The sequence below is a fragment of the Mercenaria mercenaria genome, chromosome 1, assembly GCF_021730395.1.
Source record: "Mercenaria mercenaria strain notata chromosome 1, MADL_Memer_1, whole genome shotgun sequence".
NCBI classification, from domain to species: domain Eukaryota; kingdom Metazoa; phylum Mollusca; class Bivalvia; order Venerida; family Veneridae; genus Mercenaria; species Mercenaria mercenaria.
In genome coordinates, this window is record NC_069361.1 from 24,674,393 (window position 1) to 24,818,571 (window position 144,179).

The 144,179-nt window shown below is 35.5% G+C and overlaps 3 protein-coding genes and 2 long non-coding RNA genes across 10 annotated transcripts in view; 4 read left to right on the forward strand and 1 right to left on the reverse strand.

Annotated features, from left to right (window-relative positions):
- The first annotated feature begins 13,171 nt into the window (after positions 1-13,171).
- On the forward strand, positions 13,172-59,642 carry LOC123556853 (uncharacterized). Of its 5 annotated transcripts, none has more exons than XM_053542447.1 (6): positions 13,172-13,264; positions 20,780-20,883; positions 24,555-24,766; positions 27,287-27,426; positions 43,093-43,309; positions 48,296-59,642. In XM_053542447.1, the coding sequence occupies exons 3-6, from the start codon at positions 24,562-24,564 to the stop codon at positions 51,901-51,903; spliced, it is 4,170 nt and encodes a 1,389-aa protein (XP_053398422.1). In that variant the 5' UTR covers positions 13,172-13,264; positions 20,780-20,883; positions 24,555-24,561; the 3' UTR covers positions 51,904-59,642. The 5 variants fall into 5 exon arrangements, with proteins under 5 accessions (XP_053398422.1, XP_053398416.1, XP_053398412.1 ...); XM_053542441.1 differs by having other exon boundaries at positions 20,780-20,874; XM_053542437.1 differs by having other exon boundaries at positions 13,182-13,236; positions 20,780-20,874.
- Positions 38,674-71,592, reverse strand: LOC128556771 (uncharacterized). The gene is made up of 3 exons (XM_053542453.1): positions 71,503-71,592; positions 51,225-51,334; positions 38,674-41,757 (listed from the first exon to the last, which is right to left on the reverse strand). The coding sequence occupies exon 3, from the start codon at positions 39,798-39,800 to the stop codon at positions 38,913-38,915; it is 888 nt and encodes a 295-aa protein (XP_053398428.1). The 5' UTR covers positions 39,801-41,757; positions 51,225-51,334; positions 71,503-71,592; the 3' UTR covers positions 38,674-38,912.
- A 4,280-nt stretch (positions 71,593-75,872) lies between these two features.
- LOC123562697 (uncharacterized) lies at positions 75,873-80,254 on the forward strand. Its single transcript, XR_008370830.1, has 5 exons — positions 75,873-76,007; positions 76,471-76,570; positions 76,999-77,097; positions 77,512-77,596; positions 78,231-80,254. It is a non-coding gene; the product is annotated as an uncharacterized LOC123562697 (long non-coding RNA).
- A 23,147-nt stretch (positions 80,255-103,401) lies between these two features.
- LOC128556778 (chitin deacetylase 7-like) lies at positions 103,402-112,425 on the forward strand. Of its 2 annotated transcripts, none has more exons than XM_053542462.1 (8): positions 103,402-103,547; positions 108,881-109,024; positions 109,382-109,640; positions 109,831-109,920; positions 110,725-110,871; positions 111,245-111,368; positions 111,658-111,784; positions 112,030-112,425. In XM_053542462.1, the coding sequence occupies exons 1-8, from the start codon at positions 103,425-103,427 to the stop codon at positions 112,126-112,128; spliced, it is 1,113 nt and encodes a 370-aa protein (XP_053398437.1). In that variant the 5' UTR covers positions 103,402-103,424; the 3' UTR covers positions 112,129-112,425. The 2 variants fall into 2 exon arrangements, with proteins under 2 accessions (XP_053398437.1, XP_053398442.1); XM_053542467.1 differs by having other exon boundaries at positions 103,475-103,547; positions 108,871-109,024.
- Positions 112,426-143,664: 31,239 nt separating this feature from the next.
- The window catches only part of LOC128556784 (uncharacterized), a 1,160-nt gene continuing 645 nt past the window's right edge, over positions 143,665-144,179 (forward strand). Inside the window, exon 1 of the long non-coding RNA XR_008370835.1 lies at positions 143,665-143,958. This is a non-coding gene — a long non-coding RNA (uncharacterized LOC128556784). The remainder of the gene's footprint in view (positions 143,959-144,179) is intronic.

The window sequence follows — 144,179 nt, forward strand, 5'->3', positions numbered from 1 at the left end:
TACAGCGGTCCCATTGCAGTGTAACACGAACATTAAAGCCGATGATTGGCGAGCGGAGGAAGTTTCGTTTTAGCACAGTATACAAGAGCGTCGGATGTTCGTTGTAGTCGTCGGATTAGTTCGTTGCAGCTAAGTGTAAACATGTGTCGAAAGTATTTTTCAGCTTAGCTGAATGGATACGCAACGTTTGATAGTAACTTTTTCAGAAAAACTGAGAATAAAAAAGAAACAGATCAAATGAGTTAACAGTTTAACAACAGTAATTATATTTTGTGCAGATATTGTTTCTATAAGATACAATTTCAAGCAAAGTAATTGACTGGTTCGTTTCGATAAGGTAAAGACAGCAATTACACTGCACTTAGAACATACCACCCTGAAAATAACGACGTGAAAGTAATATTGGCTAAGATGTTTTATGTTTGGTATTGTGAAAAAGATAATTTTCAGTTTTCTTTCTTGAAAATTTCATCTGTTTTGAAGAAATAACAATGTATTTGTGATGATTTATGAAGATTTAATGTATATATCCACTGACGGGATTAAGTTTAATTTGGGTTTTATGGGAATAATATTACGTGATTAAGTCACAGGCAAAACAAAACTATCCCTACCAATTAACGGCCATGTTTTAACAATCAAGTAAGAATAAATTCTTTGTTACTAGAGAAATACCTGGTCCAATTCTTTTCTGTGATTGATCTTAGGAGTTTCTTTTTACTTCAAGTTACCCAAACTAACTTATATTCTGTAGAAATTATTCAGATATGGTTTAAATACTGACACAATTATGTGCAATAAAATTTATTTTCAATTAATTTTCTTATATCGAAATACTAATGTTAAAGGAGATTGAGTAATTGAAATAATCAGACTGTATATCATATTCTTAGTTTCGTATGAAATAAACGTATTATTTTCAATCCGGTTATGATGCACACTAGGTTATAACATTAGTTTGAGTAGCTGAGGCAACATTAAACAAATTTGTTTTGGTCTGGTAATTTCTTTTCTTAGAGATGCCAAAATAAATTTTAAAAAATACAGATTCTTTCTGAAATTATCAATATTTCTATTGATTTTGGAGACAGTATTTTACAAAAATATTTTCACAATCGATAGCCATACTACTGACGTCATTTCCGGATCCAGTTGCAGATCCCGGAATTGATACATGTATTTATCTCAGATCATGAAATATTATTTTCGCACAATTCACGATACCATTTTAAAATAAAGAAAAACAATCTTTTTACAGATTATTTCTTTAGTCACGTTTCAATACACCAAAGCACAGCAACAATTTTTTTGTGAAACTATGGAATACATTACGAAACGAAAAAGAAGAAATTAAGCAGACACCTATGACTCTGAAACAGAAACTCACTACTTTGAATTAAACTAAAGACAAATAAAACACTGTAAAAATAGCGACAAGATTCTCTTGGTTTTATGATAATTCTATTAACCTTTTGATGCAAACGAAAACTATTTACGTAGTTAATTTAAATTTCCTTGAATTACGTCAGTGCTCGTGCATTTATTACATTACATTTTATCGCATGTCTGATGCTTTTCTTGTTGCACTGTCGTCAAAGAAACGAAAATCGTTTGAACATTTTACTTTGAACAAATCTCATTTCTAATTCCCAAGGACATTCTATCCAGAATTTCTCTTTTATATCAATCGATAAAAAGTAACGAATATTTGAAAAAGGCTTCTAAAGATGACTTCCTGGATATGTCGTTTGGGAAATGTGTCTCCACAAGGATATACAAAAAATTCTGCATTAATACCTTTCAAAGATATCTGTTATATACATTTTTATTAATGTTGTGAAATTTCATAACCAGGATATTTTGTTACCCCACCCACCCGCCCAAACCCCCGGGGGGGGGGGGGGGGGGGGGGGGGCAAAAAAAAACCATGCAGTTATACTGCTTTTACACCAGTAATTTATATTTTCCTTGCATACCAAGCACGGGGATTTCCGGTATTTTTACCGTTGTTGGAAAAATCCATCTTACACCCCGGGTGTAAGAAGACTCTTCTTGCTTTAAATGACGTATTACGAACAACATATAAAGTAGAAGATTAATGTAGTTATTAATATTTATATTTCGAAAAACGGAATAAAAATCCAATACCTTGACAATCCTCTTTTGTTCCTGATAGTATATTTCTCGATTCAAAACACGTTTATTTTATCAAGAATTTACAAAACGTTACGCTGTAACTGAATAAATCAAACCGAACTATACATTGTTATTTGGTCTTGAAACGTCATGACGTCCTTTCCTGCTACGAACCGATGATTTCCCCCGCGCTTTGATTTAAATACACTGCTAAAAGAAATATTCTAAAAAGAGAAACCGTTCGTACTGATATTATAATTATTAATATATCTTGATATCGGTATTAAGAAAAAGATTCTTCAACTGGTTATAGGTCAGATGGGAATATCCCTCTCAGGAAACATGTTTATGGGAGGTCGGTAACTCGGTAGAACTCGTTACCGCCTAAACAGTTACCTCGGGGCCGGAAATTCCATCTGCACCTAAAGACCAGTGAAAGAATCTATATAATCATACAATTATCCTGTTTATGTTTTTTACCGCAAAACATTTTGACGTCGTCATTGACGTCGTTTGACATTGGCGTCATTTCTTTTATCATGTTTATACTCTACCCTGAGGAAGGCTAATGTAGCCGAAATGTTGGCGACAATTCTAACAAGGCCCTTTTTGTTCTACTATTAAACAAAGACGGCTGAAAATTTTGTATTATTGTGCAATAATTAAGTTTTCTGACGTCACAATTATTATGTCATAGTGTCATACGGCACAGCTGCGCGCCGAAAAAAGAAACTAAGAGAAAACAGGAAAGAATGTTGTGGATGACGTAAAGGATGTACAAAATAATCCATGATCGAAATGATATATCTGATATAGTGATTTGCTCTTGCATAAAATCGTTGTCGATCATTTGTATATTATTATATCACGAGGGATGCGCCCTCGTGATATAATTTTTTCCCATCTGAACTCAAAACAATGAATTAAATCAACAACAAATCGTCACTCATGAGATATTATTATATTTTAAATAAAAGTGACTATGTAATCTTTTCAGTTTGACTACTTTTAATATTATAATACACAGCGGATTCTAATTGCAGTTTTCAGTGTAATTTCAGAGATAAAAAAAAATAAAGAAACATATTTTTGTCAAAAACAAAAAAGCGCGGACATGGATGACATATTACATGTACGAGGCAATCAATGTTTTCACCTCATCTTAAAATTATCAGCCCTTAATGCAGAAATATATTTTGAGAATTATGGCGGGTCCTTGGTTATTACTGTAGAACGTTTAAGAAACAAACAACGGTCTGGCGACTTATATTAGTCATATAATAAAATTTACTCTTAAATATCAAACCATTTTTAGAAATTTAAAAATGGACGACTTTGACTTATTAACATTAGGAATGACCACCCTTTTACAAATTAACAAGAACTTTAGATATCATCGCAAAACTATAAACGGATCATTTCCCTTTTAGGATACGTGTATTTTCCCGATGATAATTGCATCTGGTTGGATGCAGTTCTTGACAAATTTTGAAACGCCATACTTTCGGTTTCAAAGTGTATGTGCCATTAAAATAAACATCAACTAAAACGATTTGATATAAACCATATAATGACGCACATCCAGTTGAACGTATATTTAAACTTCGTTTGCGGCCGGATACAAGTGTTTTCATATTAAGACTGTTTATCGAATGTTAAAAGACTCTATAGAATTAACTCTGTATTGATTCCATTTTCTGATTCGGCCAAAGACCTTTTATCAAAATGACAATATCACGAGTAATTCTCTACATCAAGGCGTTCTCTCGATACAATAATTAAGTCGCTTGAATAAAATGCGTTCCATTCGTTAAAATTAATTTATATTATTCTCCCAAAACATGTTGTCTCGACATTTCAAAGTCTTGTATGTCGATAATCTTCAGTCATTGCCAAGCGATATATTAGTACATATATCTTACATTGTGTGTAGACGTCATTGTTCGGAATAGTTATATCATATTGTTACAGTAATACTCCTAATCTGAATTTGATTAAAAGAACAAATACAAAGAATATAACAAAATTCCTGTGAAACAGTTCTTCAAGATTCCAAGTACATCATGAGAAGAATATATAGAGAAAAATAGGTTAGAGCCGAAGATGAGAACGATTATCTGGAGGTTGGAGGAAGGTTATCAGGGTGAGCAGAAGGGCGAACCTGAAAACGTCCGAGCCGAGCCAGATAAACTTTCTCCATCTTAGGCACTAACCAATTATCCTATTTATCTTGTCCTTACTGTCATTTCCGATATTGGCAATTTATATTATACAACAATAAGTGTCGACAACCGCTTTAATGACGTCATATTCTAATGAACGTCACTTATATAATAACTGATTACCGGCAAAAGCGCAATACACTTTTCGATTTTGAAAAAAAACACATTAATAGACGCACTCAATTTTCTTAGTCGTGACATTTCCAACAACAATGATGAAGGTTTCCTTGCAAAATTTCTTAAGACAACAATATCGAACAAAAGGTCACATAGCAACTGACCGATATCACTGGTCACATGAGTCTACTGACGGTATATCAAGAAAGATATACGGCACCCTGATATCGGGTCGAAAATACTGCAAGTGACAGGATAAATATCTATATATGTCGGAAGTACGTATTGATTAAACTTCTGGAATGTTTAACCCGGTGAAATCGGTTTCAAAAAAAACAAACTTTGCTTTAATGAGCTATTTTTGAAAAACCCTGATTCACACGAACCTGTTAGCGGTACTTATGCAAGTACTGGCCCGTTAGTTAGTTGGAAGACATTCAAATGCATCACAGAAATTTCAAGTTTGAACTCCAGACCTCTGTATTGACAATCTAGTTAGTTAGTTGGAAGACATTTCAAGTTTGAACTCCAGACCTCTGTATTGACAATCTAGTTAGTTAGTTGGAAGACATTCAAATGCATCACAGAAATTTCAAGTTTGAACTCCAGACCTCTGTATTGACAATCTACCGAGATATCGCTGCAATTCAGGCACATGAGTTATAATTAAGTAATTAAAAATTTGCTAAAAGTTAGATTATAACTCGATTCTATAAAAACTGTGTAAACGTAAAAGCATGTTTTTCTCTGTTCCTAAATAACTGAGAGGCAGGTGATTCAACCAGTAAGGTGAAAGATGTGCCGCGCGCGACTTAGGTCCGTGCTTCCAAGATAAGGTCATCGGCAAGGTTATATAGGTTAGGATTAGAATTATGACTTATTACATTTTCTAGATTAACGTTGTTTTTATAAGCCATTGTATACTTACACAGGCGAATGAATGAGTAGCTACTTTGTGTACGTTATTTCACACGAGACTATTCGGTGCTTGAAATATCCATAGAAAATGTTCGAGTATTTGTATGTGTCAGAACCTGAAGTTGTGTGTTGAATCTGATTGTGTTTTAGCTTACCTAACCTTATGTTGTACAAGACCGACAGTAGGCGTGGTCATTTTCCTATACATGTATGTCTACAGTGAATCAATGTCGGAAACAGAAGACCAAACTTTGAAATAATTCCACAGAAATATTCACTGATAGACCTTTACCAGAATTTTACTAGTCATCTTGATTTGTCAAAACAAAATAACATTCTTGAAATCTTTGAGGCATTTTGTAATGAACAAAAAATCCAGCACGCTTTCTACGTTTTACGACAGAAACGAAACTTTTCTTGGATTATTATCAAACCGCCGCGATTACCAAAAGGCCAAAAGGAGGTGTGTTTATGTTATAATTATGGTAAAAGTCTTAAATGATATGGCACAAATTACGCTTTAATGAAATTCATACAAGTATTTGCAAACTATTTGATCTTTATAATGCAATTAAGGCTGCTGGTCGGCGGGGCTTGTTTCGACATATGTCATTTACCCGTTTTACCTGTCAGGCGAGCTCATAGATCGTTGTAAACTTTTAAATCGCGTTTCATTATTCCTTGGTTATATGCGTCATATCCTTGGTTTCCTTGATATGGAAGTGTATGATGTGGTCTACTTTGTGTTGGTCAGCGTATATGTAGATATAGACCTTAGACATAAGGAATAAGATTAAAAGCTGCTTTGTTAAATAAAATATTGTTATGACATTCCCAAAATGGCTGTATCTGAAGCCACGAGAACATGCAAAAATGATCGAAAGTTTGACCTTGAAATTCAAAACTGGCATAAGCCGGCCAGGTTAAATAAATTACGAAATTTGTCCATCCATGTCGTCAAAGTAAGAAACTATCCATTTATTTAAATTTCGTACGTCAGTATAATGTTCTAGGTATCGACTGTTCAATGGTTAAAACATCCTTAACTGGGTTGTTGTATCCGTCCGGAAAAGGTACTGACACTTAAGTAGTAATAAGAGGAAAACATATTAACTTTAAATAATTACATTATGCTGAAATGTTCGAAACGTGACTAACTAAGTCTATTAAACACATACTAGTTCATATTGCAAAGAAAGTAAATTTCCGCTAAAGTTTTACCATGTAAATACACGTAGAAAATAGTTTAATATTTGTGTTCGGCAGTAACAGGTAACTCTTCAATATTATTATATAGTTTTACCGTGCAATATCATGTTTTCACTTTACTAGTTCATTATATTTTCATTTGTTCCCTCTCCGATGTTGGTCTGAGTCTCTTCATGTGAGGAAGCCATCCATATAGTTACGGAATGTCGGTCGTTCTACCCGGGTACCCGTTCGTGATAGAATAAACTGGGGTCTTCCTCCATCGTAAAAAGATGGAAAGTCACCACATGACCTATAATTTGTCTTCGATGTGACGTTAGACCTAACAAAAAAATATAAATAAATGTCCATTTCTCACCATCGATTCTGATACTATGTTAAAATTTACTATCAAATCGAATAAGGAGGATCTATAAGTCAAGATTTGCTTTGTTTTCGGCAAAAATATTATGGGGAAATTACCTCCTAAACTTGATATTTTTTATGTTTGGAATGTTTACCTTGCACACTAGGTTTTCGTCGAGGATGCAGATATTAAGCTGATTACTGCACACAGTTTTTAAGAAATTTAAACTTTGCAATTTGTCCTCTCTGTTTTTACCGTGCATTTAAACAGGAAAATTATTATGCGCAGATATAACAGGTTTTTTTTTAAAATTATTTTTGAAATCTTTCGCTTTTTCTGATCCTTAATAGATAGACCAAATTCAATTTTGCCCTGATTGTTTTTGCAATGGTGGTTTCGTTTCTCTGAGAAATTTCAGAAGTAGATTGTCTTCTAAGCAGGACAAAAATTTTTCATTCATGCTGCATCGATTAAGACATGCTGCATCCCCTTACATGGCATGCTGCATCACCTTACATGGCATGCTGCATAACATTACACGACATGCTGCATTACCTTACATGGCATGCTGCATCACCTTTCATGGCATGATGCATCACCTTATATCGCATGCTGCATTACCTTACCTGACATGCTGCATTACCTTACATGACATGCTGCATTACCTTACATGGCATGCTGCATTACCTTACATGACATGCTGCATTACCTTACATGGCATGATGCATTACCTTACATGGCATGCTGCATCACCTTACATGGCATGCTGCATCACCTTATATCGCATGCTGCATAACCTTACATGACATGCTGCACCGCCTTATATGACATGCTGCATTACCTTACATGAAATGCTGCATCACCTTACATGGCATGCTGCATCGCCTTATATGACATGCTGCATCGCCTTACATGGCATGCTGCCTCACCCTACATGTCATGCTGCAACACCTTATATGACATGCTGCATTACCTTACATGACATGCTGCATTACCTTACATGGCATGATGCATTACCTCATAACTAAATGAATGCGACCATCAGAAAATAAAAACAGTGTCAGTTAAGTTATGTTAGCCAGAACTAGATAGTCCCCATTGTCAATGACTGACTGGGACTGGGAGGCGACTGTCTGATCGACACTGATGATTAAGCCTGCATTGAAAACACAAATTAGTGTGCAATATTAAAATCAGCACTATAATATTACAAGTTACAGGTTAAAAGATGATAAAACAGATATTTCGGGTTTGAAAAATCTAGGCCACTCCTGAACTCATTAGAGTAGCACTAGATTTAACATGATGTGGTAGGTTGTTTCAGAGTCTAATGGTTCTAATGGAAAAAATTGAGTTCTTGTGGTAATGGGTGCGAGAGGAGGGAATATAACAGTGAAGGCCCTGAAAGTCTAGCCGGTACTGGTGATCTACAAAAAAAAACAATGGAATGACGGATTTTATATAAAAGAATCAGGGATGTAAGGATGTGAAATTTCTCCTTGTTTATAACGTTTGTCAGTACAGTTAACATTTTTCTGATGCTTCATCTACAGACATACTTGATCCGTTTTCAGACAAGTAATTGGTATTCCCATGGGAACAAATTGTGCACCCCTTGTTGCAGATTTGTTTTTATATTGTTATGAAAGATATTTTATGTTGAGCCTTTCTCAAGATACACAGGCAGACATTATAACTGCATTTAATAATACATCACGCTATCTGGATGATATACTTAATATGGATAATCCGTTTTCTTGATCAGTTAGTGGAAAATATATATCCCAGAGAGCTGCAGTTAAATAAAACTAACAACTCGGATAATACTACTTCATTTCTAGATTTACATCTCTCTATTTACGACAATTTCATACATACCAAAATTTATGACAAGAGGGATGATTTTAATTTCAGTATTGTAAATTTCCCACATTTGGATGGAGATGTACCCCAGGCTACATCTTATGGGGTATATATTTCTCAGTTAATTCGGTTTGCAAGAGCGTGTAGTCATGTTGAAGATTTCAATGAACGTAACTTATTTATTACAAATAAGCTTCTTCAACAGGGCTACCGTTATTATAAATTACGTAAATACTTTTCTAAATTTTACTATAGTAATTCAGATTTGATTTTAAAATACAATAGCAATTTAAAATCACTTCTGCGGGAAGGTATATCAAAACCCGCATTTTATGGGGATGTGGTTTACAAACTTCGTAAAATTTTGGGTCATGGCAATTTTCCAATTGTATTTAGTAAAGTAATTAAACGTTTTATGAAAAGAGGTTATGACCCAACTGTTTTGAGACACTCCGCATGTTTGGTGTTCCTCTTTGATTGTCTGACGGATCAGGTGGAAGACTCTATGATTGGTAGTTCTTAAATCCCACCAGGACTGAGCTATTTTGATTTCTGTCTTCTGGCCTGTTCCGTCGGGCCCTTAAAGGTGTTTCCCTTGTTGCTCTGTCTTCTGCAAAGGCATTGAGTACATGCGTTTTAGGTTCTTAAGGATTGCATTTTTATATTATATCTACAAGAGCATCTTTGTGTTTTACATTACATACCTTCTGTTGCCTTTACGTATGTTAGGGTTTCACCTGGCGGGAATTACTTTTATTTACACTGTCGTGACTTTGGAACATGGTGGGGCTAAGAGTGAGGTTAGGTGCACCAAAAACCGGTTTAAGCTCCCAATTGGTGGTTTTGCCACTGACCGTTCCACGGCGGTGCCCCACTGTGCTCCTGTATTTGTTTGTTTCGTCCTTTTGTGTTCATTTTTGTGTATGGTGTGCGAGGGTTGTTCGTGTGTGTCTTGGGGGGGGGGGGGGGGGGGGGGGGGGGGGGGGGGGGGCTGCGTTTTTTGAACGTGGCTTTCTCTGTTGGATATAATTCCTTGTTGTTTTTTTTTAACATATCTGGCGGCAGCCTTTCGTATTCTTTCAATTTCACATGTTAGAGACTGTTGAATGCCAAACAGTTGAGCAATATTCCAATTATGGTTGAACTATGTTTTATACGGAGTTTCTTAAGTTTGTACATTTATCATTTGTTTGATCATTTCTTTTCATGTATGTTAGGGTCTTGTTTGTCTTTTTTGTTATCTAACACTGCTGGTTCGCCTAAACATTAAGCATTTTTATAGTTTTAAATTCATGGATATGTAGCTTATAGCGAAAAACAATGTTGTTTTTTTATTTTTTTTTAGCTCGACTATACGAAGTATAAGGAGAGCTATCCTACTCGCCCCGGCGTCGGCGTTGGCGTCTTTCCGCGTCCCCACCTTGGTTAAAGTTTTGGTGCACTTTCTCTTTATAGCTCACCTGTCACGTAGTGACAGGGTGAGCTTTTGTGATTGCCCTTCGTCCGTCGTCCGTCCACAATTTCTTGTGAACAAGATAGAGACCACATTTTGCAGGCAATTTTGATCAAACTTGTACAAAACTTGTATTGGCATGATATCTCAGTTCCTTTCGAAAATTGGCCAGATCCCATCATGGGTTCTAGAGTTATTGCCCCTTAAAGGGCCAGAATTTGCTATTTTTGTGTGTCAACAATTATTGTCTGCACGATAGTGGTTTCATTTATGATTTTATTTTAACCAAACTTGCACACAACTTGTATCACCATAAGATCTTGGTTCCTTTCTTGAACTGGCCAGATCCCGTTATGGGTTCCAGAGTTATGGCCCCTGAAGGGCCAAAATTAGCTTTTTTGACCTTGTCTGCACAATAGCAACTTTATTTATGATTTGATTTTTACCAAACTTGCACACAACTTGTATCACCATAAGATCTTGGTTCCTTTGTTGTGCTGGCCAGATTCCATTATGGGTTCCAGAATTATGGCCCCTGAAAGGGCCAGAATTGGCTGTTTTGACCTTGTCTGCACAATAGCAGCTTCATCTATATATGATTTGAATTTAATCAAACTTGCACAAAACTTGTGTCACCATAAGATCTCGGTTCCTTTCTTGAACCAACCAGATCCCTTAATGGGTTCAAGAGTTACGGCCCCTGAAAGGGCCAAAATTAGCTTTTTTGACCTTGTCTGCACAATAGCAGCTTCATTTATGATCTTGGTTCCTTTCTTAAACTGGCCAGATTCCTTTATGGGTTCCAGAGTTATGGTCCCTGATAGGGCCAGAATTAGCTATTTTGACCTTGTCTGCACAATAGCAGCTTCATTTATGATTTGAAATTAATCAAACTTGCACAAAACTTATGTCACCATCAGGTCTTGGTTCCTCTATTGAACCGGCCAGATTCCTTTATGGGTTCCAGAGTTATGGCCCCCGAAAGGGCCAAAATTAGCTATTTTGACCTTGTCTGCACAATATCAGCTTCATTTATGATTTGATTTTAACCAGACTTGCACACAACTTGGCAGATCTTTCTTTTGTTCACTTACAATAATTTGTTTAATTACTTCCCTTTTATGTTACTATCAATAGCTTATTTAGTAACTTTTTTATTATTGGCTGTAGGGAAAAACCGAGACCACTTTTCTATGGTACAACATGGATGGTACCTCCAATTTTTAGGTGTATTTTGACATATCTGTACCTTGTAAGAATTTTTTTTTCTTTTTGGTTAAATTTTTCCCTTTGTTGTTCCTGTCCTTTGGACTTAGACATTTTTTCTGAGGAGTTAGATTTATTTTTAATTTCTTCCCTTTGTTGTTCCTGTCCTTTGGGCTTCATCAGTCAGAATTTTGCTCCTAACCTCCTCTGATGTAATCCTTCGGGCATGAAACTACTGGCCTGATTTATTTGAAGTAACTTTAAGAAAATTTCAACTATATTTTCTCATAATTTTTTGGATTGATCTTGATTATGATTTTTTTACCTTCTTGTCCTTAAGTGCAATGATAACAGGTGAGCGATATAGGGCCATTTTGGCCCTCTTGTTACAACTTATCTCTGTAATTGCTTGATAGATTTGATTCAAACTTGAAATACTTATTCCTCATTATCATCCACATCATCTGACATAAGGACCATACATAACTCGGGCACCAATATTTCATGAATTATCCCCCTTATCACATAGATTTTCAGGTTAAAGTTTTGATGCACTTTTACTCTATCTCTGTTATTACTGAATGGATTTGATTCAAACTTAAAATAGTTGTTCAACATCATCACCCACATCGTATGACACAAGGTGCATAACTCTGGCACCATTTTTTCATGAATTATTTCCCCTTTTTACTTAGAATTTCAGGTTAAAGTTTTGGTGCACTTTCACTCTACCTCTGTTATTACTGAATGGATTTGATTCAAACTTAAAATAGTTGTTCAGCATCATCACCCACATCATATAACACAAGATGCATAACTCTGGCACTATATTTCATGAATTATTCCCTTTTTTACTTAGAATTTCAGGTTAAAGTTTTATGCACTTTCACTCTATCTCTGTTATCACTGATGGATCTGATTCAAGCTTAAACAATTGTTCAACATCATTACCCTTATCATATGACACAAGGTGCATAACTCTGGAACCAATTTTTCATAAATTATTTCCCCTTTTTTCTTAGAATTTTAGGTTAAAGTTTTATGCACTTTCACTCTGTCTCTGTTATTACTGAATGGATAATAAAATATTTGTTCAACATCATCACCCACACCATATGGTGCATAACTCTGGCACCAATATTTAATGAATTTTGCCCCTTTTTGCTTAGGATATATTTATATAGTGTTTTGATACAGTTTATCTTTACCTCTCTTATTACTTTAAGTTGATATTTTTGACAAAGACTCAGGCTATTGTGCAATATCTTCGTCCACAATTGGAGTCATTAATTAAACACTCCAGTGACAGCTCTAGTTTCCTCAGATGTGCCCAGTTTCACTATCCACCATCGAAATAGTCGAGCGCGCTGTCTCCTGTGTTTTTTTTTTTTTTTTTTTTTTTTTTTTTTTGTTTTTTTGTTTATTCCCCTTCTGATGAATCTAAGTGAATTCTTTGCTTTTGATGTGATGTTATCAACATATTCTGACCAAATGAGATACATGTATTTACTTAGTGTGACGCTCAGATTTCAGTGGGGGGAGAGAGAGAGAGAGAGCGAGAAGACTTATTATTGTCAATAATTAGTTCCAGTCTTATCAACTGGATGTGAACTTCTATAGATGACATTTTATTGCATATGTGTGTCATACGATGACAACAATATTGCATGCACACATAAAATTAGCCTTTTTCTATATATTCGAAATCAGTTCCTGTTAAAGAAAAGTAAAGAATTCGCTTGATAGTTTACATTTTCTTTCCAAATGTAAATAACAGAGTAATACAAAATAAATGTACTGTAGAGTTCCATGTTGATTCACTTATTGTAATATAAATCATTGATAAAAGATGAACAAGTGCAACAAACCTGTCAATGAGTTATGTATTTGAAATAACTTGACAAAAAAAAAAAGAATAGGCCTAGCACATTCTCTAATCAGCCCCTGTGTCTATTTTTAGAATGACCTGATAAAACCCATGTTTATGGTTTTAGGATTCAGAGATGTGTGTTATTTATATAGACTCAATGAATGTTATGTGATGGTTGAATATTGTTTTAAACATTATTTTTTCTGTTAAATGGATTCAGACATGTCCTAGAACTCTGTAGACTGAATTACAGAAACATCAACTTTACCTGATCAGGCTGATGCTATTATAACATGCAGTAAACAGTTTTCACAACAAATTAGATTACTAGTATATATCTTATTCGTGGTGAAATTTAACCCTTAGCCTGCTGGCGGCAAGTGATTCTGCCTTTGCGACCAGTGCAGACCAAGATCAGCCTGCACATCCGTGCAGTCTGATCATGGTCTGCACTGTTCGCTATTCAGTCAGTAAATTTTTAGTAAACACCTTCAAATGATAAATGGTACTGCCCAAATGGGTAGTCTAAATAATGAGACCTCGGGCAGACAGATTTTACATTTTGATATTTTACGTTGTCTCGGAGGCGGATATCGACAAGTCAAAATAATATAACGATATTCAACTCTCGAGTACAATTATTTGGACTACCCAAATGGGAAAATGAACCAGTCCATAATAGAAATTTAGCATGGTAAGAGTTAAGTAGATTGACTATACCGAGAGCTATGACATTAGTTATAACAAATAATAATCCAGGAAAACTTGATGAATAAAAAATAACATTAAAAATTGGTTTTAACTAAGATTATCATAAAATCAAATCACATATTGTTCCGTATTATCACTGGTGAATGTAAACAACAGATGACACTGATAGGAAAATAAACCATCTGTTATTGAAGCCTTAGATTGAAATCTATACCAATAAAAAAAAATTACATATTAATATGAAAGTTACATAACGTGATCTGTCAGTATAAAACAATTTTCCCTTTCTCTGAGAACAAGAGTGGGGAGATCATGAACAACTTTCTTAACTTTGTAAGAAAATTATTTTTTTTTTTGTTTAAACTAAAACATATTCAGTATTTTAGCCAACTCATTGTGACCAATCCAGATGTTGCGAGTTTGAACTCGGTGACAATTTGACTAGAGAGAGTAAATCAGAAATAATTTGTTCTTGATCCAAATTTTGTGGGGAAGTTGTATGACAGTTTACATTACTTCAGAGACTCATGATACATAGCCTAAATAGGACTAAAATGATAATAATGCCACACCAAACAATAAACAAAAAAACAAAACAAATAGAATCTGTCAGAACAAATGTTACAAATTTATATATTGTAACAAAAATTAAAAACAATATATTTTTCTGCATTTTTTTACTATCATTCAAGATTATATAAGTAATTATTATGTGTAAAAGTTACTAAATTCAAATTTAATTTTCCGTCTTAAACAAAGGCAGAGATTGTTACAAAATACAATTAACAAATATCATCTAATAACATCGTGGAAAATAATAGTTTAAAAGTTTGTCCAGCACCTTTACTAGGTACATTAAGTAGCTTAAAATGGGCTATAAAATTACAACCCATTAATGTTTTAAGTTAAACTATTGTATATATATAAATCATGCAGATGTTCTTATTTTAACTGCCCATTTCGCCAATTGTTAAGACATTTTATAAGCATTTTTTAGCTCGACTATTCATAGAATAGTGAGCTATTGCACTCGCCCATGCGTCGGCGTTGGCGTCGGCGTCTGCATTCGCGTCCGCGTCCCGATTTTGGTTAAGGTTTTGTATGTAAGCTGGTATCTCAGTAACCACTTGTGGGAATGGATTGAAACTTCACACACTTATTGACTGTGACAAACTGACTTACATTGCACAGGTTCCATAACTCTATTTTGCTTTTTTACAAAATTATGCCCCTTTTTCGACTTAGAAATTTTTGGTAAAGGTTTTGTATGTAAGCTGGTAACTCAGTAACCACTTGTGGGAATGGATTGAAACTTCACACACTTATTCACTGTGATGAACTGATCTACACTGCACAGGTTCCATAACTCTATTTTGCTTTTTTACAAAATTATTGCCCCTTTTTCGACTTAGAAATTTTTGGTTAAGGTTTTGTATGTAAGCTGGTATCTCAGTAGTTACTAATGGGAATGGATTGAAACTTACATACTTGTTCACTATCATGATTTGACATGCACTAAGCAAGTCCCATAACTCTACTCTCTTTTTTTTCAAAATTATGCCCTTTTTCGACTTAGCAGTTTTTGGTTAAATTTTTGTATGTAATCTGATATCTCAGTATCCACTAATTGGAATGGATTGAAACTTCACACACTTGTTCACTGTCATGATCTAACATGCACTGTGAAGGTCCCATAACTCTACTTGGCATTTTTACAAAATTATGCCCCTTTGACTTAGCACTTTTTTGTTAAGTTTTTGTATGTAAGCTGGTATCTCAGTATCCACAAATTGGAAAGGATTGAAACTTCACACACTTGTTCACTGTCATGATATGACATGCAGTACAGAGGTTCAATACCTCTACTTTGCATTTTACAAAATTATGCCCCTTTTTCAACTTGTATTCATTCAATTGACAAGGCTGTTGAATAGTCGAGCGTTGCTGTCCTCCGACAGCTCTTGTTTTACTAAGAATAAGTCTCATAAATATGTATATACATAATCAATTATTACATGTATATTCCATTCATGATTATATTAAAAGATATGAACAAAATGCACCAAATATTCAACCATCTCAGTTAATATGCATTTTAGTGCCTTAAATATAAACAAATTTTGCAACACTGGCCAGGTACATCATTTACTGTGAGATAAGAATGTGCAAATGCAATCCTTACAGTAATTAACTCTATGTGCTATAGAATTCTACTGTCCGAAAATCTCTCTGCCACGAGTGTTTGTTACTAATAATAGGGATGACCGCATTGAGTGTGACGTAGTGATACCTGTAATCTGAAAATGTGCTATTAAAATTTATTTTTAGCTCATCTGATTTTTTGAGAAAAAAATGATGAGTTATTGTCATCACTTGAGCGGTTGTCGGCGTCGGCGTTGCCTGGTTAAGTTTTATGTTTAGGTCAGCTTTTCTCCTAAACTATCAAAGCTATTGCTTTGAAACTTGGAATACTTGTTCACCATCATAAGCTGACCCTGTATAGCAAGAAACATAACTCCATCTTGCTTTTTGCAAGATTTATGGCCCCTTTTGTACTTAGAAAATATCAGATTTCTTGGTTAAGTTTTATGTTTAGGTCAACTTTTCTCCTAAACTATCAAAGCTTTTGCTTTGAAACTTGGAATACTTGTTCACCATCATAAGCAGACCCTGTACATCAAGAAACATAACTCCATCTTGCTTTTTGCAAGAATTATTGCCCCTTTTGGACTTAGAAAATCATTTTCTTGGTTAAGTTTTATGTTTAGGTCAGCTTTTATCCTAAACTATCAAAGCTATTCCTTTAAAACTTGCAACACTTGTTCACCATCATAAGCTGACCCTGTACAGCAAGAAACATAACTCCATCCTGCTTTTTGCAAGATTTATGGCCCCTTTTGGACTTAGAAAATATCAGATTTCTTGGTTAAGTTTTATGTTTAGGTCAACTTTTTCTCTTAAACTATCAAAGCTATTGCTTTAAAACTCTTGTTGACCATCATAAGCTGACCCTGTACAGCAAGCAACATAACTCCATCCTGCTTTTTGCAATAATTATTGCCCCTTTTGGACTTAGAAAAATCATTTTCTTGGTTGAATATTATGTTTAAGTCAACTTTTCTCATAAACTATCAAAGCTATTGCTTTAAAACTTGCAACAGTTTTTCACCATCATAAGTGGACACTGTACATGAAGAAACATAACTCTATCCTGCTTTTTGCAAGAGTGATGGCCCTTTTTAGACTTAGAAAATCATGGGTAGGACAATATTTCTATTATACAAAAAAAATCAGATGAGCGTCAGCACCCGCAAGGCGGTGCTCTTGTTTTAAAAAAGATATAAAAAGGCATAATTATGCAATCCACTTGTACTGTTATTTCGCCTGAGGAACAGTTTGTTTCATACATGTAAAATGATGTAATCAGTTACCAAAACACAAGTAGAAGGAATTGTTTGTGAAATCTTCATTTAATTTTGTTTCTCGTAATGGTCAACAAATGTGTGGAAAACATATACCATGTCATGATCTTCCTGTCCAAAATATTAAAGAAGAGGACTTGTCAAAACATGATAAATTATCAGATTTGTTTACTCTATTTGTGTCAGTTCATTTGGTATTTCTTGGTTTAATATGAACGTTTCCAAAGAAATTGCAAGGAAGTGGCTAGGGGCCCGGTAACGAATATACATGTAATATTACGTACTGTATTTCTAATGTATAAGGTAATTACTGGGGAAAGTTAAAATGAGCCTCGCCATGAGAAAACCAACATAGTGGCTTTGCGACCAGCATGGATCCAGACAAGCCTGCGCATTCTTGTCAGGATCCATACTGTTCGCTTTCAAAGCCTATTGTAATTAGAGAAACCATTAGCGAACAGCATGGATCCTGGTCAGACTGCGCAGATGCACAGGCTAGTCTGGATCCATGCTGGTCGCAAACGCACTATGTTGGTTTTCTCATGGCGCGGCTCAATTATTAGTTATCATAAAGTTGGCGGTTTTTGTAAATATATAATTAATCTTGCACAGGTTTGATGCATATCTATTGAATATGAAATTTTAACAGCGATTTCCAGTAATGTTATTTATTTACCCATGTAGTAAAACGAATTCAACAATTCATGACTTGATTACTAAAGAAAACGTTCAGATAAATATTTGAACTCGTCAGTCCTGAGAAAAACAAAAAATTACGGTGTACAAATTGCTCGGGATTGAAGAATTATAAATCTGTAAGATTCTACTTGTTAAAGACTAAAGTTGTTTCCTGTCACATTCAATGTATTTAAATTGATGAGAAAAATACGAGAGCAAACATTTGAAATAATCTCCTGGTTTTAAAGATAAAATATAGTATCCTCTACAACTAGCACCAGATTCTATTAACCAAATACTGCAGTAACCAAAGTCATAGAGTAAGTAACCTTGGTAACCAAAGGGAAATAATGGGTTGTAAACGGACACTTGAGCACTGACACTAGTAACCAAAGCAATATAGTAAGTAACCCCAGTAACTGAATGCATATAGTAGGTTACAAATGGACACAGTTGTGCAGCGGTGCACATTTTGGGCCATATATGGATTCTATAGGTTAGGTACTGATCCATATCCTAGACACTTTTTTTTTGGTAATTTTCTCCTCTACTGGAATTATTCACTTGTCTCACCCAATCAAAATTTTCTTCCCCAAACTAGGTCTTAACAATATCCCGAGAGTCTGTTAGTAAACTAATGTAGACACACTGCTGATTCTTGCACCATTGTTGCATATATATCCGGTTAATGGTACAGTTACCTGTATTCACTGTTGTCCAACTAATAAATAATTCTGTATTCAGCCATCACTTCTGCACATAGATGAATATGCCGGTTACATGACTGACACATCATGCAGCCAACTCTTAATTAAATCTGATTTTCCTCCGGAATTGAACATCATAAAAATATTTCCGCTTTTTTCAAAATCTAGTTGCTTCCCTTGTTAAATATGACTAAAGTCTATACGAAAGAAAAATAAACACAGAAAGGTCAAAATTTACCGATCAACCGCCGACTCCCAGTCACTCCATTAAGCGCTTTTGGTAACAAAAGGAGCATGTTTCCCCTTCTTACTGGGAGAAAGATATTTACAGCCTCTGTAAGAACAAGGTATTCAGTATCTGACCTGTTCTGTAGCTTTCCTGCGGCGCTTCCCTTATTTTATGGCAGACGAATGACATATTGCGGCAAACAGCGCATGCGCTATATTTTTTAACTTCAATTCGAGACCTAAGTCAAAAGTTAGGACTAGGTCTGTGACTAAAGATAAGATTTTTTGTTGAAACGGTCTTAAGTGCAATCCTTTTCCATCCTAATTTTGGTCCTAGGACTATGGACTAACTTAAGATTCTCCATGAAACGCGGACCAGGTCCCTAGGTCTATGGTCAAGGTCACACTAGAGGTCAAAAGTCAGATACAAAAATGACTTTGTCTGAAGCATTTCTTTTTGATGCATAGAGGGATTTTGATGTAACTTGGCACAATTGTTCGTCATCATGAGACTAGAGTGTCATGCGCAAGATTCTAGAATTACTTCCCTTTGTTGTTACTTTAAATAGCTTATATTTGTAACTTTTTTATTACTGGTCGTAGGGAAAAATCAAGACCACTTTTTTGTAGTACAACATGCATGTTACATCCAATTTTCAGGTGTATATTGACCTATCTCTACTGGTGAGGATTTTTGTGTGGACTTAGATTTTTTTTTAAGATTTACGTCCCTTTGTTGTTACTTTTAATAACATATATTGTAACTTTTTGCAATCTCTTTTTTATTTGGCATAAATGTTTGCCTCAATGAGTCAAGGTGTGTCACGTGCAACTCCCAGTCTTTTTTACAGCTGGCGGGCTCGAGATGTTGCCTGTGGGCATCTGGTTTTATCTAAACTTTGAGGTATGGGAGGGGGCCGCATTTTAGGGGGTCAGAGGGATCTCCCTTGTAAAAGTTTGAAATAGGTATGAAATGTTGGCCTCTGGTGCAATTATTAGTCTAAATTTTGCATAAGTTATTAACATCATCAAGGTGACATACAGAGCATTACAAGCCAGGTAAGAAGGACCAATGTCTGGGTCACGCAGGTCAAAAGTCAAATTTTCTAATCTCATGTCCAGTCAGTATCTTCTTAACTGATTAGAACATTATTAACCTTATTAAGACGATGTGCAGAGGGCTCAATCCAGGACACTAGGTCCAAGGTCAAGGTCTAAGTTAAAAATCTTTTAAACAGCTTAAAATAAAAACTAGCATCATTTGTTTACCTCATCAAGAATACGTTCAGAGTGAGTGCAAAACCAAGGTCACTAGGTCCAAGATCAAGGTCACACTTGGAGGTCAAACATCATATGACATAACCTTGTGTCTGTGTCATATGTTATATAAACCGCTTGGAAGATTTTGATAAAACTTGTATCAAATATGTGAAGTGAGCACAACACTTGAAGGTCAAGTGTCAGATAGTTAATAACTTTGTGTCCCCTCCATTTTGTCTAAACCATTTGGAAGATTCATAAAAATAGAACCATCCCTTCCCCACCACTGCTGTACCATTCCCTTAATTCAGAATGTGCTCTGACTTTTCATCTTTTGTTGCAAGCTTAAATACATTTTCTACTGACAATTGTTGTTATAAATCATTTGAATATGACAGAATCGATAATAATTTACTTTTTTTTTTTATTTCAGTAAACAAAGCTGGCATGATGAATCATTCATTCAGAGCATTTTACAGTGACATCATACAGAAGTGAAGAGTTGGATTTCACCTCTATTTTCAAAAAGTAAAAAAAGTAAAGGCTTTCAATGCTATATTTTACTTAGAAAGATAGATAAATATCTTTTCTCAAGATCTGTGGACTTTATACGGCCATTTTGTAAAAATGGGAGGTAATATGGAATAGCATTGTCCATCTGTCTGTTTGTCCATCAACATTTTTCGTTTCTGGACTCTAATAGGATCCCTATTGGTATAGGGGTCAATAGGTCAAAGGTGAAGGTCACAGTTACCTGGAAACAGAAAATGGTTAATTTCTGTAGGGGTGCGGGGGGGGGGATAATTTGTGAGCTTTGATTCACCAAGTGATTTTGATACGGCTTTCAAAAATTAGAAAATGACTAGATACCAGTTGAGGAACGTCCCTGTTTACTTTCAGGTGAGTGGTTCAAATATCAGAATCACAGGAATACCTACTCCTACTGCGTCCGATCTTAAAAGAAATTAACTCTTGGTGAGCTATTGTGATCACTTACCATCTGTCTGTCAGTTGTACAAAATATGACATGTTATTTCTTGTTCTGAGATAATCAGAATTTTTATACACCCGAAGGGATGTGTTATGTTATACCCCCGGTGTCCGTCGTCCGTCTGTCCTGCCATCGGTTAGCAATTTCGTGTCCTCTCTGTAACTCTTGAACCCCTTGAAGGATTTCAAAGAAACTTGACACAAATGTTCACCACACCAAGATGATGTGCAAAGAGCATGTTTTGGATGTCTCGCTTCAAGGTCAAGGTCACACTTAGAGGTCAAAAGTCATATCAGGTTATTTCGTGTCCGCTCTGTAATTCTTGAACTGCTTTAAGGATTCCAAGGAAACTTGGCACAAATGTTCACCACACCGAGACGACATGCAGAGCACATGTTTCAGATGACTCGCTTTAAGGTCAGGGTCACACTTAGGGGTCAAAGGTCGTATATGACTTGGCTTTGTTTATATTGCTCTGCATTACAGTGCTCTTGTTAGCTCACCTGTCACATAGTGACAAGTGAGCTTTTGTGATCGCGCAGCGTCTGTCGTCCGTCCGTGCGTTCTTTATGAAAGTTGGTCAGAATGTTCATCTTGATGATATCTAGGTTAAGTTTGAAACTGGGTCACGTGCCATCAAAAACTAGGTCAGTAGTCAAAAAATAGAAAAACCTTGTGACCTCTCTAAAGGCCATATTTTTCATGGGATCTGTATGAAAGTTGGTTGAATGTTCATCTTGATGATAATCTAGGTCAAGTTCAAAAAGTGGGTCAGTACCTTCGAAACTAGTTCAATAGGTCAAATAATAGAAAAACCTTGTGACCTCTCTAGAGGCCATATTTTTCAATGGATCTTCATGAAAATTGGTCAGAATTTTTATCTTGATAATATCTAGTCAAGTTCAAAACGGGGTCACATGAGCTCAAAAACTAGGTCACTATGTCAAATATAGAAAAAACGACGTCATACTCAAAACTGGGTCATGTGGGAAGAGGTGAGCGATTTAGGACCATCATGGTCCTCTTGTTTTTGAATTTCTTACCTTTGTTGTTCCTGTCCTTTGGGCTTCAACAGTCGAGTTCCATGCAAAAAGAGAAGGCTTTCTATTGTCTTTGTTGGAAAACTAGACTGATCATATCATTATGTTCATTGGCTAGTAAAACTTTTTGAAAGGTGAATAACATGTAGAAGATCAAATAAATGTAAAATATAGTGTGTTTATTGTACCCCCCGACAACAAAGTTGTAAGGGGCGGTATACTGGTTTCAAGTTGTCTGTCTGTCCGTAGACACAATCTTGTGCACACCATCTCTCCTCATCCCCGTAACACAATTTAATGAAACTTCACACAAGTGATCAGTAACAACAGTTGTTGTGCATGGGGCATGTTAGGTTCTTTCAGAATAAAAATTGCAGAAATACGGGACTTTGTTTTTTGTTACTATACTATACATAGACACAGTTTTGTGCGCACCATCTCTCCTCATCCCCTTGACACAATTTAATGAAACTTCACACAAGTGATCAGAAACAACAGTAGTTGTGCATGGGGCATGTTAGGTTCTTTCAACAACAAAAATTGCAGAGTTATGGGACTTTGTTATCCCCTGCCGATGAAATGGGTGGGGGGGGGGGTATACTGGTTTCAAGTTGTCTGTCTGTCCGTAGACACAATCTTGTGCACACCATCTCTCCTCATCCCCGTAACACAATTTAATGAAACTTCACACAAGTGATCAGTAACAACAGTAGTTGTGCATGGGGCATGTTAGGTTCTTTCAGAATAAAAATTGCAGAAATACGTGACTTTGTTTTTTGTTACTATACTATACATAGACACAGTTTTATGCGCACCATCTCTCATCATCCCCTTGACACAATTTAATGAAACTTCACACAAGTGATCAGTAACAACAGTAGTTGTGCATGGGGCATGTTAGGTTCTTTCAACAACAAAAATTGCAGAGTTATGGGACTTTGTTATCCCCCGCTCGGGGGGGGGGGTATTAAAATGGCGTTGTCAGTCAGTCCGTCCGTCCATCCATCCGTCCGCAGCCATTTCTTAGTAACTACTTGGTAGAATTTCATGAAACTTGAAATAAACATGAACCAACATACTGCGATGATGCCCGTCAAGTTTTTTTTTTTTATTGGTCAATTTCCCTCAGAGTTATTGCCCTTGATTTAATAAAAAATGTTCGCTGCAGCTATTTCTCAGTAACTAAAAAGGTAGAATTTCATCAAATTTTAAATAGACATGAACCAAATACTGTGCTGATGCCTGTCAAGTTTTTTTTTGATAGGTTTAATTTCCCTCAGATTATTGCCCCTTTATTTAATGAAAAATGTCCGTCTGCAGCCATTTCTCAGTAACTAGCAGTAGAATTTCACAAACTTGAAACAGACATGAACCAAGATACTGCGACATGCCCTTCAAGGTTTTTTTCGATTGGTCAATTTTCCATATAGTTATTGCCCTTTAAAATTTTTTAAAAATCCACAGATCTGTACATAACAAACCAACCCCAAATTGGAAGAATTTCATTAAAAATTCTTTTATTCTTTTCCATGAACATTTATTATAAACATGTGATGTTGTGTACCTACAAACCCGGTCACCACCTTGCCTTGGTCCCCCCCCCCCCCCTCGCACCATTTTTTTTTTTTTTTTTTCTTTTCATTTTTCATTTTCTATCAATATTTATAATCAACATGTAAACTGTTTGTATCCTCACCCCCCCCCCACCAGCCCCACCCAAACAAACCATTCATTTTCTTTTAATTTGATTTTGACTAATGAAATTATTTTCTTCTTGGCACATTCTTAACTTTTTGCTGGATATATTTTTTTGCCGTTCCTCAACTCTGACCCTTTCGGCGGGGGATTCCAATTCATCGAATTTGCTTGTTTCTTATTAACATACTATGTACATAACAGTCTGCATATGCATTCTTGTGCGTGCCTAATTTTCCGAACCCTTGCACACAATTGCCCCGCCAGGTCAATTAAAATGCACTGTAAGTAGATGACATTTAAAAATTACAATAATAAAGCATTATCTTGCCAAGATGTATAGAATTCAAAGATTGAAAATAGATGACAACCTTATAACTTTGACGGCTTTGTATCAATTATCGTATATTACATACTTTGCTAGTTTTCAGTTGTATAATTGGAAAATTTTAATCTGAGAACATTTTTCATATGCATTATAGGCTCACCATGGGGGTTGATACAGAAACTTATCGTGGCAGAATTGGTATTTTCAAGTTTGCTTCTGGAGTAGACGTCATTATTCTACAATGTACACTGAACTTCAGTGGGTGCTTGAAAGCAGTCGGAAGTCTGGTTTTTATTGGTATTCTCTTGTTTATGGCAGGAATAGAACAGAATCCTGGGCCTACTGAACAAGGTAACAGCTCTGCTGGTAAGTATATAAGGTTAGCAGGGAGCAATAAATGTAGGAACTGCTTTGTCCGGTCGCCCTTCGTCTGTTGTATGTCCTCCGTCGACAATTTATTGTTTACACATTTTGCAGTCAATTTTAATCAAACTTGCACACAACTTGTTTAGGCATAATATCTCAGTTCCTTTTAAAACTGGCCAAATCCCATCATAGGTTCTAGAGTTATGGTCCCTATTCTGGCTTGTGAATGCAATAGAGACCACATTTTGCAATAGATTTTAATCGAATTTGCACACAACTTGTATTGGCATAATATAACAGTTCTTTTCAAAAACTGGCCATATCCCACAAGTTACAGGCCCTTAAAAGGCCAAAATTGCTATTTTGGCTTTTGCTGCCATATAGAAACTTCATTTATGGTTTGAATTAATACAAACTTGCAAAAAATCTTCAACAACATTAGATCTTGGATTCCATGATGAATCTGTTAGATCCAATCATAGGCTCCAGAGTTATGGCCCCAGATTGACCCCTGAAAGAGCCAAAATTTGTTAATTTTTACCTTGTGAACAATAGATAGAAGTGACATTTTACATTTAATTTTTAACCACACTTAACACACATCTTGAGTCACAATAAGATCAGCCATATAGAGGTTTCATTTATGTTTTGATTTGACTAACTTGCACAGAATGTTTAGCTTAATGATCTCAAGGCCAAGTTCGAAACTTGGTTATGTGGGGTCAAAAAACTAGGTCACTAGGATCCAATCAAAGGAAAAGCTTGTTAACATTCTATAGGCCACATTTATGACTCTATCATCTTGAAACCTGGTCTGAATATTTATCTTGATGATTCTTGTGCCAGGTTGAAAACTGTATCATATGGTGTCAAAAACTAGGTCACCTGGTCAAATGAAAGGAAAAAGCTTATTAACACTCTATAGGCCACATTATGACCTGTCTTCATGAAACTAGGTCAGAATGTTAATATTGATGATTCCTAGGCAAAGTTCAAAACTGTATCATGTTGGATCAAAAACAAGGTCACCCTCTCAAATCAAAGGAGGACTGGTCAGCCCAGTGTCAGTATAATGTGACTGGGTGGGGTATCATGTCACGTGTCTACGGCATGATATTCCAGTGAGGCAGCACTATAAAGTTGGGCATTGTGCTCACTGCTACAAGCAGACACCGTCATTTATATGACTGAAAAATTGTTGAAAAAGACATTAAACCTGAACACACACACCCACAAATCAAAGGAAATGCTTGTTAGCACTATAGAGGCCATATTTATGATCCTATCAAGAAACTTGGTAAAAATGTTTATCTTGATGATTCTTTAATTAGAGTAGAGAGAGATTCCATTATTTTTACATTTATGCATGTGTGTAGAGTTTCCATATTAGATTTTTATATCAAGCACCCACTTTTATTTCTCAGATAGTTTAAATATAATTTTGACCTTGACCTAGCTTCTTGTTTTTTAAAATACACCTTGAAATTTTGATGACTTACACAGTTTTGCACACAAATCGTGAAAATGAATTTCATTGACTATAAATATGGCCTACTGACTATATTTTATCATCAGTTTGACATTTGAAACATGTAGCTCACATTACTCAGGTGAGCAATCCAGGTCATCATGATCCTCTTGTTGCGAGAATTATGGCCCCTTTTGGACTTAGAAAATATCAGATTTCTTGGTTAAGTTTTTTGTTTAGGTCAGCTTTTCTCATAACCTATCAAAGCTATTTCTTTAAAACCTGCAACACTTGTTCACCATCATAAGCTGACCATGTACAGCAAGAAACATAACTCTGTCTTGCTTTTTGCAAGAATTATGACCCTTTTGGAATATCAGATTTATTGGTTAAGTTTTATGTTTAGGTCAGCGTTGCTCTTGAACTTTTCAAGCAATTGCTTTGAAACTTGCAACGGTTGTTCACCATCATAAGCTGACTCTGTACATCAAGAAACATAACTCCATCCTGCTTTTTGCAAGAATTATGGCCCTTTTTGGACTTAGAAAATCATGGGTAGGACAATTTTTATATTATACAAAAAAAATCAGATGAGCATCAGCACACGCAAGGCAGTGCTTTTGTTACAATAAAGCATACGATAAAATATAATTAATCAGACAAGTTGTTTTTAATTCCATTACTACCCATTATTGTTAAAATCTACTATTTTTTGCCAGAGTTATTGCCCCTTTTTTGACATAAAATTCAGCAAAATGTCGATGTTCGTTTGATAACTTTTGACAAAATGAATGGAATTAATTCATTTTAGTACAAAGATATATCATTGTAAAATTCAAGCCAACTTTGATTTCAGTTACAATACACAAAATTTCAGTGGAGTTACGTCCCATTTTCGACAAATTCTTTTGAAAATATACCTTATTTGGTAAAAGAAAAGTATTATTTACTCCGCCAAAAGGCGGACAACTCTAGTTATTAACTTAGTTCCCTTTTCATTTATATTCGAAATACATGTTGCTTCAAATGGATACTTTTTGCATTTCTTTTAGATGAAGAGGTTACAGAATCAGCTGATAATAAATTCAAAACTTACATAGACAAAGCTTGGGGAAAACTTGTAGATTTCATGATTCCAGATCCTATACTTAATAGTTCAGCATTTGAATTTCGAGAAAGAAGAGATATTATGGTAGGATGTACAGTCCTGTATATAATTTTTTCACTTTGATAAATTATTAGTCCCCTACTGGTTGAAAACCAGTTACGGAGACTATAGGAATGCGCTTTTCTGTCCGTTTGTCCATCCGTCATCATTCCGTCCGTCCTTCTGTCCGTCCGCAATTATGTGTCCGGTCCATAACTCTGTCATCCATGAAGGAATTTTAATATTACTTGGCACAAATGTTCTTGCGCAAAAGCCGGGCCCCTAGCTTAAAGGTCAATGTCATAATTGGAGGTCAAAGGTCAACAGGGCCAATTTCCCGTTCGGTCCATAACTCTGCCATCCATGAAGGGATTTTAATATTAGTTGGCACAAATGTACCTTATAATAAGTTGATATGTCATGCACAACTTACAGACCCCTAGCTCAATGGTCAAGGTCACACTTGCAGTCAAATGTTAACGAGGCATGAACAGGGTTTGTTTCATGTCCGGTCCATAACTGCCATCCATGAAGGTATTTTAATATTACTTGGCTCAAATGTTCCCCATGATGAGATGACTTGTCATGCACAAAACCAGGACCCCTACCTTAAAGGGCAAGGTCATAATTGGAAGTCAAAGGCCAATAGGTTTTTTAGCTTGACTATTCGAAGAATAAGTAGAGCTATTCTACTCACCATGGCGTCGGCGTCAGCACCTTGGTCAAGTTTTTCATACCAGTTCATATTTTGACAAAGTCTTTTGAGATGAAGCTTTGAAACTTTCAACACTTGTTTACCATCACCATGTCTAGTTATAGGCAAGAGTACATAACTCCATCAAGGATTTTGGCTGAATTATGGCCCCTTTCGACTTAGAAATCTTGGTTAAGTTTTTCGTACCAGTTCATATTTTGACAAAGTCTTTTGAGATAAAGCTTTGAAACTTTCAACACTTGTTTACCATCACCATGTCCAGTTATAGGCAAGAACACATAACTCCATCAAGGATTTTGGCTGAATTATGGCCCTTTTTGACTTAGAAATCACGGTTAATATTTCGTACCAGTTCATATTTTGACAAAGTCTTTTGAGATAATTAGCTGTTTTGACCTTGTCTGCACAATAGCAGCTTTATTTATGATTTGATTTTTACCAAACTGTCACACAACTTGTATCACCATAAGATCTTGGTTCCTTTCTGGCCAGATTCCATTATGGGTTCCAGAGTTATGGCCCCTGAAAGAACCAGAAGTAGCTGTTTTGCCCTTGTCTGCACAATAGCAGCTTCATTTATGATTTGAATTTAATCAAACTTGCACAAAGCTTGTGTTGCCATAAGATCTCAGTTCCTTTGTTGAACCGGCCAGATCCCCTAATGGGTTCTAGAGTTATGGCCCCTGAAAGGGCCAAAATCGGCTATTTTGACCTTGTCTGCACAATTGCAGCTTTAAATATGATTTGATTTTTACCAAACTGGCACACAACTTGTATCACCATAAGATCTTGGTTCCTTTCTTGAACTGGCCAGATTCCATTATGGGTTCCAGAGTTATGGCCCCTGATAGGGCCAAAATTAGCTATTTTGACCTGGTCTGCACAATAGCAACTTTATTTATGATTTGATTTTTTACTAAACTGGCACACAACTTGTATCACCATAAGATCTCGGTTCCTTTCTTGAACTGGCCAGATCCCAATATGGGTTTCAGAGTTATGGCCCCTGATTGGGCCAAAATTAGCTATTTTGACCTTGTCTACACAATAGCAACTTTATTTATGATTTGATTTTTACTAAACTGGCACACAACTTGTATCACCATTAGATCTCGGTTCCTTTCTTGAGCTGGCCAGATTCCGTTATGGGTTCCAGAGCTATGGCCCCTGAAAGGGCCAGAATTAGCTATTTTGACCTTGTCTTCAAAATAGCAGCTTCATTTATGATTTGAATTTAACCAAACTTGCACACAACTTGTATCACGATAAGATCTTGGTTCCTTTCTTGAACTGGCGAGATCGTAATATGGGTTCCAGAGTTATGGCCCCTAAAAGGGCCAAAATTAGCTATTTTGACCTTGTCTGCACAATAGCAGCTTTATTATGCCCCCCTTTGAAAAAGGAGGGGTATATTGGTCTGCAGATGTCTGTCGGTCGGTCGGTATGTCTGTCGGTCGGTCGGAATGTAGACCTATCCGTTTCCGGATGATAACTCAAGAACACTTAGGCCTAGGATCATGAAAGTTGATAGGGAGGTTGGTCATCACCAGCAGATGACCCCTATTGATTTTGAGGTCTGTATGTCAAAGGTCAAGGTCACAGTGACCCTGAATATATAAAACGGTTTCCGGATGGTAACTCAAGAACACTGTGGCCTAGGATCATGAAAGTTGATAGGGAGGTTGGTAATGACCATCGGATGACCCCTATTGATTTTGAGATCAGTATGTTAAAGGTCAAGGTCACAGTGACCCTGAATAGAAAAACGGTTTCCAGATGATAACTCAAGAATGCTTGGGCCTAGGGTCACGAAAGTTGATAGAGGTTGGTCATCACCAGCAGATAACCCCTATTGATTTTGAGGTCTGTATGTCAAAGGTCAAGCTCACAGTGACCCTGAATAGTAAAACGGTTTTCTGATGATAACTCAAGAACACTTGGGCCTAGGATCATGAAAGTTGATAGGGAGGTTGGTAATGACCAGCGGATGACCCGTATTGATTTTGAGGTCAGTATGTTAAAGGTCAAGGTCACAGTGACCCTGAACAGTAAAACGGTTTCCGGATGATAACTCAAGAACGCTTAGGCCTAGGGTCAAGAAAGTTGATAGGGAGGTTGGTCATGACCAGCAGGTGACCCCTATTGATTTTGAGGTCAGTATGTCGAAGGTCAAGGTCACAGTGACCAGGACAGTAAAATGGTTTCCAGGCAATAACTCAAGAACGCTTGGGCCTAGTGTCAAGAAAATTGATTGTTAGGTTGGCCATGACCAGCAGATGACCCCTATTAATTTTGAGGTCATTAGGACAGAGGTCAAGATCACATTGGCTAGGAACAGTTAAATGGTTTCTGATCTTCTTGTCCAAAACCATAGAGCCTAGGGCTTTGATATTTGGTATGTAACAAAATCTAGTGGTCCTCTACCAAGATTGTTCAGATTATTTCCCTGGGGTCAAATATGGCCCCACCCCTAGGGTCACATGGTTTATATAGACTTATATAGGAAAAAAATTTGAAAGTCTTCTTGTCCAAACCACAAAGTCAGTGGCTTTGGTGGTTCTCTACCAAGTTTGTTCAAGTTATCCCTCTTGGGTCAAATATGGCCCTGCCTCAGAAGTCAAATGGTTCATATAGACTTATATAGGGAAAAACTTAGAATCTTCATGTCCATAACTTACATCATTCAAATTTGGACCACATGTATAGTTTTGAGTGGCAAGATGAACCTTGACATGAGTTGACCTTGATCTTGACCTAATGACCTACTTTCACATTTCTGTACCTACAGCCTTCAGATTTGAACCACATGCATAGGTTTGTGTACTGAAAAAACTTTGACCTTGTTATTGACCTAGTTACCTACTTTCACATTTTTGAAGGTACAGGCTTCAAATTTGGACCACATGCATAGTTTTTTGTTCCAAAATAAAATTTGACCTTGATTTTGACCTAGTGACCTACTTTCACATTTCTCAAGCTACAGCGTTCAAATTTGGACCACAAGCATAGTTTTGTGTACTGAAATGAACTTTGATCTTGAGATTGACCTAGTGACCTACTTTCACATTTCTGAAGGTACAGGCTTCAAATTTGGACCACATGCATAGTTTTGTGTTCTGAAATAAAATTTGACCTTGATTTTGACCTAGTATCCTACTTTCACATTTCTCAAGCTTCTGAAGTTACATGCTTCAAATTTGGACTGCATGCATATTTTGTGTTCTGAATTGAAATTTTACATTGATTTTTACCTATTACCTACTTTCACATTTCTCAAACTACAGCCTCCAGATTTGAAGCACATGCATAGTTCTGTCTACCAAAATGAACTTTACCTTGAAATTGATCTAGTGGCCTGCTTTCACATTTCTCAAGCCACCGCTTTCAAATTTGGACCACATACACATTGTTTTGTACCTAAATGAAATTTGACCTTGATTTTGACCTTGAGCTAGTCTTGAAATTTGGAACATTCAAAAATGGCTCAGTGGATGGTGCCAAGATCAATCTGTAATCTCTTGTTAGGTTAATAGTTAAAGGTCAAGGTCAGATTAAACCAGAATGGTAGAATTTTTGTTTACAGTGAGCCTAGAATTTCTGTTCCTTGTGCAATTACTGAATGCATCAAGGGGGGCATTTCGTGTTCGACGAGCTCTTGTTTATGATTTGATTTTTACCAAACTGGCACACAACTTGTATCACTATAAGATCTTGGTTCCTTTCTTGAACTGGCCAGATTCCATTATGGGTTCCAGAGTTATGGCCCCTGAAAGGGCCAGAAATAGCTATTTTGACCTTGTCTTCACAATAGCAGCTTTATTTATGATTTGAATTTAATCAAACTTGCACACAACTTGTATCACCATAAGATCTCATTTCCTTTCTTGAACCAGCCAGATCCTCTAATGGGTTTCAGAGTTATGGCCCCTGAAAGGGCCAAAATTAGCTATTTTGACCTTGTCTGCACAATAGCAGCTTTATTTATGATTTTATTTTAACCAAACTTGCACACAACTTGTATCACCACAAGGTCTTGGTTCCTTTCTTGAACTGGCCAGATTCCATTATGGGTTCCAGAGTTATGGCCCCCTAAAGGTCCAAAATTGGCTATTTTGGCTTTTGCAGCCATATAGAGACTTCATTGATGATTTTATTTGATACAAACTTCCAAAATATCTTCAACAACAATAACTCTTGGATTTCATGACAAATCAGATCCAAACGTAGGTTCCAGAGTTATTTTATATCTGATTACCTCCTCTGATTGTAATCAAAATGGATTTATATCAGTAAGTACTTATAGGACTTATTTGAAATTTCATTATTGTCATTAGTTGGACTGAGCCAATCAGGGTAGATAACTATGGACTGATTTTATGTCCGATTACCTCCCTTTATTTCAAATTAAAATGGGTATATCTCCGTAACTAATGAAGATGCTGATCTGAAATTTCATTTATGTCAACAGATTTATTTGGCAGATCCTTCTTTTGTTCACTTACAATAATTCTCTCTTTTATTATGTCTCTTTTACGTTACTATAAATAGCTTATTTTTAGTAACTTTTTGTTATTGGCCTTAGGGAAAAACCGAGACCACTTTTCTGTGGTACAACATGGATGTTACCTCCAATTTTTAGGTGTATTTTGACATATCTGTACCTTTTTTAAAAAAAAAAAAAAATCTTTTTGGTTAAATTTCTTCCCTTTGTTGTTCCTGTCTTTTGGACTTTTTTCTGAAGACCTTCTTGTCCTCAAGTGCAGTGGTAACAGGTGAGCGATATAAGGCCATCATGGCCCTCTTGTTCTTTGATGTCATTCATTCCGTAAGGCTTTTATGTGGCTATTTTTCTCTTACGTGGCTAAAAGAACAATAGAGAGAACAAAGTAGCCACATAAGTATCCATATGTAGGAACATCAGTGCATGCGTCCGTCAACAATTTCTTGTCTGCACGAAAGTGGTGTCATTAATGATCTTATTTTAATTAAACTTGCACACAACTTGTATCACCATAAGATCTCGGTTCCTTTCTTGAACTGGCCAGATTCCATTATGGGTTCCAGAGTTATGGCCCCTAAAAGGGCCAAAATTAGCTATTTTGACCTTGTCTGCACAATAGCAGCTTTATTATACCCCCACCAAACATGTTTGAGGGGGGTATATAGGAGTCAGTTTTGTCGCGTCCCGTCCCGTCCCGTCGCGTCCCGAAATCTATTATCTCAGTTATTACCAAATGGATTTGATTCGAACTTAAAATACATGTTCCACCTTATCACCCACATCATGTGACACAAGATGCATAACTCTTGACACCAAGTTTTCATGAATTATGTCCCCTTTTACTTAAAATTTAAGGTTAATTTTGTTGTATTTTCACTATATCTCAGTTATTACTAAATGGATTTGATTCAAACTTAAAATAGATCTTCCACCTCATCACTCACATCATGTGACATAAGGTGCATAACTCTGACACCATTTTTTTATGAATTATGCCCCTTTTTACTTAGAATTTAAGGTTGATTTTGATGTATTTTCACTTTATCTCAGTTAGTACTGAATGGATTTGATTCAAACTTAAAATAGATGTTCCACCTCATCACCCACATCATGTGCCCACATCATGTGACACAAGGTGCATAACTCTGACACCAAGTTTTCATGAATTATGTCCCCGTTTACTTAGAATTTAAGGTTAATTTTGTTGTATTTTCACTATATCTCAGTTATTACTAAATGGATTTGATCCAAACTTAAAATAGATGTTCCACCTCATCACCCAGATGATGTGACATAAGGTGCTTAACTCTGACATAAATTTTTTATGAATTATGTCCCCTTTTACTTTAAATTTAAGGTTGATTTTGATGTATTTTCACTATATCTCAATTATTACAAAATGGATTTGATTCAAACTTAAAATAGATGTTCCACCTCATCACCCACATCATGTGACACAAGGTGCATAACTCTGACACCAATTTTTCATGAATTATGCCCCTTTTTACTTAGAATTTAAGGTTAATTTTGATGTATTTTCACTATATCTCAATTACTACTGAATGGATTTGATTCAGACTTAAAATAGATGTTCCACCTCATCACCCACATCATGTGACACAAGGTGCGTAACTCTGACACTATTTTTCTTGAATTGTGTCCCCTTTTACCTAGAATTTAAGGTTAATTTTGATGTATTTTCACTATATCTCATTCTGATTGGCTTAGAGCCAAAGGGAAGTCACCTTTTTTTAACCTTTGTACTGAGTTTCTTCCCCTTAAATTCCAGGAATTAGTCTATTTTTAGAAATCCTATTTTTAGATTTTCAATATTTTAGGTATTTTTCTAACTTTTTTATTATAAGTCCTATGTAAAAAGTAAAAACATTTTTCCGTGGTAACATGGGTCGGTAAGACACTTTTTTGTATTCACTTTTAGTGTATCTCTAATATTAGAGATTTAATATATTTACTAGTATTACTATACTAGTATTATACTAGTATTACTTATATGTGGAAGCCCAGGATGAAGTACTCCAAAGTATTTTTAAGATTCCTTATGGTTGCCATTCTTCTGTGACAAGACCGTATGGTGGGGGTATGAGTCACTTCTGTGACAGTTCTAGTTTATAATTTGACTTTTACCAAACTTGCACACAACTTGTATCACCATAAGATCTTGGTTTCTTTCTTGACCTGGCCAGATCCCATTATGGGTTCCAGAGTTATGGCCCCTGAAAGGCCCAAAATTAGCTATTTTGACCTTGTCTGCACAATAGCAGCTTTATTTATGATTTGATTTTTACCAAACCTGCACACAACTTGTATTGCCATAAGATCTTGGTTCTTTTCTTGAACTGGCCAGATTCCATTTTGGGTTCCAGAGTTATGGCCCCTGAAAGGGCCAGAATTAGCTATTTTGACTTTGTCTGCGCAATAGCAGCTTTATTAATGATTTAAATTAAATCAAACTTGCACAAAACTTGTGTCACCATAAGATCTCTGTTCCTTTCTTGAACCTACCAGATCCCATAATGGGTTCCAGAGTTATGGCCCCTGATAGGGCCGAAATGAGTTTTTTTGACCTTGTCTACACAATAGCAGCTCCATTTTTGATTTGATTTTAACCAAACGTGCACACAACTTGTATCACCACAAGATCTTGGTTCCTTTCTTGAACTGGCCAGATTCCGTTATGGGTTCCAGAGTTATGGCCCCTGATAGGGCCAGAATTAGCTATTTTGACCTTGTCTGCACAAAAGCAGCTTCATTTATGACTTGAATTTAATCAAACTTGCACAAAACTTGTGTTACCATAATATCTTGGTTCCTTTCTTGAAGCGGCCAGATCCCATAATGGGTTCCAGAGTTGTGGCCCCTGAAAGGGCCAAAATTAGCTATTTTAACCTTGTCTGCACAATAGCAGCTGCGTTTATGATTTGATTTTAACCAAACTTGCACACAACTTGTATCACCATAAGATCTCAATTCCTTTTTATACGCCCGAAGGGACCTATTATGTTATCTCCTCGGTGTCTGTCTGTCTGTTGGTTTGTAATTTCCCTTCCGCTCTGTAACTCTTGAACCCCTTAGAAGGATTTCAAAGAAACCTGACACAAATGTTCACCTCATCGAAACGGCATGCAGAGCACATGTTTCAGATGGCTCACTTCAAGGTCAAGGTCACACTTAGGGGTCAAAGGTAAAATGACTGTCTTACAAGTGTGTATATTGCTCTGCATTTGCGTTGCAATGCAGTGCTCTAGTTTTTATTTCAAGATAGAAGCTGCGATCTAATCCTTTAGCACTATGAACTTGGACAGTGGATAATAAGAACAACTGAAGTAAATTGCATTTTGATAATCTTTTCACATTATAAGGTTTCTCCCACATCACAAACATATCAATTGGCATTTTTATGGTTATGCAACCCTAATAATTGTACAGATAATTGTCCACTGTAAAATTTCAATAATAGATAGTCTCAGCTGTAAACAAAATATGGTCTATACTCTGAGCCAAATATATCTCCGCTGTACTGATAATATATCTCCGCTCTACTGATACTGCTCAGAGTAAAATAAGATCTCCATTTTATTATTACATCTCCTTAAATGCAGCTGAGCCCGCCTAATCCGAGCTGACACAGCAATGTGAAACAAAATATACAACATTAGCATCTGTCCCGCATTGGTCATCAACAATGTACCCATTGTGCCATATGAAGGGAAGTAGCCAACGCAATATAATAATGCTTATTTGTATAAAGTTTAAGTGTACAATAAATTATGAATTATGTGTGCAGATAGAGACAAGTTTAATAATGACACCATCTAATCCCCAGCAGCCTAGAATTTTCCGATGCGTAAAGACAAGAAAAAATCATTACGCACCTAAAAATATAAACAAGGTTAAACATATCATATTCTTAATATTACATGAATACTGTCAATATAATGTATGGCTGCCAGATGGCATTGTTCATTGAACTTAAGTTTAAACACTATTATAAAACACAATTATATCTTCACTCCTCGGAATGTCACACAGTTCAGTCACGTATAACTGTAATACACAACAACAGCTTCCTATCCGAATGTTAGTCACAGTGCACTAGGTCCATGGAAAATTCCTGTTCACAATCTTAAGTTTCTCAAAATGATCTCACTGGTAATTGTCAACTGTCCATTACAAAATTTGGAATCCCAGTGTAGTCTGGACAGATTCGTCTGTTGTTGTGTTAATGCCCATCTGGACTTTAAAGTGGCTCGCCATCTCAGTTCATATACCAATGTCCATATACTGAAAAGATAAAACCTCACGGCAGTTCAACAGCTCACAACATGATTAAACACAATAACAGTAATGAAGTGATACAGATCTATAACAGCTGAATCCTACATAGCAAAGCTTTATGGGTGTGGCGTGTGGGTTTAAAAAATTTTCGACCTTGTTTGTTTTGCAGACAGTTTTGAAAGAGAGATAACTTTTGAGGTACTTCCTGTTTATAAAATTACAAAGGGAGAAAACCATGTCTAAACTAATAATTGATGGTAGCAATGGTTTCCTCCCTTGAAGCACTCAGCTCTACTGAAATAAACTGGCATTATAGCATAAAGCAATAAGGCTTGTTATTTCAAGATAGAATCTGCGATCTAATCCTTTAGCACTATGAACTTGGACAGTGAATAATAAGAACAACTGAAGTAAATTGCATTTTGATAATCTTTTCACATTATAAGGTTTCTCCCACAATACAAACATATCAATTGGCATTTTTATAATTAAAGATTTAAACAATGGCATATTTCGACCGCAATGACAAATAAGTGTGTAAAAACTTCCCCTGATCGTCAAACACATAGTTCCTGTCATAAGGTAAATACCTTTGATCATCAGTTACCAGTGAATGTCATAAGGAAGTTTGGAAAACTTCAAGACCGCCGAGGATCAGACAGTGTCATTGTGCTTAATATTTATTGGTCGTGGTTATGCAACCCTAATAATTGTACAGATAATTTTCCACTGTAAAATTTCAATAATAGATAGTCTCAGCTGTAAACAAAATATGGTCTATACTCTGAGCCAAATATATCTCCGCTCTACTGATAATATATTTCCGCTCTACTGATACTGCTCAGAGTAAAATAAGATCTCCATTTTATTATTACATCTCCTTAAATGCAGCTGAGCCCGCCTGTTCCGAGCTGACCCAGCAATGTGAAACAAAATATACAACATAAGCATCTGTCCCGCATTGGTCATCAACAATGTACCCATTGTGCCATATGAAGGGAAGTAGCCAACGCAATATAATAATGCTTTATTGTATAAAGTTTAAGTGTACAATAAATTATGAATTATGTGTGCAGATAGAGACAAGTTTAATAATGACACCATCTAATCCCCAGCAGCCTAGAATTTTCTGCCACAACAAATTGATGCAGAAAGACAATTTGTCCGCCAAAATTCAGGCCTAATGTTCAAGGAATGTTGTACCAGAAGAACTAAGAAATTGTGTAATTGCCTCACCAATAGCAAGAATGTACATTTCATTTCCAACATTTGATAGATGGACCTTATCGGTATGATAGAAACACTGAGTTTGAGTATCTATAGATTTCATGTTAAGAGCCCTGCCATTAGTATGATTAAGGGTAAAATTTGACATTTGTCTATCAATGGATAAACGTTTCTTATTCATGTTACGATTATATACAGCTGATTGATTATTGTATGACCAGGATAAACGAGGTAGTATGAAAGTCCAGACAATAAGTGATCTGGGGAAATTAGAAAATAAATATTCGAATTCAGTTTTAAGTTTTCTTACAATTTTACATTGATTGGTATTGGTTATATTGTTTCCCCCAACATGTACAAAAATAATTTTAGGGTCCTTGCCTTGGATTAGCCCATACTGCAACTTGGCATGTAGACCGTCTAGCTTCAACCCACTAGTTCCATCCCATGAGATATTGTTACAGAAACTCGGCCTTTGCCTTTGGGAAAACTGATGCCCTGCCCATCTAACAAGGGAATCCACCACTATCCAGATATCTGTAAAACAATTAAGATACATCAAGTGATGTTTGATATCTTAGTTTACAAAACGTTATGGGTTTCAAAGTCTTATATACCTGGAGTAACAGTCAGAGGACCAACGACCCATTTGCTTTATTAGATCCGCAGGGTATCCATTTATTGCCAAATCAGTTGCACGGCCAATGCGAAAACTATGAGTTTTAAACATGTGTGAATGAAAACCTGCCTGTCGACAGGCTCTGGTGAGGACTGCAGAAAACTGATACCTTGTTAGTGGGGATTTGGACAATTCCAAAGGCCATGCTGTGGTGCATAGCATATAGAACATACATGATTATAGCGACAATTAACCCACTTGCAAAACCCTTTGTTAAAGTCAATGCATGGTGGTGGTTTGGAGTGAGCGGGTGCCCTTGTCGCTAGGGGTGGATTACCAGCACCAGAGAAACATCTCAGCCAAAGATCTGAGTTTATTGATGACCATGGCATGAATTGAGAGGCTTGGCGTAAACGAAACTGTTCATCATATACCTGCCAAAAATCACCTTTATATTTGCCAGCAGCTTCACGGATAATAAACATATATTGTAGTAAGTCTTGAGTTTGTTCTGGATGTGCACTCAAGTAAATGCTACTAAATATTAAAAAAGCATCTGACCATATTTCAATTGATGTATTTTTTTCAGAACATGCCTTAGGCTTTGTTACCAAGTGGCCATCTTCATCCACCCCAAGAAAACAATTATCTTGCAAATTAGCCAGTTCAATACCACCTTTTAATAGTAAAGACAGATTCACATATTCATGTTGTTTGATTTTGGTTTGGATTGGTTCAGGGACATGGCAACCCAAATTATCCCCGCCACACCTCATCCTTTCTGGAACACCCAGATCTAAATTTTGAATTGTATTTCTAGATTCAATAGGATAGATATTATCAGGGGTGGCATTATCAATATTTGAACATGGGGGTGTCAATTCTAAAGATTCCTGGATAAGTTTCTCAAAATCAATTATTTTATTTTTACCCCTCTGAGTTGAGCTGCCCAAAATGTTCAATCTTTCAGGCTCCTGCTCCATTGAAGACAAACTTTCAGCTTCTATCACACTGACAGTGTTCTGTCTCTTTCTAGACTTGGGTTTCCCTGTACCTGGCATCTTCTTTACACAGGATTACGTTGATTTTTAATTTTTTTTAAAAAATTCGACCTTGTTTGTTTTGAAAGGGAGATAACTTTTGAGGTACTTCCTGTTTATAAAATTACAAAGGGAGAAAACCATGCCTAAACTAATAATTAATGGTAGCAATGGTTTCCTCCCTTGAAGCACTCAGCTCTACTGAAATAAACTGGCATTATAGCATAAAGCAATAAGCCTTGTTATTTGGCAGATCCTTCTTTTGTTCACTTCCAATAATTTTTTTTAATTACTTCCCTTTTATGTTACTATAAATAGCTTATTTAGTAATTTTTTTATTATTGGCCGTAGGGAAAAACCAAGACCACTTTTCTGTGATACAACATGGATGGTACCTCCAATTTTTAGGTGTATTTTGACATATCTGTACCTTGTATGATTTTTTTTTTCTTTTTGGTTAAAGCAATGGTACTCAGGTGAGTGATATATGGCCATCATGGCCCTCGTTAGAATCATGTCTCTTTGGTTTACTATAAATAGCTTATATTGTAACTTATTTATTTCAGGTTGTAGGGAAAAATTGAGAGCAGTTTTCTGTGGTACAACATGCATATTACATCCAATTTTTAGGTGTATTTTGACCTATCTCTACCTCGTAGAGTTTTATGTGGACTTGCATGGATTTTTTTTTTAATATAAATACTTTATATGATACTATTTAGCTCACCTGTCACATAGTGACAAGGTGAGCTTTTGTGATCACCCTTCGTCCATCCGTGCGTCCGTCCGTCCGTGCGTCAACAATTTCTTGTCTGCACGATAGTGGTTTCATTTATGATTTTATTTTAACCAAACTTGCACACAACTTGTATCACCATAAGATCTCAGTTCCTTTCTTGAACTGGCCAGATCCCATAATGGGTTCCAGAGTTATGGCCCCTGAAAGGTCCAAAATTAGCTATTTTGACCTTGTCTGCACAATAGCAGCTTTATTTAGGATTTGATTTTTACCAAACTGGCACACAACTTGTATCACCATAAGATCTTGGTTCCTTTCTTGAACTGGCCAGATTCCTTTATGGGTTCCAGAGTTATGGCCCCTGAAAGGGCCAAAATTATCTATTTTGACCTTGTCTGCACAATAGCAGCTTCATTTATGATTTTATTTTAACCAAACTTGCACACAACTTGTATCACCATAAGATCTCGGTTCCTTTCTTTAACTGCCAAGATTCCATGATGGGTTCCAGAGTTATGGCCCCTTAAAGGTCCAAAATTGGCTATTTGGCTTTTGCAGCCATATAGAGACTTCTTTTATGGTTTTATTTGATACAAACTTGCAAAATATCTTCAACAGCAATAAATCTTGGATTCCATGACAAATCAGATCCAATCGTAGGTTCCAGAGTTTTTTTTTTTATCTGATTACCTCCCCTGATTGTAATCAAAATGGATTTATATCAGTAAGTCCTTATAGGACTTGTTTGAAATTTCATTATTGTCATTAGTTTGACTGAGCCAATCAGGGTAGATAACTATGAACTGATTTTATATCAAATTACCTCCCTTTATTTTAAATTATAATGGGTATATCTCCATAACTAATAAAAATACCTATCGGAAATTTCATTTATGTCAACAGTTTTATTTGGCATATCCTTCTTTTGTTCACTTACTATAATTTTTTTTAATTACTTCCCTTTGACATTACTATAAATAGCTTATTTTTAGTAACTTTTTTATTACTGGCCGTAGGGAAAAATCAAGACCACTTTTCTGTGGTACAACATGGATGGTACCACCAATTTTTAGGTGTATTTTGATATATCTGTACCTTGTAAGAATTTTTTTTTTCTTTTTGGTTAAATTTCTTCCCTTTGTTGTTCCTGTCCTTTGGACTTAGATATTGATTTTGTCCTCAAGTGCAGTGGTAACAGGTGCGCGATATAGGGCCATCATGGCCATCTTGTTTGATAAGCTGCCAAAAAAAATGCTATATGAAAACAACTATAGGTTTTTATATATACAAATTTTAATCCAAGTGTTTTGTTATAACATATTGTATAGTACAATATTGTTTACTTATACATTATGGACAGATATCAGTTCATTATGTTATACTGCAGTAGGAAAAATAAGGTGCCTTCCAGTAGGGGACTTTGTATTGCATGGCAATACTTCATTCACTTGTTGTACCCCTCGACAACAAAGTTGTAAGGGGGGGTGTATACTGGTTTCACGTTGTCCGTCCATCTGTCCGTCCGTAGACACAATATTGTGCGCACCATCTGTCCTCATCCCCTTGACACAATTTAATGAAACTTCACACAAGTGATCAGTAACAACAGTAGTTGTGCATAGGGCATGTTAGGTTCTTTCAGAAAAAAAAATTGCAGAGTTACGGGACTTTGTTTTTTGTTACTATATAGTATACTATATATATAGACACAATCTTATGCGCACCATCTCTCCTCATCCCCTTGACACAATTTAATGAAACTTCACACAAGTGATCAGTAACAACAGTAGTTGTGCATGGGGCATGTTACGTTCTTTCAACAACAAAAATTGCAGAGTTATGGGACTTTGTTTCTTATTAACATACTATGTACATAACAGTCTGCATATGCATTCTTGTGCGCGCCTAATTTTCCGAACCCTTGCACACAGTTGCCCCGCCAGGTCAATTAAAATGCACAGTAAGTAGATGACATTTAAAAATTACAATAATAAAGTATCCGCATTCTAAGTTGAGCATTTCTCGTCCGATCTTCACCAAACTTGAACAAAATGTGTTTGGTTATGAGACCTTGGCCAAGTGGGATAACTAGCCAAATCGGTCCAGGCATTTTGGAGTTACGGCCCTTGAATTACCGAAAAATTGGCCTTTTCACTCTTGTCTGCACTCTAAGTAGAACATTTCTCTCTGATCTTCACCAAACTTGAACAAAATGTGTTTGGCCATAAGACCTTAGCCAAGTTCGATAACTAGCCAAATCCGCCCAGGCACTTTTGATTTATGGCCCTTGAATTACTGATTGGATCCACTCGTCCAGACCATATAATTAGATCCTCTCATCTAAACTATCTAGAGAAACTAGACATTTTTCATAGGGCAGTAACTGTTGTGGAACATGCGCTTTTCTCAAAAGCATGTCTAGTATTATGTAACTGATGATGTGCTTGTTTCATGGTAACGCATATAGTTTTTCTTTTCCAAGACAAAAGCATAGCATATATTGTATTAAATAGTTACAATAATGGCATGCAGAAAATTGCTCTTTTTACTTATACAGTTACATATTTTAAACAGGAAGAAAAAAACACATCAGAAAAGAACAGGGGTATTTTGAAAAAATTCAGATCTAAGGGTGCATTTGGTTATAAGAGCTTAAAGACATGCCTTGTGGACACAAAACAGATGCTGTTGGTCAAGTTACTGGAATGTATTGAAAAAGGTGAAGACGCAAGCCTTTTGGAAAAACAACTTGATGATGAGGTGATGAAAACAACACGTAAAGTGATCATAGGTTTGTTTTAATACATGATATTGTAAATGTTTTAACGGAGTTTGCACAGGATTTGAAAAGCCCTTGAATTCGATGGTAGTCCTTGAAAACTCCTTGAAAATGACATAAATCCGAAAGAAACCTGGAAAAGTACTTGAATTTTGAAAAAAAAAAACTGCTTGAATTTCACCTCAGTCTCCTTGAAAACATTCTGTCTACCACATTGATTTGCAGAAAGAATAAGGTTTAAAATAAATCAGGGAAACAGGTAATAAATTTTTGAAAATGCTGGATTGGTTCACAAATTGATTTATAGTGATCTACGGCTGCATTTTATCGAGATTTACTCAGTGTGCTATCTTTACTATATCACTGTTTGTATATTTCGTTTCATTTTTAACTCACCTGAGCCAAAGGCTCATGGTGAGCTTTTGTGATTGGTCAGTGTCCGCCGTGCGTTGTGCGGTGTCAGTTGTCCTTCGTGTGTCCATAAACATTTTCTAAAAAAATCTTCTTCTTGAAAACCACTAGGCAGAATTACACCAAACTTGACAGAAATGATCCTTGGGTGGTCCCCTTTCAAAATTGTTCAAAGAATTTCATTCCATGCAGAACTCTGGTTGCCATGGCAACCGAAAGGAAAAGCTTTTAAACTCTTCTTGTCCAAAACTGCATGGCATTGAGCCTTGATATTTGGCATGTGACATCATCTAATGGTCCTCTATGAAGATTGTTCATATTGTGCCCCAGGAATGAAAAGAGGCCCCGCCCCGGGGGTCCCAAGTGTTACATAGTCTTATATAGGAAAAAACTTTAAAAATCATCTTGTCTGAAACTACAAACCTAGGCCTTTGATATTTTGTATGTAGCATTGCCTTGTCATACTCTATAAAGATTGTTCAAATTGTGCCCCTTGGGTGAAAAGAGGCCCTGCCCCGGGGATGCAAAATTTTTAATAGACTTATATTGGAGAAAATTTTAAAAATCTTTTGTCTGAAACTGAAAGGTCTAGGCTTTTGATATTTGGTATGTAGTATTGCCTAGTGGACCTCTAACAGAATTGTTCAAATTATGCTCCTGGGATAAAAAGAGGCCTCACCCTGAGGGTCACTTGTTATATGAGTTATATAGGAAAAAATACTTAAAAAATTATCAGATCATATTTCCTAGACTGTTTAATTATATTTACCTGACGTACCCAAGTGATATTTGTAATGTAGCATCAACTAGTGGTTCTCTACCAAGTTTGTTCAAATTATCCCTCTAGGGTCAAATATGGCCCCGTCCAGGGGATCCTATGGTTCATAAAGACTTGTATAGGCAAAAAACTTAGAATCTTCATGTCAATAACTTACATCATTCAAATTTGGACCACATGTATAGTTTTGAGTGGCAAGATGAAGCTTGACATGAGTTGACCTTGATCTTGACCTAGTGACATACTTTCACATTTCTGTAGTTACAGCCTTCAAATTTGGACCACATGCATAGGTTTGTGTACCGAAACAAACTTTGACGTTGTTATTGACCTAGTGACCTACTTTCACATTTTGGAAGCTACAGACCTCAAATTTTGACCACTTGCTTAGTTTTGTGTTCCGAAATAAAATATGACCTTGATTTTGACCTAGTAACCTACTTTCACATTTCTCAAGCTACAACCTTCAAATTTGAACCACAATCATAGTTTTGTGTACCAAAATGAACTTTGATCTCGAGATTGACCTAGTGACCTACTTTCACATTTCTGAAAGTACAGGCTTCAAATTTGGACCACATGAACAGTTTTGTTTTTTTGAAGTAAAATTAGACCTTGATTTTGACCAAGTGACCTACTTTCACATTTCTCAAGCTACAGCCTTCAAATTTTAACCACATGCATAGTTTTGTGTACTGAAATGAACTTTGATCTTGAGATTGACCTAGTGACCTTCTTTCACATTTTTAGGTACAGGCTTCAAATTTTGACCACATGCATAGTTTTGTGTACCGAAATATAATTTGACCTTAATTTTGACCTAGTGACCTACTTTCACATTTCTCAAGCTACAGCCTTCAAATTTGAACCGCATGCAAAGTTTTGTGTACTGAAGTGAACTTTGATCTTAAGATTGACCTAGTGACCTACTTCCACATTTCTAAAGCTACAGTCTTCAAATTTTGACTGAATGCATTTTTTTGTGCTGAATTGAAATTTGACATTGAATTTTACCAATTACCTTCTTTCACATTTCTCAAGCTATAGCCTCCAAATTGCATAGTTCAGTCTACCGAAATGAACTTTGACCTTGAAATTGATCTAGTGATCTACTTTCACTTTTCTCAAGCCACAGCTTTCTAATTTAGACCACATACACAGTGTTTTGTACCGATATGAAATTTGACCTTGACCTAGTCTTGAAATTTGGAACATTCAAAAATGGCTTGGTGGTGGGCGCCAATATCACTCTGTAATCTCTTGTTAGGTTAATAGGTTAAAGGTCAAGATCAGATTGAACCAGAACAGTAGAACTTTTGTTTACAGTGAGCATATAATTTCTGTTCCTTGTGCATTTACTGAATGCATCAAGGGGGCATTTCATGTTTGATGAGCTCTTGTTTCTCTTAAAACATTTATTCTGATATACATAAAGTGCTAATGATCATGTCATGTCTTTTTAGCTCGACTATACGAAGTATAAGGAGAGCTATCCTACTCGACCCGGCGTCGGCGTCTTTCCGCGTCCCCACCTTAGTTAAAGTTTTTTTACACTTTCTCTTTTTTCAACTTACCTCTGTAATTACTTGATGGATTTGATTCAAACTTGAAATACCTATTCCTCATCATCTGACGGGGCCTCTGTGGTCGAGCGGTTAAGGTCGCTGACTTCAAATCACTTGCCCCTCATCGATGTGGGTTCGAGCCTCACTCGGGGCGTTGAATTCTTCATGTGAGGAAGCCATCCAGCTGGCTTACGGAAGGTTGGTGGTTCTACCCAGGTGCCCGCTCGTGATGAAATAATGCACGGATGGGCACCTGGGGTCTTCCTCCACCATTAAAAGCTGGAAAGTCGCCATATGACCTATCATGTGTCGGTGTGACATTAAATCCAAAAAAAAAAAAAAAAAAAAAAAAAAAATCATCTGACATAAGGGCTATAACTCTGGTACCAATATTTCATGAATTATCCCCCCTTTTCACATAGATTTTCAGGTTAAAGTTTTGATGCACTTTCACTTTATCTCTGTTATTACTGAATGGATTTGATTCTAACTTAAAGTAGTTGTTCAACATCATCACCCACATCATATGACACAAGGTGCATAACTCTGGCACCATTTTTTCATGAATTATTCCCCCTTTTTACTTAGAATTTCAGGTTAAAGTTTTGGTGCACTTTCACTCTACCTTTGTTATTACTGAATGGATTTGATTTAAACTTAAAGTAGTTGTTCAGCATCATCACCCACATCATATGACACAAGACGCGTAACTCTGGCATAATTATTCCCCTTTTTACTTAGAATTTCAGGTTAACGTTTTATGCACTTTCATTCTATCTCTGTTATTACTGAATGAATCTGATTCAAACATAAACAGTTGTTCAACATCATTACCCTTATCATATGACACAAGGTGCATAACTCTGGGACCAATTTTTATGCCCCCAAAGGGAGGCATATAGTTTTTGAACCGTCTGTCCGCAATTTTCGTGTCCGATCCATATCTTTGTCATCCATGGATGGATTTTCAAATAACTTGGCAAGAATGTGTACCACAGTAAGACAACGTGTCGCGCACAAGACCCAGGTCCGTAGCTCAAAGGTCAAGGTCACACTTAGACATTAAAGGTCATTTTTCATGATAGTGCATTGATGGGCGTGTCCAGTCCATATCTTTGTCATCCAATGATGGATTTTCAAATAACTTGGCATGAATATGTACCACAGTAAGATGACGTGTCGCGCACAAGACCAAGGTCCGTAGCTCTAAGGTCAAGGTCACACTTAGACGTTAAAGGTCATATTTCATGATAGTGCATTGATGGGTGTGTCCGGTCCATATCTTTGTCATTCATGCATGGATTTTAAAATTATTGGGCATGCATGTGTACCACAGTAAGACAACGTGTCGCGCGCATAACCCAGGTACGTAGCTCAAAAGTCAAGGTCACACTTAGACTTTAAAGGTCATATTTCATGAAAGTGCAGTGATGGGCATGTCCAGTCCATATCTTTGTCATTCATGCATGGATTTTAAAATAACTACGCATGAATGTGTGGCACAGTAAGACGACCTGTCGCGTGCAAGACCCAGGTCCGTAGGTCAAAGGTCAAGGAGGCACTTGGACTTTAAAGGGTCATATTTCATGAAAGTGCATTGATGGGCGTGACCTGTCCATATGTTTGTCATTCATTCACAATCACTCTAACATCGGCCATAACTATTCATTCAAAGTGCCATCGGGAGCATGTGTCATCATATGGAGACAGAATTTTAGGTTAAAGTTTTGATGCACTTTCACTCTGTCTCTGTTATTGAATTGATTTGATTCAAACTTAAAATAGTTGTTCATCATCATCACCCGCTCCATATGACGCAATGTGCATACTGGTACCAATTTTATATTAGTTATTCCCCCTTTTTCTTAGAATTTTAGGTTAAAGTTATGATGCACTTTCACTCTGTCTTTGTTATTACTGAATGAATTTGATTCAAACTTAAAATAGTTGTTCAGCATCATCACCCACACAATGTGCATTACTCTGGCACCAATATTTAATGAATTATGCCCCTTTTTGCTTAGGATATACTTATATAGTGTTTTGATACATTTTATCTTTACTTCTCTTATTACTTTAAGTTGATATTTTTGACATAGACTCGGGCTTCATCCACAATTGGAGTCATCAAACACTCCAGTGACAGCTCTAGTTTCCTCAGATGTGCCCAGTTTCACTATCCAGTATCGAAGTAGTCGAGCGCGGTGTCTCCTGTGACAGCTCTTGTTTTTCTTATTATTGCAGCATGTAGGAATGACCTGGTAGAGAAGTATCGAAAATACTATATCAAAACAGAATTTATTCCTTGGAAGCCAGAGGAAGAGCAGGTGGATATTGATGATGTTTACTCTCCTGTTCATGTGCAAAGGAGGGTAAAAAGCTCAGGAAAAAAGAACATTCAGCAGACAAACAATTATGTTGAGAAATTAGAACAAACTGAGAGCAAAAGTGCAGGTAAACAAAAGATTAACAAAAATACAAATAAACTGAAATTGAAAATACCTATTATAGATAATGTCAAACAAAAGGGCAAGCCTATCTCATCTATCCATGAACTGTTCTATTACAATAACAAACGTTATAAAAAGATTCTGATAAGTGCAGAATCAGGAGCAGGTAAAACTACTTTGTGTAGGAAACTGATTTCTCTGTGGTGTAAGCAGTCAGTAGATAGTCCAGAAACTGGAGCTTGTGCAGCAGCAGATGAGTTAAAGGAATTTATTTACGTTGATGATGAAGATATAAATACAGAAAATGAAAGCACTGAAACTTTGAAGTTTGACTTTTTATTTTATGTGTCACTTAGACATGCAAAGCAAGAAGAATATATAGAAGATATGATTGCCAGGCAACTTCAGATCAATGATGAAGTTTTACAAGAGATCCTAGACACAACAAACTGTCTTGTTTTAGTTGATGGTTTAGATGAATGGTCTCCTCAGCAGCATGTTTATTATGGTCCTATGGATATAAAGGGTTGCCCAAAAGAGAAGCATGTTGGTCAGTTTTATTCTGTGTTTACAACAAGACCATGGAAGCTTGTGGATGAAGCAAGGGATGCAAATAAGCTTGAACTGCAGTGTCAGCTGAAAGGAGTTCAAACATATGAAGAAATGATTGCATTATATGCAAAAGTGATAAAGGATAAAACAAATTTTTCCACGGAAAAATTCCTTAAGGATGTGAGAAACAAGACTGAATTTCTGTCAACACCACTTCTTCTGAAATTAGTCATGTTACTGTGGGCTGAGAATGGTGAATTGGAAGTATCAGATTGCAGGTTGTATGGTCGGGTAGTTGAATTGCTGATTAAGAGTGGCCTTGAAAGAAATGTTAATGATAGTGAATTTATGAGAAAAGTGAATGAAATTCATCCATTTGAGGAGGCACCAATTTGCTTTAATAAATCTGAATATTTTTCTCACCTCCAAAAATATTTCTCTGCAATTAAACAGGTTGCAAAAGTGTCATTTGAAACTCTACTTAAAGGGACTTTGTTATTGAAGGATACAGATGTCCAGCTGTATACAAAAAAATATAATATAGACTTGCACTTTTTGAAGAAGTTGGGATTGTTTTCTCAAAGTCCCCACATAGGAGGTTCTTTTATAGATAGAGAGAGCAAAGTTACTTTCATCCAAAAATCTTTTCAAGAGTTTTATGCGGCAGTCCATATTGTTTCATATCCAGAGGATTGTTACAGGATTTTCAGGGAAAAATGGTCAAAATCACATCCTGAAAGTACCAATGCAAGATTTGTAGTTTTGTCTGACGTTTTCAAGTTCGTCAGTGGCATGGATCCGAGTGCTATGCCAAAGATGTATAAATTAATATATATGTATACATTTGATGACATCAATTCTGACCAGTGTCACACTGATAGGACTGAAAAGTTTAAAATCTATCTTAGGGGAAGATATGGTTGCATTGTGAAACAAAAGCTGGCCCGTTATGCATGTCCCATTGACAAACTTTTAAAAACTTTTAATAAACATATCATAGAGAATGTTACTGAAATTTTTAATTGTGGACATTCTGACTTCAAAATACATATACCTGACTTGTCTTTATATTTTCTTAAAATAGTTCCTAGCCCAGAGTGTATTGAGATGCTTAATATGTTCAAAGTATTGAAGTATATAAATCCATCATCTCTGAAAACACTGGTTCTACAGTATGATGCAGAATGTGACCAACTAGTACAACTTCTGAAGATATTTCTCATAAAAGATGACTTCTGTGACATGATTAGTGCACTGGCAATCTTGAGTGGTGGCAGACTACCAATTTGGTGTAATCTTTGGTCTGGTGAATGCTCAAATCTAAAAGAAGTGAAACTTAGAAATATTAGCCTTACATATGAACAGATGGAAAGGGTTCTACTGATACATCCATCAAATCTTGAGATCATTATTCTTGATAATGTTGAATGTTGCTCTCACAAAAGAGTCTCTGAAATGTGTACATATATCGAGAAAGGTAAAAGTTCAGAAAAGTTTGGCTTTTCAGAAATGCAAATCAATGAAAAAATCAAAGGTGAACACTTTGCACATGTAGGTTTTTCAGAAATTAAACTGTCTACAACTTTTGTCATGCTGAAAGAATTAGAATTGAAATGTATTGGAGTATTAACACATTCACAAGTAACGCATATGCTGACAGATTCTCCCAGCCTTCAGAGTGTTTCCCTTGACAATGTTCACTGTATGGAAGATGGGTATTGTGGATGTAGGAAAGCTGTGTCTGGTGTTGGGAGTGAGGAAGCTTTTTGTAAATACACATCAACTGCTTCATCAGCAAAACAGCTAAGCATTACGAATTGTAGTGGCATTTTGTGTCATACAAACAGATATCCTCAGCTTGAAGAATTCAGTTTATATTCCTCAAATGATAAAAAGGCTGTTTTACCTTTACAAATACTGTCTCATCTTACAACCTTTGGCAGTGTTCAGGATGTTAACATGTTGAATAGATCACAGAGAACTGAAAATGGCTCAAGTGATATTGGAGATAATAGTGAAGGTAGGTTAGAGTTAAAGACTTGTTGTTCAGAACAGAAATTGAAGTTGTCGAAGGCTGCTGATATGAGTATTTCCAGCAGGCTACATGCACTACATGTTGTTAAACTTGATAACATAGAGATTGGTCATTCACATATCACATGGATACTTACTTTACCCAATCTTGAAGTTGCTGACCTTTCTGAAGTAGTTTGTACAGCTGACAATATGTGTGGATGCTATACCAAGCCTGGTTCATTGGATTTATTTTCGCCTTCAGACCCTGGAACAAAATGTGTTGAATCTAGACTAAAAGAAATTACTATATGTGAAGGAAAGGAAATTTTTAAACATGTTAGTAAGTTGGTGAAATTAAGAACACTGTGTTTTAGAGGTAAAATAGAGAAAATTGATAATGTTTTTCTAACGGGCCTCAATCTTAAAAAATTGACGTTTAAGCACAAAGAAATCCCTTTTAACATGTGTGATTATGTTATTGGTCCTGAGGTTGAAATGGTATTTCATTGTGAAATTTCACAAGAATTGTTGATAAGATTTTTAGACAGTATTTCAAATAGTCATTTGGTTATACTAAATAGAGTTGTTTTGACTGAAGGAAATGCAGATTATGTCTATGAGACAGTGGGTAACATGAAAAATGTACATGTACAGGAGTTCACAAAATGGAAGTGGCTAGAACCAGAACTTCGCAAGATTGAGATTGAACCAGGGTGGGTTATTGATGACATCTCAGATTTTGCTTTAGTTGAAACATCTTCAAAAGCAAACATTGTCTCAATGAAAATTCTGAAGAAACAGCAGGATTTGAAGGACAAAGATGAATCTGACTGAATTATAAACCAGGTGCATTTTGTTACCTAGCAACAAAATGACTAGAAGGCATGGACTTTTAAAGACAAAACAGCAGTAATCTACCAGTTCTTGCAAAAATTTCGTCAAATGCATTTTCAAACGGATTTTAATAGGCTCATCTGAGCATATTGTGCTCATGGTTAGCATTTAGGATTGTAGGCTTTATATCATCCACAGTTCTTGTTTAAAGAACATATCAATCTAAACCATCAAGCTTAGATTTCAACAAATTTTCAGTGGAATGTTCCTAAAGTGGTCTCCTTTGTGATTTTATTAAAGCTAGATCATCCATTTAGAAGACTTCTGCCCAGAAACTGCAGGCCTTGGTTCAAAGAATTTCACAGTAATGTTCATTGGAAATTCCAAACAGGTTCCTTCATATTGATTTGTTTTGATAAAAATATGCCCATCAGGGAGTGGGGCAGTTTTCCATTTATAACTATAGTAGAAAATGTATGGATTTTCTTGCCCAATATTAATTACTTCAGAGATTTTAGTTTGGTGGACCTCTAACAATTTCTTCAGATCCTTCCCATACATTAAAAAGGTCACCAGGGACAGCTTGGTTTTCTGTAAGCATTAAATTTCTGACATAGTGATCTTGGATATTGGTAAAACTCGGACCTTAAGAATTATTTTTTGGTGGCTGCTAGCTGCCACCAGTGTCAAAAAGAATACTCCGTTTGAAAAATCGTGTCAGTTCTTAAGACCATCCTAACAACACAACCAAAAATAGTTCCAAGCTTTCTAGGTAAACAATTATCTACACAACGTGCATAATTTGAAAAGCTACAATATATGCCTTAATACCATTTTTAATGTAAATTTGGCGACTAAAATCAATACAAACTGAGGTAAACGTTTTAATTAAAGCAACAACGTGTATGAATACAAATATGCAAATTCATGGTCACGTGAATAAACGATGACCTCATGTCACCTGAACCGGGGCGATGATATTGATTAGCTATTGCATAGTACTGCCCCAGAGGTCACGTAGCTTATAACGTTGAAAAAGGTAGCTTATGTATATAGAAACCTAGCCTGGGAATTCAGACTGACAATTCAAAAATGTTTCCTAACCGCAGTGTCACATGTATAACTTCCGAAATTTAAGGCTTTATTTGATAAAGAACATAACTTCTGATAGCAATAATCCGCGGCTAAAAATAGAAACGGAATTTCAACGGAAAAGTTTCGAAACATTTCCGGTCCATAGACAATACCAGTTTGTAATGCCGATAGCTTTTCCAGCAAGTTGTAATACTTTTCAAATATGTCAAAACAAACTTAAATTTCGTCATAGCTATCAAATTGTAAGATATTATATTAATGCAACCCTAGTGATCTAAGAATGTTACTGAATTTTCGACTGCATTGTCTCGTTTTCGTTTCAAGCACGCAAAAATATGACCGCATGTTGATTAGGCTATTTATAGAAAATCAATAATCAGCAGTGATATGGATTTCCTCAGGCGTTGATACTGCCAATTAACACTAATTAGCGCAAATTTAGTGAGACGATTTATGAACAGAACAGTACTTTATTGATATAACTTGAACATGTACAGTTCATCGTTATACCAAGAACAAAATATACTAAAACATGCTTACAATACGAGAGTGAACAAAAATAAAAGAACATTCAGTTAAAATTCATTCGATATGGTTTGCAATGTGACCTGCCGTGAGAATCAAAGACATGTATGTTTTCTAAATAATATTCCCTCACGAATAATCTTCCTTCAGCATATGTACAATATAAGATACTATATGTATGCATAGATACACATGTATTCGGTATAATATCGTCTGACAAAACACGAATTATCAACGTGGAAACCCACAGGTCGCCCAAGCTGAGAAGTGTTTCAAGCTCGCTTTGACTAAGTGGTGCTACTGTATCACGATTTCATCAACTTGTAAGCCCATGAAAGTTGGCGCAGCGATGATACTAATACTCGCCTTTTTTAAAAGGCAATGTGTCAGACTGTAGCAAGTCGTCGGATAACAGATTTGACCAACTTAAAAATTGAATTGTTTCAAGACAGATTCTGCTCACTTCAGCTAAATTCATTCGAGCCGCACCATGAGAAAAACAACATAGTGCATTTGTGACCAGCATGGGCCCAAATCAAACTGCCGATCCATACACCACGCTGGTCAGAATCCTTGCTGTTCGCTAACGCACTATGCTGGTTTTCTCATGGTGCGTCTCTACAAATATATGTATAAAAAGTAAAACGGTTTCGTTTCGCCAGTTACATATTTTCGACTTTTTTCTCGGTCTGACTAAAGTTGTAAGTTTGTCTGACTTAATGTCCAGCATTTTTGCCAAGGAGTGATAATTAATGCACCTCTAAAATACACTAGCTGCAGAACTGACATTCTGAGGTGCATCTGTGGTGCATGTTTGTGTTGTTTTCTTTCACAAAAGTCTCATGAAAACCACAGCTATCTGATACGGACTAAATCAGTGTGTATAATAATTCATGACAGACACTGCCCAAAAGCTTTAAAAAGAAATCTTAAAAGCTGAATGATTTGGAGAAAAAGCTTATATTATTTATTCATAGTAAAACATTTTCGATGTAATTTATGTTGTCGTTTTCCTCACAAACAATCAAAACTATTCGTTAAAGACTGAATCAGTGTGTATGTAAACAATGACTGGCAGTAAAAAGGAATAATTTTGAAACCAAAGCCGAATATTAAAAAAAAAAAATGCAAAAAAAGTTCTTATAGTTTATATTAACAATTCCTCAGTTGTCACTTTCTTTGTAATATTTTAAACATTGATTAGCAGCCACCACCAGCGCTTTGAGCGCTTTGATTCATTCCTGGATTGTTTGCCTTCTTTATTCCGTATAAAAGCCTTGTTACAGTGAACACTTTTATAGTAAAACTAAGCTTTAAGAAACAGTTTTGGTTGGAAAGCAGTAATTTATGCAGAAAAATAAATTGATGCTTTATTTGTATTATTTCACATGAATATTTGTTTTCTGAAAATATTGAATTGCATGTATCAGCAGTTAGAATTTGGTGTTTTATTTCAGAAATTGAACTTGAATACAAAATGTGCACCAATGAGTAGATATGTATATAAAACACATCTGTGGCTTAGTTCCTGTTTATAGGGATCAGGTTAAAATAGATTTTATTATCCCCCGCCGTAGTTTTGGTGTTGTCCGTTCTTCTGTCCGTCTTTCCGTCCTTTTGTCTAGAGCCATATCTAGGAACTGGTAGGGAATTTTTAGCTCACCTGAGCACAAAGTGCTCAAAGGTGAACTTTAGTGATCACACTGTGTCCGTCGTCGTCTGTCCATCCGTCTTCAACAATTTGACTGTTAACACTCTAGAGGTCACATTTTTTGCCCAATCTTAATGAAACTTAGTCAGAAAGCTTGTTGACATTCTAGAGGCCACATTTATGACTGTATCTTCATGAAACTTAGTCAGAATGTCAAACTTGATTATCTTCCAGTCAGGTTTGAATCTGGGTCATGTTGGGTCAAAAGTTAGGTCATGGGGCCAAATCAAAGGAAAAGCTTGTTAACACTCTAGAGGCCACACTTATGACTGTATCTTCATGAAACTTAGTCAGAATGTTAAACTTGATGATCTTTAGGTCAAGGTCGAATCTAGGTCATGTTTGGTCAAAAACAAGGCCACCAAGTTAAATCAAAGGAAAAGCTTGTTAACACCCTAGAGGCCACACTTATGCCCATATCTTAATGAAACTTGGTCAGAATGTTAATCTTGATGATCTTTAGGTCAATAGGTCAGGTGAACGATACAGGGCCTTCATGGCCCTCTTGTTTAAATAAAACTTCATATACTTATTTGCCTCTATGCAGAAATGCGGCCCGTCAGGTTCAGTCAGATTACTCAAGTAACAGCAGAGTTATGACCCTTAGAAGTTTCTAGTGTTAACTATAATAAGGTTTCTATAAATAAGGCAATTTCTGCTTCATAACTTGCGACATATTTGACCAAGAACTATGAAATTTAAACTAAATTTAGATCACCACAATGTCTGTTAACACTCTAGAGGTCACAATTTTGGCCTAATCTTAATGAAACTTGGTCAGAATGTTACCCTCATAAAAATCTTGGACGAGTTCGATATTGGGTCATCTGGGTTCAAAAACTAGGTCACCGTGTCAGATCAAAGGAAAAACTTGTTAACATTCTAGAGGTGACAATTTTGGCCCGATCGTAATGAAACTTGGACAGAATGGTATCCTTAATAAAATCTTGGATGAGTTTGATATTGGGTTATCTGGGATAAAAAAAACTAGGTCACCAGGTCAAATCAAAGGAACAGATTGTTAACACTTTAGAGGTCACAATTTTGGCATAATTTTAATGAAACTTGGTCAGAATGTTACCCTCATAAAAATCTTGGACGAGTTTGATATTGGGTCATCTGGGTTCAAAAACTAGGTCACCGTGTCAGATCAAAGGAAAAGCTTATTAACACTCTAGAGGTGACAATTTTGGCCCGATCGTAATGAAACTTGGACAGAATGGTATCCTTAATAAAATCTTGGATGAGTTTGATATTGGGTCATCTGGGATAAAAAAAACTAGGTCACCAGGTCAAATCAAAGGAACAGATTGTTAACACTTTAGAGGTCACAATCTTGACCCAATCATAATGAAACTTGGTCAGAATGTTACCCTTAATAAAATCTTGAACGAATTCAACATCGGATCATCTGGGGTCAAAAACTAGGTCACCAGGTCAAATCAAAGGAAAAGCTAATTAACACTGTAGAGGCCACATTTATGACTGTATCTTCATGAAAACTGGTTTGGTCAGAATGTTACTCATGATGATCTCAAAGTCCAATCAGAATCTGGGTCATGTCGGGTCAAAAACTAGGTCACTAGGTCAAATCAAAAGAAAAGCTAGTTAGCACTTTAGAGGCCACATTTATGACCATATCTTAATAAAACTTGGTCAGAATGTTAATCTTGATGATCTATAGGTCAGATTTAAGTCTGGGACAGGTTGGGTCAAAAACTAAGTCACTGGGTCAAATCAAAGGAAAAGCTTGTTAACACTCTATAGGCCACATTTATGACTTATCTTCAGGAAACTTAGTCAGAATGTTAATCTTGATGAACTTTAGATCAAGTCTGAATCTTGGTCATGTGGGGTCAAAAACTAGGTCACCATGTCAAATCAAAGGAAAAGCTTGTTAACACTAGAGGCTAGTCAGATGTTCCTTGGATGACTGTCAACCAAGATTGTTCAAGTTGTAATGATTTGCAAAGAAATTTAGCCACCAGACCAAATCTACAAAATTTGAAGTAATTCCACAGAAATGTTTTATGGGACCCAAACCATGTTTCCATCTTTTTCGATTTGTCACATAGCTGCATGAGCTAAGAATAGAAAAATCTTCAAACAGTATGCTCTTCTTAGTCCCAGGTCTGATTTTGAATAATTTTATAGAAATGTTCCTTGAGTGACCCTCTGCCAAGCATGTATGCCAGAGGGAGTGGTAACTTCTCCCTATTTGTATATTGTATGTTGAAACTTTTAAAAGACAAGATGGTTAAAAGTTCTTCTGATTTGTTAAAACATATTCAGAAGACTTTGTCACTTTTCCCTACATCTGAAATTCAAAATTGAAACTTCCACTTGTTGGCCCAATTTCAGATTAATTTTTAATAAATTAACTAAGTAATCTTCTACCAAATTGTTAAGCCATCTTTATTAGTAAAAAAGCATGACCCTTTGGCCAGGGCTAATTTCAAAATCTTACCGAAAGAATCTGCTGGCCATCTTTTAAAGTAAGTTGGGATGTTTCTTCAACGACTTCTGAAATTGTTACCTGTTTTAACTGATAAGGCGTGTAGTGCCATGGTGGCTGTTTATTTCAATTTTTATATTTATAACATTTTTAAATGTAGCCATATTACATATTTTACAGAACTGTTCATTAAATTGTTGGTCCTTAGTTTGTTCCATATGAGCGACTGATATCAAACACGTTTACTGGGGTAGTTAGTCAGAAATTAGAAAATAAAGCAATAGAACATTTGCTGAATAGTTTGCTGGTCAATAATTGTATAATGTGTCCAATCAATTAGCAATCATTATTTCCACTGATAGCCTTATGTTTACTGCTTATCATTTTCCTTGGATATAAGCTTAAAGGTGAATTAATACGGTTAAGTAAGGAAAAGGAAAATTCTTAACTATGATAAATTGCTAGGATACAGACTCGACACAAAGTTAAATGAAATCATAATGTCTTTAGCACTTCTCTCATCCAAGGGCACAGGCTTCTCATGCACAAGAGTTTAAAAATATGAGTTAACAATAAGCAATTTTATTGGCATTTAATTGTCATAATTAAATTATGTTCAAGCATGTGACTTCGGTCCTAAAACTCTACTGGTGTTTTGTATATAATTACTGACAATGGGTCCTATTCGTTGGAATGCCATACTCTGAAATTGAGAACATAGATTTATGACACCTTGTTTCTTTTTAGGCAACTTCAGTTTGATTTTTGTTCAGAGTTTTAGGATGTTCTAATAACACTTATTTTGAATTTTTTATGCCCCCAAAGGGAGGCATATAGTTTTGGAACCGTCTGTCGGTCTGTCCGCAATTTTCGTGTCCGGTCCATATCTTTGTCATCGATGGATGGATTTTCAAATAACTTGGCATGAATGTGTACCACAGTAAGACGACATGTCGCGCGCAAGACCCAGGTCCGTAGCTCAAAGGTCAAGATCACACTTAGACGTTAAAGGTCATTTTTCATGATAGTTGGGCGTGTCCAGTCCATATCTTTGTCATCGATGGATGGATTTTCAAATAACTTGGCATGAATGTGTACCACAGTAAGACGACATGTCGCGCGCAAGACCTAGGTCCGTAGCTCGAAGGTCAAGGTCACACTTAGACGTTAAACGTCATTTTTCATGATAGTTGGGCGTGTCCGGACCATATTTTTGTCATCCATGGATGGATTTTCAAGTAACTATGCATGAATGTGTGGCACAGTAAGACGACGTGTCGCGCGCAAGACCAAGGTCTGTAGCTCAAAGGTCAAGGTCACACTTAGACGTTAATGGTCATATTTCATGATAGTGCATTGATGGGCGTGTCCGGTCCATATCTTTGTCATTCATGCATGGATTTTAAAATAACTACGCATGAATGTGTGGCACAGTAAGACGACGTGTCGCGCGCAAGACCCAGGTCCGTAGGTCAAATTAAAGGTCCTAAACTCTAACATCGGCCATAACTATTCATTCAAAGTGCCATCGGGGGCATGTGTCATCCTATGGAGACAGCTCTTGTTTTATATATTTCAGTTTTTGGATCTGTATTGCTGAATTTTTAGTCATATAAACTGTTAAATTTCAGTGTTTCCCTTTTTCAGAGTTAAGACTTAATCAGAAAGAATGTAAGCTGTTGAAAGTTATTAACTTGCATATATTTGGCTTAAAGTTATGGGAGATTTGGTTTATTTAAACAGAAAAATGGTATGCCAGCATCGTGTTTAAATTACAAGACATATCCTTGCTTTTCTTTTGTTCTGATGTATGATTTGATTTCGCAAATATTATAATTGTTATGTCAATTCATTACATATCTGACACATTATTTACAGAAATATATGAAGTTTGCTCTGAAATTATTAATAGAGATTTTAATTGTTACAATAAAGAAGATAAGAGCTAGCTTATTTCTGCTTTATAGAGACATTCCCAGTTTCTTCAGTCCACAATGTGTGTTTTGGCCTTGTCTGTATGCCAAAGGATTAATTACTTGTTAACTGTAAAGTTGTACTATTGCAAATTGCCAAGTATTGAAATAACTATTGCATTGTTACTGAATAATTACAAGTCCCCCACAAGTGGAACAATGGAGGGGACTATAGGAATTCCCTTTGTCTGCCCGTCCATCTGCAAATCTGGATCCTGCAATTACTAGAGAAGTCTTCGAGCTGGGTTTAACTTGATATGTGTATAGTGGGCAATATGTACTATATATATTAATTCTGTTGCAATTCAACAGAGATAAATGATTGATGTATGCAGAGTTTGGACAAAACATAAAATATGCTGTGGCTTTAAGGATTTAATAACCACAGTTTATAGCAACTGCAATATCTTTAACCCTTTATTTTTATCAGTTTTAAAATCTGTAATGATCTAAGAAACAACAGACTTGTAAAACAATTATGTTCTGGTCGGACAAATTTCCAAAATTATGAAGAAACATAACTATTTAAAGAGGACCATGCATTTACATTTACTCGGAAAATTCAAGTATTCTTACGAATATAAAATTTCATACAGAATAAGACAGAAGAACGTCCGTCCAAAGTAAAATCTGAATAAATAATTGTACTTTATAACCGTTTCATACTGCTAAAACTTGCATACAAATGGAAAAATAGTTAACTTGTACAGAATAATTCATGACAATTATAACTTATTGCACTCTACAAAAAACTTTTCTTTCATTAAAATAATTACAGAATTAAAATGTATAAGAGGCTAAGATGGTCCTAGGCCGCTCACCTTAGAAACATACAACAGTGTAAAAATGTTTGACCTAGTGATTTCATAGAAACAAATATTCTGGCTAATTTTCATTAAGATTGGACCAAAAATGTCTCTTGAGTTTAAACAAGTATTTTCTTAGATATGACTTAGTGACCTAGTTTTTGACCCCAGATAACCCATATTCAAACTTGACCTAGATATTATCAAGGCAATCATTCTGACCAAATTTCATGAAGACCAATTGAAAAATAAGTCTCTATTGTATACACAAGGTTTTCCTTTGATTTGACCTAGTGACCTAGTTTTTGTTCCAGATGACCTATATTCAAACTCGACCTAGATTTCATCAAGGCAATCATTCTGACAAAGTTCCATGAAGACCAATTAAGAAATACAGTCTCTGTCGCATGCACAAGGTTTTTCTTTGATTTGACCTAGTGATATTGTTTTTTACCTCAGAAGACCCGTATTCAAACTAGACCTAGACTTTTTCAAGGCAATCATTCTGACCTAATTTTATAAAGATCAATTGAAAAATACAGCCTCTATAACACAAGGTTTTTCTGTGATTTGACCTCGTGACCTAGTTTTTGATGACCCATATTCGAACTTGACCTAGATTTTATCAAGGCAATGATTCTGACCAACTTTCATGAAGTTGAAGTGAAAAATACAGCTTCTATCGCATACACAAGATTTTTCTTTGATTTGTCATAGTTTTTGACTCAAGATAACTCATATTCTAACTCGACCTAGATTTCATCAAGGCAATCATACTGACAACATTCCATGAAGATCAATTTAAAAATACAGCCTCTATCACATACATAAGGTTTTTCTTTGATTTGACCTAGTGACCTACTTTTTGATCCTAGATAACCCATATTCATACTCGACCTAGATTTTATCAAGGCAATTATTCTGACCAGATTTCATGAAAATCAATTGAAAAATACAGCCTGTAGCACATACGCAAGTTTTTTCTTATCTGACCTAGTGATCTAATTGTTGACCCATTTTTAAACTTGGTCTAGATTTCATCAAGGCAAAATTTCATGAAGATCAGCTGAAAAATACAGCCTCTTTCGTATACACAAGCTAAATGTTAACAGACAGACAGACAGACATCGAGCGATCAAAAAAACTCGCCTGAGCATTGCTCAGCTGAACTAAAAATAAAAGGGGGTTTACTTTATGCAAAGGAATGGTTCATTCAATCTATTGGCGAACAAAGAATACTAGCAAAGAAAGCTACACATAATTCTGAAGTTTCACACCTTATTTTCATTTTTTGTCCCTGTCATGTAAAATAATGGCCATTCTAAGTTTTATTGCCAAACTGACTGTTTCTGGTTGCGCAGCAAAACTTTCACCGAAATCATAACCATGTTATTAATTTGCCAATGTAAACTTATTGCGTTTTGCTAGGAAATACGAAAATGAAGAATATTTGAACAACGAACACTCTTATGCGTTCGCTCTGATCTTAAATATAGCAAGAATGTCATCTTAACCCTAATCATGCTGGACACGACTGATTCTGCCTTTGAGACCAGTGTAGATCATGATCAACCTGCACATCTATGCAGTCTAAGTAAGATCTGCACTGTTCACCGTTCAGTTTCTTTTTTGTATGCGCCGCTTTTAACAGTTAATGGTACTGTCCAAAATTGAAAGATGTGACATGTTTAATTTTTTTTAGTTGGGTTTAACGTCGCACCGACACAATTATAGGTCATATGGCGACTTTCAAGCTTTGATGGTGGACGAAGACCCTGGGTGCCCCTCCATGCATTATTTCATCACGAGAGGGCACCTTGGCAGAACCACCAACCTTCTGTAAGCCAGCTGGATGGATTCCGTTTAAAGGAAAAGAATTATCAGCCTCTGTAGAGGTATCTACTCTTCAGGGGTGTCACTAGAGAAATAAGACTGTAGTTGCATAGTATTCGAATTAACTGACCTCATAGAAATAAGGTGAGATGTATCTGTAAAGGTGTACACAACAAATAAGTGAGATAATTTGGCGGAAAAAAACTAATTTTTGGTCCATTTTGGTGAAGTTTTACTACAGTTATAAAGGCATAGGATAACTGGCACTGAATAAAAGTGTACTAAACACAGTGTACTAAGCACAATCTTTTCCTATCCAATAAATACTAATGGTGTTTCCATGGCAACCTCTAGAATACATATCACTGCTCCTTCAATGTATCTTTAAGTTGCCTTACCTAAGAGGTAGTAAAAATGACTACATAAAGTCTTGTCACGTATTGAACTTTTGTAGAAAACAAAATAGCCATTATTAATAAGTATAGGAGCTGAATAGCCTTGTTTTCACTAATACTGGTACTGTAACATTACATGTGATCTAAGGTAAAGCCGGGGTGAATGAGAATATATCAAAGAAAGCCGATAAAACTGTGTTGTGTAGTCAACAATACAAAATCATGAAGAACTTGAAATTAAACTGCAAGATTTTATAAGCAGTTTCCTTACCCAATCTTCATATTAATTCTAAAACAATATAATACCTGTCACTTGATAACTATTTAAAATAAAACCAGAACAGTTCCACTATAACAAAGCAGTCTTAAAGACAGCTAAATCCCCTGCCACTGGTATAGATAGTGAAAGGGTAAACCTTTGACTTTGACCTTGACCTTGAACTGTCGGGACTGACCAATGAATTCTGCACATTGTCTAGATGAGGTGATCATTTGACCCGAGTTTCATAAAAATCCTGAAAGGGGTTTAGGAGATACAGAATGGACACAAAATGGAAGGCTCAAACGTTTGACTAAGTTGTGACCTTGATCTTGAGCCAGCATGGCTGGCTCATCAATTCTGCACATCGTCTTGATGAGGTGATCATTTGACCCAAGTTTACTGAAAATCCTTCAAGGAGTTTAGGAGATACAGAGCGGACACAAAATGGAAGGCTCAAACCTTTGACCTTGAGTTGTGACCTTGACCTTGAGCCGACATAGCTGATTCATGAGTTCTGCACAATCGTCTTGATGAGGTGATTATTTAATCCAGTTTTAATAAAAATCCTTCAAGAGGTTTAAGAAATACAGAGCGGACACGAAATGGTAGTCTCAAATTTGTGATCTTGACCTTAAGTTGACATGGCTGAATCATGAGTTCTTGATGAGGTGATTATTTGACCCAAGTTTAATGTAAATCCTTAAAGGGGTTTAGGAGATACAAAATGGACACAAAATAGAAGGCTCAAACGTTTGACTCTAAGTTGTGACCTTGACCTTGAGACAGCATGGCTGACTCATCAATTCTGCACATCGTCCCATTTTATCCAAGTTTCATAATTATCCTTCAAGAAGTTTAAGAGATGGAATTATGTTTCTTGCTGTACAGGGTCAGCTTATGATGGTGAACAAGTGTTTCAAGTTTCAAAGCAAAAGCTTTGATAGTTTAGGAGAAAAAATGACCTAAACATAAAACTTAACCAAGAAAACTGATTTTCTAAGTCCAAAAGGGGCAATAATTCTTGCAAAAAGCAGGATGGAGTTATGTTTCTTGATGTACAGGGTCAGCTTATGATGGTGAACAAGTGTTGCAAGTTTCAAAGCAATAGCTTCATATATAGTTTAGGAGAAAAGCTGACCTAAACATAAAACTTAACCAGGCAACGCTGACGCTGATCAAGTGATGACATTTTTTTAAAAAAATCAGATGAGCTAAGAAAAGCTTGTTTTCAAAGATTTTGTAAAGCGCTCTGCATAAAAAGAAACTGAACTCGAGTATTTTGAGAAAATACACGTAATTTTTCTCAAGGATTTAAGTTTTAAAATGTTTCCTTTTGCATCAAAGCTTTCATCGTTGCCATTCTCATACAGAATACTGTACCTAATTAATAAATTGGAAGTGTCTAGCCTGCGTTCTAGTCGTCCGGTTACCGGACGGCTAGCAAATCCTCAGGGGATTTTCTAGTCGTCCAGTAATTGATTTCTTAATGAATAAGTAATGATTTTATATAGTTTTACATGTTATTTACTTAAAATATCAATACTTATCTGATTTTTCAGTCGATTAAACGCAAGAGATCGTGTTTGTTTACAAATCCGTTGATATTCTTTTTTTAGAAATGATAAAACATTGATCGCCGAACGTCCATGGATATGCTATTTTGTAAAATGTGATGTTTTTTCTAACGGCCTAAACTTTAATTATTAAAACACAAACTTTTTGAAGAATGGAAAGCTTAAAAAAGCAATTCATTCATTAATTTTGAATATAATATTATTTCAAAATAAAATAATTATGAACGCTAACTATTGACCATATCAACATTAAGGATAAATCCCGTTTTCCGGTTTTTCTTAAAGTTTTGAACACCACGCTGCCGCTTTTGAAATTAGATGTTATTTAAAACAGTTATTCATTAAAAAATATTTGAATACTAAAATATGAAAATTGAAAGTACTTCAAAACTGTTTCAATTTTGAAAAATCCAGTGAAAAAGTTGTTAAAAATTAAAAATTCCGATCTCATAAAAGCCTCCAGATGAACAAATTTTAGTAAGAGACGCCACGTCGATCTCGCCATTATTGAGTTCGGCAAACTTCCATTTTATCGGCTGAATAATGCAGTGATTTATTGTAAATGTTTATAGTATGTATTTAGCCTACACAAAATTTTGTTTGCAGGTAAGTAAGTAGATATCTTAAGTAAATAACATTAAAACTATATAAAATCATGTCTTATTCATTAGGAAATCAATTACCGGACGACTAGAAAATCCGCTGAGGATTTGCTAGCCGTCCGGAAACCGGACGACTAGAACGCAGGCTAGGCGTCCGGTTACCGGACGGCTAGACACTTCCTAATAAATTATATGTTAACAAGAGTGGCAGACTGTCACAAAATATGCCCTTCATCAAATTAGGCCGAATTCAAGGACCATAATCCAAGAGTGCCTGGGGAGATTCGGCTGGTTATTGAGCTTGGCTAAGATATTATGCCCACAAACACTGTCACTAACTTTGGTGAAGATAGGATGAAAACTTTTCGACTTAAAGGGCGGACAAGGCTATACATTTGCTGATTTTGGAGTAATTCAAGGGCCATAACTCCAGAGTGCACGAGGGGATTTTGCTGATTATCAAGATTGGCCAAGATATCATGCCCACATTATCACCAAGTTTGGTGAAGATCGGATGAAAACTGTTTGATGTAGAGGACGGACAATGCTAAATTTGCAGATTTTGAGTAATTAAAGGGCCATAACTCAAGAGCGCCTGGCGCGTTTTTGCTGGATATCAATCTTGGTCAAGAAATTATGCCCAAAAACATTGTCATTAAGTTTGGTGAAAATTGAATGATGAAAATTGTTAGACTTAGAGAGCGGACATGTTTTTAGACGCCAACAGCCCACCTGCCGCGACGGATGTTTACATAATACGCCCTGCTCTTCCAGAGACGGCATATATAGGATTATGATTATTATTACATATATTATGATTTGTTTACTTAGTTCACTCTGTATATATTTCCAGATGTTGAAGATTGGTAATGTCAATAAACATTAGAAATCATTCACCAAATAGATGTCAGTCTTATTTATCTTCAACATTTCAACAGGACGCTGATTTCAAATCTCACAGTATAATGACAAATCGCAACCACTGGTAACCATCTTCAAAATGCCGGAAGTATCCTGCCCAGTTCCTGGCTGTGACTACAAGACACCGGATGTGGATGCCAGTATAATTGTTGAACTTATTAAGGCTCATAGTGTGACGCACCCAGCTGCTCCACCTGCTGCCGTCGCAAAAGTTGAACGAGTGCGCAGACCAGTCGTTACAGCTGCTGGAACTTCTGAGGATTGAGCTTACTTCCAATCTAGGTGGAACGACTATGTTACGGCAACAAAGATTGATGGACCTGATAAGGTCATCCAACTTATTGAGTGCTGTGATGAACCGCTTCGCAAAGATCTTACCCGGTCAGCTGGCGGAACCCTTAAGGACAAAACTCATGATGAAGTTATGGCTTCTATTCGTAAATTAGCGGTGAGAGAAGAGAACACTATGGTAGCTTGTGTAACGTTACATAATATGCGACAGGATAGAGATGAGACAATCAGGAGTTTTGGCGCACGTTTACAGGATCAAGCGAACATTTGCAAGTTCATCATCAAGTGTGCTAACTGTAACGAGAATGTTAACTATACAGAAGCTATAATGCGCGACGTTTTAAGCAGAGGCTTGTGTGACCCTGAAATACAAATGGACCTTCTTGGTGATCAGAATCAAGCTATGTCATTAGAGGATGTGTATAAATTTGTTGAAGCTAAAGAGGCAGGCAAGCGATCTGCATCTCGCCTCTTTGACACACAAGCTGTAGAAGCGTCATCTAGCTCATATAGACAATCTAAACAACAAGCGAACAGAACTGAACAGGAACTCTGTAACTACTGTGGGAAGCGCGGTCATGGGAAACAATCTTCAGCAGCCACACGCCGGTCAAACTGTCCAGCATATGGCCACAAGTGTGACATTTGCCAACGTGATAATCATTTTGAGACAGTGTGTCGCAGCAAGGACAAACCCTTCTCAAGACGCCCATCCCGTGGTAGACCACCAAAGCCAGCATCAAGCGAAGATGCTGTGTTTGATAATTTCTGTACTGTGTTTGATACATCCCCATTATATTCAAACAGTTCAAATTCTGAAGTGTGCTCTGTTAATAAAACTGTTCCTCTTGATCACCACGTGTATGACACGTTACATGACTCATGGGTACGACAGAAATCAAAACCACAACCATTTATAAATGTTGTTATTCAGACACTGTCACATGATTATGCTGTACTTGGTTTAGATACTATGCATGTAACCTCTATTTCAGCTCCAGTTACTGCCTTAGCCGATACCGGATGTCAGAGCTGCCTTGCCGGACTTAAGATAATCCACCGCCTTGGACTCAGCGAAAAGGACTTGGTACCTGTAACCATGCGCATGCATACCGCAAACAATGATGGCATAAAGATACTTGGCGCCATCCTCCTGCGCATATCTTGTACAGATCCTAATGGACGCACTGCAGTTACGAAACAAATGACTTATGTCACTGACAGCTCAGATAAGCTCTTTCTCAGTAGGGAAGCCTGTGTGGACTTAGGAATTATCCCACCCAAATTCCCACAAATGAATGTCCCAGTGGCCAAGAGTCTCAATGCCATCCACGATCCTACTGTAGCACCTTGTGGTTGCCCCTCACGCCAGCTACCCCCTCCATTACCGAAGACGCTACCCTTCCCTGCTACAGTTGAAAATCGTGAAAAGCTTCAACATTACCTCCTTAACTACTATGGAGCATTCACATTTAATACATGTGAGCACCAACAACTACCTCTCATGGAATGTCCTCCAATGAAATTAATGGTTAACCCAGATGCTAAACCGATAGCTCACCATACGCCCATGCCAGTCCCACTACACTGGAGGGATGCTGTTAAGGATGGACTCGACCAAGATGTTCGACTAGGTGTTCTAGAGAAGGTTCCCATTGGTGACCCTGTTACATGGTGCCATAGAATGGTGGTATGTGCTAAAAAGAATGGCAAACCGAGGCGTACAGTTGATTTCCAAGCACTGAATGCCCACGCTACTAGAGAAACACACCACACCGCCTCCCCATTCCTACAAGCCAGATCTGTACCAGCCGGCAAAAAGAAGACTATATTTGATGCTTGGAATGGATACCGCCACTTGACAACCTTCATCACTCCTTGGGGAAGGTACCGTTACAGAACTGCACCTCAGGGCTACATTGCTTCTGGAGACGGCTATACTAGACGTTACGATGAGATTGTTGCCGACATAGCCGACAAAACTAAGTGTGTAGATGACGCATTCCTATGAGCAGATACCATTGAAGACAGTTTCCATCAGGCTGCTAACTGGCTAGACGTCTGCGGAAGGAATGGCATTGTTCTTAACCCAGAGAAATTTGTCTTTGGTGCTGACACAGTAGAATTTGCCGGTTTCGTAATATCTCCAACTGAAGTTCTTCCTAGTCCAAGGTACATTCGAGCTATCACTGACTTCCCTGCCCCCAAGGATCTTACTGATGTCCGGTCATGGTTCGGTTTAATTAACCAGGTATCTTATGCTTTCAGCATGACGGACCGCATGCAACCATTCAGAAACCTGCTCAAACCAGACGTCCGTTTCGAATGGACTGGCCAGCTACAAGAACTTTTTGAGGAATCTAAGAATGTGATTGCCGGAGAGATTGAAGAGGGTGTTACCATCTTTGACCCTGCTAAACTTACATGTCTGGCAACTGACTGGTCTAAAACAGGAATTGGTTTTTGGCTCTTGCAAAAGCACTGCTCTTGTCCTACCGTTAAACCGTTTTGTTGTCACATGGGATGGAAGGTTACACTTGTGGATAGTAGGTTTACCCACTCTGCCGAGTCCCGCTATGCCCCAATTGAAGGTGAAGCCATTGCAGTTGCAGATGCTATTGAGAAGGCCAGATACTTTGTCCTTGGTTGTTCCGACCTTGTCATCGCTGTGGACCATAAGCCCCTTCTTAAGATATTCAATGACAGATCCCTTGAAGACATTTCAAACACCCGCTTGCGGAATTTGAAAGAGAAAACCTTACGTTACAGGTTCAGAATGATCCACATACCTGGAGTGAAACACCGAGCAACGGACTGTCTCTCAAGGCACCCTACTGGTGAAGCAGTGCAACTGGTCCTTCCTGACGATATTGCTATGGTAGATGTAGAATGTAGTGTCGTGTCCACTGCAGTACTGACTTTAAACGCTTTAAGCATCAGATCAGTCACATGGGATAGAGTGAGAACAGCCACTGCAAGCGACTATGATATGCTCCAGCTTTCTGACTTAATTGAACAAGGTATGCCGGCGACCCGCAGCGAGATGTCTGAACCAGTCCAAGACTTCTTCCAATTCAGAGAAGACCTGACCACCGTTGATGGCGTCATCCTGTACAAGGACAGAGTCGTTATTCCAGGCTCACTCAGGGATGAGGTGCTACCAGCCCTGCACGCGGCACATCAAGGCGTTACATCCATGATATCAAGGGCTGAGGCTTCTGTTTTTTGGCCTGGCATCACCCAAGCTATCAGTGACATCAGATGGAACTGCACCCATTGCAACCGTATTACACCTTCCAATCCCTGTGCTCCACCCATACCACCTACCTCCCCTGAATATCCATTTCAGTGCATTTGTGCAGACTACTTCACATACAAAGGCAATCACTACCTGGTTATTGTTGACCGCTACTCAAACTGGCAAATAGTGGAGAGAGCAACAAATGGTGCAGATGGTCTAGTATCCTGTTTACGACGAACATTTGTTACATATGGTATTCCGGACGAGCTTGCCTCAGATGGCGGACCAGAATTCATTGCCACAGTTACGCGTACATTCCTCCAAGACTGGGGTGTTCACCACAGACTGTCCTCAGTGGCATTCCCACACAGCAACTGCCGCGCTGAACTTGGTGTAAAATCAGTTAAACGGCTTTTAATGGACAACACTACAGAATCTGGCGACATAGACACTGATAAGATGCAACGCGCAATGTTACAACTGCGAAACACTCCTGACAGAGACACTAAACTTTCTCCTGCGATGTGTGTCTTTGGTCGCTCGATTAAGGACTTTATTCCAATACCTCCTGGCAAATACAAACCCCACAATACTTGGCAATCTACAGCTTTAGCTCGTGAAGATGCACTAAGAAATAGACATATGAAGTGTGCTGAACGTCTGAGCGAACACACAAAGCGTTTGTTACCTCTAGCAGTAGGGGATTACGTTCGTATTCAGAATCAAGTTGGTCCTCACCCCCTAAAGTGGGATAAGACTGGGGAGGTCATAGAGGTTAGACAATATGACCAATATGCTGTGCGCATCGATGGTTCAAGACGTGTCACCATACGCAACCGTAAATTCCTGCGTAAATACACTCCTGTACAGTTACCAGCGAAGAGACTCACAATCGAAACAGATTTAAGCATCACCAAGCCATCTCAGACCCCACCCGCACCTGTCACGCCCTCTTTGCCACCTGTAACTCCCAATGTTCAAACCCCTCCACGGACACCAGCTGAACTTGCACCAAGCCCCATTGGCAAGATACCAAAGACAATACAAACACCAATAGGCCCAAGAACGACATCACCTGTCAGGTCTGCTGTCCACAAGGGCTTTGGACGCCGCCTGTCTTTCCCCACACACCCCTCGAGTCCCGACAACCAACCACAGAGTGGCAGTCATGATGACTCACAAACTGACATTGGAAAGACACCACAGAGTTGCAGTCATGATGACTCACAAACTGACACTGGAAAGACACCAGCCCCTCCAACAGACCCTATACCGACACTTGCACCCGTACAGCCAAAAACTCGACGGCCAACCAGATCCAAGATTCCGCCAATTTGGCAGCAGGATTATGAACTTGACATGAGCTCAGTGCCATAGACAGACTGTTTTGTTGATGTGTACTTTTGTTTATTGTTCACATTGTTTATTACTATATACATGTATGTGCCAGTTTGTTAACTTTAAGTAAAAGTTTTGTTAATCAACATTGGACATCTAGTGAAATATATCAATTAAAGGATCATCATAGTGTTGGACTACATAACATGACAATCAAAATGATTATAAACATATAAACATGTAATTTTCTTAAACTAGTCTTGTCATAATTATTTTATGTTTGATTCATTTCATTTTATATCTAGTCAGTCTTTGTTTCATACATAACAATACTTCATGCCCAAAGACTTGGGGTGGGGGGGGGAGATATAGGATTATGATTATTATTACATATATTATGATTTGTTTACTTAGTTCACTCTGTATATATTTCCAGATGTTGAAGATTGGTAATGTCAATAAACATTAGAAATCATTCACCAAAAAGTCAGTCTTATTTAGCATATATAATAAAAGAGAGTTAAGAGGAACAACACATCAAACAACGGGTAAAGTTTACTAATTAAATAAAATCTACCGGTTTCGGTCATATAATGACCTTCATCAGGATAAAATCAAAAGAAATTCTACACTAAAGTATACAAAATGTGGGCAACTTAGGTAGCAGGGTACACTTTCGAATTTTGGCCCCCCCTCAATATTTGTTATAAAGAGAACATCGTGATTTTGGATGTCTGTAAATTAAGGTGAGAGATAATGATTATTAATTCTTTAGAAAATTTATACAGCCGATACATGTAAAATTCTGATGTCAGTTGGAAAACTAACTACTGGTAGCTTTGTATGATCAATGAGACACCATTTCGCGGAAAAATTCAATTCACGGAAGGGTTCTGTGCTTGTTGATTGATACTCAGGAACATTTTCGTTATTTTCCGAAAAAACGAGCTGGATGGGCCCCCATTCCGTTTATGTCCTGACGTTCAGTAAGGACTATTAAATTAAGAAATGCAATAAAATTGGACAGTGTTCTTGCAGCGGGATCATTGTAGACTGTTCAAAAGATGCAAAATTGATGATTTTGGCACGCTATTTTTCATGGATGATGTAAACCTTTCGCTTTGATAACTTTCTTTATTCTTGTATGAGAATCCTGATCTTGCCATTAATTAAAAGCACAAAACATCCACGCAATTTATAAAATAGCCACCCAAATTTTGCTCATAGGGGAAGTGCAATATTGCGACTCGCTACATGTAAGACCGTCCGTGCCCAAATTTTTCGCATCTAAGTGTACCTTGCTGGTCAGAGACCACCAGTTCAAAAAAGTACAGGGAACTTACTGGGAATGAGGTAAGTGTATACCTGGGAATAAGGTAACGTCTGTGCGTTCTGATTGGTCAGTCATGTAAACAAACCCAGGAAGAGATTATTTTCTCAAAATTGATATTTTTTCACTGCATTTACAGTATTTTATTATACATTTTGACAAAATTTGCTACATTTTATGTGTATTGAAAAAAAGTTTTATCAAACGAATTTCTCCCGCCATGCCAACGATGTAAACAGGGGGTCATCTCATTCACACGAAAATTACTTAAATAAAGTATCACTATTCATATGTTTTTTGTCCGATATTTTGGTAGAACTAAGATAGTTCTTGAAAACTATGTAGTTAGATACACATGCTTCGATGTATGGAAGGCCGTACACGCCATAATGTTATAATGTAAGTCTATGGGAAAACAATTGGTGGTCTCTACCCTGCTACCTTATAAGCGCCCCATATCGTCTGCGTTATTCGTCTGCGTTTTAATCCGTGCCTTCAACCGACATTCGGACATTATCGGATTTCATCCTAAATGTAAACACGTGAGAAAGACGTTTCGTCTTCTCTTTTATTTTTCTTAATGATGGAAAGAACAAAAGAAATAAGAACACGTGTAGAGTTGAAAGAACACGGCCTTGAAAATGTAATTTGTGTTTTTGCACATATGACATGACGGTATTTTCGAAGTGTCCGTACCAGTAGAGACTGTGTAGGAGTCTCGTTTTACAAGATATTGTGGGTCATTTACGTCATATTTTAGTTGAGATGACATATCAAATAAATGTAATCAGTATTCATGTAAAATTTTAATCACATTAGGTTAGAGACCACCAATTGTTTTCCCATAGACTTACATTGATCAGGTCGGATATCCGGGCACTTCAGCGTATTGCGTTGCGTAGCAACAAGCGGAGGTGACAGCAAACGCGAAATTGTAATTGAAAAGCGTTTTATGTTTCACTAGTGCTGGTTGTTTTTCTTTGCTTAAAGTAAAATTTTGGGCAATATTAACAAGTCAGTGAATTTATAATGTAGCATGATGTTCCAGAAATCACTCCCGAGAAAGAAACCTTTCTTTTTTAGGTTTCAGACGTGATTAGGGTTGGATATCGTTAAGGACGAAGCGGTCCGATACCGATACCAACGAAACGATACGGTATTTTTAACGATACCGATACCGATACCAAGCTTTGAAGTACATCACATAAGCAATGATTTGGTTAGTATTAAATACACCGTTTTAAGTAGTTATACAGGAAAATTTGCTTTGATATATAAACATTTTAAGTCTGTTAATTTGATGTTGTACTAAAATTATGAAAGAGTAAATAAAATAAACATATTTTACAAACTAGAGTTTTCCAAAATAAAAAAAAGAGTAGATACGTCGCTCACTGTGCAATCTAATTCTAGGACTCACTGACTGTGTTAATGCTTGCTCTACACTGACGAGAACTGTGAAATTCAACACTAACTAACTTTCAAATTAACCCATTTAACAAGTCAGACTCGTTGTCACTCATGATAAATCTTCAACCAGGTTAACTAGTAATGTATTTAAATTGCAACATCTTTTCCAACACAATTTTCATTGAAAAATAACCCTCAAAACGCTTGAAACAACCAGCAATAACGTATTTCTATTAGTTCGCGAAAACCGATGACTTGTTTACGTAGGTTACAGCTTAGTTTCGTAACTTTTATTAAAATAATTTTTTTTTTCATTTGTTTTGATAGAATATGACAAAGAGCAAAAAAATGTCGTATATTTTGCAATTAAGTATGATTCACGTAGTTTAAAACGACGGGAAAAGAAGTTTTTTATAATAATATTTAGCATACGAAATTATTCGCAAGGCCAGCTCTCCATGTTACTGGGAGCGGTGTCACAGTAAACAATGTCGATCGCGTTATAACTGTGTTTCAAATACTATTTGCTTAATTTCTGCTTTCTTTTGCCGCGGATTTGGTAATTATTTTGTTTATTTACTTTTATGGAAATACCGGAATCGGAACCGGTTCTTTACGAAACGGTATATACCGGTACTTTACGAAGTGATTATTCGGTACGGTACCGATACCGGGAACCGGTATCCAACCCTAGACGTGATATTCATCATTGATCCGTGTAAGCTGCAAGGTCTCATTTTTGTGACGGACTGGATGAAAATTATTATTTAAAAAATCGGAGGTCTTTTTAAAGTAAATAAAACAGAAAATCTATTTCATCTAATTAGGTTTCTCCATTCGTTTAACTTTTCTCGTTCTATTTAGTAGCCTGCCATTAAAATAGTTCTGAAAGCCAGATAGCTTATACTGTGGTGTCAAAAGTGATTCAGTCACTCCAAATTTAATCAAATCAACACCTCTTACCTAAATTCTCATTCGTATGAAATTTAATGAGAGGTGTCATAATTTAAAGCTTAATAGCACATTATGCGTAAATACTGGAGAAGGGATTTTTTTCTCCCTCGAAGGGTGTCAGGATCACAATAGCATTTATAACACAAAGCGGTTTTTTATATGTTACAATTGTTTTAAATGTAATATGACATCTAGAGCTACTGTGTTACACGCGGAGATAAAATGATATATATAATAACTGCATGCTAGTTTCTTTTTTACGAAAAGCCAGGACGTATCAATAAATTGATGACTTCCAATTACGAAAATACTAAAAAAAATACTGATCTCTGTTTTGTCAATTATTTAAAACTGAGAACGATAATTTGCACGCTTTGTTTAGAATAATGTTAGTCATATCTTGTAGTTTTCAATATCCATTTTTTTTTTGTTAATTGTTAGACTGTCACAATTGACTGCTTCCACATACCACAAAATTAAAGCATTCATTCCAGTCATAAATCACTATGGAAACCAATCAGTATGTGGTATATTGATGAAAATCAGTTTGGACCAGTTCCTAATGACTATCACTTTTTAATAGATTGATTTCCTGTTTGTTTTATCCCTCTGATGTACCCCTTCGGGGCCTTATGGTAATTTCCTGTCTTATCCGTTTGATGTATGCCTTCAGGGTCTTATGATATTTGGAAGATGCACATTATTGTTATTTGCGTGTCAATTGACAAAGGGATTAATAGAGCTACTACATAAAAAAAACTTTAACCAATACACATGCCCGAACATTTAGTTCATTTGAAACTTTAAAATTAATTCACCAAACTATTTTTTGGCTGGAAGGACATTTCTTCAAAAAAAAAAAATGTCTGCAATAAGATTACATATAGAATAAAGTATAAGTTTTCAACTTTATTTAAATGACTTTCATACTTAATGTACTTCGACATTATAGCATTTTACATTAAACTAAATAAAATATATCGCACAAAGTACATTTCAGAAAATGGCAACAATATCATTATTTCAGAGCATTAAAACATTTAGAAAATCAGCTTATTTAAAAATGACATAAAAATATCAGAAAATTAATTTACTATTTATTTGATCTGTTCTTTCTTAAAAAGAAAAAAAAAATCAAGACACTTGAAAGAGATGAAAGAAACAACTGCTACGATTTCAAGCAAAGAAGTTGAATAAAAAAAATGTTTTGTTCTCAGATATTTTAGGCATAGTACTAGAGCCGATTTACACAATCGAATACCGCCGGAAGTAGAGCATTTATGTCAACACCGGTTTCGTATTTTCACGTAAAAACGGCCGAAAACTGAGAGGTTATCAACAAATTATAAGTTTACGGGTACCATGAGGATTTTTCATGCATTTAAACGGTAAGTATAATGTTTATGGATTATTCAATACAGTATGAAAGTAAACTGTTACGCTTTAAATGGAAATTATGAAAGAAAAGTCGATAAGAATATATTGACTTTCTACTTTCACTTTCATTGTCGCTTTTTAAATTGCCCAAAAATGTTCTTTCTATTAATTTGTTTTTTCTTGTTTTTTGTTTGTAGATACATAATCCTATGGCAAATTATTGTGTGAAGTGACAGCTTATTTAAAGCATCTGTTATTAACTGGGCCTAAGTTTACCGATTTTTCCTTTTAGAGTGACCTTTGACCTGATATTAGCTTAAAGTCTGTTCTATGTATTTTAGCTGTAGTCAGAACAGAATGTAATTGAGATAAAATGAATTTTCAAAATAAACTGTTGCAAATTGTAGGAAAAGAATAATATAATATATTTATTATAAGTTTTTGAAATATTATATTATAATTACCTCATTTCAGAAAGAAGTACAAGTGAACAGATGACACATTAAAGTGGCTGCAGAAGCTTGAAAAGTTAAATAGAGCAGGGGCAGTCAAAACAGTGGGATAATACTTCTATGTAATTTCTTTTTAAAGGCAATTTATACAGGATGGAAGGGTATCTCATACATTGACAGTTGATATATATATATATTAGACAACATTTGATAAAATGCAATTGCCTATCAATATTAAAAAGAGCAAACAGTTGACAATTAACAGGCAGGTCATTCTTTTAAATGACACCATAAATAAACTTTCATAATTTGTTTTTCTTCAACTTCTGGATTTAGACTGGAAGCCATTCCAAACTATGAACTGGTAAATTATATAAGGAGTCATGTAATGATTATGGATGGGATACATTATATGTTAATGGACAATAATAATTTGAAATAATAATATTTTTTAAGATCAAGGTGTTAAGGTGATTTTATAAAGATGGTGTTATGGTTTTTACATGATGATTGTTAACTGTTCACAGATTTTATCATTTATATATTTCAGAGGGTCCAACATGTCTAGTAAGGCTGACAGAAGTGAAAGATGGTCTGATGGTACAATGATGTACAAATGATACTCTTTAACAAGTTGAACATGTCAAGGGTAATAAAATGCCAGTTATTAAAATTAAATTCCCCTAAACATTTAACAGATACACATTGTAAATTTTATGTCATTAAAATGATTTTATGAAGTTTCATGAAGGATGGTACAGCCAATCATTTTGAATCGAGAAATTTTGACTTAGGTAAAGATATCTATTCAGACTTCTTATCTCTTAGCCTTTCATATGATACAGAGATAAAAGAACTACTATTGTCAGCCACTAACCATGTTTCAAAGCTTTTAAATACACTATAGCATTAACCATTTTGTTTAAATATCTTTTTAATGCAATGTTTTTTTGATATCTGTCACTTGATGTTTTCAATGGATTAGAGTCCTAATTTAATGTAAAATCTGTAAATTTCAGTAATTGAAGTACAAAATATGTAGGAAGCTGTTTCTTTATTTCAGTGTAAAATGTTCTGTGGATTCATATGATGAGAATGCCAGTGTTGATCTGTATGACTTAATTAAACACAGATATTGATACCTTCAGGTAATTGTTTACAATATTCAAAGAGTTACAATGTAATTCAGTTATTGATTTGGTATATATCACTTCTAGAGGCTTGTGTAAAGTTTATTTCACATGAGACCAAGGGTCAAGTATGATATATAAACTTTACACTTACAAAAAGAAATTATACAGTACCAAAACAAAAAGAAATTATACAGTACCAAATAATTACAGACTTATGAATGTAACTTTCCAAATATCTTACATTTTTCTCCTGAAATTAATTAAAAAGGTAAACACAATTCTATTGTTATAAGCTTAAAAAGGTGAATGTAAGATATAAATTATGAAATGTCAAGTAAAAGGTGTGTTTTTTTCAAAGTATTTAAAATATAGAATAAAATATAGCCTGCCATCATAATATTCCAAAATAAAAAAGTGTCATACATATATTTTAGGTCAAATAGTAAGGTCAAGTGAGTGACTTAGGGTCACTATTGGCCTCTTCATATATTGTACTAAAATGGGTCTTATGCATAAGATATGTTGAAGTTTTATTAATCTAGTAACACTTTTATTCTACCTTATATTCAGAAATATACATATTTTGAATATTAAAGAGCTGCAGACACCTCGAATACAGAGTAACTACAATATGCATTTCTTTCTTCAGATATATACCTGTGAAATCTTCAGTGTCACCGTTCAGCTATTGTTCAAGATCAGTGTCTGCAGCTTGCACAGTTTAGTATAGAGGAGCCTTCTGAATCAACTTTGTTACATATTTGCTAATAATTGTAGGACACGCATGTAGAGAGCAGCAAGTCCTCTCCAGCCGTGCATGTAAATGTGATTCAGAAACTTTGAGAATATGTAAACATTACACTGTTATAATTTTCAAAATACTGTGTCTTGTAGTGTATCAGTACTGTTTTGTCTCAGTTTATAGCACAGTATGTTCACAAATCAAACATAAGACCATAGTGATCAGTATTATTAAAATCATCAATTATTTGTATGGTGACAAAATTTAATTTCATGCAATACCACAGTAAAATGTTTGATAATTTTCGCTTTTAAAGTTGTAAGTTTAAGGTTGGCATAAATTGTTTTTTTTTTCTTTCATAAATCTAAAAAGTGATTGGTCATTATAACTGCAATATTATTTTAGTATGACAAAGTTTATATTGAACTAAAACACTAATGTAAATTTTTGAACTAATCAATACATTTTCTTCAGTCTTAAAACATTTGTTTATCGTACGTGTCATGGCCCATAACTCCTCCATATTACTTGTGTTTTGTCCTTTTTCATTTCACTGAAGAATAGGTAGAGGCATTGCACATCCATTTTTTAGCATCCTGATTTTGTAAAGTGTTGTATATAAGGTTTTATCTCGGAATTATGTCTCATCTAAAGGTGGGGAGAGGTATTAATTATGCCTTCTCGTCTATCCGCATTAAGCCTGTCTGGCTTTAAGAGGACAAGCTGCTGGCCAGATTTTGATGAAACTTCACAGGACTGATCAGTACCAAGCATAGTGTTGTGCATATTGCTTGCATGTTTCGTTTTGATGCACTAAATTGCAGCCATAGCTAAAAATAGAAAAATCTTGTCGGCTTTCACAGGTTAAAACTACTTAACAGATTTTGATAAAACTTCACAGGAGTGATCAGTACCAAGTATATTTTTGCATATCACCAACACTTTCCATTTTGCTGCACAAAATAGCCGCCACAGCTAAAGGTATACATAGATGGGAGACATGTTTTGTCATAAAAATACCTAAAGCACCTTTCACTTTGTTAATGAAAAATGTAACAAACATCTTACAATTGCAAACTGTAATAATTTGACATTAAATGCACTATCTATAGCTCCATAACTACATTTGGCTTTTTTCATAATTATTGCCCTTTTCTTACCATAGCAATATTTTGTGTAACATGTTACCTCATTAAGCATCATAAGATCAGAAAGTTCTATGACTCAGACATGTTGGCCCTTTTGTACTTGTCATGAGTATGTTTTCAGTATTTTAAATTGTCATTACTTTTTGTTGTGCCAGTTTACGGAAATGAAGACTTAGTTGTCCAAATGGTGTGCCTGTGCCTGTCCTGATTTGTTTGTCTGGACAATATATTATTGATAAGTCTTCATGAAACTTTGCAGGTTAATTTCCTTAAGTTCCCTGTCAACTTGGATAGTGGCACGGTTACTTTAGAAACACTACAGTGTACTAGTCAAACGTACTAGTCAAACGTTTTGTATTTCAAATTTTATATCACATTACAGGCTACTGGTCTTCAGCAGCCTCCATAAAACTTTCATAAAAGTTTCCAAATATGTTGTATTTTGATTTGAACTGGCATTATTCAAACAGTAAGAAGTAGTACTATAAGGCAACATGTGACCTCTTTTCCAGTACTTTTTGATTTTCTCTGTTACTATGAAATTGCCTTTTTCTAGAAATTGGTTGGCTTATTTTTGATGATCTTATGTTTTTAATCAATTGTGGCTATGTTCTTTATCTCATGAAAATTCCATTTTTGTATAATTCATATTTTTTACTGTCAACAAAGTGCAATACCACATACTTATCACTTTCATTAACATACCTGTACTATTTTCATAAAACATTATATAAATCATTATATTTCATATAAACAGAATTAAATAAATATTTAAGAACATCAGTGTTTTCTTTGATTGCTACATGAAACAGACCATAGGTCAATTTAGGGTCAATTCTGACACTTTATATGCAAATTGATAAGGGAGATAACTAGTACTGTCTTAAGTAACCAATATTTAGTTACACAGTTACCTTTCCTTTACACAGGTAGGACTATCTGTTGTTGATCATCTTTTGAACATTATTCCATTACTGATGACAGAACATTGAAAATAAAAGTTGTTGTATCATGCAATGACATCATATATGACAATATTTACTTTTTTATTCCATTTTTTAAATATTCTTTAAATTAGGTACAATGCCTAGATATTTAGTTTAGATTAATATATATATAGCAAACTGAGAAAATGTTGAATAAGCTTGGGAACTTGTTTTAATTATATCTGATCCGTAGCGCCGAAGAGTAGACAATACATAATCTGTCACTTTCCAGACCGTTTTAAAATGCCACAAAATCAGTTATCACAAAAACCCTACTTTTTTTGAAAAATATATAGATTGTACCATAGCGTAAGGACTGCAGATGATTAAAAAGATGACTCTTGATTTGTTTCTTTTGAGAATTAAAACATCACAACCCACACCGCTAGTTAATTCGCTACGAATTGCGAGGTCCTGCTTTCACCTCCAAGGTAATTTGCATAATCGATTGCTCCGGATGTGATGTCACGCCGACCTGATCAATTGTAACATTATGGCGTGTACGGCCTTCCATACATTGAAACATGTATATCTAATTACAAGTTTTTCAAGAACTATCTTAGTTCTACCAGAATATCGGACTAAAAACATAATTATGAATAGTGATACTTTATTTAAGTAATTTTTGTGTGAACGAGATGACCCCCGGTTTACATCATTGACATGGCGGGAGAAATTCGTTTGATAAAACTTTTTTTTAATACACATAAAATGTAGCAAATTTTGTCAAAATGTATAATAAAATACTGTTAATGCAGTGAAAAAATATCAATTTTGAAAAAATAATCACTTCCTGGGTTTGTTTACATGACTGACCAATCAGATTGCACAGACGTTACCTTATTCCCAGGTATACACTTACCTCATTCCCAGTAAGTTCCCTGTACTTTTTTGAATTGGTGGTCTCTGACCATTAGTAAAGTTTTAAGTGATATCCGCATCATTCCGATGCATGCATATCACAACTTAAGTACTCGAAGAATTTTAGTTGTAAAAATAAAATGATTGTCTTACATTAAAGGTGCATTTTTAAAATTGAGTATACTAATTATGTAAGTGGCAACTAATGGCAATCGCAGGCTATTTGTACGGCTGTCCCGTACGAATAGTGAAATAGCCCGCAGGTGGTTATTAGTACGGCAGTTTTGTATTACAATACATTGTACTGAAGTCATTCAACTGATATATTTTCAACCGATTTCGGAAATAACATAAAAATCACATTTGGTCATCATGTTTCAAATAAAATTTTAGGTCAGAATTGATGCAGACATATCAAGCTGATGTGTGACAAACGTCAAGTATGAAAATAAATTAAAGGGCTTGGTATTCTTTTCAATAAGGCAGTGGCTACGATTACGGTACCGTAATCCTAGCCTCCGATTCTAGGATTACGGAAGTTCCGTATTCCTAGACACACCTATAAGGATAGGCTAGGATTGAGGCATCAAATATATGTTAAGACATGCATAAATGATGTTGTAAACTTACTTTTTTTTACTTAAAATAGCGAAAACGAAATACAAAAACGTATATGGGTGTTGATTTCGCCCGATTCTGTATGCGCAGAAAAATCAAGTAATAAAATTTTAAGTAATGAATATTTAGTGTGGTTTTGGAAAGAAAAACATATGTATACAGGTGTTGATTTCGCCTGTTTCTTTAAGATAATACTAACCCGAAATGGCTGATCGATAACATGAAATAGTAGGACAGGTATGAAAACAAAACACGCTATTTTAAGTGAAATAAGTAAGTTTACAATAACATTGATGCATGTCCTAACATACATTTGATGCCTCTTAATTAAGTACTTCCGTAATCCTAGCCTATCCTTATAGGCGTGTCTAGGAATAATGAACTTCCGTAATCCTAGACTCGGAGGCTAGGATTACGGTACCGTAATCGTAGCCACTGCCTTTCAATGAATATGTTTAGATTCCTATGACTAATTTAATATTTGGGTCCTTACTAGATTATGGTATTATATTTATATGATAGATTATGCTATCATATTGTGTATGCACACAACAGGGAAAGGTAAGTTTAGTAAGAGATTTGTACTGTTGTGAAAAATTGCACGTATATACATGAAACATAGATCTATAATTCTGTAACTGATTTTGTTGAAAACACTTGGACAATGTGATGTAACAAATGAAAATAATAAAATGCGTTATAGTAGGGGAAATCACTTCCTGTTTTATCTGTCTTCTCTGGATTTCCCTACCGGAAAAGTAAAGAAATTGGGTGAAATTATATCAGCCGAATAAATTCAGTACAATATGTGACACAAAACTGCCATACAAATAGATGCTGTCGGCTATTTCACTATTCTATGGGAGAGCCCTACGAATAGCCACTTCTCAGAATTTAACAATGGCTGCTTGTAGTGTCAGACAGTTGATAGTGCACTAAAATAAAGTTTCTGTATGTCCTGTGGCAGAAAGAAATTTCATTAAGATTTAAAGCAAAAAGATGTAATTACTAACTATTCCATTGTAGCAAAGAGCTATAAAAATAAATAGATCGGCAACTTGAAAGGCATATAGACTATAGAGCAAATCTCACCATCATCACATGGGAACTGAATGAGATCTCATTTTACTGGTGTATGAAACAGACAGCTGAAGGATAAAAATTTGTGTCATGAAAAACCTATCAGATCATTTGTTTATAATGACACGGGGAAGGAATGAATTTATGATTGGAAGTCTGAGAAACCAACAGAAACTGTTGTCATCTGAAAACTGGACCCGATTTGGTTTATTGCGTGCCGGCCTTATAGCCAGTGGCGTCTGTTGATTTGATCATGAGTGATCAAGTCAGCAGACGCTTTAATAAGATAACGTGGTGACACAAGCTTACGTGAGATTATCTCCTGTTGCCATTCTGTGTATTTTATACTGCTTTGATTGTAGTAAGTCGGTCTCGGTTCTGGAACAGGCTGTAAAAAGTATTTTAAATGACATTATATCGGGTTGTTCCATGTATTAGGTCTTTTTGCAGTTAATAAGAATATTGATAAAAAAATTAGCGTCCCAACAATCGTGTTAATTAAAAAAAAAACTTTAAACGGATGGACAAGCAAGTATCCATCGCTGTTCAAAAACTATGTAAAACCCATGTGAATAGTTTAAATGAAAACACATAGTGATCAAACAGCTTTTATTCTATACATTTCTTTGTCCTACAGTTTCATCCATGATGAAAATTTTAATATGCTCCCACTAAACTGCAGACATGGGGTTTTTAAAATAACCATTTCAGTGTAGGCAATACCCAATTCAAACTAAACTGATGGGATAATACCCAACTCGCTCTGAAAACATATCTGTTACTCTGAATACTCATTTAAAAGATCCAAAATTACACGTGTAAATTTTCAGCAGAAACTTACTTTTTAGTTTGACTATTCAAAGAATAGTAGAGCTATTGGACCCGCACGTGCGTCGGCGTCCCCATTTGGTTAAGTTTTTGTATGTAAGCTGGTATCTCAGTAACCGCTTGTGAGAATGGATTGAAACTTCACACACTTGTTCACTGTGATCAACTGACTTACATTGCACAGGTTTGTTTTTTTTTACAAAATTATGCCCCTTTTTCATCTTAGAAATTTTTTGTTAAGGTTTTGTATGTAAGCTGGTAGAGATCTCAGTATCCACTAATGGGAATGGATTGGAACTGCACATACTTGTTCACTGTCATGATCTGACATGTATTGCACAGGTCCCATAACTCTACTTTGCATTTTTACAAAATTATGCCCCTTTTTCGACGTAGAAATTTTTGGTTAAGGTTTTGTATGTAAGCTGGTATCTCAGTAGTCACTAATGGGAATGGATTGAAACTTCACACACTTGTCCACTGTCATAAACTGATATGCACTGTGCAGGTTCCATAGCCCTGTTTTGCATTTTTACAAGATTATGCCCCTTTTTCAACTTTTGTCTTCATTCAATTGACAAGGCTGTTGAATAGCAGAGCGTTGCTCCAACAGCTCTTGTTTAAGGTTCTGCTAGTACATCAGAAGTTGTTCAGATGTTGCCATTTGCCGCACTGTGAAAATAGGAAACCATAAATGCGTTTTCTTTCAGTTTAAAGGGAAATTTTTCTTTGAATAATTTGTCAATTTGAATGCTTTATTTATATTTTGGAAAATCTCTGACTGCTCAACAAGTATCAGACAAGCTGAAATATCTTATCCATTAGTAGTTCATTATATCGTGTCGTTAAATATCACCATTTGATTTATTTTCATGATTGACATGCCCTGAAAAAGAATTTTTCTTATGCGAAATAGTGTGGAACACTTCTCATTAAGAGTATCAACTGAAAATAAACAGATACATTTGAGCCGTGCCATGAGAAAACCAACATAGTGGGTTTGCGACCAGCATGGATCCAGACCAGCCTGCGCATCCGCGCAGTCTGGTCAGGATCCATGCTGTTCGCTAACAGTTTCTCCAAATTTCATTCTTCTGCATTTCTATTAGTATTGTAAAAATATCCTGAATAACTTTATTTGGATCTTCTTTATTTACTTTTCCAATCCGTGCTTTTGTTATAAGTTGTTTTATTTTGTGATGATGTGTTTTTAAAATAAATTTCTTATCGTCCAGTTTTAGTCTGTTAGTAAATATGGTAATTACTGATGAACAGCACCAGCAACTGCTACAAATACAGGAATAGCTGAACAAGTGCTAATGCAGCTGAGCAACCAAAGACACCTGCTGTATATATAACCCAGTACTTACTCTCCCACAAAATTTATAACTTTTTCTGTAAGCAGCAGCTAGTTTAGTTAAGTGAATAATTAATTGATCTATTGTTTCTATTCCATTATTATTAGAAATTAGACTTTTATTGCTCATTTATATAATTAAACTTTTTATTTCTAAATTAAATTTGTTCAAGATCGCTAAATGGTACCCAACTATTAAATTTTTCACTATAACCTTTCCATTTTACTAAAGCTTGTTTTTTCTTATAGTCTCGTCTAATAACTTTTTCTATTCTAAAAAACTTCTGTGTAGTAGGTAAAAGTTCTTGTTCATAAAATGAAACCTTGAATTATTTCATCATTTAAATCTTTAATAGTGTATGTTCTGGGATTTGTATTATTAATTTTATAAATTATAAATATTTCCTCTGTCCAATTTGGTGTATATCCTTTTTCAAAATGTCTTTAAGTTTGCTTAAACGAACTCGATCACCAATTTTAAATTTTGCTTTGCTCTTTGATATCTTTAAATCACCATATAAATTAAAGTAAACAGTACCTTTATTTAAGTTTTTACTGGCTTCGGTTGGTGTCATTTTTATACTAGAATGTTTTGTTTTGTTATATTTAATCGACCATATCCTGCAAATTATCTAAATAAGTATAAGTATTATTTGCTGTAAAATATTTCCACATTATTCTTTTTAAACTTCTATTAAATCTTTCTATTACTACAGCCTTTCCTTCATTAAATGTATGATACATATTAATTTTATTTTTATTCAAAAATGATTCAAACTTTTTATTATAAAATTCTTTTCCTTCATCTACCCATAAATTTACTGGTAATCGTCCTTCTAAAATTATTTTTTCAAATGCTTCAGTAACAGATTCTCCAGTTTTATTCTTTAATGGAATAACCCAAGCATATTTACTAAATATATCAATAGCGGTTAACAAGTACTTTACTCCTTTATTATATTTTGAAAAAGCTTGCATGTCGACTAAATCAGCTGACCAAGTATCATCAATATCATTAACTATCACTCTTCGTTTCCTAAATTTTCTTTTAATTGGTTTGTGTAATTCTTCTGCTAATTCATCGCTCCATGTGATTCGGGGGTATACTCTACCCCCTTTTCCCGTTTTTTGACTTTTGTTTTTGTCCGAGACCAAGTGTGTATTTCGTTTTAATTATAGGTTTCACAACTAAATGTTTTGCAATCTTTTCTCCAATGTTTTTGATTTAGTTTTATTTAATTGGAAAGCATTTGCTTATCACATGTACCCTTTTTTACATCACTGTCATAGCATAAATCATGGTCCATACATACTGCATCCAGTTCATTGACAGGGGGTCCATTATCTAGGGGATTTCCTGGCCCACAATAATTATATCCTGGAAGTGTTAAACCTTTCTTAGGTAATAAAGGTAACATTGCTTTGTGAATATCTAAATTACCCCCTGTACTTTTAACAAACTTGATTTCATCTTTCCACAAGATGAACAGGTAGCTTTTATCATTTTTCTCCCATTTTTTGTTATAACATAATGGGGGTTTATATTATCAGTAAATCTTCTTTCTTTCAAACAATATATTTAGTTTGTAAACTCATCTATATCATATGTATTTAAATTTAACTTTAAAACTTTTTAGTTGGTTTTTTTAAAGGGGTTTTAAAACCTGTGGTTTTTAAAATTTGGGCCCCGGAAATTGGTCGGTTCGGCCCAAAGGGGTTTAAAAAGGTTTAAAAAGGGGTTAATTATTTCCCAAAACAAACAATTACTTTCTACCCCTTTGTAAAGGAAGGGGAAACGCAAACAGTTAAAAAAAATTTTTCTTTTTCCCATTTCCCCCAGGTATTAGCAGAAACGAAATGTTTATGATTGTCAGGTTCTAAACGGGGGGGAATTGTAAACCCGCAGGCTCGCTTCCCGGGCCCTTATACATTTGATACATGCCAACAGCAAATGCGAAAACGGAAAAAAAACCGACCCGGGTTTTCCCAGGTACATATAATTTTTAAAAAAGGAAAAAACGGGTTCATTTAAAAAAATAAAAAATTCGTTAAAATCAAAAAACGTAGTTTAAATCCAAACACGCATTTTTACTATTTACAAATTTTTCCCAAACGTTTCGGCTACAATGCCTTCTTCAGGGAATAATAAAAAAAAACCCGGATAAAAACGTGTTTAATTTTTGTTTTTAAAAAAAAAAATTTTGCGGGGGAAAAACATTTTTGGGTTTTAAAAGAGGTATGTTGAAAATTTATGTCTTTTTTATAATAACAATTGCATCATAAAAAAAAATTTTGAATAAAAATTTCCCTTTACTTGTTTTTAAAAAAATTTTTTCCGCCTTTCCCCCTTAAAACAATTCTCGAGTCCCTTTTGGAAAAAAAAATTATCATTTTCTGGGGGAAAAGGGGAAGTCCCAGTTGTGATCTGCATGATATTAGGGAAAAAAACTACCAGGGGCCCGGGACCAACAGCCGGGCCGAAACATAACAAAAAAAAAGGGATGCATTTGCCCTTTTTTTTTTAAAGGCGAAAGTTTATTATTTTTCCCTTTAGATAACCAAAAGAAAATAATTTTATTTCAAAACTTTTCAAGGCTTTTTTTTTTGCCCAAAGTTCATTTTAGAATGGAAAATAATTTTCCCGTTACTGCAAAAAGTTTGTGATTTAAATGCTCCCGGGGTTTTGCTTTTTTTTGTGAAAACCAACTTGAGTTTTTGGCATAAAAAAATAAATTATTTAAAGACAGATTCCATGAATTTACTTTTTATTTGCATCAGAAGCAAAAAAAACAGAAAAACCACTTCAAAATTACTATTAGTTTCATATTTCATTTTTTCCCTGATCTTTATAAGGAAATTTCGAAACTCCTTTTTTGATGATTTTTGACACGGAAGGGGCAAGCAAGAAGATTTTAGGGAGGGAAAACGACCGAGTTTCTTCCGTTAAATTTAAAAACAGCATTTGGGGTATTATGTATATAATCAAACTTTAAGGGCAACAGTAATAGATTTGGGTTTCCCACAAATTTTACATTTTTCTAAAACTCAATGGCTACTTTTTATCCTGGAAAATCAAAATCGCTTTGCAAAATTTTATTATATCTCAGCTCGTGACTGGATAAAACAAACAGTGTTTTTAGATTTGGGCTTGGTTGCATTCAATGTTTCAAAGGGAAAATCTTTTTTAAAGATTTGAAATTTTCCTCTTTTCCCGGAAAAACGTTTGGTAGTTCCAATTCTGAGGGCCTCAGGGGATTAAAAAACCGCCTTTCCCAATTCCCAAATTGACTACCTTCGCACCGTGGCAGTGTTGATGTTTTCCTTTTAAACTTACAAAAAAAGTTGATTAAAAGTCTTTGTTCAAAATTTAACGGAATAATTTTTTTATTTATTTTAAATTTTTCAAAACGACGCTCGGACTTCTTTCAAAACATTTGTTTTAAAACCGGCTTGTATTTAAACTCCTTTCTTTTTTTTTTATTTTACAACCTTCCCCCGCTCCTTCATTTCATGTCATAAGAAATCAAATTTAGAACCAAAAAAGGGGCCCTTGTATAAAAGGGTTTAAATTTAACCCTTTTTGCCTTTTTTGTTGTGTAAAAAAAATATATTAGTGTCTTTTTTATTATTTGTTACAAGGGGTTTTCCTTTATAGTTTTTCAAATATTTTTTTAAAATCTATTTTTATTAAGTTGGTACACTAATACATAGCTTTCAATACTAAAAATTTAAAATAAATTTCCCTTTTCCGTATGTTTTCAATAAACAATTAAATGTAAAAACAAACCCAATTTTTGGTCATATGGCGACTTTTCAGCTAGACCCCAAGTCCCCTCGGTGCATTTTTTAAACACGAGCGGGCACCGGGGTAAAACCCAACAAACCACCCTTAAGCCAACGGGAGGGCCCTTCCCCCTTTGAAAAAATTAAACCCCCGACGTCGGGTTAAAACTTTTTACTGGGAAAAAATTTTATGAAACCCTGACCTGACAAAGGTAGGGGAAAAAAATTAGCCCTTTAAGAATTATTTGGGCCCCGCATCATTGTACGGCTATAAATCTTCCGCCGCAAATTTAAAAAGAAAAGACAAAATTTTGGGCGCCGGGCCCTAAGTTGTATCAACGGCCCAATTATCGGGGGTCTGACCGATGACTGGACAAAGGGTTTTTTACGTATTATGACCAAAATTATAACCTGAAATAAGGGTTTGCAGTTTTCCCCATCGCAAAAAATTTCCGGAGGGCTAAACAAAAAAAAAATGGTACTGATAAGGAAAACGTTCTAGTTTGAATTTTTAAAAAAAAATTGATTAATGATTTTTTTCAAAAACAAATTTTGATAGATAGAAGAAAAACATTTTAAACAAAACCCATTTTTAAAAAAAAGTAAAAGTTTTGTTGCTTTTAACAACGATAAAAACCCAAAAACAGTCCCCGGGGTTGGGTTTGGGTTTAATCTTTTAAAAATTAAAAAAGTTTTGTGTTTTTTCCCCAAACCGACTTGCGTGTGCCGTAAGTCAAATTTTGCTTTGGTAAATTTTTTGGGGCGGTCCAAGCACACCCCCCCCCCCTTAAAAACACCCCCCACGCAGGGCACGCACACAAACAAACAAGGAAGCAATGCAGATAGGAAAAATTTTAAAATTAACAGGGTTTTTCTGGTAAAAGTAGCTCTTTATTTAAGAAAAAAAACAAAAGGTCAGTTTTGGGAAATTAGGAGTTGGTGCTTGGGGAAAGGGGCCCTGTTAAAAAAAATTTTGGGCCCGCTTGGGCAAGTTCAGCTGAAAATCCCCCAAACCCTATTAAAATCCGCCCGGCAATGCAATATGTACAATTTACTAAAATAACCCCCCAGTAATATATTGCGGGGTCGATGCACATAAAAAGTGTTTTTCTCAAACTTGCAAATTTAAAAAGCAGTAAAAAGGCCCTTTTTTAGGGACAAAAAAAATGTCCGAAATTTGATCTTTTAAAAGGTCGTAATTATGCATTAAACTACCTGCCTTCTTTTGCGAAAGTTTTGGATCAAGTTTTGTCTGTCTGCACTTCCGGCAGGCTGTTTCCGGGTTTCCGCCCGAATTCTTCAAAAATTTTCGTGAACATCCCTTCAAATAAAAAATGGTACTGTTTAAAAAAGGAATGTAAGAAAGGGTCCGGTTTAAAAATTTAAAAGGTAGGACAAGCAATTGCTCACTGGCATGTAAAAACCGCCCCCGTCGATGTTTTTTATGGGGAAACCAAAACTTGATAAAGTCCATCGTTTGGGGTTTTTAAATACATCAGAAACTGAACCCCAAAAATTATTTTCCAAAATTTAAAATTTAATTTATTTAAATTAGTTTTTTGCACGTCGCAGTTTTAATGTTTTTGGGTTGCAATAATAGAAAAGGCAAAACAACTGCTGTTTTTTCCTTTAAACTTCCCCAACATTTAAAAGCATTTTTACTTTTTTTACTGTTAAAAACTTTCCAACAGTACAACAGTAATACTTTTGTAACTACTTTACTAATACGGTTTGGGTTACTGCTAAAACTTTTCAGCATTTTAAAAAATATGATCTTTTTTACTTCTTGTTTTCTAACTTTGGGCTGTTTTTAAATACGCCTTTAATTTCTCAAAATTTTACCCATTGCGGCAACCCTATGGCGAATTTGGGGTTTTTTCCCAATTCTGAAAAATTCTTTTTTACTGCACAATACTCAAAACGTCAATTTCACAAGCAGTATGACTTGGGGCACTAAATAAATGGAAATATACCCCCCCACAAAAATTGCGTGCATTCCAGAATCAAAATAAAATTTTTATTGGGGATTTTCCAGGGGCTTGAAGCTCAATCCCAACTCGGGTAATTAATAAAACAAAATTTTAAATAGGGAAAAAACCCCCCTTTTCCCGAGTCATGAAAGCTTTTAAATAATAAAAAAGGACACAATTTTCGGGCCCCTTCCTGATAAAATTTAATAGAAAAGGGTGTAATTCCATATAAGATTTTTGAAAAAATATCACCTTTCTTGAAAGACGGGTATAAAATTTTCAAAAAAGAGAAAAACGTAACGTCATGAATAGTTTAAAGGGTGGGCGCACAAAGTAGTCAAATTTGGTATAATTTGGTTTTTGGGTTTTCCTGGGGATGTTTTTTAAATTTCCCCCATGTGAGATATGTTATCATCGTCACAAAGTAAAAACAAAAGGTTTTTCATGACAACCAATGTTTTATATTTTAAAAAATTTTAGTTTAGTAAATAACCCAATGTAAAATTCCTGCAATTCCATTCTTTTTTAAAAGTTATTTAATAAAAACCTATTATTAGTGCGTGCACAGAAGTATTTTCAACCGACAAAACCGGGCCCAAGCAAAGTGTTTTTTCAACCCTTTAAAAACAGAAAATATTTCCCCTAGAATCACTTCAAACAAAGTAATCAAACATCAGCCAAATTCTGGTACTTTTTTTGACCCGTAGTCCCCAAAAATTTTCTTTTTCACCAATTTTAAAAAAAAGCTCATATTTTTGTAATGTTTCCTTTTCCCTTTTTAGAGAAACAAAGTTTAAATGCAAGCATACAAAATTTTTAAATTTTTAAAAATTTAATATTTCTTTAATTTCCCAAAGTTTAAAAAAAAGTAAAGGGTTTTATCCTGGGCCCAAAAAGAAAAATTTTAAAACTAAGGGGCCCATACTCCCGTACCCGCCCACTTCCCAAAAAACTTTCAGAGACAATACTTTTTTGTCACTTTTGTGCTTATATAAAAATTCCCCAAAAATTTAAATTTCTTTTAAGAAAAAAATAAAAAATTTTTAAATTTGTTTAAAACAGGGAAAAAAGTAAGTTTTGATAACCTTTACAATTTTATTACCGACTACAGTCAAAGTATCGGTTTTCCTTTTCAAAAGTTGTTCACGCAGTTTAAAGGGCCGATAGTTAAGAAGAAAACCCCCTTTTAGATCTTCCCAATCGGGGAATGTGGCCCTTTTCCCAATGTAATTTTTTTAAAAAGTGAAATTCATTAATGTAAAAAAAAAACATATATATCATAATATCTTTTTTCCCGGAACCCTTTAAATATTTTGAGAAAACCCCTACTGTTTAAATAAAGCAGTCCCCAGTCCGGGAGTCCGCGTCGAAGTAAGTTTTAAAAAACTCTCAATGGATGGCTTAAAAAAAGACGGGCAGTTCATATTTTCTGCAAAGTGCATCAAATTGCGAAAAGGGAAAGTCCCTTTTAACCCATTTTAAAGGGTTTGATAAATTTGGTGGCATAAATCTTACATTTTCCCCTTACAAAAAATAAAATTTTTTAAACACTTTTACTGAAAAAGAAACAGATTTGGGGTCGGCTGGGGTAGTTTAGAATATAATTTGATAGAAGCCCCTTGCTTTTTTTACGCCGAAAGGACTTTTTTAGACCCGGTGTCCCTCCCCTTGGGGTCCCCGGGCCTTTGTCTGTTTCCCCCGTCCGTTAGCAAATTCGAAACCGCCCCGTAGGGTTTTTGGGCTCCTGGGAAAGGGTTTTGAAGAAAAATTGAAAACAAAAATTCACCACTTTGAGGCAACGTTTCGAGCGCAAATTTTTTTGGGTTGCTCGCTTCAAGGGCAAGGGCACATTAGGGGTTCCCAAAACTCATATTTACTTTGTTTCATTTCCCGGGGTTTTTGTAACTTTTTAACTGCTTGATTGGGTTTTAAAGATTTGGCACAAATTTTTCACCACTTCGAGACGACGTAGCAAGCGAATGTTTTGGATGGCTCGCTTCAAGGGCAAGGTCACATTAAAGGGGAAAAGGCCATACCTTCGTGCGTATATTGCTCCCGGGGTTTGCTCTTTGGGTTTTCTCTTGTTATAGTGTAGAAAGGTTTGGGTTTTCGGCAACTGTTTTTTAAAAAAAAATGTTTTAAAATTTTTAAAGTACGATTGTACGTATAGCCCAACCCTTATTTGTTTTTTTCATTTTTCACGAGCCCAAACGAAATAAAATGTCGTGCAATCGGGAAATTTTTAGTTTGCGAACCCCGAGATAAGATTAGTGTGGTTTGAATGAGAAGTTTGTGAACTCGAGAAAGAAATCGTGCTCTCGAAAAGAGGGTCGTGCAATCGAGATTCGATGCGTGAATCGTGGGTTAAAATGCATGCTCTCGAAACACCCAATACACACGAAGCATGACTTTTGATACACATATGACATGTGACACGATTTTCGCGGGGTTTTTTGCGCTCGTCGTGTGCCGAATTTCGCCTATTTAGTAACAAACATGTTTTGTAACCCGGGCCTTTAAACATGACCAGGTTTTAGCCCCCCCCCACCCCCCCCCCCCCCCAAAAGGGGTTTTTCTGAAAAGTTACCTATACTCAAACAAAGTTTCCACAAAATATTTTTAAATAATAAATTTTTTTCATAGTTTAGGACCCAAACGGCCCCCCAAGGTTTAAAAATACCAAAATTTCAAAATTTTTTTGGAAAAAAAACCCCTGCCCCCCCCTCCCTTTAAAGAGGGGGGTACCCTTCCTTAACTTAAACAAAACAAAAAAAGCACCAAGGCCACCCCTTTTATGCCTTTATTTCAAAATTTCCCCGGAGAAAAGGGGTCTGACCCCCCCTCCCTAAAATGACCCGGGGTACCCACTCCCCTACAACAAAATTTATAACCAAAAAAAACAAAGGGGCCAAACTTTTCATACCTGTATTTCAAATGTTCCCAAAAAAGAGGGGAAATACCCCTCCAGTTCCTCAAAAAATTTTGACCCAAAAAAAAAGCAAAACCCCAAGGCCCCAAAATTTTATACCTTAAAAAAGAACCCCCCCCCCCCCACCCTGGAAACCCCCCCAAAACCCCCAAAAATACGGACAAAAGAACCCCTTTTCGTATTTTAACCCCACATAGAATAAAGGGTCCCGGAATAATTTTAAATACTGTGGCGGTACCGCGGGGGGTGCTGAAACCCTTTTAAAAAATTAAAAATAACGTACCTTTAAAGGCCCCGGGGGGGCCATTGAAAAGCAAGCGTTTCAGTTCAAAAAGGTAGGCTATTTTATTATCATTGCATACTCAAGCTGAAGCATGCCCCCCTCCAATCTTGTCTCTAATAAAAATGTTGAAAACCTTATTTTTCTTGCGACATTTTTGGTTGGTGTTGCGACATTTTAAAGGAAAGGGAAACTTTTTCGAAAAAAAACGTTAAAGGTGTGATAATTTAGCGGGGAGACAAGGGGGGAAATTTTGGGGGGGGGTTTCGACATTTAACGCTGAAATTTCGGGCCTTTAGCGGTGTTTTTCGCGTTTTTCGGGGCCCCAAACAAGCACAGTTTGGGAAACCAAAAAACTAACCCAATTCAAGTCGGTAAGCTAGGAACAAAGCATTGCAAGGTGATTTTTGACCATGGCATGTTCTCAAAAACAAGGTATTTTGCCAACAAAAATTTGTCACTTGGGGTACAGAAACAAGCCCCGTACTTTTACCAGCAACAAACATTTTAAAAAAAATAATTTGGGGAGAACTTTTCTTTCAAACCAAAAAATTTTTTAGTCCTCCCCGGGCTAACTATTTTTACATGGTTTTAAAGGACAATTTGTATTCTTTTGCTAAAATCTTGTTCAAACTCAGAAAACATGTTTAAACCCCAGTTTTGTATTGAACATTTGGGTTTCATTTTCAAAAATTTCCCAAGCAATTAAAAAAAAACATTGGGGAAAAATTTTAAATAGGACTGGTCAAAAACACTTTTATTGCACAAAAACATGACCCCCTAAATTTGGAAAAGTTAATTTATTTTCATATCTTTTTTAAAAGTTTGAAAAACAGGTGATAAATCTAGTAAACCCTCATAACTCGGGAAATTTTCTCGGGGCACTTGAATATTGTCTTGAGCGCACGACAATTACCAGAAAGCAGGGATTTTGTCACGATAACATGGGGTCTTATTCGAGCGAAAGGCATTTTAATTTTGATCGCTCCCAAGTCCCTTTTATCGAGTGCACGACATCTTATCTTGATTGCACGACTTTTTATCTCGAACACTTGACATTTTACTTCGAGGGTTAAAAAACCTTTTCTGAAATCACGATGTTTATTTCGATCGCACCCCAAATCTTTTTTCAATTTGCCCGAAGATAAATTTTATTTAAAAAACATAAGATAGTTGCCGATAAAATTCCCCCCTACGATACCAAATTATATAAAAAAAAAATTTATCTCTGGGCAAAAAAAAAAAAATTTTAACCCGCCCAGCCCAGTCCAGTTTTGTTTATTTTAATAAAAGGGTGCAAAAAGGAATTTTAAAATTTTGCATTAGGGAAAAGTAAAAATATGCGACATAAAATGGCCCGCCACCCAAGGATTTCGAACAGTGATATTTGAAAAACAACCCAAAAGCAAACTGATCACATGGGAGTTTTAATGCGAACTGCACCGATTTTGATAACGGCCCCCCCCCTTTTTTCATATAAAGGCGTCAAAAAGCGGGTTTCTTTAAACCCGTTTTGTTTTTACTAAATTTATACGGAACTAATTTTCCCTAACACGCCCTGTGTTTTTTACCGTTAAGTAGTAAAAAAACCCAAAGAAAAACCTATTTCGGTCATGGGTTCTTTACAGTTAAGGTCATAGTAACACATCATCATCATCCCTACCCACAATATTCCCCCCCACCTTCCCCCCAACCCCTGCATACTAACCCCCCAACTTCCCCCCCACCCCCCCTTTTTTCATTTTTTCACCCAATTTCCCCCCCCCTAACCAGGCGCTTGGGAACTCTAACAATAAAAAATAAGCCTTTTCCCTATCCCACCCACCTAATTTTCTTTGGGTTTAAAAGATCCCAACCCGCACATAAATTTCATTGAAGAGCTTCAAAACCCCTGTCCCCCTTTCCCCAAAAGTGTTTTTTCCAACCCCTATTTATGTAGTGGGGGAAAATTTAAAATCTTTCCCGTCAGAAAACACTGGGCCCATTTCCCAAAATTAAATTTTTTCCCGATATTTTTGTTTTTTTGACCCCCCTTCAAAAAATTTTTAAAAAAAGCTGGAATTCATGCGAACCGATCCAAAGGAAAAATTTGCATGTTTTTATTTGTACCAAAAATTGTAAAAGATGATTAATTTTTTAAAAAAATGTTAATTTTGCTGACCCCAAAAATAAAACAAGACTTCGTCGGTTCCCTTTAAACAAGTTCAATTTTTAAAAAATAAATTTGAAAAAAGAATAAACAGGAATTATTAAAAACAGAACCGAACAAAATAATATTAAAGAAAATTTTACGAAAAAACCCTCGTTTTCAACCATTAAAAAACAAGTTAAAAAAATCCCCGTAAAAAAAAATACAAACAATTTAAAAAAGAAAATTTAAAAAAAAAAGAGTAAAACAACTTGGTACAACAGTTTACATATAGGAGGTAAGACAGTTAAACAACGTTATTAATTATGGAATTTCTTACAGTAGGAGCTTCTTTTACAAACAATGATAGTTTCACAAGAATATTTTTATCAGTTGATCTTAACAATTGTAAATACTTATAAACAGACGGACGGATGAAGTATAAGTTACATATATATTTTCTTCTTATATCATTATATGCAGGACAAATACATACGAAGTGATATTCATCTTCTATATCAGCACTATTGCAAAATAAACAATATCTCTCTTCACGTGGTATTCTATTTCTATCGAATCTTCCATCTTAATATATGTCTTAGCTTTGAATAGGCATTGTGACATTTAGCGTTGATGTTGCGACAAGATGGATAAATTCTTGCGGCATTTAGCGTTAAATGTGCGACATATAGTGGCAGATGATTTTGCGACATTTAGAGGTGGTTGCTACATTTAACGGTAATTGCGGCATTTAACGGTGCAGACCGAAGGTTGGCAACCGGCAAGGATTATAAAAATATCCTCTTCTTCAAAGGTTGTCGAATATTATGGCTAACATGTAATGTGACTTTTGAGTTTGCGCAGTACATTGTATATAATTATTATTATTTAAGTTTGCTTTATATAGTTTTATTATATCAGTTGCTATAAATAAGAATGATCATTAACAAAATCTGTGAAATAGATTGCTGACCATACATACATTTAAAGTGATGTCATTTCTTCGTAATTTGTTTATGTTAGTGTGGGCAAATCGTTGGTGGGGCGCTTTATGGGTATATTTATTTAATTATTTTTAGTGATTAATTGAAGTAGGGGACATTTCAGTAATACTTCAGTACACATAGCATCGTACGTCACGGCCTAATTAAAGCATGGTTTAGGTTTGCCATCCTGGTTGTTAACCGGTATTGGTGAATTGGAATATGAACAAGGAAAAGGTGTCTCATCAATCAAAACTTAAGGACTTTCAGAAGGGTTGATCAGTTAATACACAAACACTTCCTTGTTCTTTAATTGTAAAAGTCAGAACAGACAGTTTTTGTGCTGATGATTATTAGTTTTGGAAACAAATGTTCACACATAAACGAATTATATTGAATTTGCTTAGGCAAAATGATTCATATAAACCGCGAATTGTCTTACATTCTTATTGACAACACCGTCAAATGCAGCTGACAAAACAAATCGAAATATGAGCCTTAACATTCTTCCTAATACATTTTAGGCTAGATGTGTTTTCTTGCTTGTTTTATGTAGTGAGTGTTTCAAAACAATGTAGACATTGTCATCAATGTAATGGATTCCCAGGAATACATTAAAATGTATAAAATGAGACAGGAATAACGAAGTAAGTAAAAACATAAATAATTAAACATATAGACTTCACTTCAGAATGCCAAACAAAGTAATAACATGTACTGATGAGAAACAAACAAGACAAAATACCATACACCTAGTGGTGATATTATCCAAATACACCTACTGCTAATATTATTCAAATACACCAAGTATAGTGGTGATATAACGGAACCTATTAACTTTTTGTTTAATTTAAGGAACATAATATTATTTGACTTTGTGTTGCCTCTTATTATGATTGTATCCATCCCATGATCCAACTGTACCAAAATCAATTTGATAAACTCAAATAATTTGTTGTTGTTATCAAAAAGAAGCACATTTGTATGACAAGTGGAATTAAACATGTCAATCATACAATTACCAATATACCCTGCTGCCTGTAAAAATATGTAAAGAACAAACATGGATATTTGTCAGTAAAAAAGGGGAAAGCAAGTTATTGTTGGTTTATTTTAATAAATTAAAATATTTAATTAGCGAACTTAAAATTGCCTTATATTTATTGCGGATGTTTTTGAATATTTAGGTATTTATCTATCTTAGTGAAGTCTTTCTTCATTGGTGATAAGAATTTGTTACATTTATTCTGATTGGTCAAAATAAGTTGTTTTGTTGAGGCCCGGCCTCTTTCTGATTGCCACTGTATTTGCCACTGTTGTTTCTGATTTTGACTTGGTCACACGTTTTTCTAGTTAAAACTTTTTTACTTGTAGTAGTTTGAGCGGGAATTAACAGTACCCGGATGGAATTATTTTTATTTTAATTATTGAGTCAACAATTAACAAAATGTAGACTGTATTGTGAAAAAACACTATAGTGGAGAACTGCAAATGTCTAGTTTGCCGGTTCAAGTAGTGAACTTTTTATATGGACATAAAGGAATTCGTTTTATAACTTTATTAAATAGTGTTTATATTGTGTTACGCTAAGATGGCGGATAAAGAGCAGAGGCGCAAGGAAAGGAAAGACTATAAGAAAATGCACGAAGGCACAGTGCAAGACGATAGCAATGGCGAGCAGAGGCGCAAGGAAAGGAAAGACTATAAGAAAATGCACGAAGGCACAGTGCAAGACGATAGCACGGGTGAGCAGTTGAAAAGGATAACTTTGTTGTCCGACTGTGCTGGCTTGGTAGAAGAGGAAATTCCGATTAAACCGGAAGAACACGACGTGACGGTTATTACCCCAGCCGGGGCCTCAGGTGATGACAGGTGCTCTCTACACGATTCTGAGAGTGACGATGAAGAGATGCTTAATATAAAACAACAATTGAGGGAAGCGGAAACTGAGAAAAGACGTCTTACCAAAATCAAAATTGTTGAGTTTACAAGAAGTATGATTATGCTGAAAACCATATACATACCATGTTAAATAAAAACCCGTGATAATTTAAATAACTGCAGGGTGATTATTTTACCCTAAGACGAATCTGTGTTTATACGTTAAGATAAATAAATTGAAGAGCAGCGAGGGCTTTAGTCAGCGTGCTGTTATTGTCATTATCACTCAAAGGCATGTATTTACTTTTATTACATGTTAAACTATAGCACAGTACGGATGAAAATCAGGGTAAGCTTCCGTCTATACACTGGATTTCTAATTTGCATAAACATCCTTCATCGGTAATTCATGCTACTGTTCCACTACAAATATTTCATTTCTAGCTGCCATAATAGGCACTTGATTCTGGCAAGATTTCTTCAGTCAGTATTTATGTTCCGTAAATAAGAGTAAAACAAAAACCGATCCCAAACGATCAGAAACAATATTTACATTCTCCCTACATTTTGACAACTTCGAAAGGAAAGGCGCCAGAGGATGGATATTCAGCAGTAAAAGCCACGCTCCAAGCAGTATGAGCATGGACGCGAACAATACCTATACATACTCATGTACGCACACAGATAAAAAGCAAACAAGTAGAGCAAAACGAACGAACAAACAAAGTAAAACAATGGGGCACTGCTCACTATTGGTAATAGGAGACGGTTGTAAAAGTGGGAGGGGAATGGGAGCAAGCAAACCAGCATACCAGATAACGTACATAACATGCAATACGAGAGGGTCAAAACGCAAGTTGAAAATAGGGGCACCGCCTTAGAACGGTCAGTAATCTATACAGGACTGAAAACGCGTTTGAAACGGAGACCTGTTTGACACATTGAACGTCGAGATGACATCACTACGTCATTTCTGAGGTCGTGTCATATTTCACATCCCAACTAAACAAGAGTTTGCTCTATTTCCGATAGAAAAGTCGTAAGTATATAATAAAACAAAATATGTGCGATTTATAAAAAGAACTTGTTAACAAATGGAAAGGAAATGTACTGTGAATATAAGAAATGAAATTATTTTTTCCACTCTAGCACCGGCGTAGATAGAATTATATTACAGTAAAATTGCATGTTAAATGTTGTTAGACATGGGAATGAATTAAATGCGAGATATTTGTCGTTTTAATTATTATTAACTCCCATAAAATGACAGCATATTATATGCAGTTGGATAGAAAACATTTTCAGACTAAAATTGAACCTTGCATAATGAAGTCACCGACTCTCTTAACGTTTTCATTTCAAGCTCTTCCCATCTTTCACCGCCGACAGATCCGAGCGTTTTAAGCTGGAAATCAAAAGAATTGTACCACTTATGTGCTACTGATTCTTTTTAAAGAAGGGACTTTACATTAGGTACTTTACAGTGGCCAGTGTTTTACAACCGCGGACTAAACCGCATATTAAGACGCTACGATATAGACATGCGGAATCATAATGAAACAGCTTCAACAATATTTTTAAACATCACATGTGTTTCAGTGCATGGAGTACTTTAACACATTTTTGATATGAGCCGCACCATGAGAAAACCAACATAGTGCATTTGCGACCAGGATGGGTCCATGCTGTTCACTTTCAAAGCATATTTCAATAAGAGAAACCGTTAGCGAACAGCATGGATCCTGACCAGACTGCGCGGATGCGCAGGCTGGTCTTGGTCCATGCTGGTTGCAAATGCACTATGTTGGTTTTCTCATGGTGCGGCTCATATTAATTTTTACGTTAAACTTAAATTCAGATCAATTATTCTTAACTTGACTGTCGGTTGAATGAACCGGAAGTAAAAATCAAATGATTATCCTGTGTTGATTGCCATCTGTAACGGTTAAACAATGTTAACAATATTGCGTGCTTCATACCAAAGTGCAAGCCAATTATTTAAGGAGTCAGGTTGTCGTGAAGATTTACGACAATGTTTACGACAAAGTTAATGTGTTTGTATATTTATTTTTCTGAAGAAAAAAAACATTAACCTGTCTCTGATCTGATGCTTAATGGTTTTATAATACTGAAATAATGAATAAATTACCGCAGAAACGTTACAAAACATTATTGCCTCGACGTCATGACATTACAAGTGGGTGACCGCGCAAAATTAATAGCTCTAATCTTGAAAGTACGTAATTAGGGGCATTTTTTCATTTGAACTATATTTAAACAGCCAATATTTGCCAAAATATTTTATGAGTCTTTTGCTCTGAATAATGATTGTGGCAACGTTAAATGACGCAACGCCGCTAAATGTCGCAACCACCGTTAAATGTCGCAAGGTTGACGTTAAATGCCGCAACCACCGCTAAATGTCGCAAAATCGTCTGCCGCTAAATGTCGCACCTTTAACGTTAAATGTCGCAAAAATTTGCCTACCGTTATATGTCGCAACACCAACGCTAAATGTCGCACTTCCTATTTGACACTGTGACTATCAATTCCTTGTGTATATTTACTTTTTTGAGGGAAGAAAAATTAACAGGTTTATGTAATACAAATAATTATCTTAATGATAAGTGTTGTTACGTATAGCAACAAGCGGGCCTTGTTGCCACAGTTGCCACAATGATCAATATTTTGCGGCTTATATGTAGTTATATTGAAATGTTATAAGGAATGTAAGAAAATTGATGATGGTAACTGATGTTATTGGGAATATACTTGAGTGAAAGGTTACTTTACTTATTACGGCATTTTTTCTAATAAAACTGGAAAGTTTGATTTGTAATACATTTTTTCCGTTTCCATTGATAATTTTATATCCTGAAACTATGCTCTAAAATTGTTCAAATTTCAGTAGAAAATAGTGACTTCTAGAACTAAATTTATGTTACCATGGAAACAAATCTCGTAAACTATATATCTAAATGTAAAATTCGGAAGCGTTGACACTGGTCTATTTAAGGAACATAGCTTCAGAATTTTATCTGTATTTTCGACACTAGTTACGAGAATAATAATTGCAAGCATAATTATTCTTTTTCCATAAAATGTCAGATTAGGAGTACTGCTGAAAGTATTTTAAGTTATGATATTTGTTTAAATAAATGCAAATAACACGAACATATTACTTACTTTAGAAATAAAATATTTTGAAGCTACATTAAACGAGAAAGGTGATTTTATTTAATCTTTTTTTTTTTTCAAGAAATTACGATAAAAAGCAAGACATAAGATATTTTAAACGTCACTGTTGCCATGGTTACTTTAAACGTTTAGGAACTGAACCCCTCGAAAAACCCGTTATCTTACGTAGTTGTTTCCATCCGTTACCATGGAAACACGAGCTCCGCGACATATACATTTTAAGCATATTTTAGAAAGCTAACGCGCATACTAATAAAATTATCAACTACGCAAACTTCTACGGATAACAGTGAAACCGAAATACACTGAAAAGTGTTTAAATGTAGGGATAACGCACGTTTTGTTTTCGTGTTATAACATCTGCAGAATCCCGGGGAAATGGTGGGTGCCGGAACCCGGTAGGGCGAGGATACCAACGTATTTTGAGGGATTCTGAATATGTTATAACACGAAATGAACATGCGCTAAAATATAATGCTATTCAAGCATAAAACGCGTGAAACTGATAAACGAATACATTGTCTCTCAACGTCATTGAATTTCAACGAAATGTCTGAGTTTTTTTACGTTGACGTCACTTCCTTTTTGAATTATCCGTTTTGGGCCCAAATGACGTTTACGCTTTGCCATGGAACGCGCATATATAAAATAAATGTTTTAACAGCACGTGAGCGCGAGAATCTCTCTGTTAACACATGTATTGTCTCCTGTTTAAACATATCCCGAAAAGTGACAAGAACAGCAGTTTTATGCTAGAATATTCGTATTTTTCTTCTTCTTTCAATATAAAATACCTTTGGAGGGTCATGTACTTCAAACCTGGATAAAACTTGTATTCAAAGGGACAGAGATAAACAAACTTGAGACTGTAGCAGCTAAAACATTAACTTACACGAGATACAATATATTGCTATGGATCAATTAATTTGAATTTACCCTGGTAACAAGGTATAGTACCTCCTTAATATCCAAATGAATTGTTCGAGTTTATATAACTATTTTTACCGATGAAATTTATATCTCCACGTTATTACAAACAGAACACAATTTTGTTTTTAACTGATATCGGATATGAGACATCAAGAAACTATTTTATCATTTATTCTTCCTGTTGCCTGTTCGCGCATTGGTCGATCTTTCATATCGTCCAGCACAACAGCGGTGTACGGAGTGTTAATTAGCACTCGGTTACAGGTAAGATTTTCATTTTGTATTTTTCATAAAATGAATTGTATCAAAAAGAAATCCAGTGAAATTGATTTTTCCTAAACACTTGTCGCCATCATATACAAATCCTTTTGTATTAACATAATGTAACACAGAAGAAGTTTGTTTTTTGTTTGGTTTAACGTCAAATCGACACAATTGTAGGACATGGCAATTTTCGCGCCTTTTATGGTGGAGACAGACCCCAGGTGTCCCTTCATGTATTATTTCGGACGGCCTCTGGGTAGAACCAACGACATTCCGTAAGCCAGCTGAATTGGCTTCCATAAATGAAGAATTCAAAATCACGAGCGAGGTTCGAACATTGGTGTGGGGCATATGATTTGAAGTTAGAGACCTTAATTATTATAACGACAAAACAGAAGAGATACATGTATGCAGGCGCGTAGCTGCTATTACGCAGATACGCAGCTGCGTAGTGAAAATCTGTAAAGCATACACAATTAAACTGTCTAATTTAATTTATCCTGTCACTTGCAGTATTTTCGACCCGATATCAGGGTGCCGTATATCTTTCTTGATATACCGTCAGTTGACACGTGACCAGTGATATACGGTCAGTTGGTTGATCATGTGACCTTATGATCGATATTGTTGTCATAAGAAATTTTGCATTTAAAACCCTCACCATTGTGTTGGAAATGTCCGAACTAAGAAAATAAGTGGTCAAATAATGAGTTTTTATTCAAAAACGAAGAAGTAATTGCGATTTTGTCGGTGATTACGTTATTATATAAGTGACGTCATTACGAATATGACGTCATTAAAACAGTTGTCGCACACTTATTTTTGTAAAATAAATTGCCAAATATCGGAAAATGAAGTAATGACAAGATAAATAGAATAATAGGTTAGTGCCTAAGATGGAGAAAGTTTATCTGGCTCGGCTCCGGACGTTATCAGGTTCGCCTTCGGCTCACCCGATAACCTCCTCCACCTCGCCAGATAAACTTTCTCATCTACGGCACTAACCTATTTATAACGTGCATTGAAATCTGCCAATAATTGTCTTTGTAGTTTTATAACAATTCAGGTACAGTCATTATCCCACTATTAATCCTGACCATGTGAAATATTACATTCGTACGCCGTCTATGCCAACGGTTTAATACGTAATCCTGTTGGGGCCATTTATAATGTCGACATTACGAAGTGACACCCGACAATCGCAAACGACGGCGACAATCCCAAACGACAATGTCGCGGTATCCACTTTGAAATGTCGCCTTTCAAAAGCACGATATATCGCGATGTCACTTCGCGTTGTCGAGCGTCGTTTCGCACTGTCGCTATGTCACTTCGTATTGTCGCGATGTCACTTCGCGTTGTCGTGTGTCGATCCTGCAAACGCGACGGCGACATTTTCAAACGACATGCGATAATCACAAACGACGCTCGCCACGCGAAGTGACATTTTCCAGATGTCGTATCGTATGTCGCGTGTCGCAGGTTTGGGTGAGGGTCGACGCGCGACAATTCCAAACGATACACGACACGCGAAGTGACACTCGACAATACGAAGCGACATTTTCATAATGTCGTATCGCATGTCGCCCGTCTACCGGTGAAAGGGTAAGATAAAAAGCTGCATTTCCGTACTTTTCCGTACGTAAAATGTCCGTGTTTTTCATTAACTTCAAATAATTGTAGAATGTTCCAAACTCAAGATAATAACTTTTATAAATTAAATTCAAACATTATCTAAACGGATATGTAACTTGTATAATTTTACCGCCGACGGTTTCGTCGGAGGACCGTCTCAAAATGTATCAGTTTTCGTGAAAATATGCATACATCTTCATATATTAAATAGAGGGGTGGTCCTTGTCTGAGGAGACATATCTTCATAATCTGATGTCCGATTTTAATAAATGGTACTTTGTTGCAAAGGGCAAGCCAGTACAAAAAGAAAAGAGGCCACGTCAGGTTCGAACCCGGTCGGCTAGGGGTCAAGGCCATAGGTCAAATTCCGGTAATATTCTCAAAATATAAACTTGTCAGCGCAGTCAAGACGGTCCTGAAAATCCAAGCACTATCTTCACTAAGTCCAATGACACCACTGGAGCAATTCTCACGGCTCCCCGGGTCGGGTCAGCTTAGTCTTGGCCAGCACCTTACCGTATATAACAAGGTAAATCATTTTCTGATACCTGTCCAGAGCTCTGATGGCCTCATATGGACTTGTAAGCAGCTTAAATGTAAAGCCAAGTCATCTACGAACATATTCATATATATATGTGGTATAGGTAGGTACCTGGGATGTACAGACTCGAACAAGGGTCAAAATCTAACAAAGTGTCATTATCAACTGAAATTCAGTATAAATTACAATAATAATAATTTAAAAAAAAGTAGGACATGTATCAGACAATGATCAAACTTTTGTTATATGTGGTAGGGTGCTGGCCAAGACTAATCTGACTCGACCCGGGGAGCCATGAAAATTGCTCCAATGGTGTCATTGGACTCAGTGAAGGTAGTGCTTGGGTTTTCAGGACCGTCTTGACTGCGCTGACAAGTTCATATTTTGAGAATATTACCGGATTTTGACCATGAACTCTAGCGGACCGGGTTCGAACCTGACGTGACCTCTTTTCTCTAGGTACTGGCTTGCCCTTTGCAACAAGGTATCATTTATTAAAATCGGACATCAGGTTATGAAGATATGGCTCCTCAGACAAGGACCACCTCTCTTTTTAATATATGAAGAAGTATGCATATTTTCACGAAAACTGATACATTTTGAGACGGTCCTCCGACGAAACCGTCGGCGGTAAAATTATACAAGTTACATATCCGTTTAGACAATGTTTGAATTTAATTTATAAACGTTATTTCATTAAAGTATCTTGTGTCTGGAACATTCTACAATTAGTTGAAGTTAATGAAAACATGGACATTTTACGTACGGAAAAGAACGGAAATACAGCTTTTTATTTTACCCTTTCACCGGTAGACGAGCGACATGCGATACGACATTATGAAAATGTCGCTTCGTATTGTCGAGTGTCACTTCGCGTGTCGTGTATCGTTTGGAATTGTCGCGCGTCGACCCTCACCCAAACCCGCGACACGCGACATACGATACGACATTTGGAAAATGTCACTTCGCGTTGTCGAGCGTCGTTTGTGATTATCGCATGTCGTTTGAAAATGTCGCCGTCGCGTTTGCAGGATCGACACACGACAACGCGAAGTGACATCGCGACAATACGAAGTGACATAGCGACAATGCGATACGACGCTCGACAACGCGAAGTGACATCGCGATATATCGTGCTTTTGAAAGGCGACATTTCAAAGTGGATACCGCGACATTGTCGTTTGGGATTGTCGCCGTCGTTTGCGATTGTCGGGTGTCACTTCGCGTTGTCGTGTGTCGACCCCGCAAACGCGACGGCGACATTATAAATGGTCCGAACAGGATTCCGTAGTTTAAAGAGTCAAATTTCTATAATACAATTATAATAGATTCTACCATGTCAAAAATTGATAAACTGTTGGTTGAGAAATCGGCAAATAGACATTTCAAGGCTAAAAGCTTCCGAATACTTAGTAGGACAATTTGTATAACATTGCAGACGTAATTTGTCACGCATAATACTTATTATGTAGTTTTTCAGATATCATAGATATATCTTAAAATTGTACTTAAATGTATGAAATTATCAATATTGTAGAAAATAAAATATTATAGAAATCAAATAATTACACCTAGTTAAATCCTGCGCGTATTGCCAAGGTTTGACACCGGTACAAGTAATCTGACAACCAAATTCACAGTGAGATAAATATGTTTTTTTTATAATTGGGGATTACAGTTATTTCAATGGCCTTATAGGTAACTAGATTGTATGTATTATGAAGAGAAGACCTTAAACAACATTCTAAAAAATTGTCCAATCAAGATTTCAGTGTAATACTTGGTTTTAGATGTCGTTGACATATATCAACAATCACGCTATGTTTTTAACATTTTTTTATGATTCAATATTGTTGTTAAAATGTCTACCCAATGCTAATGTTAAAGCCTGAAATTTTCATTTTTTCGCACTTCGCCATAGTGATCTCGCGCTTCTTCATCATGAGCAAGTTCGGCGATATATGACCATTTTGTGTCGATTCGCCGTAAAATCCAACTCACTCACTCATCATGAGCAGGCGATACGCGAAGCGCAGAATCATGATGTCAAAGCGCGAAATCATGACGGCAAAGCGCGAGAGATCACGATGACGAAGCGTGAAATTGAGATTTTAACATGCGCGAAATCACGATGCAAAGCACGAAATTGCTAAAGTTTCGCGATCTCGTCATTCGCCATTGTTATCTCGTGCTTCTCATATTGTTGATGTAATGAAGACGTCGCTGTACCGGAATGCTTTCCCTATGCAAGGTACACATGTATCAGTTTCAGATTTGGTACTGTAACAGTCTCAGGAAAAATGTGCAGACTCGATCGGGATTCGAACCTCGGAACTTCGACTTACCGTGCCAACGTTCTACCAATTTAGCTACTGAGGCCACCTGATACAAAAACCGCTACAGTACATTTGTATCAGTATCATGAAACTTAGCATGTCTTTGTTGACTAGTCTAGTATTCAGTTTTGAGTTATGGCAAATTCCTTGTTACAGCTAACAGACATACATGCAGACGTATCTCTTGAATGATATATCCAGTCATAATGATATTTTCAAAGTGTGCCACCACTAACCATTTGTTTTGAATTAATACTTGCACATAATATATAACATGGATTTCTAAACCACAGATTGCACGTGCAATATTACGCACATACCTAGTAAAATAAAACATTTTATATGAATAAGGTTTTCGAGCTATGTTTTTGCTTCAAATACACGCTAAAATGCACCATTTGCCTTTCTCATATTGATAAATAATCAAGAGGAGGATACACCGACCCCCACCCCCTCCCCATTACGTCTGCGTACTACGAAAAATGCCCTAGCTACGCGCCTGGTATGGATATTTTGCAGTCAAAATATATGCTTCAAAGTTACCATGTTTTCTACAACTTTATTCATGAAAATAGATAACAGGTCTGTGCATGCTTCCGTTTTTCATGTTTGTTTTGTATCAACTTCATTACATACGTATGTGTCATATTTAAGAAATGAGACTCTAATGCCTATTTACAATACAACATACAATAATTATTATGTAACAAGATCCTTTGGAAACTTAAGGCGCAACCAAGCGATATAGTAGCCAGACGCGGTTTGATTGAGTCTGTTCATGAAATGGTGTCACAAACCTAACATCCAATAGTCCATTTTAGCAATTCAGACATTCCATGATGCAGCTTTTGTGTCTGTTATTGTCGGCGCTTATCGGACTCAGTGTACAGCAGTGTGATCCAAAAACATGCTTCATACCAAACTGCCGCTGTTACAACGATCGCTCACCTCCAGGCGGTCTTACGGTCAGTAAATTATGTGTTTTAAACCTTAAGAATGAGTGCATGGGTTACTGTTTGAGGAAGTAAATGAAAGAATTGCATGTTTGGTCGATTGACGTCACAGGCTTACTTTACAACAGAATGAAAAACAGGAATTCCTGTCTCTTTTTTTTTTGTCGTTGAATAATCACTTTCTGATTGTCATAAGAACTTATTTATATCCTTTTTTTTAGATTAGTCCATTCAGATACATCATTTAAAGCCATGAACAGTCTTGCTTTTACCATGAACTCGTAAAAAAAGATTTACTGCCTACATGTATCGACTTGTTTGACTTTTGTATTTTTCACATCAGCTAGTTTGACTTTTGTACTTTCACAGATGTCTGAAACTCCGCAGATTGTGATGGTATCATTTGAAGGTACAATAAATACGGAGAATATCAAATCCTACCGACCTATCTTTTCTGGCGTAACGAATCCAAACAATTGTCCGGCAAGGGGAACATTCTTTATAGAAGATTCCGGTACTGATTACGAGATCGTCAAGGAACTGAGTGATGATGGTCACGAAATAGGGATTACATCAGTCGATGGGAATGCCCCGACTACACCTGATGGATGGATAGATATGATAAAAAGTAAGAGCAGCTTGCACTTAATATTAAAATGATTAATTCTTTTGGAAGACGTTCTTTGTATAAAGAACGGAATTTTAATAGTACCTGTTACATGTGTTGAATTGAAGTATCTTAAAAACACAGAAAAGAAGTTGTATAATTCTTCCACTCTTTTCACTTACTTATTCCATGACATTTTGCTTATTTACAGAGATGCTATCTCAGCTGGTAGGGTATGGAATTGATGTGAAAAATGTGAAAGGAGTAAGGGCACTGCCGGGAGGAGATTACGAGTTAACTGGTATAAAATATTTTAATATTTTGCCTTTTTGTAGGTCGTCATGTTAACAAGGATACGCCGTTAAGGAATGAAACAGAAAGTTAATTAGTGTCGATTTAAGTGATTGTATATGTGCTGTTTTACCTTATCGAGTCACGAGTTCATCTTAACTACAAAAATTCACCTTTTCAACATACCGAATCACGTGTACATCTTACTTAGCTACAGATGTACCTTTTTAGCGCACCTTGTCATGTACAAATCTTGATTAGCAACAACCCTTTCAGCATACGGAAATACGTGTACATTTGATTGCAAAATAGTTGTGCATAAAACAAAGGCACAGCATTGGTTGTTGGTCGTTTATTCTTACAATATTTCACAGTGTAACTGCACTAACTAGTTTGAAACGGAAAAGACCTTGTAACAGAAATTGCAAGTAACATTTTCCGGGTTTTAATGAATTAAGCAGAATGGTACTTACGCCATCAACATATTTAAAGAACTTAGACAAAGTTGCAATAGGAAAAGTCACGTTTGATGAACACAGTCTCAAAAACGAAACTGTATTTGTATAGAAGATAAGCAATCACACACAATACATAATAGAAACATTCAGAGAAAGAAAAAGACAGAACCAAGGCTTAAATGAACACGGTAGAGCAATACTGAAAAACGCCTACTGGCAAACTCACCACTTGTTAATTTAACGTATTAATGTCACTGCAACGACAGATTTGCTTTCCGATCAGATACTTTTTACATGGCATTGCTGTCAAGAATGAAACGCAAACAGTAATATATATTTCTTCTCCATTTCTCCAGGTATTAGCAGAAACGAAATGTTATATGATTCGTCATGTTCTAACGCTGGATTGTCAACCGCAGGCACGCTTACCTGGCCGTATACATTTGACTACATGCCAACAGCTAGATGCGATAACGGAAAGGAACCGACTTCTCGGTTCCCAGGTACATATGAACTTTTAACAAAGAAAAAACTGTTCAGTTTAAAAAAGTGAAAATTCGTTGAAAATCTATAACGTAGTTTAAATCCAAACACGCATGTTTACTATTTACTAATTTTCAAACGTTTCGGCTACATGCCTTCTTCAGGGAATAATAATAAACAACGGATATAACGTGATAACTTGTGTTAAGTAAAAATTGCAGGAAACATTGTTGGTTTAAGAGGTATGTTGTAAATATGTCTTTATATAATAACAATTAGCATCATAAAAATAATATTGAATAAAAAGTTCCATACTTGTTTTTAAACTCCTTCCGCCTTTCTCCTTAGAACGAATTCTCGAGTGCCTTTGAAGAAAACTTATCACTTTTTCAGGGAAATGGGAAGTACCAGTTGCTGATCTGCATGATATTAGTGGAGAAAAACTACCATGCCCTGTACCAACAGCCTGCCGAAACATAACAACAAAAAAGGATGCATTTGACCTCTTTTTTAAGGCGTAAGTTTATTGATTGTTACCTTAGATAACCTAATGAAAATAATGTTATTTCTAACATTCTAGGCTTTTCATTTGACCAGTTCATTTTAGAATGGAAAATAATATCCCGTTACTGCTAAATGTTTGTGACTTATGCTGTCGGTATGCTTTTCTTTGTGATACCGACTTGAGTTTTGGCATAAAACAATAAATATATTTAAAGACAGATTCCATAAATTTACATATATTTGCATCAGTAGCATAATAACAGACAATCCACTTCAAAATTACTATTAGTTTCATATTTCAGGTTTTCTGATCATTATAATGGCAATCGAACTCCTTTTCTGATGATTGTTGACACGGCATGGGCAAGCAAGCAAGATTTGAGGGACGGAACGACCGAGTTTCTCCAGTATATTAGAACAGCATTTGGGGTATGTATGATATATAATCAAACTTAATGGCAACGAGTAGATAGAGTCTGGTAGCACAGAATACTTACAGTTCTCTAAAACTATAATGGCTACTTTTTATCCTGGAAAATCATAATCGCTTTGCATATTTTATTATATCTCTAGCTCGTGACTGGACTAAATCAAACAGTGTCTTTATGACTTGGCTTGGTTGCATTCAATGTTTCTAAGGAATCTTCTTTTAGATTTGTACTTTCTCTCTTCAGGAAAACGTTTGGATAGTTCCAATTCTGAGGGCTCTACAGTGGATTCAAACGCCAGTTCCAATTGCCAAATTGACTACCTTCGCACCGTGGCAGTGTTGATGTTTTCCGTCAAACTTACGAAAAAAGTTGATTATATGTCATTGTTCTAAACTTACGGAATAATTGTTTATTTAAGTTTATTATTCTAAAACGACGCTACGGACTTCTTTCAAAACATTTGTATTAAGCTCGGCTTATAGTTTACTCCTTTCTTTTTTGTTATTTTACAACCTTCAACCGCTCCTTCACTCATGCTCAGTAAGAAATCAAAGTAGAACCAGAAAATGGGCTTGTATAGAAGTTAAATAACCTTTTGCCTATCTTTGTTGTGTAAAAAAATATATTAGTGTCTTATTATTATTTGTTACAATGGTGTTTCCTTTACTAGTATTCAAATATTTTCTTAAATCTATTTTTATTAAGTTGGTACACTAATACATAGCTTGTCAAATACTACAAATATATGAATTCCTTCAGTATGAATTCAAGTATACAATTATATGTGAAACGACACAATTATAGGTCATATGGCGACTTTTCAGCTAGAGCCCAAGTGCCCCTCGGTGCATTATTTCATCACGAGCGGGCACCTGGGTAGAACCATCGACCATCCGTAAGCCAACAGGATGGCTTCCTCACATGAATAATTCAACGCCCCGACGTCTGTATACTATTTACTAGGTAATAAGTATGTAACTGACCTGACAAATGTCAGAGGCAGGATTAGCCCATAATGAATTAGTTCGGCCCGCACTCATTGTAGGTTTTCAAAGTTTATTGTCCGTTCTATACATGTTTACATACATAAAACAATCATTATACATGGAACATACATGCATAGCCAATCTATTAAAGATTTGTAACAGACAATTATTAAAACATTTTACATAGTACAATGAATAGCACACAAATACAGTCCAAACTCGATAACCCGAACTCGCTTAAGTTGAACTCCCGCTTAAGTCGAACATATCTTTCAGTCTCAATCTAAATTTATTCCAATCTGACTTTGTTTAAATTGAACGGCTATGAATCTCCCGCCGGCACATTTAACAGAAAATGACTACAAAATATTGGCGCCAGGCTAAGTTGTATCAACGGACAGATTAGTCGGAGTCTGACCGATGACTGGACGAAGGTTTACGATATTATGACCAATATTATAACCCGAAATAACGGTTGCAGTTTTCGAATCGCATGTATTTCCGGATGCTGACAAAAAAAATGGTACTGATAAGTGAAAACGTTCTAGATGAACTTAAAAGAAATTGAGTAATGTACGTATTTTCAACAACTATTTTGATAGATAGACGAAAAACACTTTAACAGAACATATTTAAAAGAAGTCAAGATTTGTTGCTATTTAACAACGATGAAACCCACAAACAGTCCCCTGGTTGTTTAGGTAATCTCTTAAAGTAATAAGTATTGTGTATTTTCCAACCAGACTTGCGTGTGACGTAAGTCACAATTGCATTGTCATATATTTTGGCAGGTCAAGCACACCCACTCCCCCTAAACACACACACGCATGCACGCACACAAACAAACAAGGAAGCAATGCAGATATGGAAAATTAAAATTAACATGTAGTTTCTGGTGTACATGTAGCTGCTTTAGTTGAAGTAAGAACAAAAGGTCAGTCTTGGAAATTAGGAGTCTGGCTGCTTGAGGCAAGTGGCTGCTTAATACAAATGGCCGCTGAGGCAGGTTCAGCTGTATTCCGCCGACATATTAAAATCCGTCGGCAATGCAATATGTACTATTTACTGAATACACATCCCAGTAATATATTGACGGGGTCGATGCACACCAAAGTGCTCTCAAACATTGCGAATTACAGCAGTAACAAGGACTCCAGCCAATTTTACGACACATAAAAAATGTCCGAAATTTTGATCGTTTATTGTCAGTACATTATGCATTAAACTACCTGCTCTTCTTTTGCGACAAGTATAGATCAAGATTAGTCTGTCTGCACATCCGTGCAGGCTGATCATGGTCTGCACTGCTATTCAGTCAATAAATTTTCAGTGAACATCCCTTCGAATAATAAATGGTACTGCTTAAAATGAATGATAAGTAAGTCCGGTTTAGAAATTAAGTAGGATAAAGGTCAATTGCTCACTGGGCATGTCATACCGTCCCCGTCGATGATTTATGTGGACCAAAACTTGACTAAAGTCCATCGTTTCGGTGTTGAATACATCAGTAACTGAACACCAAAATTATGTTCAAATTTAGAAATTAGTACTTACTTAGTATTTGCACGTCGCAGTGTTAATGTTGTTGGTAGTTATAGCAGTAATAGCAATACTACTGCTGTTGTTTCCATGACTTCTCAACAGTAACAGCAGTTTTACTGTTATTACTGTTATAACTTTCCAACAGTAGCAACAGTAATACTGTTGTAACTACTTTACTAATACTGTTGTTACTGCTAAAACGTTTCAGCAGTTATAATAGTGATACTGTTGTTACTACTTGATTTCTAACTTTAGGCTGACTTTATACTGCCATTAATTTCTCAGAATTATCCAGTGCGGCAAATCCTATGGCGAATTTAGGGTTTTGCAATTCTGTAAAATCTTAATTACTGCACAATACATCAGACGTCAATTTGCACAAGCAGTATGTGCACATCACTGATGGAAATATACCCTCCACTAAAATGCGTGCATTCCAGCATCTAAATAAAATATTTATTGAGACTTACCAGGCGCTTGAAGCTCAATACACTCTGGTGAATCTAATATATCTAAATTTAATATGGAAAACAGCCCTTTTCCGAGTCATGTATGTCGTTAAATAATGAAAGACACAATGTTCGGGACCTTCCTGATCAAATTATAGCCAAATGTGTAATTCCATATAAGACTTTGATAAAATATCACCTTTCTTGTAGACTGAATAAAATTTTCATAAAGAGCAAAACGTAACGTCATGAATAGATTTAGGTGGGCGCACTAAGCTAGTCGAAATTTGGTATAAGTGGTATTGTTTCTCGATGTCTTTAAAGTGCCATGTGAGATATGTTATCATCAGTCACTATGTGAAACAAAAGGTTTTACATGACAACAAGGTTTATATTTTAAAAACAAAGAAAAATATCAAACAGGGAATGCCACACACCAAAAGCGCAGCCTCCTCAAAACGAACCCCCCAGCACGCAGACGCGTGCACCACAGAACGAATAACAATCCCTGAAGGATGAAAATATAACAACATTGATTGAATGTACGGGGAGACTTTTTACGGCCGCTACACGGCACAAACAACACAGTTGTGCGCATAAAACAAAGAAAAACTTATAGCCTCATGTAAATATCCCAATGTAAAATTCCTGCAATTCCATTCTTTTTAACAGTTATTTAATAAAAACCTATTATTAGTGCGTGCACAGAAGTATTTGCAACCGACAAGACAGGTCCATGCAAAGTGTCTGTCACTTAAATACAGAAACTATTAACTCTAGAATCACTTCAAACATGTAATCAAACATCAGCTCAAACTTCTGGTACTTTCTTTGACCCGTAGTCCAAAATTTGCTTTTGCACCATTTAAAGAAAAGCTACATATTTCGTAATGTATCTTGCCTTTCAGAGATCAGATGTTAGTGCAAGCATACATTTTAATTCTTAAACTTTAATATGCTTTAATTTCTAAAGTAAAAAACAGTAAGTTTCATCCTGGGCAACATGACACTTTGAAAACTAAGGCCGATACTCCCGTACCTGCCCACTTCCAAAGAACTTTCAGAGACAATACTTTTTGTCACGTGTGTGCTTATATAAAGTTCATAGATTTAAATGCTGTAAGTAACAATAAACATTTTAATTCGTTAAATCAGAAAACAGTAAGTTTTGATAACATGACAATTTGATTACAGACTACAGTCACGTATCTGGTTACTTCCCAAGAGCTTAGTTCACTGCAGTAATGGACTCGATAGTTAAGAAGAACCACCTTCTAGATCTGCCAATCGGTACATGTGGCTTTACGAATGTAGATATTTCAAATTGTGAATGTATTTTCAACAAGTAACTTCAAACTTCACCGCATAAATTAGAGTTGGAGGACGAATGATTTCGGACACGTGCCTTCTATCAAGTCGTCACGCCCTACCCGGGGATCCAACTCGCCATTCATAGACATGCGCTCCTTCTACTTAGATCAATGGTGGGGTAAAAGAAAGAAAGAAAACAGCGGTTGTGACTGAGACTCGCTGTAATTCAACAGAGGTTGAATGTTAAACATGTGTAATTCTACGTTGCCATTTTCTATATGTGCGACTCAAGAATCGTAACTTTGTACGGAGGACCGGTTGCTCAAACTTGCAACCCCTGCTTTCATATTTACGAGATATTAGGATTTGTACGAGTACGTGTTTATGTGTAATGTTTCACTTTTAATTTTAATAAGCGTCTTACGTGTCAAAATTCAGAATGTAACAATTTTCCAACAATTTAGTAGTACATTAATCGAAAATTTATAAGGATAGCGTAACGCGTAATATCATGATTACTGAAATTATACAAGTTATATATAATACCAAAAGAATGGAAAATTAACTCTGACCTATAAAAACGGATTCTGCCGCCAGTATATGTAAACATTTGCGTGGAGCAGGATATTAACCGGGCAAGCCCGCGGCAACTAATCTTATGGTCAGATGTCACTAGACTGGAGAAGTAAGAAACGAAATAGTAATAATGTATGACCTTGGGATGTGCGTGGCGCGTGCGTGCGTACTTAGGGAGTGTTATGGATAATAAAAAGAAAACCAAGATTCAAACAACCTTTACTCCCGTGCGGGGTGGCTAAGTCAATGGCCATACGTCTGAAATCAGAAACTAAAATATTTGAACTTGTTACACATCATTGAGCTATGATATTTTACAATAATGATGTTTCAAGTGTGAAAACTCCGAACTATATATACAATTGCATATGCATAAATTCTTCATTTTAGCAGTGTATTTCAACGGAAAACTTGTTTATTAGTATTTTCAATAAGAAAATGATGAAAAAATAATAATTATTATATAAAAAATATATCTAAAGCGATGTTTAAAACTAGTTTACGCAAAATTGTCGCATTGGCTTATGTAAAACATTCTGCATTGAAACCATTTCGCGCCGAAGTCGCCAGTTTTACAGTTATAAAGACATATTTTGAAAAGAAAACCCTCTTTATAAAGTGCCATGATTCGTTTCACGTCTATAGTGAGCCTCTGATGAGCCAAGACCCCAAATTTAAGAAATTGGTACCAATCAGACTGGCAAAAAGTTTTAGTGTTTTTTGGATAGATACATGTCTGTAGTCTTTGAAAAAGTTTGGGGGGCCTCTCTATGGCACATTTTAGTGAACGAGTTTTATGTGTTTCTATGACAACCATAATTTTGTTAAAATATTGAGAAAAATATCTATCATATTCTGGATGTAAAAATTATATATAATTTTGTAAAGATTAGGTATATATATTATCATATATCACTTACTTAGATGCAAAACGCTCTTGCAAAGTAAAAATGTCAAGCAGAGTCAAAATTTTACACTTTTTTTTGTAATTTACGTGACTAAACATATAACGTTACTTATACAATGGAAACTGCATTAGAAGTTTATGTTCAAAGCACTGTTTTAATTTTCAGCTGTACTTAAATTGTTTTTTTTATAATAATTTACTTCATCACATCCCATCAACAAAATTGCATGAGTAAACAAATACTTAATACCTTTTTATTAAATAATTAACGCGACAATTATTTATTAAAGAAATAAACATATTACTGCATATTCATTTTAATAATATTTCTTCGTAACAGTAACTGTGGTGATTTTATAGTTCCCTGAAGTATTTTATACTTTGTATATAAAACATATTTTTAATATGTATTATACTCTTAGAGTAATGGGTTCTTCAATGTATTTTACATAAAATACGTTACCAAAATATCAAATGTCACATTTCTATGTAATCTTGCCAATTCTATTAAAATGAAATTTTAGAACTTTTGAAGTAGTTTTTATCTTTTTATGAATTCAGTTATCTTTATGAAACATCATCTTCATATTCCGTTACAAAATGATATGAACAATGAACTCAGTATAATAATCAGTCTTTTTCTATAGAAAATTCATTTCACATTAACCTTGTCAAGTACAAGTTTATAGAAATAACTAGCATTTAAAGATTCAAAATTAATATTTATAGACCAAAACTGTTTTGTAAAGATTTGTTCATAGCAATTAATCAAAGCAGTGCGTTACCATGAGGTGAATTATGGAAACTGAGCTGAATGTGTTACATATTTGGTATTTTACGTTACTATTGCACAAAATTGGCACTGTTTTCGTTTAATATTCAAAGTTGTATATGAATTGTTTATTTTACAGAAATACGCCTAATCTTTTGGCATGAATAAAATTGTGTCGTCTGAAAGAACTGCTTTTACTACCCTTCATTATTATGATCTACATGACATTTATTTGTTTTAAGAAAAAACATTTCACATATGATTTATATGTACCCTACTTAAAAGTAGCAGAAATAAAAACTATAACTATTTTATTTACCTTTTACATTTTCTGATTTGTGTACAAAAAGAGCATTTATTAGCATATGTAAATATCCATAGTTACAAATCCAAAAAACATACCTTCTTTTACAATACGTTACCAATTGGTAATATATACATTGTCCATCTATTTTAAACAACTAAAACTTAACAACTTCTAATAATTGTCAAAATGTAATATTAAAAAATGTTTTCTTTCAAACAGAGAATCAGAAAATCATTTTGTTTACAGAAAAGAGTGCTTGACATATATCGCATCAAATATACATCTATAGATATACTTCTTGAAGTTAAAGTAAAAAAATGAACACTGAAACCTAGATAAGTTTGTTTCGGTAATAACATGCTTTTTCATCACATGTATTTTTGTTGTAAGAGATGTTGCCAAAATACATACGGTTTGTGAATATTTATAAACTAGCTGTGTGCCCACAGGATACTGGTGATTCCACTTTCTTCCACTGCACATGGTTTCGAGATTCTAGATGATTTTTTTCAGATATATGCAACAAAGACATTAAAGCTTTTTATGTATATTTTCACCAAGTCAAGGACCATAGCTCTGATCTTACTGAGTGAAATTGCAAACAGAAAACCAGAAGTGCAACTTCACATGATGTATAAAAATCCTTTAACATTTCAAGTCTCTAGGTTAAACATTTTTTGATACATGTGACAATAACTTTAATGTACTTATTGCATTGTTTTGATTAACCCAAGGCCATAACTCTGGTCTTGCAGAGTAAAATCCAAAACAAAATTCAGAATGCATAAATCACATTTTAGATATATGCAACACAAACGTTTAAGCATTTTATGTGAATTTTTCACGAAGTTAAGGACCATAACTCTGGACTGGCCGAGTAAAACCCCAAACAGTTTACAAGGTGCACAACTTCAGATCCTCTATAGCAATCCTCTCAGTCAAATACTTGTAAATACTTATTGAGATACATTCAATAAAACTTGTATGAGCTCTATGTATATTTCTTTACTAAATCAAGAGCCATAACACTGGTCTGACCATCGAAAATCCCAAACAGAAGGTAAACAACTTCACATGCTGAATAATATTGCTCTAATGTTTCGTGACCTTCCTTCGAATACGTTTTAAGATTCGTGTGACTCAAACATTTATGACCTTTTATGCTTACTTTTTACTAAGTTAAGGGCCATAACTCTGTTCTGGCTGAGTGAAATCTCAAACAAAACCCTAGATGCACAACGTGATACACTAAATAACATTTCTATATTGTTACATAATCCTTGGTCCAATACATTCTAGGATATATGCGACACAAATGTTTAGACCCTTTATTTGCATACTTTTGACCAAGTAAAGAGCAATAACTCTGGTCTGGCTGTGTGGAATCCCAATTAAAACACCAATTGCACAATTTTACATGCTGAATGACAGTCTTGTGAGGTTTGATCACTCTGGGTCAACTACGTTATTCACAGCACAAATTAGAACAGGTATACGGACTATTTTTCTACTAAGTAAAGGACCAGAATTCAATTTTTCCAAGTTACATATTCATGCAACGCAAACTTAAAAAACCTTTCAATGCATTTTTCAACCAAGTAAATGGTCACAACTCTGGTTTGGTTGTGTGAAATCCAAATTAAAACATCAGATGCACAACTTCACATGCTGAATGATAACCTGTGAGATTTGATGATTCGGTGTCAAATAATTTTAAGATATGCATAACTTAAATTTAAACAAACGGACGGACAAGGGCAACTTTGAGTGTCCTCAACCCTACAACACCCTAAAAGATTGGGGTGGGGACAAAGAAAGCTAACATATTTTTGTTTCAAAATTTATCTCTTTTTGTTATTTATCGAAGATCTGAATAATAGATACGTATGACTCAAATGTTTAACTGAATAGGTCTTAGGTCTTATGAAAAATGATAACGATTCATATAAAAGACGGAAACGGATATCTTTTTTGTCTGGTGGCGGAGTGTTCAAGGTCGCTGACTCGAATCAATTGCCCCTCACTGATCTGGGTTCGCTGTGTATGTTTTCTTTATGAGAAGAAGTATTCAGCTAGCTTACATAAGGTCGGTCATTCTACCAATATGACAGCCAACACTGCCTTCCTTCACCATCAAAAGCTGGAAAAGTCACCATATAACCTAAATTCTGTCAGTGGGACTCTAAACCTAACGAAACAAAACTTTAATTTCACTGTCCTAGTCCATACGAAAGTTTATTGTTGATGCTTAAATATAAATTCATGTTGAAACATTTTTTAATTTGTTTGATAACACCTATAAAGTCATATTTCATAAATTGCAAGGGTGATTTTTAGCATAAATATGTCTTAAACACTTTTATCAATGTGAACATGAAGTTTATTCAATTTTGCTGTAATAGAATTCGGGTTAAGCCAGCGGGCTTGAGGGGTGTTACAAGCTTCATTACCTCTCATAAAACGTACTTGATCAAACCGAGTGTAATGCAGGGTTGAAGTACTAAGAATCAAAATGACGAAACAAGCCATTGGAAAAAGAAAGGTAGAAGTGTGGTTGGGGTATTAGAAATACTTACTAGAAACAATATTTGATATAAGATTTAAGGTAGTGTGAGAAATGCAAAAACAATACAACAATACACAATTTGTGATATAGGGCAGGGAAAGGGTATGGAGGATTCTAAACAACATTTGAGATAGAAGTAAGTTGGAGACGTTTAAATTTTTAGAAACATAATTAAGAAATAGTATCGATGTTGGACGGTCGAAGCAGGTTACTTGTGATCTGGTATGGACATTTGGAATAATACCAAAAGCGGTATAAGAAATCAATATATCATTAGAAAAATACGTTAAAGTAGAATTTTTAGCTTTTTTGTTATTAATTAAGATGTTCTAGTCACATTTAAGAGTGTAACTTTTTACATCAAGGATGCGCGGGTAATTACAAACAACGAATAACAGAAGTGGCGGTAAACAAACACAAATGTAATCTGGGACAAATACGGTCCTAAATATGTATTGTATTATATACGATATGGTTATTAAACAAGCGGGTTCAATTTCTGTTTCCTCAATATGAGCTCATTGTTATTTTCTCAAACTTGTTTTATTTTGTATAACAAAAATTGTAATGTTTTCTGAAACAGTAACAAATGTGTTTACTTCCTAAACAATTATGTTATCGCTTTATTTCATGTATACTTCTATTAATTCTTGCTGATTGCTATCAGTACAAGGTAATTTGTGACTGAATTTTGCGCGGTTACCTGCCATTTTACTATTTGTTTACTATTTTGTGATATCCTAAATTCATCTTATGGTATCCATAATTCAGTTATGGTACCATTAAATGTGTTTTGTGATATCTTAAAATATAGTTTATTTATAATGTAGTGCATTTAAGGATATCACTAATAAAATACAATCTGAGATATCATTATTTTCATATCTCTATTCGACTTAATGATATCCTTTTATCATTTTAGGACATCACAAAGTACAATTAATAATCATTTGAAGTCATCTCAAAATATGTTTGCTTTACGATATTCTAAATTGTATTATAGGATATCAACAATTCATACACTGTAGTGTCATCGCAAGATTTTAACTTATTCAATGATATGAAAACATCGGTCTAAAATTGTCTTATTTTTTGATATCAATAAATCATTTGAATCGCATTTAAGCAATCTGAAATATATTTTATGACATCTTAAAATCAGTTAAGTGATGTAATAAAATCGATTTATTTCACGATATCCCTAACTCAATTTGATAAATTATGTATCTTAAAGTCATTCTGTGATATCAAAAAATCTTTAATGCATATCATGAAATAGAATTAAAGATATCATTAAACTGAATTAAGGATGTCAAAAATAAATCAAATTAATATATGATATCTAGTTCACACAAAACTGGAGGTCAAATCTAGACTCCACCTCTAAAGGCCACATGTATAGCCTCTTCAAGGACGATATTATGCTTGAAAGCTACCTCAAGGTCCTAATACCTACCCATCGCTTATCATTATTCCATTTCCGAACTGGCAATCATAGGTTCCTTATTGAGGTTGGAAGATAGTCGCAAAGTCATGTTCCTCACAACGAAAGAAGGTGCCCGCTCTGCCCCTGCCTGGGTGATGAGCTGCATTATCTCCTGATATGTCCGTCCTTTAATGGAGAAAGAAAAAATATATACCATTGAAATATTACCGTAGGCTAAATATTATTAAATTTAGAGATCTACTGTCAACTACCGACACCCAACTCTTGACCAGATTGAGTATTTTTGTGAAAAAAATTATTCGCCGCTTCACAAGAACCTAATTTTATGACTAGATACTTTTACAGAATTTTTATACTGTTATTATCATGCAAGCTTCTACTTTATATGTAAAATAATAATGTTTAATTGGTTAAATATAGCCGTGAAAAACACACTTGGCTGATGTTATATAATAATATATTTTATTTTATTTGAGTATCATCCATTTACATGAATCAATTTACATGAACATATAAAATACTGCACATAAAATATAATGTAAATGGCCACTCTAGTAAGAGTTACAAGAGACTTTATACAAATACTACATCATTTTGATAAATCATACATAATACGATTTACAATAATTCGGCGAAGTCTCAGCTAAATAGACTAAATATAATGTGAATTAACAAAATATTGTTCTCTACGTATTAAATTTTCCAACCATTATTAGATATAATTATGCAAAAGTATTAAAGACCTGCTCCAGTCCTACCTTTTAACCTTAAATTGTCACTGAAAAAGCATGAAAATCCTGACTATGAACAGTGACGCCTGTCAAAATAGGGTCTATTTTATATAAAATTCTATTATAAAATACTTATGGTTTTGCGTGCTAAAGTGTGGCACGTGGCCGTTAACTGTTACCTATTGTAATCACGGGTTGCATACACACAATAGAATTTGAATAGCCGTGGAGCAGGGCTTTAACTTACCTTGCAATTAACTGGATTAACCTCATTCCAACAGAGCCATGCGAGTTACGATTGTAAATTCATTGACGGAATACTATAGGTCAGAGTAACCAGTCAACTGAAACAGTGAAATAGGTCACGTGATGTGTCCATCTATCAGAAAGGCAGGCTACTCAATATTATGCAAATATGGTAAACTGACAATGTATATTACTAACATTATGAAAAACGAAACACAGCTGCTGTTATTGTTGTTGATTTGTGTGTGTGTGTGTGTGTGTGCGTGCGTGCGTGTACATGTGTCTGTGTGTGCGTGTGTGTGAGTGCGTGTGCGTGCGTGCGTGTGTGTTTTGTAGCAGTGAGCACAATGCCCAACTTTATAGTGCAGCCTCACTGGAATATCATGCCGTAGACACGTGGTTAGAGAAAGGGTGAAAAACTTAAATATCTAATATAACTAGAAGACAACGGGTCTGTTTTTTTCTCTCCTAGACTTCAGCTTAATATAATATCACTGATACCAGATTTGCGAGAGTAGCGAGCAGAATGTTTTTTATAATCCTCTGGGACCTGAAATGTAGGTTTTAAAACTTGTATGCTTGCAGTGTTTAGGAACATTGGTGCGTTGGGTGCACCCCTGACTCAGATGATGTATAAATCCGGCACAATAACTCGAACGATAACACGTTTGATAATTATGATTTTTCTCCGCTAAAACGTTTGAATACAGAAAGTGATCAAAACATACTGTCGTCTAAATCATCGTGCGGGTGAAGTATACACGGTATTATATATGTGTGTATGTATACTAAGGTGAAGCACAATGGGAGAGGCTGTCAAAGTATGGTGTTAACTTGTCAAAGCAGTGTCTTATTATGTTAACTAGTCATGTTATCTTCTCAAAGTGTGGTGTTACCCTGTCAAAACATTTTGACATAATAACATGACTAGTTAACATAATAAGATATTATTTGGACAAGTTAACATCACTCTTTGACATGATAGCTTAGCATTTCAACATAATAAGACACAGTTTTGACAAGTTAACACAACACTTTGACAAGATAACATAGCTTTTAAACATAACAGCACGCTCGGTAGACAAGATCACATGGTATTTTTACATAATAACATGGCAATTTACATAATAAGACACAGATCTGACAAGTTAACACAAAACTATGACAAGAAAACATAGCTTTTTAACATAATAGCACGTTCGGTAGACAAGATCATATGGTATTTTGACATAATAACATAGCATTTAACATAATAAGACACTGTTTTGACAAGTAAACACAACACTTTGACAAGATAACATGCCTAACTAATATAATAAGACACTATCTGGACAAGTTAACATTACACTTTGACATAATAATAAAACGTATTAACATAATAAAACACTGTTTTTGACAAGTTAACACCACACTTTGACAAGATAACATGGCTTTTTAAAATAATAGCCCGCTCGGTAGACAAGATCACACGGTACCTTGACATGATAACATAACGTTTTATAATAACACACTCTGTAGACAAGATCACATGGTACTTGGACATAACAATATAGCATTTAACATAGTAAGACACTGTTTCGACAAGTTAACACCACATTTTGACATGATAACATCGCACTTTCACATGAAAACATAGCATTTTAACATAATATGACACTGTTTTGACAGGTTAACACAACACTTTGACAAGATAACATAGCTTTTTAACATAATAATTCGCTCGATAGAAAAAATCAAACGGTACTTTAACAAAATAACCAAGATTTTTAACATAATAACACGCTCTGTAGAAAAGATCACACGCTACTTTAACTAGATATCGTAGCTTTTTAACATGATAACACACTCTGCAAGCAAGATCATACTTTGACATAATAACATGGCTAGTTAACATAATAAGACACTTTTTGGACAAGTTAACATCAGAACTGGACATGATAACATAGCTTTTCAACATAATAAGACGCTGCTTCGACAAGTTAACACCACGCATTGACAAGATAACATGACTTGTCAATATAATAAAACACTGTTTCGACAAGTTTACACCATAATTTTACATAATAACAGAACTTTTTAACATAATAAGACACTGTTTTGACAAGTTAACATCAAGCTCTGACATGATAACATGAAATGTCCCGACATAAGACAAGTGCGGCGTTCCATAAAATAGAATCTTGCGGAACACCCTGTTCTTGCTCAAAACAGTCTGAAAGGGTAGAACCAACACGTACTTTAGAAGTGTGATCTGATAAAAACTCGGATATATAAATATTGGGACACGACCTTTTTAACCTAAGTCGTCAAGGTCATTCATGATACCATATTTCCATATGTAATCGAAAAAGACAGATACAAGATGTTCTTTCTGACAAATTGCATCACGAATAGAATTTTCCAGTCGAACAAGATGATCAGTTGTGCTACGCTGTTTGCGAAACCCAATAAATAATCTGGAATAAATCATACGTTCTAGCGTTTTACATAAGCAACTAGTTAGAGCGATCGGTCTATAATTACTGGGGTTGGTGTTATCTTGTTTTGGTATGGGAATAAGTATAGTTTCTCTCCAAAAATCTCGAACAACTCCAGCTTTCTATGTAATGTTGTAAATTTCGAGGAGGAGCTCTAATGATTCTTGTGGTAAGTGTTTTAAAAGTTGATAGTAGATTTGGTCTGGACCAGCTGCAGTACTAGTATCGTGGTATTTCTCAAGAGTCAAGTAATTCTGTAAGTGAAAAAGGTTTATTATAATCTTCATCATTATTGGACCTAAAGTTTAAAGGCTTATTTTTTAAGTTGATTTGATATTTTGAAAACGTTGATCATAATTGTCACCAAGAGTGTTTGTCATATCTTTTGTAGATGCAATGAATTGATCCGATTCGGTTAAATGACCAAAGTTTGAGGTTTTTCATTTATAACTAATTTTGCGAATAATCCCAAACTTTTTAAACTGATGATCTGGAATTTAGTTTAGAAACGTCTGATTGCAATGACTTTCACTTTGCTTGTTTAATTGTTCTATGGGCTTTTGCTCTCAAAATTTTAACTGATTGTAGATTTTCTTCAGTTGACCTTATAATGATTTTTTAAATTGCAGCTCTACGTTTTTTAACAGCGGACTTACAATCGTCACTATAACACGGTTTATTTTTATGTTCACCATTTATTGAAGTTTTTGGAATCTACTTGTCAGCTATAACGGATAGAAATAACAGAACAACAGGATAATCCAAATTTGTGAAATTCTCTGAAGTAAAATCATTTTACATAAACTTTGAAATTGCCTCTAGTCAGCTTTATTAATTTTGATTTGTTTGTTTGTTTTGGGTTTAACGCCGTTTTTCAACAGTATTTCAGACAGTTAACCTAACCAGTGTTCTTGGATTCTGTACCAGTACAAACCTGTTCTCTGCAAGTAACTGCCAACTTCCCCACATGAATCAGAGGTGGAGGACTAATGATTTCAGACACAATGTCGTTTATCAAATAGTCACGGAGAACATACGCCGCGCCAGAGGATCGAACTCACGACCCCGTGATCCGTAGACCAACGCTTTACCTACTGAACTAAGCGAGCGGGCTTTATTAATTTTGAAATATGAAGGGTGATCCGAAAACAGATGAGAAGCATTTGTATATACATTTTAGTTCCCTACAGGTAGAACATCGGAGGGAACTATAGGAATGATCTCCGTCCGTCCGTCTGTCCGCAAATCTGGAACCTGCAATAACTCGAACACTATTCAAGCTAGGTCCTAAAACGTTGTATGTGTATAGAGGGCAGTATGTAGATAATGCAAGTGCATGACCTATGCCTGTAGGTCAAAGGTCGAGGTCACTATTGAAGATCAAGTAAAATTGTTTCCGCTCCATAACTTTTATATGCATTGATGAATTATCTGAGTGGTATATATAATCCTCCCAGGATAACAAGAAACGCGGGAACTTTTGGTATAACTGATAATAGGCTAGTCAGGTTTATTATCAAAAATAATGTAATATGAAGTAATAAGTACGTATTTTAATGGTTTGAATTCTGAATGGCGGGTGGTGTAGTGGTAACGCGTCCGTTTGTTTTTTGTAACAGTTTCTGTTATGGACAGATATAGGTTCGGACCCAGACGACGAAGGGTTATTTTTTATTTCTTTATTTTATTTATTTATTTATTTATTTATTGTTTCATCTTTCATGTAATCATTTGCAATAACAATGAGCATTTCATGAGTCATGTAGTATTAATGTCAACATGGTGCATGTATGTAATTACAATATCTAACAACAGTTACAAAAAATCAGTTCATTCATCGGTTGTGTCTGTACAAGAAGACCATCCATTAGATTCAGAGGCATGCGTCTGTCGCCGAGTCACTTGATGTAACCTAAAACTCAAGTTTTTCCATTTCCTTTTCAATAACAATATCAGCAGCCCAGTGTTTTTCCTCAATTGTCTTGACATGTTTGCAACAGTTTTTCAGTGAAGGTAACACATATAAGAAAAAAGGAAATAACATGAAAAACTCGTGTTAAAACTAAAGGAAAAAATGTTGAAAAATACTTTCTCCACCTGGATTCGAACCCGCATTAAAAGTGTCTTAGGTGTACAGTTCCTGTGCTCTAACCACTGTACTATTCCCGCTCTTGGTTTTCCTTCATATTTCTCAATAGTTATAAATGCTATCATTGTCGCAATTCTTACCTATTTTGCTGTTTTTGACTCTTCCGATTAATGTTTGTAAACAAAATATTATTCCGGGCGGACTATACAAACGGTCCCCATGATGAGACAATCTGTCAACACATGATCTATGCTTCTCGGTTAAATGTCATGGTCACTGTTTGAAAAGTGAAAAAAACAAGGAAGAATATCCAACAGGGAAAGCCACGTTCTTAAAACGCAGCCACCCCAAACGAAAACCCAGCACGCGGACGCGCACACGATAAACACACACACACACACACGCACACACACACACACACACACACACAAAGCAAAGCAAACACACAAGGACAAAGCAAACAAATAATAGAACACAGTAGGGCACCGCCTTGGAAGGGTCAGTGGCAAAACCACCACTGGGGTGCTTAAATCGGTTTATAGTGCACCTAACCTCACATTTACCCCCACAATGTTCAAAAGTCACGTGACATTGTAAATTATTATAATTATTATTATTATATACCACATTTATATAGCACTCTTTTTATATTAAAATACGTTCAAAAGTGCTTTACATAAAAACATTTATATAATGTTCAATAAAAAATGGGAATTGAACTATTATAGAAGAAATTAAAATTACATTACGGTAATAAGATACCAAGCATTTTAAATTGGAAGGTAGGCAGATCAAAACATGAAACAAAAATACAATATCATAAAACATTAACTGACCTATCAAAGACACAGGTCAGAGCAGAATAGAACAGAAGATATCTTACATTTTGAACAGACAGAATTGAACGGTATGATGTCTGCGAAATGCATCACAGCAGCAAACCGTCCTGGATGATTGGGTCAATCTCTACCTAAACGGTCCGGAGAACATCCATGATACATCCCACAGAAAAAAACACCGCCAACATTATTCTGTCACACTGGAGTTCTTAATTAAAGTAATTAATTGGCAGACAAAGTACCTACATTACCAATCAGTGAGATGTTAGTTGCCAAAGAATTGTATGAAATAATGCGTCTTTAACGCTTTTTTGAAACTTTGCACGGTCTTGCACTCTCTTATGCCAGATGGGAGGGCATTCCATAACCTCGAAGCAGCTGTCTGAAAGCTCATGTCAATAAAAGTTATCCCCGTTAGGTGAAACCCTAACATATGCAAATGCAACAGAAGTAATGTAAAAGAAAAAAAAGCTCTTGTGTGTGTGTGTGTGTGTGTATATATATATATATAGTAGAGAGAATTTATATGAACTAAATCTCCACCACAATATACCAGACCAGTTACGGCAAAGCGCCTAACAGTACAAACGAACACGCACATGCCACAGCAAGTCAACTAACCCAATAAGATTAGTTTCGATGCTGCTTAATATGCAAGCCCGAATTGCACTACACACTCGTACTGGTTCAGCATTTGCATATATATACTCAAATCTCTGTTTTCATGTCTCACAAATCATTAGTGTCATTTTAGTCTTTTTAACTGATTGGGACCAGAGAAGCTATATTTTCTGTCTCTGAAAGTTAGCTGGATCTCGAGGATACATTGGATATATAGAGATAGTTTGCATTTAGGGATATAATTATATTCAGAACAGTTGACTTTACCACACGTGAGATCCGCTAGGATACAAGTTCGCATTATAAATTATTATATAATAGAGAAAATTTATATGAACTAAATCACCACCACAATATACCAGACCAATTACGACAAAGCGCCTAGCAGTACAAACGAACACGCACATGCCACAGCAAGTCCACTAACCCAATAAGATTAGTTTCGTTGCTGCTTTATATGCAAACCCGAATTGCACTACACATTCGTACTGGTTCAACATTTGTATATATATACTCAAATCTCTGTTCTCATGTCTCACAAATCAGTAGTGACATTTTAGTCTTTTTATCTGATTGGGACCAGAGAAGCTATATTTTCTGTGTCTGAAAGTTAACTGGATCTCGAGGATACATTGGATATATAGAGATAGTTTGCAATTAGGGATATAATTATATTCAGAACAGTTGACTTTACCATACGTGAGATCCGCTAGGATACAAGTTCGCATTATAAATTATTATATAGTAGAGAAAATTTATATGAACTAAATCACCACCACAATATATATATGCAATGCCTTTCAGAAGACTGAGCAACAAGGGAAATGCCCTTAAGGGCCCGACGAAATAGGCCAGAAGACGGAAATTGAAATAGCTCAGGTATGGTGGGATTTAAAAACTACTAATCAAAGAGTCCTCCACCTGTTTCGTCAGACACAATGAAAGAGAAAAGCGTAGCGTCCAACTGTTAAAGGACTGAACACCAAACATGCGGTGTGTCTCAAAAAAGTTTGTTTCTGCCCAATAGCTTTTAATAGCATTGAAGAATTTTTTATTACTACATATGATTGGACTGTTTGTCGCGCACATGACCTATGGTTGTCTGTCAAAAGTCAACGCCACTATTGAAGATGAAGTAAAACTTTGTTTCCATTTCATAACTTTTATGTGCATTAATTGATCACCTTAATACGGCACACAAATGTTTCGCATGATGAGAAAGTGTATATCTGTATTACATATGTCGTGTACATGATCTAAGAATGTAGGTCAAAGTCACTATTGAAATTTCAGTAAAATAGTATTTTTCTTAGCTCCTCAATACCTTGAAGCATGTTTATTTCCCCGCAAGGAATTTTTTTCGGTTGGTGGGGTGGGGGATATATAACAGTTAGCTTGTCGATCGGTACGTCCGTTGGTGTTCATGGTTTCCAGAAAATAACTCCTGAAAGGCGTCGAATTTGCGGTCAGTAGATCAAAAGTCAAGGTCACAATGACCTGTAACAGTTAAACGGTTTCCGGATGATAACTTAAGAACGCTTGGGCCTAGGTTCATAAATTTTAATTCACAGGTGTAACATTATGAAATTCAGGTAAAGTTCGACTTTGATGTCAGTAGGTCAAAGGTCAAGGTCACAAGAACTCGGAACAGTTCAACGCTTTCCGGAAGATAACTTGACAACGCTTGGGCCTAGAATCATCAAATTAAAAAGGAGGTTGGCCATGACCAGCAAATGAAACTTATTAATTTTGAGGTCAGTAGGTCAAAGATCAAGGTCACAGTAACCCGGAACAGTTAAAACGTTTCCGGACAAGAACTTGAAAATACTTAGGCCCATGATCATGAAAGTCAATAAGGAGATTGGCCATGACCAGCAGATGATTTCTATAGATTTTAACTGCTTTGATCAATTCGGAATGTGTATACATATGATTATCTCTCATGTTATAAGAACACATGACAAATTACAACTGCACTGTCATGCTTCTAGCATTATCGCACCGAATTAAATGTGATGATTGATAGGAACTCTATTGCGAAAAGACAATGAGTGGTGATGATACATTTTCCTGATCTATAGTTGCATTTTAGAGATAAAAATAAAAGGTTTGGGTAGATTTCTCGGATGCAGAATACAACCAGAGAGCCAAGCATCACAAAGCAGGCCAGCAACAAAACAAAACTGTTGTGGAATGATTTTGAAGATTATTTGCTTCAAAATCTAACAAAAGTACATTTTAATTAAAATATACGAAATACAAAAATAAGGTGTAGAGAAAAAGATGGGGCTTTTGATAGAAGTGGAAAAAGCAAAAATGAATAGTCAACAGAGAAAGACACACTCAAGACACACTCTTCCTACACTGCAAACCAAAGCAGCGCAAACATGGACGTGCCCGAGACAAACAAACGGACAAGCAAGAAAACAATCAACACAGCAACACAGCGGGGCATCGCCTAGGGACGGCCAGTGGGCATCTAACCTCACTCATAGTAAAGGGACATGGAATGCAAATGCATGGGAGAGGGAGGAAAGAGACACACTACCAACAAACAAGATAATATACGAACATAAATACGAAACGGGCAAAAAACAATTTGAAAATGGGGTACCACGGAAACGGGATTCTTTAAATACGTTAAGGGATGCCATCCTTGCACTTACCTATTTAACAAGTTAGACAGTCTCCCCGCAGAGAAAGACACTACTTCATGTATAAGTGACAAAATACTAGGTTATATAAAGTAAAACATAAAGAGGGTCAATCTAAGGTATAAAGACTATTAAATGAAAGAATATTATTATTCAAAATGTTCATAAATTGATCATAGAATAAATATAATGTAATCACATTTAGCTACAAAATGAAAAAAAATGTAAACTAATGTTTAACTTTGTTTTAATGGCCGTGTGGCGGACATAAAAATGTTGTCCCGTATTTGGATCTAGTATGGCTATTTTTTTGGTCCTTTGAAATCATGGAGTCAATTTAATATCTATGTGTTAGAGATCAGCTTAGGCACTTTCCATTACCTCTAATGAATAGACTCGATCAAACCTAGACTGCTATTATTTAGTTCGGTTGCATTCTATGCTTCTAAAGAATCTTTATTTTAAAGATTTTCGTACAAATGTGTGTTTTCATGTGATATATATGGGCCATTCCATGAGAAAACCTGTATTAGTGACATGATATAACTATTGTATAATTAGTAGTGTAAAATACTGAAAAATGGCTGTTTTTCTTATGTTGCCCCAGAAACTAGAAACTAATATATTGTAATTGTGTCATCTAAGACCAATCAAATTCTACCATATTTTTCATACAAATGTTGCTTCTGTTGTCATGGCAACGGAAATTCCAAAGCACCCATGCGTCATGAAAATATAGAGGTATATAGATAAAAGGCTCATGATGAAACTAAAAATATACGTTTAAGATATTTTTCAGTAAAATCGCTTTAAACTGTTCCTAAATATTCAAATGTATGATGTTAAGTAAGTGTTACGCATAATTTGTTCCATTAATGACTTGAAAAATACACGCCATACACAACGACGTCATACTGCTGTCATGACGTTCTTAACGTCACGTCTCAAAATACCCTCGGTGACTAACTTAAAAACATTGTAGCTCTTAAGATAGTGAAGACAATCACTTCAAATTTTCGGATTTGAAAGATAAAAGAATGTTCTTTATGAATATGTTATTATCTCAATTTTGATTTTTTTGTTACTAATACGGGTTTTCTCATGGAACGCCCTATATATATATATATATATATATATATATATATATATATATATATATATATATAATTTTAATTCTTCACTGCAAGCACTTTCAATTGTGCATATCTTCAAGCAGGTTACATTTTGAAGAAATTATTAGTATAATTAAGTATAATAATTATTGAAAAACCTCAGAAGTCTACTGCTGTTATTCCTTGGAAATTGAACTTTTATATATTTTATACCTGCACAAGGATATTACTGACTTTTTAATATATAAGAGAAACTTTGGCCAGAAAGATGAATTTTTTCATAACAAAGATTTCCTTATAAACGAGTTCGCTATAAGTGATTTAACTAAATATGTTTCCCCTATAAACAGATATCGGGAGTTGTTATGAATGTCTAAGGTGTAACAATACTTCACAATCACAACAGCAAATTCATATATTGCCGCCTGTATTACTGATGTGCTAGAATATGGTTGGCAAATGAACGATAAAAATATAATCTTGAGACCATTATTTAGTTATTCTAACTATAAGCAATATCATATAAGATTTCCACAATACCGATATTGTCTGTGCCCTTTTCTGGCACAGTATTAAAGCAGAGATCTATATGGTGGATGCATTCTATAGTCTATTTCCAGTAATTGTACCTAATAATGGTAATGTCAAAGCCAACAGGTTAAATTCGCTGACTTCAAAATCACTTGCCCTTCACCGATATAGGTTAGAAGCCTCTCCCGAGGCGTTGAATCTTTCATGTGAGGAAGCCATCCAGCTGGCTTACGGAAGATCGGTGGTTCTACCCGGGTGCCCGCTTGTGGTGAAATAATGCAAGGAGGGTCACCTGAGGTCTTCGTTCTCCACCATCAAAGCTGGAAACTCGCCATGACATATAATTGTGTCGATGCGACGTTAAAAACAAGATAATAAACGGACCATTGGAATATGTAAATATAAATTGTGTTAATTCGCCTGGATTAAGTACATACTTTGACAAGGCATATTCATGTTCAAGCTTTAGATATAAAGATTAATATAAAGATTACAGCAATTCCCATAAGCTTAATGCAAACCCATCTTGCCCAGTCCTGTACCCTGAATATATATATGAACCTGTGAAACTATCTTGTTTATAGGTTTACTTTTCAAGCAGTTAAGGTCAACATAGCATGCCCACCTTCAATGTTATTTAACATTTGTAACTAAATATCACCTTTTTGCCATTTTAGTAACTTGCTGCGGACGACGGAGATGACATGACTGTAACGACAGGTCAACTTACGTATAACATGACCAAACTTGTTAGAGGGCATGAAAGGTGATGCACATTTTATTGCCTCTCATGTGAACAGACTGAGTCAAACCGAGTCTACTTTTGTTCTGCTTGGTTGCATTTTATGCTTCCAAATGATCTATTCACAGATTTTAATTATAATCTGTACATGAAATATTTTTATTTACTTCTATTATAAAAATATGATAACGACTTATATTTTAACAGTATTTTTATGTTTTTAAAGAAATATCTTAAAAATTGTTTTCAATGTACGTTTCCAGTATAACCTCTTTTCGGTGACATATGACAATTTTATGTCGATTTGCCGTAAAATCACTCAACCCCAACACTTGGTGTGTGTAACTCAACCTTCTAGCAAGGGATTTTAATATGACTTGGCACCAATGTCAGGCATTATAAGACAATGTGTCATGCACAATTTCAGACTTCTAGCTAAAAGGTCAAGGCTAACTTGCAGATCAGATGTTAATATGATATTAACAGTATCCGAATTCGACTACGTGTCATGTGTACAGCATCAAACACCTAGGTCAAAGATCAAGGTTATTGAGAGTTTAGTGAGAGTTTCTTTCTGTCTGGTTAATAACTATCATCAATCTAGAAATTTTAATATTTCTTGGTAAAAAAGTTTCCCATAATAAGACGACTTCTCAGGAGCAAAATCCAGATCCCTAGCGCAAATGTCAATGTTACACTCGTCAATTTATAGGCCAATTGGGGTTTTCTTCAGTCCGGTCTATACCTGTCATCTATCAAAGTAATAATTATAAATTACTTGGCTCAAATGTAATGCGATGATGTGTCGGGACGATGATTGTTAGGTCCTCATACATATGTAGTATATTACATAGAAACTTCGATCAAGTGAAACGAACTTAACATCCCGTTTATATTGAATTCCTTTTCCTGTTTATATACTGATTTCGTAAATTTTATCAATAAAATATCTTACGTACTTGTCATTTGGTTTCATAAGTCGACTTGCATTGCAAGAATTTCATTGTGAGGGGATAGCGAAGCAATATCAATGCAAGATTAGTCATTTAAACACTTACTTTTACAATTGCAGCTAACAATCAATACGTTTCACTGCTTACACAATGAAATTTAATATAAATTAGGTGTTCTTAGATGACATTTTAGACTGTGGTATTGTCCGTAAGTATTGACCTGGCACTCATGAATATTCCGTATGTTTCCGTAAATTTTCGGTGTGCAAACCTAAACAACGATATAGCTATGCTATTGAAAAGCCAATTATATACCATCATGTATCATGTGCAGATATAGCTGTGCGGACAATGCGTTTTGCCAGTAAACTCAGGGTTGAGTGTTCGAGCCCTCTGTCTGACCAAATTGTTGTTTTTTTTGTTTTGTTTCTTTTATCTGTAAAAGACGGAAACTTGTCACACTTATCATGATTTATCGGCGAAATGCTCTGCTATCGGTCACCATTCTTCTACGTACATAAAACAGTTCTACAAAATGTCGTTTAAAATCTTCAGGACCGTTCAAGCATTCATTCATTCATTCATTCAACGGACAATTCAAAGAACTGTTGTTAGCGACACAGAATGCAATGTTTCATAATATATATATAATCATAGATACAAATACAAACACAAGGATTTATATTTTAAAAAATGGTTAGAAAAGAATTCGAACCCATGGTAACGTGTTTCCAAAGCGGAGAGCTTACCACTACACCACTGTTCCGTTGGTTCTCTAAATTGATTATTTTGATAAATGTAGATTTTTTCAGGACACAAATACCACTTAAAATAACGAAAACGTCCGAAAATATTGGCGAAGATTAATGAGTGCCAGGTCAATACTTACGGACAATATTAGATGGTATGTTTGTATGTTCTTTTAAACGGAGAAGTTGAATATTTATATTTCATTCTCGTACTAAAATATTAATTACATATATACCTTTAATCTCCAGATGTTTATAGGATTATGTTGTCTATTTTGCAGAAAAGAAGAGGGATTAAATTTCTTATCATCTGAAAAAAAAACTGAACGACGATAAGTATCTGGAGAGGATAATGTGTTCCTCACAAAGGATTTCAGTTGTTATTATCGCAATTATACTGATATGGAAGGTCTCACAGGCAGAGAGCCAGCTATGTTGGGTTAAAGGTCGCGGCTGCAGGGACACCATAAATTTTGGGGGCAGAGGTCGGTGTGCTAGCCTTGGCGACATATTAGATAAGGTTATGAGATGTAGACGGTATGGTAAACGTTGCCGATGCAACGTAGTTGGCAATAAACCGGGAAAAATTGGAACTAATTACGACGAGTCAAAATACTATGACCAATTTTTGTATTCTGAAATATATTAACCCGTTCTATAATAATCAAAATGGCTACAATATTACCTTTGTTTAAAGTTTGAAAACATTCTGGTACTCGTAAGACTAACAGTGGCAAAATGGAAGGATATTTGAAGATTATTGCAATAATATTCTGTGTTTATTAAACAGACTTTGAGAATATGTGATTATTATAATAATTTAAATAAAACAAACAAGTGATGTTTGTTTAAATTCAAAGATTATCTTTTGTTGATATAAACTTTAAGTATTGCATAATTAATGTACTGCGAAATGTTTTTTCTTTCGCCTTAAGTTTTAAATTATCTGTATCACCTAGGTAGATTATATTGTTACAACACAGTACAATTTATTTGACCTGTCAAAACTTGTTCCCGGCTTTCATTATAGTTTGTTCACGCCTATATAAGATTAACATGAAAGCCAGAAACATGTTTTGACAGGTCAAAATAGGTCAACTAAATAGTGCAATACATGACAACTAATTTGTTTATTGACAGTACAACAATGCAAATTTGTTTCTCGGATATATATCAGTTAAACTGTAGAAAATTGTAGAAAAAGTTTCGAACTTGCATAAGTAATAAAAGACAATATATCAACAAAAGCTTTGAACAAAAGCTTCGAAACATGTATCTGCTGTGTTTTTCTTTCTTACGTACAGGAGACATGTTGCTCCTTTTATGTATGAAAGCATGAACTGTTTTAGTTTTATCTTGAAGTTTTTGAAAAGTACCGCCAGGTGATACTTCAGGAATATTATTTTTTGTTCTATTGCAAGAATTAAAGTAACCATCATTTCTATATCTACTTCCTTAATGTCTTATGAGAACTGGTTTTACAAGAACGTATTTGTTTTTGAAATGTACATTTGTTTTGGAAACGTACATGTAAAATACGCACAAATAACAAATGGCAGTAAGTGCTATATACGGGCAACATATGAAATGAAATATTCATTAACATAGCGAGAATTATAGCCCGCACGCTTAGATCATTAAACAGAGCGCAGATCTACGGATTCCGGGGTCGTGAGTTCGGTCCAATAGCGATGTTCTCCTTGACGATTTGTTGTGACATTGTGTCCTCCACTGATTAATGTGGAGAAGTTGGCAGTTAGGTGGTACTGGTACAGAATGTAGGAGCGCTGGTTTGAATAACCCTCCACCATTACATTACTGAAATACTGTCAAAAGTCGAAACGGTGATGGCCCCAAAACAAACAAAGACAAACTAGAGTAAGAAACTTACCAACATATGGCAACATACAGGCATACAGGCAAACATCCTAAAAAAAAGATTTTATATAGATCAATCTGTATATTTTTGGATGACAGTGTCCTTTGAATTTTGTTTTTATGTTGCATTTTTGTCTCTGGCACTTACTTTACAAGATTTTCTATGACTTGAGTTCTGCTCAACCCGGGGTTAGATGGCGCGGACGGTACCTTGCATTTCCACTACCGTCCATGAACAGGCTCAATCAAACCGAGCCTGCAACATTTTCGTTTATGTCGTGTTTGGCGACCTATGGTTGTCCACTTTTTCTATATTTAAACCAGTCACCACATACATTGTAGTTTTGGGCCAAAATGGCAGTTTCAATGAAACAGTCTAAGTATAGTCCATCCTTCAACGAGGCCCATTAGTTTTGAAAATTAGCAAAACGAAACCTAAAACAATATATACTGTATAATGAGGGGTATTTATTGTTCGAGTGTAATAAAACACAATCACAAAACAATTTGTGTTGTGTCTAATAAGGATGCAATCAAAACACAATTTTTGAAATTATCTAATACAAAATTTTCAGTTGCCTTCTTGGCTAATGGTCAAGACTGCTGTGTTCAAATTTCTAGCTGCTCGTCGATATTGGTTTGAAACCTCGCCTGGGATCCAGCTGGATTTCGGAAGGTTGATGGTCCGACTAAGATGCCCGACAATGCCTGCAAAAAACGATCGAGGTGCTCCGGAGAACTTGTTCTACCGCCACAAGCTAAAGTCGCAATAATACCTTAATTTTGCCGGTGTGAAAACAAAGCAAAACAAAAAAGATTGCGAAAGAATTCGATTTCAAATTGGTCATTACCAGGTTTTTCGTCCCAGGTCTGTTTTATATATGTGCATCGGTTTGTTTAAAATTATAAGATTCTTTCACTGGTTGCAGGTGGAATTGGGAATATGTGGCTCGAAGGTAGCTGTAGGTGGCAATGAGGCACTCCCAGTGATCGAATCTTTTTCTTGTAAACCATATTCAAGAAATAATGGTAAAAATAACATCAAACGGATGACTCTCTTTTCAGCACGTTTACTTATAACAGCATATTTAAACAAAGCGCAGACAGAAACTTAACGTCCGTAAACAGGAAAGGCGTCATGACGTTTCAGCGACAAATTACAATGGTTAGCTCCGGTTTTTATTTTTTTCTCTTTGAGCGTAACTTTATATATTTTAGATATAATAACGTTCTTGAATCAAGATATATATTATAAGGAACAAAGAGGAAAAATCAAGGTATTTTATTTGTATTCATTTTTATGTAAAATTCCTGCAAAAATCGTTTCTAGTACCGGTGAAACACTCGAAATCCCCGTCTGACGAGCAAATGTGTTTCCCTTGTTGCTCTGTCTTCTGCAAAGGCATTGAGTACATACGTTTTAGGTTCATAAGGGGAACTTTTTATATAAATATGTAAGAGTATTTTTGTGTTTTACATAACATGCATTATGTTGCCATTGCATATGTTAGGGTATCACCTGGCGGGGATATCTTTTATTCATACTGTCCCATGGCTTTGGAACATTGTGTGAATAAGTGTTAGGTTGGGTGCACCATAAACCGGTTTAAGCACCCCAGTGATGGTTTTGCCACTGACCGTTCCAAGGCGGTGTCCCTATGTGTTCCTTTATTGTTCGTTTTGTCCTATTTTGTTTGCTATGTGTGAGAATGTGTGTTGGTGTGTTTGCTTTGTGTGAGATAAGTGTGTGTGTGTGTTTGTCGTGTTGATGATCCATATTAAGGGGCCGACCATTTGAACTTCTGAGGGGTGTAGCTAGGATTTTACTAAGAGCTAAGAAAGGGTTTTTGCCTTCTATCGAAGTCATTTTTTTTTTCAGAACATGAAAGCCAGAATATTTTTCAGAGTATACTAAAGGTATCTTTTTTTTCTCAAAATGTTTTTGTTATACTTACGTTATTCAAAACTAAACAAGCACGATAAAGACATACATTCCGTATATTATGTCATTTGCCTAAGTACACATGAAATAACTAAATACGAGTCTCTTTGATTTTGGGGACAGTAATAAACTTCTTTATGCAGAAATGGTAAACAATGGGTTTTAATTTTCATATACATTATTATATAACTGATACCAAAAAGATAAATGAGCACCAAGGGGCAAAGCTAGCCAAAACTGGCTGTTGATCGGGACATATTAGGGGGTTCGAGGTGCATGCTTCCACGGAAATGATAAATTGCAGAACAGCTCTTGTGCATTTCGATGTATATTTGGAGATATACTCGCCCCACTTTTGGATTTATTTATATAATAATTATACCTGTCAACATCAACAATATGCCCTGGCTATCTGATGAAAATGCAAGCAACATTTCTTATGAAGTTTACCATATTTGAGGAATAATTGCTTTTAGGTAAAACAAAGATGACTTAATACAAGATACAAGCAGTCTAAATGGGTAGAGAAAGGCTGAAGAAGTAAAATACCCTGTATAACTAGAAGACAAAGGGTCTGTTTGTTTTCTCTCCTGGACTTCAGCTTAATATAATACCACTGATACTAGATTTGCGAGCGTAGCATAGTTTACGGTGACCTAACCTCACACCTACCCCCACAATGTTCAAAAGTCACAGGACATTGTAAATAAAAGTATCCCCGTTAGGTGAAACCCTAACATATGCAAGTGCAACAGAAGTAACGTAAAGCACAAAAATGCTCTTGCATATATAATACCTTTCTGGTCGAAAATTTGTGCAGCGCAAACACTTCGGTTCGGCATTATTCCAGTGTCTTCATAGTATACCTAGATTAGAAGACTGAAACTTTGCATATCTGTTGGAGGTGAATATTTCGAGGGGACCAAATAAAATTTTCATTGAAATCTATCAAGGACACATTTTTATGTGCTTAGATGCATTCATATTTGAACAATCCTCGTACTTAGACATTTCGTGGTGAGACATTAATAAATAAAAGCTTTTCACGTGTATAACAAATATCAATTTTATATATAAACACAGCTGGATTATGTAAAGAAAACTCAATTCAGTTTTAAAGCAGGTTCTTTTTGTTCCTAGATTACGTGGTTAGTCACTTACCCACCGCTGCTACAGTGACAAACGTAGTACTCTTTTATTGAGAACGTTTTCAAGGTTGGTGGTTCTAAGTGTCTACATTTTAAAATGATATTTCAAAAATGCAAATGTCAATAAGTATGAACGTGTTACAACAGAATACAACAATCTCCGAAGCAAATGTAATTGTACACGAGTTACTAAGCTAAGTATAGGCCTAGTGGTGCGAGATGTTTGTTTCAACATTGTACACACATGGAACACATGGACGTTTATGTTTCCTGTGCCGCCTATAAGAAGCAAACTGGATCGCAGGGTCGTGAAATCATCCCCTGATGAGGCGCAAGTGTCATCTTATTTGGTCACTTAAGTTACTGAGTGAAAACTGTTATTTTTTCTTCTTAAAGAAATATTGAGGTAATCCTTTCCCTAGTGACCCTACACGCGATCCTACACTCCCTCCCTGCATACCAAGTTTGTTTTATTGTCATATGTCAGTTATAACTAAGATTATAGTGAAGATATAAATTTCTTCTTTTTCTTCACAAAGCTGACCATAACGTTTATCCTTGCGAGCTTTTATGCATTCAAAGCTCTTTATCTATGGAATCTTCCAATACACGAAGCGACTCCTGACTCATAGTTATTGAGTGGAAATTATGTTTCTATTTCTTGACCATGTCTCTAGTGACCCTTCAAGTAACTTGTAATGAACTGCTAACCTAAGGGCCCTCCTTAGGTGAGCATTGGGCTCATTTGGGCCTTTTATTTGAAGAAATAACACACGTTTTGTTTAGATTAAATAACGACTACCAAAAAAATATAAATACAGTCGAATACCGTTACCTCGATATTCAAGGGACTGTAAAAATTGCATCGACATATCCGAAGTTCGACGTACCGATATTGACTACCTGGGACTACTTTGTACTTGTGTCGGACGTCTATATTGTCATATCCAATGCTTTTTTTCCAGAGGGCTTGAAAGGGGAAATAAAAAATAATAAAACATATACACGATTTTATTTTTATTTACAAATAAAACATCTAATTTTATACATACATACAATTTTTTAATTTTTCAAAATATACATTTAAACATCAGCATTTTTATTCCTTCCCTAAACAAGTCTGAATGCAGCGGTAACGTTCCTAGTTGAGCAGTCATTTTGACTGTGTTTAAATAACGAAACTTTGCCAGTTAAATATTGTTACTCAGTCCTAAATGGTAGATTTTACTCCGTCAAACAGAAAATATTTCATTCAAATTAGTTGTTATATTTGAAAACAGCTTTCCTGCTTGCACGGTGTTTTATAACACAAATTATCGGGAATTAAATACAAACTTCCTGACATTTAAATTGGATTAAAAATTAAATAACAAACAAAGCATACAAACAAACTAACCTGAATATGATTAATACATTGCCGGTTGATTTTCACACCTTACAAATAACATGGATATTTTTTGACAAGCTGTGATATCGACGAAACCAGGTGTACAAACAGTATAGGTAAATTGACGGGACTGAAAAATCTCATCGAGCTAAACAAAATATCGAGCTAGTCATATCGAGGTAATGATAAATTATTACATTAAGATAGATAGGGAAAAATCGGGACCGACTCAAACATATCGTGCTAACTGGAGTATCGAGCTAACTGATATCGAGGTAACGATATTCAACTGTATGTACTTTTACCAGAATAGTAAGGTCAAAATATCACACGCCAATTTTTAGTACTTTTAGTACCTTTAACAACGATAATCGCCATGGAAACTTACTTCGTTCTATAAACTGCATGACATAATAAATTTTATAAGATATTTTAAAAGCATAGGATGCAACCACGCAAAAACTAGATTCGACTTTTATTAACTATCACAACAGCAATCTTTAAAGTGCCATGTGGCGGCTGTAAAATGTATCATCGTACTTGGATAAAGTGTTGTTATATTCTATTTTATATGGTCTTTTGGGATCATGGAGTCCATTCATTAGCTGTGTAAAAGACTTCCGCTTAATTCTTGTGTTTGGTTGCAGTCTATGCTTTCAAATGATCTACATACAGATCTTATTGATCGTGTCCATTCATGAAAAGTAATGGAAAGTGTAACACCCCAATCGTCCCCTGGCACTGGCTTAAGCGAAATTCTATATACATAGATATTGAATGGTCTCCATACTCCCAAAGGACTAGAAAATATATAAACACGGAATCCTGTTAATAATTCAGATCCCTAGCGCAAGGTCAATGTCACATTTGTTAGGTTAAAGGCAAATTTGGTTTTTTGTCCGGTCCTAACCTGGATTATAATCCTTGGCAAAATGTAATGTGATGATTGTTAAGTCCGCATACATATTGTAAGTGGTTGGATTCATTATCACGGTGTCGTGTGTTACCTAGAAATCTCGATAAAATGAAATGAAGTTAACATCCTGTTTAAAGTGAGTTCCTTTTCCTGTTTATAGACTAATTTCGTAAATTTTATCAATGAAATATCTTAAGTACTAATCATTTTGTTGACAAATGTACTATATAAGTCGACTTGCCTTGCAAGGATTTTATTGTGAGATACCAATGCAAGATTGGTCGGGTTAGTCAGGTAAAATACTTACTTTTACAGTTGCAGCTAACAATTAATACGTTTCACACAATATTATTTGAATTAGGTGTTTTAAATGATATATTTTAGACTGTGGTATTGGATATTAAGTAAGTATATTCTTTTAAATGGAGCTGTTGAATCTTTATATTTCATTTGGTTACATGAATATTAATTACTTATATACCTTAAATCTCTGGATGTTTATAAAAGTATGTTGT

What these genes read in the sequence shown, in the direction of transcription:
- LOC128556771 (XM_053542453.1), bottom strand. Translation starts at nt 39,800, where the DNA reads ATGCCAGGTACAGGGAAACCCAAGTCTAGAAAGAGACAGAACACTGTC.
- LOC128556778 (XM_053542462.1), top strand. Translation starts at nt 103,425, where the DNA reads ATGAGACATCAAGAAACTATTTTATCATTTATTCTTCCTGTTGCCTGT. An exon ending in ATGGATAGATATGATAAAAA is followed by an intron (nt 109,641 to 109,830) that starts GTAAGAGCAGCT and finishes GCTTATTTACAG; the next exon opens with AGATGCTATCTCAGCTGGTA. An exon ending in ACCGACTTCTCGGTTCCCAG is followed by an intron (nt 110,872 to 111,244) that starts GTACATATGAAC and finishes TCACTTTTTCAG; the next exon opens with GGAAATGGGAAGTACCAGTT.
- LOC123556853 (XM_053542447.1), top strand. Translation starts at nt 24,562, where the DNA reads ATGGGGGTTGATACAGAAACTTATCGTGGCAGAATTGGTATTTTCAAG. An exon ending in GAGAAAGAAGAGATATTATG is followed by an intron (nt 27,427 to 43,092) that starts GTAGGATGTACA and finishes TATTTTAAACAG; the next exon opens with GAAGAAAAAAACACATCAGA. An exon ending in AACACGTAAAGTGATCATAG is followed by an intron (nt 43,310 to 48,295) that starts GTTTGTTTTAAT and finishes TTATTATTGCAG; the next exon opens with CATGTAGGAATGACCTGGTA.